General features: G+C 37.8%; 3 protein-coding genes and 1 long non-coding RNA gene across 13 annotated transcripts in view; all 4 read right to left on the reverse strand.

Moving 5' to 3' along the window:
• Positions 1-1559: 1559 nt before the first annotated feature.
• LOC145941595 (uncharacterized) lies at positions 1560-23460 on the reverse strand. Its single transcript, XM_083047751.1, has 2 exons — positions 20636-23460; positions 1560-4037 (listed from the first exon to the last, which is right to left on the reverse strand). Exons 1-2 carry the CDS (start codon positions 21456-21458, stop codon positions 3733-3735), a joined length of 1128 nt encoding a protein of 375 aa, XP_082903877.1. The 5' UTR covers positions 21459-23460; the 3' UTR covers positions 1560-3732.
• Positions 23461-30260: 6800 nt separating this feature from the next.
• Positions 30261-31809, reverse strand: LOC145941519 (uncharacterized). Its single transcript, XM_083047629.1, has 2 exons — positions 31125-31809; positions 30261-30682 (listed from the first exon to the last, which is right to left on the reverse strand). The coding sequence occupies exons 1-2, from the start codon at positions 31807-31809 to the stop codon at positions 30261-30263; spliced, it is 1107 nt and encodes a 368-aa protein (XP_082903755.1).
• Positions 31810-41853: 10044 nt separating this feature from the next.
• LOC145941642 (uncharacterized) lies at positions 41854-113371 on the reverse strand. Of its 2 annotated transcripts, none has more exons than XR_014426192.1 (3): positions 112254-113369; positions 111816-111904; positions 41854-42617 (listed from the first exon to the last, which is right to left on the reverse strand). It is a non-coding gene; the product is annotated as an uncharacterized LOC145941642 (long non-coding RNA). The 2 variants fall into 2 exon arrangements; XR_014426193.1 differs by lacking the exon at positions 41854-42617 and adding an exon at positions 75333-75530 and having other exon boundaries at positions 112254-113371.
• An 11652-nt stretch (positions 113372-125023) lies between these two features.
• Positions 125024-144179, reverse strand: part of Antp (homeotic protein antennapedia) — a 244257-nt gene continuing 225101 nt past the window's right edge. For 7 of the 9 annotated variants that reach the window (XM_083048201.1, XM_083048199.1, XM_083048202.1 and 4 more), the window contains 2 exons: positions 134861-136234; positions 125024-127066 (listed from right to left, as the gene is read on the reverse strand). In XM_083048201.1, the coding sequence (XP_082904327.1) occupies positions 126813-127066; positions 134861-135674 (1068 nt within the window). In that variant the 5' untranslated portion in view covers positions 135675-136234 and the 3' untranslated portion in view covers positions 125024-126812. Of the gene's footprint in view, positions 127067-134860; positions 136235-144179 lie in introns of those variants that run through there. The other 2 variants (XR_014426233.1, XR_014426236.1) reach the window with 1 other exon arrangement.

The raw sequence follows: 144179 nt of genomic DNA on the forward strand, positions 1-144179 counted from the left end.
CCTTGACATTATTGCTTTGGACTTTTCTAAGGAAAAAGGACGAGCCAAACTTTACTTTACTCTCTGCTAAAATAAATAATGCAATTAAATTTATCGAAACAATATATAGCTCGACACGTTTGCATAATTAAAATAATGAGATGTATTGTGTTATTAAACTATCTCGGTCGCAGATAACCTCGCGTAGGCCATCGCGCAACCTTTCAACGTTATCGTGTTTTGTGTTTGAGCAATATATAAAGCACGCGCATTTTAAATTATCATATCGGCAATTATAAATATAATAATTATCGCACATTGCGTCGGTTCAATTCTCCCTTTGTTACATATGTAGCTGTTAACATAATGTAAGATGATTTTATTAAAAAAAGAAAATTTATTTTGTTGTACATCGATGAGTGTATCAGAATCATACTCGGATTAATATCGGCGAACTATCTCTAATTCTTCATATAGATTCTAGAAGGAAAGAAATGAGCATCGATGATTTTTTTCTGTACGTCATACCATTTAATAATTACAATTTAAATTATATAATTAGACGACCTTACACGTACGGTGCTCTAGGTTACGTAGATGTAATAAGTAAGTATTTTTTTTAGTTAGACTATTACGTATATTACATGGAATGAAATAACATTTGAGTGACGCTACGCGAACGTAATACTTGAGCTTAATTTAAACTTGGATAGAGAACGCATTCTTTGCACCTTTGACGAATAAATAGTAAATATCTGCCGTTGTTCTTATTTTTTTTCGTTTCGTCTCTTATGTCATAGAAACTCGCGACTCCGCGAGTTTCGATAGGCGTCGAGATAGCACGACTACGTATAAAAAAAAAATTGATGCAAATCTTGCATTATTTGTGCACATCATTCATAGGTACGGAACGTGTTGTACGACACGCGGCGTAAACAACAAAAAAATAATAATAACGAAACAAATAAAATAGAATATTAACACTGTACTAAGTCATTAGCAACAGATTCACTCTCAATACAATAATAAAGATAATATCAAGATTTTCAATAATAATAATAATGATAATAATAATAATAATATTAATAATGATAATAATCCTCACTATGCTTTATTTAAATATTCATATAGTGTACCAGGCGATAACGAAAAAAAATATTATGTTGCACCTGGCAGCATTTTTTTTTTTTTTTTCTTTTTTGTAGGAATCAAATACTCTCTTCTGTACATACATTTTTAAAGACGATGAATTTATCGCAAAGAATTAAATACAATTTCAAAATTTCGTGCTTTATATTAATTTCACGCAAAGTGTTGTCTGATAATGAGTAAAGCTTTTTTTGTCTTGATTTAATCTAGAGTTCGGCACTCGACAATTTACATGACAAATAGAAAGAAAATTTTCTTTCGTTAACGTCTCGTACAGTAATATAACGTCATTCGATATCGTGTGTGTTGTTATATATTTAATAATTATGTACAATTCAAATATTAGCCTAGTTAGAAGTTCTCTTCTTTTATTTGTTTCTTCTCTCTCTTTATCTCTCGCTTGTAATCGCTTAAAATCTCGACATACTAAATTCCCTGTATTCTTCCGAATTTGCATCGCGTTTAAATCGCGGTTATGACAATTCATAATAAGCACATTATAGAGCGACTGTTTTTTTTTTTAACGTTTTCTTTCTGTCGTATCACAAGATATAATCAATTACTCGAATACTATAGCTAATTTGTTTACACACTTGCGCTCACTTCTCGGATTAATTATTAAATCAATGTTCGATCTTTCTTATCGGATATCCTCGTGTTACCTCGATTATCCGTGTGTAGAATAATAATAATAATACATTTCTCTTCCCTTCTCTCAAACACACATCCGATCATGCATCTCTATACCGATAAATACGCGTAATCAGGCGGTACATTTGCATGCACAATTTGCGTATTTGGGTATTCGGTATTCGCTGCATGCGCATACATTGCACCTATCGAAATTCAGACACACTCTCAGAGAACGCATCTTCGGGATCATCATCATTTATCCCGTTCGATCCGGCATGCGCGAAATATCCCATTTTTTTCTCTTTTTATTCGGATAGTTCGGATTTTTTTCTCTCAACTATGTGATACAGATTATAGAAACTAATTACGTTTCTATATTTTATGGATTAAAGTTGCTATAGTTGACGCGCGCATGAGAAACAATAGGTAGTTCATTTGTTTGTTTTGTCATCAAATTCGGGATGAAATGCTCGATGCGATGGAATAAAAATGAATATTAGACTCTACGCGAGATTTTCCCTACATATCGACAATATAGGAACAACGTTGCTGCTCCAGGGAGACATTGGTTAGATTATGCTGAAAATTATGTACAAAGAGATGCTGGGGCCGTAGCTGCCCACCGTTTCATTCATAAAATAATATCATGAAAAAAAAGAATATTACGTGCGAAACTCAATTTCCGAAATAAATTTGCGTGACTTGAAATATGCTCTACTTATCTATTCTTTTTATAACTTCTAGCGTTGCATATAATAATTAATGGGATATGCGAAAGAATGTGTGTGTATCTAGGCATTTGATATAAAAAATATTAGAGAGAGAGAAATACAAATATGCAGAAATTTCTAATTGTTCTGTAGTTATTTTACATCGCAATAATATTGTTTTAATCACGTATAAATTATGCTGTACGAAAATATCTCTTTGTTATTCTATTAATGCAGACTTAGTTAATATATGCGTCTCTTAAAGCATTTCTTATTTTTTTTAGAATACTTCGTAAAGCCAGCATAATTTATACGCTATCATAGATTTCTAAAGGTTATCTTTTCCTTCGAGAATGGCGAAGAATATAATTTGTGTATTAACAGGCGTTCTCTTTTACAAACTATTACATTTAATTTTCTTCGAAGTTGTTTCGAGTCTTTTGCGAAGCGTTTTTCCAGGGACGAGTTTAAAAGGGATCAAACAAAAGAGAGAATATAATGTGTAAAAAAAAGAGGAAACCATAAATAAATAAATTTCATCAGTAATTATTAATCTTACAAGGTGAAACAGTGCGCAGCCAGACAAGATAATTAATTAATTCATTATTTGATTAATTAATTACTTAGACCGCTAATTTCTACATTCTTAAACTAGAGGATTCGGTTTTATCTCACCCGCTGAGACGGTCTCTCATCCGCGTATATAGTATGAATATTTTATATAATCTCGTGTGCGGGAAGAGAGAGCCCCTCGGAGCGCGTCCAGTCTATTAAGTCGGGTGCATATACGGCGCTATATACGTATGCAGAAAATTTTGGCTTCCCTTCAACTTCGAATAGTCAGTACAGTACTATTGCGTATCCGCATAGGCCGAAGGTGAGCGAGAATGGATCGTCGGCCTGAGGAAAAAATCATTCTTCTCGAAAGTCTCCTTTTTTCCCTCTTCTTACATAGGCTCAGCGCGCGAAATAATTTAAGTACGTTATTAAACATATACGAAGAGGGAGGAGAAGGATGGCGGGGTCTCCTCTACGCGTTCTTACGCAACAATCCATTGATGCCGACCATCGGCGCATTGCGGAATCGACGAAATCGCACCACGTGTTCTACTGGAAGTGAAGGTCCCTCGACCGACCCCGTCGGGAACCCTTGTTGCCGCGGGGTCTGAGAAGGCGGAAAAAGCCCTTAGAAGTTCTGCTCGCCGTACATCCCGGGAAACCGGACAGCGTGTGCTCCGAGCTCGGCGGGCGAGAACTCGTCCTATGTGGCCAAGTGAGCGAACTGGCCTGGGTGGGGCGCGAACTGGTAAGGGTGCCCGTACGGCGACATGTGGTACGGCACGATGTTCATACTCGCCATCTTGTGCTCCTTCTTCCACTTCATACGCCGATTCTGGAACCAGATCTTTATCTGACGTTCCGTGAGGCAGAGAGCATGCGCGATCTCGATGCGACGCCGCCTCGTCAGATAGCGATTGAAGTGGAACTCCTTCTCCAGCTCCAGGGTCTGGTACCTGGTGTACGAGGTCCTCTGCCGCTTCGTCTCGCCGTTCGCGTTCACCGTACCTGAAAAAACCAACCGTCTTCGTTAATTTTGCAACAGAAGGCTAGAGAACTAGTAGACGATGTGAGGGTGAGCTGAAAAAGAAATAGAAGGTAGAAAGAATTGTGAGAAATCCCAAATTTCGGTGACACAGAACGCTATAGCATTTATGCGAATATTAATTTACGGATATAAAGGCAAATGTTTGAAATATTTTTCCAAGAAAGATTTGATCACGCACGAGCGTCGAGTGGAAAAGTGCGGAGGTCGAATAAAAAGCACATAGGCGATGCATTATTACCAAGAGGGGCCCAAGCGTGCAACGCGTGACGACCTCGTTAATTATTTCAACGAGTCTCGTGGTTAATGCCTTCGCCAGTGCCGCTGGATCGCGAACTGGTCACTTGGCAGCTGTTTTACCTATTTGCTTTGCACGCCTCGGCCATAAATAATTTTGCAACGCTATTATTACGATACTCCGCCTCTATTACACGCGTGCTTCCTTCGCAAAAACTGCCAACGACTGCCGAACAACGTTAGAAATGACCCTCGGTTGCTTAGCCTCGATTCATTCGAGGTGTGTGTGACATAACTGTCGCGTAAATCAAACGCAATTTGATATAATGTACCTCTACCTACCTAATTTATTCTCTTTCTTTCAAATCTGGGATAAAAATTAGCAATTTGTTGCGTGAAAAAAAATACGTAACATCACCATCACCGTCTTCTGAGATTAGGAAAATAATAGACGTTTGTATAATTTGCACAATGGATTGAAAATGATACATTTCAAGGTGGAATTTGATAGAGCAGATGGTTCTTTACAACCTTTTTCTTGCCGAAATATTCGTAGAGTTTACTTTTTCTATAGCGTCCCGTTTCATTATTTCGATAATAATTTCTACTTTTTCCCTCCTTCTCACCCCCTTCGCTCTTTCGCAGAAGTACTAACATTGAGGTTTCGGTTCGATGCTTCAGCAGGTGCTATGCATGCAGGGGTGCCACGTTATTCGTTCGCTTTCTCAGGTTCAATGTAAGCACGGGTCATTGCGGATATTAAAGAGCCGGTTCATTTACAGCTATAATGGATGGCTATATTAATAGCGCGGGGCGAGGGAGAGAAGAGTCGATGAGTCGTATGGATAAAGATGCAGTCAAGTAGGAAATGCGCCAACGACAATAATCGTGCAACAAATTGCGCCATTTAAACGGACTTTCGTTGATTTATTTGACACTTCTACGTGTATATACATGCGCGCAAAACAAAAAAAATAAATAAATAAAAACGCACGACGATAAAATATATACAGCTGATCATAAGCTTGTACTGTCGAATAAATGCGAATAAATATTTTTCTCGGAAAGTTTTTTGCGTCTGCGCGATTATATAGCCGGTATATTCCCCGAGTGTAACATTCATAATGGAGTTCACAGGGTTTAAAGATCCGTTCCACGGCTTTGAACAACTTTGGCTGAGCACTTGCACGAGAGTGAGAAAAGCGCTTTCGCAGAGGATGGTAAAACCCAAAACGAACGCTTGAACCAGCGAAGCTCCTACCTACGGGGCTTAATGACAGGACCCTTCGTCCGGTGTTATCGCTTTCCTCCCGATATAACACGTCGCCGGGTCGTGCGAGGCTGACTTTTTAATAAATAGTGTTCTGCTTGTCTGGACACGCGGACTCGCGCGTTCGGTCTGCATATCGTTTATCCGGCGCACCTACCCATTTTGTAAAACCGACAAACGGAATTCCCTTTTCGACCACTCATTATTATACTTTCATTCGATAACTAAAACTATTCTAACGATACCGCGAGAGCTGTCAAATCAACAAATTTCTTATAATTTTTTTTTTTTAATTAAATTTTTATATCATTATGTACAATTTTAAAACATTTTAATTTTTCTAGTTACACCTTTTTGTAATAAATATAAAAAGATAATTGAAATTTCCTACATTCTTCTTCTTTTTTTCTGTTTCGTATAAAAAATTATTAAATAATTATTAAAAAATATTAATTGTTTTCTAGTAATAAATTGCTATTCGTATATCGTCGATATAATATAGCATACACGTGTTGCTATGTAAAGGAATATACTCGATGAAGACTGTGAGAAAGTTCACGACGATGCTCATGCGCGATTAAAATATGCTTCTTAGACGCATCATGTTAATTCTTTCAACTTCTTTCAATACCAAGAGAAAGAGAGAGAAAGAGATCTTATACATTCGCTTGAGATGTCTATAACAGGTTGAGGGTTTTTATCATTCCGGCAGAAACACGCACACAGCATATAATAATCTCAGAGCGACGTGATTATGTGTATATGATGAGTCGTTGTATATATTATTTTATCCCTGAGACGCTCGTGATTTATTGTTTTTTTCTTTCTTTCATTGGCCATGCCTTTTAATGCATTAAAGTACCGCGATAATCGCTGACCCGATTAAATTTCACGCGTGTCAGGCACACCTGTTTAATTAGCATTTAGATTCTATCTGGCGCGATCTTAGTAGTTATTCTCGCACTATAAATTCTAAAGCATCGAGGGGAGTACGAGCCAATATGTTATTGTAACGTGAATTTCCGTAATCATACGCATGACTTGCGTTATATATCGCTTGGTAATAAATTTTGTAATCACATTGAATCTCTTAAGCGGATGCAATGAGAGCACTTTGTGCATTCCCTTTCATAAGGATGCGGAAGATTCTCTTCCTTACACTTCTTTCTTTTCTTTTGCAAGCTTTCGCTCTTTTCAAAAAGTAATGAAAAATATTGCAACATCGTAAATATATTACTCAGATGAAAGTAAGTAATTAATTACGAATTCGATAGAGCGATTATTTATTTCGAAATACCATAAAATTATCTCGTTATGGACTATCAACTAGTCGATCGATCAAGATACTACTTATTGAATAATATTACGTTATCTGTTGCATCCATTATGCATAAATAGAAATAATTATACAAAAAGGAATTATTAAGTCATTTTAGATATTCAAAAGTATATGATAAATTAAGAGAGCACATAGAAAAAATGTTCTTACATCTTATGTACTATAGATTATTTCTTTGATATTTTCTAATTATTTTTAATGTTTTAATCCAAATATTAAATGTCACTATTGTATTAAAATTATATATTATATTAAAAATATGCAAAATATATAAATGTATAAAAATATGTAAATTCTGTACGACGGGAATTTGCTGTACAAAACGGTCGAGTCTTCTCCGACGCTTTAGAGAGCGGATAAAAAATTGAAATAAAAGCGCTCGGCAGCTATCAGGCAATAAGAGATGTGCGAACGAAGAAGAGGCTCCGGGGTGCGCATAGTCGTCGTCGTTGTAAGACTGTGAGGCGGGCTAAGCGCAAGGCCATGTCGTGTCACCCATCTCGATGTCACCTCGTGTCGTCTAGCCTTTTCGTGCCTCGCTCTTAATAGAACGCGCGGAGCGCGCATGTATTTGCACCGAACCCTGTACGAAACGTGTCACCGACTGCCAGGCTGACGACTGTCCTGACGTCCGCCTGACTGACAGATCGGCTGGTTAAGTCTGAGTAACACGTGACTGGGATAATACCGTGCGACTCTATGGCGCGCGTTCACGGTATGATTTTGACCTTCTCGGTTTTTAAAACGGTTCCCTTCGTCGAGCGACCTTTTCACTCAAATGTGCAAGTTTTATTTATTACATACGAGATGTTTTTAACGTTTTTCAAATCTAATAGAAGCTCCCTAAGTCGTGAGAGAAATGGCATCGACACGAGAGAAATTTTTTTACTAATTGAAAAATATTTTGGAGAACATATTTAGATGTTTTGAAAGTTTGCCTATGTGTTAAAGCTATATACTTGACAGAACTGTCTATAGTAAAAATACACTATTTTATTAAGGTATATTTTATCATTATTGAAGAATACAACACACGCAAAATATATAAAGGAAGAGCGTATTATAAAAATAAGTATTAGTCGATATAATTGATATTGCGTGCAAAAGCAATTCCGTGTAGTCCATACGTAAATAATAATATTTCATGCGACACATTTCATGTAACAGATAAAAATTATTATTTCATATATATCTATTTTAAATAGAGAAATAATCGTCATTTTTATCATCCATTTGCTTATCTATAAAGTGATGTGTAGGCGTTTAATATCGCGCCAATGGTAGATCGGATATTATTCATCGTAGTATTTGCGATGTGGATTATAGATTAGGTGTTGAGAAAAGAATTAAAATGATCTCGTGATCATATAATGACGTGAGCGTAATGTCTTGCATTCCGCTAGTGCAAGTAAGTGCGCTTACGTGTCTCGGTGTATGTAGGCGCATAAGCTCAGTATGTCGAGAGCAAGTTCTACAAAAGTATATATATAGAACTCTTACTATCCCCTCTAATCCCTCCCCGTACATATCTGAGTAGTTATCTGATACGAGCTCAAGAGTACGACCGTATCAATTCTTTCCATCTGCTCGATCAATTCAACAATTCCAAAGAAGCCAATAAAGATTTGTAAGTTTCGCGACGTAATGAACAGCGGGAATCAATTTTTTTCACAGTCTCGACGAATTCTCTATTTAAGCAGCCCGATTGCAGTGTCTTGATTCTTTTTTGTAATTACATGTTTTTTTTACAAAAAGTCTTAAATTTTTTAAAGAGACTTTAAAAAAAAATATTCTACGTAATTATCAACGCATTACAGCCTCGTCAGGATCATATCTTTGAGATAATATAATCAAGATTCATTTATGTTTGCGATCGACGTACATTTTTTGTAAAACAAGATCAAGCTGTGAAAAGAGGTTGGCAATTTTTTTAAAGTGTCATAATTTTTTTAGAGAGGAAAAACCATACACGTCTTCATAAAGATGAATTACGTAATGGTAAAAGAGACAATTTCATTTACAATATAAAATCATGTTATAAAGCACGATGTTTAGTCAGTTACAATATCCAACATGGTCTGTATCCAAATGGCATCGGCATCATAAAAGAAAAGGAAAGGTTCATAAATAACCCGAGCAGTTCACCATCGCTATTATGCAATTACGATTGCATCTCTATAGCTTAGGTGGTCTAAGACTTCAAGATCTCGTGTTCGGCCCTATAAGATAGTGTCTCTTAAAAGTTGTCGTTATTTCAAGCTGTGGGGATATTCAGCTAGGGGTATATCGCGTGGCTGCCGTCTTTGTTTTCTACTGTCCGAGTTCTACGTTACTAATGACAGGCTTGTAGTCTGTGTTTTCTTTAATCCACAGTTTCATTCTGCGCGAATTGCATGGAATATATTTGAAAACTTTAAGACTTCTCTAGTTTTACACTAGAGTGTGATGTACGCGTTTGTGACATTTGCGATTTCAAGTTCATTTCAAGTCGACTTTCATTTTTAGAACTCACTCTTTGCAAAGATTTTATTATCAAATTATTCTGAAAAATTTTATTTTTAATCTTAATATTTTATTTTATATGAAAACCATGTAAATTAGAAACACAGAAATTATATAACCGTGAGATAAATTTAACGCCTTTCCGAACAACTGTATTATGATCGCATTTAGATGCTTAATGATGAATCAGTTAACCCTAAGTATCTTTCAAGACTCTATTATTCTAATAATAATTTCTATCGTAATTCTCGTCTTTCTTGAGAAACGCGTAGATTCGTGCTGATTTGTATACGACCTAAAGATTTTAGAGTAAGATTCACTCATACATCGGCGGCAATGATAGAAGATTACCCGATACACACACATACAGACTTCTCGTCTGGCTCGTCGCCAGTGTGAATAGCCATAGTGGCGCTCATGAATTTTCGAAACATCACGTCTGGTATATCCGACGATGTATAGCAAACGCGTAATCCACGCACAATTTAAATTTATCTACACGCGCGCGTTCCGTCAGTCAACCTCCGTTCGGACCCCCTGATTTGTGAGCTATCCGTACTTGCGCAGCTGTACGACCAATCGCGAGCCGAAGATCGGTCTTCCCGAATGAAATCAACGGTCGGTCGTCGCATTTCTACGACGAACGAAGACGAGACCGACGTTGATCAGCGAGGGGGAGAAGGGGGATGACTTCTAGGTGTCCACGATCCACCTGTTACCGAACGTTCGAGACCTGTCTGTGCTGCCTCGAGAGCTCTCGAGACCGCGGGATCTATTTCGATCGTTATATACAGATGACACGCTCGGACCACACCGCGGAAAGTTGCCGGTTATAAATCTCCTCGGGAGAGACACACGGGGGCCTTAGTCGCCTTTCAAAAGGATCTATTAATTTCTGTGCCCCTACTCGCGCGCGAGGGCATGGAAATCCTTTTATTGGCTCGACCGTTACACGCTCGATCGTAGGGATATCCTATCTACCACGCGCTAATGAGAATGTCACGCGTTTGTTTATTTTTACATTACATGCGACATTTTGTAAACGTCTCTCTCGCTAAAATTAATTGGAGAGGCCCGATAAAAGTAGGTCGGGACGGACATATATTCAGTCACGTGGTAGTATATAGTCGTGACGGAACTGGCAGGAATTTTTCTACGAAAATTCATTTACGGAGAGATGCGATGTTCGAATTGGGTCACCGGCATCTTCTATCTACCACACGAAGACACGTTCGTGTGTATATGTGTGTGTGTGCGTGTGCATCGGACAGTTATAAATAGATTCAAAAACTATTGCTTTTCAATCCGAATGGGATAGCAAGTGGTTTTCAAGGGCTGGATTCAAGTTGGAAGAGCTACGCTAGAAACGAGGTGACGAAAGAACGAAGGGTGCGAGAATGGAGGAGTAAAGGGGATGCAGAAAAGGGGGAGAAAGAGAGTGGCAGCCTTGCTGAAGCTTTTATGCCGAAGTTTGCGCGGCGGACGTTCCGCGGATCATTTGTTATCTTCCACGAGAAAGCTCTCTGACGCAAATAGGTTTGTTTCTGGCCGCTTTAAACGCTTCACAATAATCCGCGCGGACTCAAATTCAATTAACGCCTCGTCGTCCCCACGTCTACCATCCTCCCTTTCCTCTTTCCCTTTCTCCTCCTCCCCCGCTCTATTCCCCTTTCCTTCATTTTGCACTTTGTACTCGCTGACAGCATACAAAAGCCAGTACAGTCTTTCTTTCGCGTCTCTTTTATACATGGCGCATGAACCATGAGAATATTGAGGTACGTGCTTCGAAGTCCTGATGACCTTGAACCCCCCCCGAAATGTCCGGCCGAATGCGAAACATGCGAGTATATTCGCAAAAAGATTAAATTACATATAATCGAAGAATCTTTTTCTCTCTATCGTTTCTCGATAAATATCTCGGGATCTCAGGGGGAAGGGGTGCCTATATCCGGCTAAAATTAGACATTCTTCTCTTTCACTGGGTCATCTCCGTGCGGGGGAATTGATAGAGAAGACTGAGAATAACATATTATCATCCGTTTTCTCCGCGGATTGCGGAATCCGCGCACATGTGTAGCGTCGCGTTTTGTACGCGCAAGAAACTATCGGTCCCGAGGGGTTACTTTATACACAGCCGAATGAAAGAGAGCCGTAAGACGTGATCGCGGGCGCGCGCGATGAAGGAGGAAGGATGGTGGACCGGGTCCTCGGATTGAGGAAGAATGGGGGATAGAGGCTACGCGTCTCCATCCATCAGGCGACGGGGTCCCGACACACGCGACTCAAACCTACCGACAACCTTCCGAATGCATTATCTTCTCTTTCTCGAGGGTATACACACGCATATCATTTAGACGACGGTTTTCTTATCCGATTTCCAACAATTTCTCAATAAATGCTTTTACGTTTATTGCACTCTTATATTGGAGAACATCGGGAACGAATGAGATGTAGCTCTGATCAGGGACAATTAAGATTATCGGTTCTGTTAATCTTGCCAGAGTGGAGTAATGAAGGATTGAGAAATCAAACTTCTCAAACTTTGATGACCCACTGTGAGAGAGACGAACAATAGCCCGCGCCGTTTAGAGAACTCTTGAACTGTTAATTGACAATAATCATGCGCAGGAATGTACCGCTATTGCCGCGCGCGAAGTAGGCATCAGCGTTCCATAAATGTTCGTACGGGCATATACAAACGCGGGCATATACATGCGTATATACGCGTATTGGTTCGCGTGGAACGTTCCTGCTGCGGGAAAATTAATGACTTACCTTCAGCGGGAACAATACAGTCAGCTGCGACTCTCTACGTGTGTCTGGGTCTACAGTGCGTCGCGGTGATGCGAGCCGCCTAAGGTCGGACACAAAAACACACGAGCTCGTATATGTACGTGTGTATCCGCGTGTATGTATGTACGTGTTTCGTTGCGTGTCACCTATGCGAATTGATTTATTCCCATAAGAGAGCTAAAGAATAAAATGCAAATGTGTAATTTTTATATATGACGTACTTGCGCATTTTTATATATATATGTATTTCCACTTCTGATGATATATTTCTTGCCTCTTGATGTCTCTTATAAGTGATTGAATATAATTGTTTTAATTTGTACAAATATTAATATTTATCGTCCATCCATAATTAAAATATGCGAGCGAGTTTATGAAAAAAAATAATAAAATTTGAAATCCATTCTCGACCATCGACAGTTGCGACGAACGCCATTTCTTCCTCTTTTTCGCGCGTGACATCGCGTCGTATCGAACGGATAAATCTCATCGAAGGCGCGCGTGTGTGTCCCTTTTCCGGACTCTCCACTGTCCTCTATGAATCATGCAGTACCTATGTTCCCGGCTAGGTTACTCCTCTTAGGAGGCTGTCCGTTTTGATCGTCCATGGCGTTCCTCCTGGTTTACCCCACACGAGCGACGCCGCAAGCTCTCAGAACGCCTCGCGCTGGTACATAAGCCTCGTGCAAGCATTTATTTATGGTCCCGAGCCGCTGGAGTGCACGTAGGACCGCCTCTACGCCACCCAAACACGGTTCACCCGGCGCATCAGCCGCGGAATGAAGCTGTTCTTCTCTGAAATCTATCTTCGCCCTTGATTTCCTTACGACATAACGGTGAAAAGAGCGTGTAATGATCCCATTTCTCCATAATAGTCATTTTACTCCAAGTTTGTAAGAGGAGAACATTACTAGCAATAGTGAAAACCCCTTTATATCTACGTAAGCGATCGTATCCTCTTTAAAACCTTCGTCTCGTATCCTCATTAAAAGAATTATCATAAAATAATTATTCTCTCGTTGAAATAATTATATATAAAGTAGAGGAATACTTACATTTAAAAAATATTATATATCCTTCGATATATTTCTCATGTCTGGTGGTAAGTTTTCTTTAGAAAGTCTTCTTCCCCCCTATATTATACTTTTGAGCAGGACCGAAATAGTTGTAGTAGAGGTAAAAAAAGAAGTTGTATCCCGAGCGTGATTCCGTGCGAGGCACTTGCCATGACAAAATACGCGCTTGTACTTTCACGGATTGAAGCATCAGAATAATTAGGTAATTGAGGCATGGAAGTCCGTGTCGGTTCTTGAGAAAGTAAATATCAACGGAAAAAGCAGTCTGCTGTTCATATCTAGACGAGGGAATAGAGTGCGAGTATAATAAATTACATCAAATTTTGAAGGAGTTGTACTCATTAAGTTTGGATCAAGATTTCAATATCAAAGTTAAACATCGACACATGTACATTAAATTACTATGTGAAATGCTACTATATGTGTTGGCGCCCTTCCGGCAATACATCAGATTATATTTAATGTTATCTTATATTGTCTTATTATCATTAAAATTGTAATATAAATTATATTCATTTAATCTTAATTTTTATCTAAACTCTAAAGAATAACTTGTTTTGAAGATAAAGTTCACTAGAAACAAAATAATTATGTAAAATATGAAAATTTTTTCTTAAAAATAATTTTTAAATTTATTTAACAAATCTGAAGACCGATTTAGATAAAATTATTTGAATATATTTAGTAATTTATTGCATATGTATGAGAGAACACAGTAAGCATTCTGACTAATGACAAATATCTACATGGACGTTGCGCGGGATTTATTTCACGGCGGAGTTTGTTTCGCGGCGGCCGGAGCAAAACGGTTCGAGAATTTGATTACATCACATTAGGCTGTACATTTTAAAAGGATGATGTAAGTGCACAGAACCGTTGATCTCGCGTGATTTATTTATCGGCCTGGCACGGCCGGCACTCTATGCACGACTATTGCACGTTGTACGTACTATGCAACTTGTGTATCTTCTAAATCGAGTTGTCGCGACGGTATACGATGACGCTTCTCGCACGATTCTTGCATTATACCGCGGCGGCTCTCAACGATCGCGTGCCATGAAATGTATGTTGTTAATAATCATTAGCGAAACTCTTTATAGAAGCGTGTATATATGTTATTGCGTGATATTAATAACGCACGTGGGAAACGCACGTGGAATCGTAGATACCGTACGCGACCACTTGTATTTTAATACAGTCTCTCATCCCATTGTCATAAAATCTAATGTCAAAGAGATACAAGATCAGAAAATTGTATTCATTTCTCAAAGACTGATTTTTATAAAAAAAAAATAAAAAAAAAAAAAAAATTGTTAAAATCGACATAATACACCTTTCAATCGGATAATCAGTGCGGCGTAATCAGTGGCGCGAATCCTTGGCAAATCTGAAGAGAATCCCCGTGATGTACGACGTGGGGAGACAAAATACACACGCGCGATTATACTTTGCCGGGCGGGTTTTTCGGTTCACGTGTCGTGACAAAACCACGAAATGTGTGTACGGATACGCGAAACGTCGCCCTTACTACTACGCCATTCAGCGTTGGCTCGTAAATTTTCAGAAGAGGGAATCTTCCTCGGGGAGGGTTTGTCGGCCGAAAGGGCAGGACTGCAGGAGCATAAGGATCAAGGATCCCCGTGGCGACCGGGCCACGCAGCAACAGGCGGCCCACTTCACCCCCTTCTCCCCTTTCCTCCCTAGCATACATCCATTACCCCATCGGCTCATCCCGTTTGCACTAGGCGCTTGCAATGAAAATTTATGTCCTAATAAGTGATTCACACTCTTCCCGCGGTTATACGCAAACTGCCGTACGGTAGTAATCTCTTCTCTTCGCCCGATGCGTTTCCCTTTGAACGATTCTACACAGCAGTAATGATAATAATTGGAAATCGCGAGCTTGCAGAAATTGAGAATCATGAATTTCATTGAGCTTTTACATTCTTATCTAGTCTATATGTGGCTGTGATTTATTAAGAGAGAGATTATGTGTGTGTATATAATCGTGACATAACTATTTCTTGTTGACCACTAGATTGGTGAGATCATAACATTTATTAAAATATTTCTTATATCAGAATTTCTTGTTGTTGGTCTTAGTATTCGATTAACGACGAATTTACGATATTTCGAAACGCGAGAAGAAGATACGCCGAGCTTCCCGGGGGCTTTTTTAAAGAAACGCGACAAGAAAATTATTTTTGGACAGCGACGGAAAATTTTCTGGATTCTGCTAACCCTAATATCTTCGGAACAGTCTGGCGTAGATTGATTAAGCGTTTAGTAATAAAAAGATTTTCGTCGGCATAAAAATGCTGTATGCTATGCGGTTAGTAAAACCAGTTCTTTGATGCGCGCTCTTCTCTTCTCGTATCTCCCTTTCCTTGTTAGTGCGCCGTGATCGTACGTACATACGATCGTATGCATATGTTTGCTCAAGGCGGTTCTCGTACTTGTTTTTATCTGCACCCCATATCGAAATCCGGTATATCGAGATTGCAGTAAACGAAAAGGCATTTTACACACTTCTTCGTTAGACTCGGGGCAGGGGTAGACGAGATATGTATGAAATACACTGTCACAGGTTGGTCGAATAAAATGGCAATCGAGAAAGCTTAACGTATAATGTCACAGTTTATTTGAATCATTTGTATATATGTATATATATATATATATACGCAGCTTGGTGTCCCTTGACAAGAAAATTGTTCCGCCAACCATCACATATTTATGACGTGCAAATGTGTTAAGGGCATTAAGCGAAATCCAGTTCCACTGGTTTCCACCGTCTACCCCTTCCGGCGTGGGGGATTCGTATGTTGGGAATCACGTTGGTAGCCATCTATCAATCGGGACACAGAAACGTGCCTTTCCTCGCGGCGCTCCTTATTTATGGCGGAATGATCGACCCGTAATTATAGACTCCGTGACGAAAACGACCTTCTGCTTATCTAAACAGAGGGCTGCGGTACTCGGCCACTCGTACCGGGTCTCGAGCATTTCGGAAATGAACCGCAGAACTGTTCATTTCACGCATCAATTGCATGTTTATTCGCGTTCGCCGCTCGTCGGATGATAGCTACTTATCTTGGACTCTTGGAGATTCCCTACTACTTATACATCAAAGATGACCTATATGCTTGCGGCTGCGTGATTTTGCCAACAGCAAGGACGGATTATTTTTACAACTTCCGAAACAGTATGGTGTAATTTGAAAAATACACAAAGTGTAAAAAAATTTAATATGTGTGTTATACTGGATTTATAGAAATATTTTTCAATGATGATAAATCATTAAATTTTCATCGAATTGGAAAAGTTTTCCTCTTTATGTATTTTACATAATATTCGACGAACTTTTAAAACGATTATTTAAATTAAGGCTATTGAAAAATATGAGATATGTTCATTCTTTTTTATATTCAACTAAATAGATAAAATATCGAGAGATAATTTAAAAATATAGCAAACAAAATAAAAAGACAGGGATTATTGATAAATAATACGAAAATTAAAATTCCAGAAATCATAGATTACCTGATATTTTTTGCCATCGATACGATTTTTAAAGAAAACTCATTATTTTTTCCACAACTGCTTTTATATTATTAGTTTCATTTATAGAAGAGAATAATCGGTGTATAATTATAGTTTCTCTAAGGGTAAGGCTACCATCCTTACTTATCTAATCATCTAGCCTTTTTTGAAATGCCCTCTTTTTCTCTCTCTTATTTCTTCCGGATTATCTGCATGTTAATCGGCAATCAACTAGCAAAATAATTATGCTTTTATTTGCACAATGATAATACGTTTGAATCTAATTATTATAATCACACAAGCGCTGTACATAAATTATTCATCGTAAAACTGAACTGTAATTTACATTACACACACACACATACGATATATTTCAATATTATTAAAAAAAATATATATATGAAAATTATAAATTTTTTATTGAGAGAAAGTATTTAGTAAAATTTTTATTAATTAATAAAGTTTCTATTATCAAGGCAATATATAACAAAGATTTTTGATTGTTTGCGCAATTTAAATATAATGTAGAAAAATGTAAACGCGAAACGCAATTTTTAAACTAGGTTCTTTTATTCGAGAGTCTCTTTCGCTATTGATAAACAGTTTATTTGTTTAGTGCTCAAACGTTTATTCCTTAGCAGCCGGCTTCAAAAGCGTCGCAACAGTTGGACGAAGTCTAAATAGAATGTCTCATGTCGATGAACGCACAAATTATTCCCGACAAATTAATTATTTTCCTTTCAAAGTAATTTAGTAGTCTGAATGCAACTTTGATTAATCTTCTCAACTTTGATTAGCCAAATATAATTTTCTCGTACGTCTTCCACAATCATGTAAAAATTACAAATCGTTGATATAGTTTGGTTGAAAAATTGCAAACTATTTTTCACAAAAGAAAAGACATCTTTGAGAAATGTATTCTAACCGAAATACACAGTTGGAATTGTCAACCTTTTCTCAAACGAAATCTCAAACGGGGGGAAAGAAGGACGACAAATTGTCCTGTAAAGAGAAACTCGACCTCATAAGTCAATACTGCGCTTGATAACTATTTCAAGTGTATGTCTAAGTAAGGACCATTGCATTCCATGCACTCGCACAAGATTTATGATTACTTCGCTTTCACTCTTTGCTCCACAGTAATTACTCTCGCGTTAGGAGAATTTACAATGGCATCACTCACGATGGATCATTATTATTATTATTATTACTGTATTATTTACTCAATGTTCCCCGGGACGGCAAATTTTTCAATATTTATATTTCATCTGCTTGAGAGACGAAGATAAAATCTATTTTTCATTACACTCCCATTAATCATCGGGAATATCGCCGCATTAATTATAATACGCCAACGTTCTCAAATTTCAGCATCGCTCGTGGTTTAACAGCTAACATTCTCCGCAATCAAAAGTTGATAATTTTTTTAAGCTTATCCACATGTTGTACAAAGTGTATACGTAACGTTTTGATAATATCGTATCTCTCTAATCAGTCTTAAACGGCACGCGCGAAATAATCTCGGACGAGGGGGTCAGGGGGGAAGCGGGTGCGTAAGAGGGTGAGGTAAAAGGATGCTACATTAACCAGGCGGACAATCTCGATGCGAGCGATCTTCCTCAAGAGAGAGAGGAAGCCGAAACGCGTACAAGAAAGATCCGAAGAGAAGAGAGCGTATCCCCGCGTTTGGGGGGCCGAGCCCGAACGGGGTCCAAGGAGGCCTTCGTTCCGAGAGCTAAATCCGAGAGAGGACCTAGAAGGAGAGAGAGGAAGGCACAACCAACCAACCCTCTTCCCTCCCCGCGCTCCTTACAATGCAGCCTGATTTATGGCCCGGGCGCACATACATAGAGTTACACACGATATCATAATACCATTAATTCTTCGTCAAATTCCCCGCTGACTGAATCATACTGGCCATGCAGTAAATCACGCGGGGCGACTAATGTGAGCGCGACCAGCGCGCTGTTTTATCTTCTTTGAACCACGGGGGCAGGTGAATCTCTAAGTCTTGGGCTCTCCCCCCTTCTCCCTCTCACTCTCTCTCTCTCTCTTTCTCCTCTCTGTACCGTTATTCGTTTTCTGACCGCACCCCCGCACTAGCTGCTTTTGGACGGAAATCGTGGGGACACGTTTCCGCATATATGCATTAATAAGTGATCAGATCCCTAATAAATGCGACGTACGTTTTGACGCATTCATTCAACACTTATCGAGAGATTGTATTTATGTAAGAGCGCTATTTGCTCGCTGAAGGAATTATTAAGTAGCGCAGATTTGCTCGCATCTAGTAGTGTATCCTCTTTGTCCCCTTTTTTTTTGTTACATCGTAAGAATGATGGAAATATATTGCTCGTATTAATTTCAACATTTTCTTCGATATTTCGTTCAATTTTTTGTATCTTTTTAATTACTATATTAATATCTATCAAAAGCATCTTGTATATTTTTTCATATCGAGCAAAATCGGTTAGTTATGTAAAGCGCATTAAATTGTTCTGATATAATTATATTTGGTGCGTTACGTTTTTTATCGCGATGATGATAGCTTTATTTTTTAGTGATATACGAATAGATGAATTTTAACCTGTACAAGTGATCCCCCACTTTTAAAATTAACTAATTTTCAGTTGTGCTGAATAAATTTTATATATATTTTATACATATGCAAAAGCATCTTGCAGCCAATAATTTGTAACGTGTTGTGTATGCGGTGACATTCTTTCTATAATTTTTTCTCTTTTTTTTATAATTTTCAACAGAAATATAATTTAGATATTTAATATAATTTAATAAAATTTAATATCTTTAGATATAATTTCTGTGAAGAAGTAATCTGTACTGAAAAGATCCATATTAATCTCTGAATATACGCATTAACTTGATAATTATTATGGGCTATTTTTGAAATATGTATAATGCATATCCTTCACTTCCAAGCAATATTTATGTAATCTGCTTTTTCAAATGGCATAGACTATAGTTCATTAATTGTCTCGCTCTTCTTATGCAACGGCTATTTAACTTTAACTATTGAATATACCGACGATGACAGAGTAAGTTATTTATATAACTTAATGCATCTTTCTTAATCTTTTCCTAATATTTTTGCACAGAAGCTACGTTACAAGGACACGTTACGCAACTTAACGTCATCATGTTGTTTGTGATCAAGAATAAATACTTGTATATATAAACATATGTACAAATAGAATTTGCTCTTAAAATCAATCTACATTCTTTTTTAAATGTCGAGATTTATATATCTCGGTTTATAATGCTAAAATATACGAAACAAAATATTTGAGATAAAAGAAATTGCCATTATTAAAATTCGATAAATTTATATAAACTGGAATCTCGTATATCTTAGCTAGTAATTTAGTATTTTTGCGCTTATATATATAATAGATGGATGACATTTCGAATGTTAAGCAGAATAATTATATGCATTCGCACATTAATATATTAGCCAACATTTCAAATCATATATTAGACTCAAGTTATTTTAAATGAAATAAGATTAAGAGTCTAAAATTTTATTCCAAACAGTTGTGACGATTATTTTTAATTATAAATAACTTATTGATTTCTGTTCCTTTTATTCTTTTGATCAAAAGTAAAAGCAAGTTATTCCATCCGAAAACGAAGAAGCGGAAGAGATAGACGTGTCTTAAAATATCAATAAAAGTCTCTTCATTTTATTTTAAATATTAACAAGAGATTTATAATTTAATAATAGCAAGATTTGAAAAAATACACAAAATACATATATTTGTGTTAAAATAAATGTAAACTACTTACTCTGACCAATGTGAACCCTTTTCATCCAAGGATATATTTGAGGCGGGTTACTGCCAGAGGCGTTGCCCTTGTTGGACGAATTGTTACCCGTGCTAGACGTGCTGGACGTGGAGGAAGCGGGCGACGAAGCGGAAGATGCCGTTGTCAGCGTCGAATTTCCCTCGCCGACACCCCTCGAGCTGCCGCTCGGCGGCGAGGCAGCGGACGCGGCCACGGATGACCTTGACGAGCTACCGGGCGGTGAAGTCAGCCCCGATGCGGCTTTACTCGTACCGGGGGTGACTTGCAAGGGCGTCGGGCTGTTTCTCGAAGTGGACGTGGTCAGATCTTGCGGGGACGCGACGCTGGTGGACGACGTCGAGTCGGCGTATTTACAGCTGGACGTTGACGGGGCTGAGGGGGCTGACGCGCCCTGCAATAGGGGTGTCGTCGGGTCGGCGTGCAACTGTTGCTGAGGATGATGCGGTTGTTGAGGATGGTGCTGAGTTTGCTGAGCGTGCATACCGTGTTGCTGCGACGTCGTGGTCGCGTTCAATCGCGGTTGCGGTTGCAATTGCGTGTAATCTATCATCCCGGTCGGTGTTGGGTGCTGCATACCCGACGCCGGCGTGGCATAAGGATGTTGAGGATAATGCTGCTGCGGTGAGTAGCAGGGCGCGGGATAGCTGGTGGACGCGGCATTCGGATTGTAATATTCGCCACCGGCCGGCGATGCCGCCTGCATCGGTTCTCCAGGCGAATTCGGCGTCGGTCTCGGCTGCTGCTGTGGCTGTTGACCCGCGTAGCATGATGCGAGCGAGCTGACGAACTGATAGGAACTCATTCTCTCCACCTTGTACCTTCTCCGCCTGCCAATCGTCAACTGTCACTGTACCGATACTCTTGCACGTCTATGTTCCGTCATTCACGAAACGAAAGCACCAACGACGTTGCGTTCGATCGATCGTATACGCGATTGAACAACGTACGCCGTCATTAAGTATAGGAACCCATAGTCATCACATCGGTGATGTAAACGTTCGCGCGACATACGCGGCCGGTTTCCTCTGACACCTTGTTCGTCGAACGATTCACAGCTATCACGACTTGTTACACGTGGAGAAACACGTCCCAGAGCGATTCGATAATGAACGAGGGGTTCAGGACTAATAAAGAGAGAGAGAGAGGCAGCAGGCGGGTCGAGCGGGTCTGAATCCGACCTGCGAGTCAAGTTTACGAGGGCCACGTGGGCCTGGGCTATAAAACTGTCTTCTGCTTCTTTACGACCTCAGGAGTCCGCGATTACCTACAGAGAACTCGTGGGCCCACCGTGCAGTAGTGCGTAACAAACAGCTTATCGAGGTGTCCCATTGATGACGATGTTGTAAAGTGTTGAATGAAATGACGAGCGTATTTATAAACACCGTATATATACGAAGCGCGTATTAAAATGTGATTGGTGCGATTAATTAATTAATTGACAACGTGTCACAAATGTTGCACTTAACAACGGACGACTTTGTATCGCGACGGAGACCTGTATACTCATATCACCACGGCGTAGAGGGTGAAGAGTATATCGCGCGAGCGTTCGCCGTTCCTGTTGCGTGCGCGAAGGGTGACTGCTATCGTACTGAAGGCCCTCGTCACGATCCAACGGAAGACCGGTGTGTGCGGTAGCTTGTCACGTGCCCGCGCTCTCTGCGTGTCAGAGGAGCGCCTCGACCAATCCCTGCCGTTCGTCAAACCTTGATTGGTCTTTCCGTCGGCGTACGATTCTTCAACCCCGTTCCTTGCGTCTCCGTCGAGTCTCCGCTGCCGCTGGCGCTCGTCGTGTGGTGGTGTTGCCTGGCTGCTACCCGACGTGACAGGAACCGATGAGAGGGGTGTGCGTAAGAGAGAGAAAGAGGGCGAGAGAGGGGTCAAGGAGAGGGGATAGCACCGTCAGGGGGGCTAATGGAGAGATATTCGGGAGTTCTGAAAACCGCTGGTGGGGGAGAAGTATCTCGATCGCTCTCTCGTTCTCCTCTGCAGCCTTCTAGTCGCGACGTCACCAAGAAGCAGTCTTCCGTCCGCTCTGCGAGGGGGGCTACGCGCGCACGCGCCCCCTACTGTATAACCTCGCGGTGAAGACAGATGAAAAAGAAAAGGGGTGGTACACACGAAAGCGCGATTGTTCTTTACCGATCGACCGAAAACTATTCACCCGTTTCATTTATCGCCGTCGTACCGCCGTCGACTTCATCGTCGTGAATCCATCTCGTCTCGATTATAACACGTACCCTATCTCTACTCGATTTGGGGGATGAAGGAAAAGTACGCGAGTCTCAAGAGTGCGAATTGCCGCATATCGTAGAGCGTTCACTTCCGCAGACCGTCTCTTTCCGGGACCGCGAAGATTGTGCGTCGTCTGATCTTGCGTTAAGAGGTTCGCGATGGAATCGTGATCGTCGCGCGACAGATCCAACCTGAAAGCGCGTGGTTCTCCAACCGCGACTGAGGAAGGGGCGCACATAAGTCAGCCCGGTGGTCGCGGCTGACAGTTTTATGAGAGTTTGATAGTCTTCGCCGCTCGCTCCTCTTTTCACGAAAGGACAGGATCTCTGCGCGAGAGAAAGAGCGGCCTAGAACGGGAAAGAAAGGTTTAAAGGGAGGAAAAGAGAGAGAAAGAGAAAGAGAGAGAGAGACGCGCACTACGCACCACACTCTTTATTGTCCCATAAATTCAAACCTGTTGCCTGTAGCCGAGAAAGACAAGGAGGGAAGAGCGTGCACGAGGTAGAATCCTCTCCCAATCGCGATTCGATTGACGCCCCCGTTATCGTTCGTACGGCGAACCCGGACGCAACTCGTAACTCACTGAGCCGACCGAGAGAAGAGCCTTCGGAGTTGGCGGCTCAAACCAGAAGCATGTGTGACGTAGTAGCCAGTTGGTCAAACGGGGGGCACTCCGGGGTAGCAACGGTGCGGAGGGGACGACTGAGGAGGCGGAGCTCTCTTTGCTCGTCGCGCAGATAAGACTTTAAACAAGTTCTTTACGACGTTAAAGCAAAATTTCTTTGACACATACTGTAATAATGTGTCCCCTATATTTTCCTCTTTTCGCGCGCGATTAATTTACATTTTACGTTCAAATCCCTTGCATCCCTTTATTTTTCCTAAAAATTCCTCTTTGTATCTATTTCTTATCAATATTGTGATTATTCTAATAACTAGTATTATGAAAAAATAACACAATTACAATCGTAATCATTGATAGGTCTCTATAGGGTCTCGTAGTCACACCTAAGTTCAAATCTAGATGTTTCGATAACTTTTCTACCCCCTGCTTCTTTCATTTGTCTTTATACTTCTACTGTGTTGATTTGTAGATCGTTTAGGACATTTAATTTGCGGCAATTAGCAATTTGGAAGGAAGGAAAGCGTTTTGAGTAGAAGCCGATAGTATAGCAGTTGCTCGCCAGATGTGGTGAGTGCGGCCGTTCTCGTTGAATTGTGGCGCGCGCCCGCCCCCGGCCGTCCTACCCTTTCCCTCTTCTTCCCCCCACTTAATCGTTTGCCCCCTCCGTTCAGACGAAACTGGCTATCTTTTCCACTTTGAGTCGTTGCATCTGTATATGTACACAGCCGGGTATCCCCCACTCGTTCCAGTGGTATTCGCCACTTCAGAGACTGTGCTGTTTGTCCTACACCTACTATCACTTTAGACCTCTTCTTTCGCACGGCTGATGAAAAATTGTGATCCAAGGACCGCTAAACGGTGAACCAAAATGCTATTACGCCATTCAATGATCAGCATGTAACTATATCTACATGCATTATTGCATCTTTGGAGGAATATTATTTACTGACATTACATACAAATTTTATCCTATAGTCTCTATGTTGATAATTAGAAAGGAAAAGAAAACGTGATGTAAAAAACGATATGTAATTATACAGTTTATTTAAATCTTCCTTTATATATTTAATCATCAAGATTGTCTCACTTTATTATTTGGCAAAGCGAATCAAAATGTATTTCAATGTAACGCAGTTGATGCCCTAATGATGGTAAAATTCTCTTCCACAAAAGGTAGGACCTAACCGGCCTATTTCAGTCGATCCGAAGCGCATTGCCTTGAAGTCTCGTGTCACTCTTTGCGGTGGACCCTCTCCATTAGAATTTCCAATAAAGCTGTCGCAGGTGTAAAAAAACGTATCAAGACCCCCATGAATCATGCGTCGCAAAGCGGAGCCGCCAAGACACGTGTATCTGTTATGCTTTCTCTCGGTAATTCGCAGGATGGTTTATGCACCCGTTCATACGCCTTCCTCCTCTCTCTTTCTCTACACTACTATAATCTGCCCCACTATCATCCATTCAGTGTCAACGGGTCGATGACTCCGTCGAAGCAATTATTATCATTGAAATTAGGTTTCAATCATGTGTAAGAAGAATGATTCGAGTCATCTATAAATGTTTGACCTCCAGGCAATTGCAAATTAATAATGTGACGTCACAAATAAATAAGTCGAATATAGTAAGAAATCTAATATCGAATCTCTCTCTCTCTTAGATGGCTGATACTATAGCTACATTATTTTGCGTCAACGTCACGCGTGGGTTTATAGAGATTGTTCATGACGGGACTTTCCCGTCGGAGAGCCATATAATCTGTGTCATCATCCGTTCGACAATCACGAATTTAATGTATCGAACCGAGGCAATTGTAATTATCAAGTTAAGATTCCGGAGTATCCGTAACCGGTTTAAGCACAGTTCTGTGAACGAATACGCGCTATGAATTGATAAGCGGCTCATATAGAGGTATAGATTATAATATATTTGTTCAATCACATGAAATATAAAGGATATAAAAAAAATTTGCACACAAGGCAATAAAAAATTTTTTTAATAAAAAAATATATAGACAAAAATGTAATTGTATTGAACATTTTCACATGTATATAGAATTTAACGATCACTTTTCGTCTTAGCAGATAATTCTACCATCAATTTATAATTAATAATATTTTATGTACTTATATAAACGTATGGGAAAAGATAATAATCGAAGATTCCGAACATTTAAGTATCCGGATTTGAATTTCGAAATTAAATCCGAGTTTTCATGAATAATTCAGATAATCGGATATTTAGATAAAATAAAAGTTCTAATTAAAATTATGTTAATATACATTGCAAAAATTGCAATTACAATTAATGTAAAATATCATAATATAAAGTAATTCAAAGTTTGTAATTTCACATTAGCTGCGAGAATAAGTTTTGCTCTCCTTCTCCTGTCTTGTAAATCAAATAACCTCTATATGTGAGTAGATATGTGTATACATTTTTAATTTAATATTATATATATATATATATATATATATATATAAATGTATATATATATTTCTTTTTTCTTTTCTCTTCTCCTCTCTCACTCTTTCTTCGCTTCTAAAATTTTTCATAGCGCGCGAAAACAAATTTTACGCAAGAGGATTGGCAGAGAAAAAAATATATTCAATTCGAGGTTCACAGCTAAGACGCGTTGCACAAAAACCAATACGTATCCGCGTGCCGGCCATGATGGATTGTCGGAGCTATGGGAAACTATCTGTCAAGCACAATATCGACCCTCGCTTTCTCTGTCCAACCCCTACAAACTCGGGGTTCACTCTCGTTGCCGCCGTCCCTCCTGGGGGTGCGTTCTGCAATGTAGGTTTACCTACACATTGCCATACAAACCTTTCTCAGCCCCCTGTTTCCATCCTCTTCCCCCTCTCTTTTCGTTTTCGCCTAAATCTTCGACCATTTCGCGAACATCCTATCTTCTCCTTTATAAGTTCTTTTATTTGCCTGAGAATGCATCCTAGTGCAGCGTAAAACTATTGTAAAATTATTGCAATATTCAAATTTTCCAGAAAAATTAAAAGTAATTTTACGCGCTCATATATATAAATATACGTTTACTAATTCTTTCTGCATTATATATATCTTGTATACTAATTATTATATTGAAAAAATAATGTAAATTAAAAACTATAAATTAAAAAATAATGTATATTAAGATTAGAGTTCGAGAAAAAACGGGTAACAAATGTATAATTGCCTCTATTCATAAAACACTTAAAACACTTAAAACCGATGTTTTGGGTGAGCATCGGTTTCGCAAGTATCTGTATGATACAGATATTCATATAGTGCGTGTATGTACTCGTGGAAATATAATCAAGCAAATCGATATTAGTTATAAATAAGCCCTGGAAAAACATATGACGCTTAAGCTAACATGTTTGTCACTACAGTATTTTTTTAAATTAATAATTTAGTAATTTGTTTAAAACGTTATGTGACTACATGCACTATATAAAATATAAATATTTGTATGTCATGTGCAAAATCGATCGTTATCTGGTGCTTACGATCTGACAGATAATTATGTATTCGTTATGTTACCCGATTTTTCGAATTTTCGAATTTTAATCCTAATATTATATTTTTTTATAATAATTAATATGCAAGATATATATACATTTATTATTATTATTATTAAAATTAATATATGTTATTAAAATTGGATTTACAATAATAATTTTCCAGAAAAATTAAAAATGCTCAAATTATCTAAGATTATTTTTAATTTTTCTGAAAAGTTTTGTTGTAAATCCAATTTTTGTTATTAATTCAATTTTCGTAATTTTACACCTACGTGATACAAATGGGTCAGCTGTAAATCTGTCAGCATCAAATGAGTCTCGCTCGTTATTAGTCATATCCACTTTTAAATCTACAAGTGACAATTGCCACAAACTATATTAGGATTTCATAACATTAAATGTGAACGAAAACAGCAATTCAATTTTTATATATGCTAATGTAAGAAAAGTAAAATTTTTCAACGATGGATTAAAAATATTTCCTAATTTATGTTTAAAAAATAATGTCTCTAGTGATATGCATAGTTGCATAAAATTAGGGGCGCAACTAAATTGACAAGCTGAAAATCTTAGAATTTGGGGGATGAATAGAAAAAGAGAGAGAAAGAGTGAGAGAGGAAGGAAAGGAAGGAGATAGAGTGGGGAGGATAGCTATGCAGCTGCGCTGTTCACACGGAACAAGATGGTTGAAAACGTGAAACGTGCGTGGATAGGCGTCCTTCTTTTTTAACGTTATAAGTGTTTTTTTAGAACAATAACTCTTTTTCTTGAAAATTTTGTTATACAGTGTTATATATGTTTCAAAATATTACAATAGTTCTATATTATAAAAGTTCAAGGGCTTCCTACATTTGAAGAATGTGCGGTTAAATAATTATATAGATATTGATGATAAGTTATAGTTATATGTATGTGCATAGTATTAACATTTAATTATTTTCCAAGTGCAGTGCAAAAAAAAATAAAAACTCTTACCGCAGTATGTATTGTGATCTTTGTATTTTCGTGTGCCACAAATTTTAATAAATTAATTATTACATTTAACTGATAACTTATTATATTTTACTTATAACAGTATATGAGACATATGTGGCTATAAAAGTATTAAGAATTATAGTTACATTTATAATCAAGTATATTTAATTATTTCAAAAGCACTTTTCATCTAAATGTATAAATAAAAATGTGAAATGTGTTATATATATTTATACTTAAAAATTAGACCAATTTTTTTATAAGATTAAAGATAAAAAGTATAAATAAAAAATATATTCTGACATGAAATCTATCATAAGGATAATTATAATTAAATAACTCAAAAGGATGCTTCAATTGAAAGTCCATAACATTCAAATTTTAATTAGAGTATATGAAAATTGAATAATTGTTTTCATTCACATTTAATGTTAAGTAATTTAAAATTGCATGTTTTTTATTATCATGTCAATCTCCTCATTGATTTTATATATTATGTCTCTAATTAATAATCTTAAATGAGATTTTTGTATTTTGTGTTTAAATGATATGTATATCCTAATTTACATACAAGAAACTCACATAATATATAACGTGCTAATAATCAATAATTATACACGGTCAAAATGTTTTAACATACGTATTAACACATTTCGGATAAAACGATTAAACTTGCATCAAGCAAAGAAATTTTTTTTTAATTAATCCATTTTTTCTATTCAATTGAATAAAGAAAAATTGGATAAAAAAATGAAAAAGAAAGAATTATTAATTTGTCTATATATTATCATCCTGTGATATATATTTTTCTTATCCTGCTGTCGCTCGTTATTCATTACTTATAGATCAGCACAAGATTTCAATTCTTAATATTCCAAAAAAGTCGAAGAAATATAAAATAAATATATATTTATTATTTATTATGTACAATTTTTATATATATCTGTACATAGATATGAATATAAGTAAATATACAATATAAAAATATATATATATATCAATTATATAATAATATATTAATATATTATTATATAGTAATAAAATAAAATTAAAAAATTAAAAAGTACGTATTGCTTAACTTTATATTATACATTAGCTGTATTACTTATACAATTATTTTATTATTGATTACAAATTATTTATTAGACAATGATTAATAATATATGATTTAGTAATATACAATTAATTTTAGTTATTACTATTTTAGGCTATGATATATAAAAGAATTTTTACAATTAGAAACAAAATTATTAATATAATTAATTGCATATTATCTTTAATAATTGTTTCTAATGACGTCAATAACAATATTCTTTGTTCTCGGCAAAAGAAATTCACAGAAAAATAAACTATTGTAAAAATTATAAAAAATATTTCTTTATATGATACGAGACATAATAATGATAATATTTGCTAAAATGCGATATGCAAGAATTTAATTTAATTTACTCAGTTAGCTTCGAACAAAAAATATTTAAGCCTGTAAGATACAGCTAATGTATATATAAGTTAAGCGACAGAGAGAGTGACCCGCTAAATATGACTATTGCTATTAATCATCAAACTGTTTATGAATTTTGCATTATGTGTCAAAATATTTTTGAGAATGACGTGTGCAAATATTTCCCGGTAAAATGTAATGTTATTTAAAGAATGTTTCGAAGAAAATGCGGTGTGAACGGCCGAGCTTTTTTGATACCTGAGCTGTAGAACGCTCGTTGTTTCGCTCGTCCATAAATCATAGTGATGCAAGGTCAGCTGCCCCGATCTCGGTCGTCGCGGCATTCCCTCTTTACGAACCAGCGTGAAAGACCAACTGTGTTCTGAGTTCGACATAGTGCGTTTCTGAAGGTTATCTCTGACTGACTTCAAAACGCCGACGTAAGTTTTACCTGACTACATTTGGGGGTTCTTTATTGCAAACTTTCCACGTTTAATATTGCATTTTGGTTGAATATTGCATTTCTGTTGAATATTGCATTTTCTGAAATGTAAAAAAAAGTTCAGCATATCGTATTAATCTTTATATAGATCGCATTAGCAAATTATTACTATTTAATAATTATGCAATTCTGCCCTTCGTTAATATATTATAGATAAACACGTTTTAATAATATCTGCCAAGAGTTTTCAAATGTTCTAAAAAATCTATTAATTTATTTATTAAAATAATTATATGAGCGCAACAAAGATTATAAATTTAATTTTTACGCAGTATATATAGAGATCGTACTTACTTTAATATTTTTCAGAGATTGTGATATCGCACTTGAGGCAGCTCTTGCTGATAAAGTTGAGATTGAGGGTTGAGATAATTCTGATATGTTCCGTCGAATTGTTGCAGAATCGGTTGCGGTTGCGGCTGTTGCGAAATATTTAATGTATGTTGCTGTTGCATCGTTATCATGTGTGTTCTCGAATCATTTATTGGTGTCGATGTAGATGAAGGAATTAAATCATTTTGTGATTCATTTTTCTTAGCCTTCATTCTTCGATTTTGAAACCAAATTTTAATCTGTCGTTCTGATAAATTTAGGATTCTAGCTAGCTGTTCGCGACGTTGTTTCGGAAGATATTTAGTGGTATGGAACTCTTTTTCTAACTCGAAAGTTTGTTTCTGTGAATAAGTCTGTCTCGTGCGTTTCTGCTCTGTTCCGTTTCTTTGATTAGCTACAACATTTATATTACAAATTATGATGCGATTTTTTTTATATGTATATGTACCTATGTTAAAAACGAATTTAATGAGATAGATAATATATTCAACTAAAGTAGCACAAAACAATTTTTTTTTTTTTTTTGTAAAATTGAGTTGTATGTATTACAATATTATAAAAGAATTTATCGAATAATACAAAATATTTAAAATATCCTAGATGTGATGTTTATTTATTTTGCTTTAATAAGTATTCGCTACTGTGGTTACTTTATATTTTCTACATGATTTTTATTATTTTTAGTGTAAATACAAAAAAAATATTATAAAGATGAAAACTATGTATGTATAATATTCATAAATTATTTATACAAAATACGAATCGGTTAAATCAAGTCAAATATTTTTTAATCATATCGCATAGACTTATATTATTATATTATTATAGCGACTTACCGTTAGTCTTGTTTACCCACGCAAAGGAAGGGGGACCATCATTAGAGGAAGGTTGCCTTTGTCTGTCTCTGTATCTACTTTTTTGTTTGTAATTATTATTGTTGTTACAATTTGTGTCCTGATATTGCTGTGAGTATAACACGGGTTGGAGATATGGGGGCTGCATCCTTGGTTGACTCGATGATGAAATCGAAGAATCGTAAATGGAGGAATCGGCGGTATAATTACGGTCATAAAAATTTTGCTGTTGTCGATATGGCTCCTGCAAGTTGGCAACAGATTTGTTACCCTCGACAGTCGTCGGCGATGTGTGATTAGAAGACGAGGTCGAAGCGATTTCCCAATTGCGCGGGACTTGATTAGAGCTGGAAACCGATGATTCGTCTTGCTTTGCATAGTAACCTTCTGTTACAGCCTCCTTGCCGTGTACCAGAATCGATTCCAGTATACTGTTCGATTGTTGGCCATATCGTTGTCCATAATTAAATGATGAATCTTGCTGCATTTGTTGGTTTGGTGGTTGCTGGGGTGGCGGCTGATGTGTCGGCTGGAGTGGTGGATGGTGTGGTGGATTATGCAATGATTGCTGATTTTGCAAACTTTCTCTAAAAAGTAAATTGATAAGAGAGATGTCTTCATCGGTCAAATGCAAATTTGGCCAAAAGTTGTTCGGGTTTGACTGCATATTGCTATACGTATAAATTTAATTTTAATATCACAGTAATTTACAATCGTGCACACGCACCCATCTTATACACACACGCGCGCTTACGTATTACACGTGTTCACGGGAATGCATATACGCACAATTTTTTCCACGAGAGACAGACTTTTACAGCAATAAATTTATTTCGCTCACTGATACACCGAGATTACACTAATATCACGAATGATCAGATGAACTTGATGCAGAGTTTTGTAGTCACACGTTTAGTCCTTAGGCTGGCATCTTTAGTACTGAAGGTAGCAAACGCTATTTGCCATTCTTTTTTCTTCGGTGTACAGTTAGAAACAGAATGGTTTGTCCGTGTAGTTTTCCGGAGATCTTTCAGGCTTGTGTCTATTGGTCCTAGAGGGGAAGAGGGAAAAGGCGGGGGTCACGCTATACTGAAAATCACGGACAAACTTGCACTAGTACAATACTGCACTACGCAGAATGGGGTCCTTTGACGAAGGTGGAGGGGGGTCTACACTACCCTTAGCAAAAGTCCGCACGCTCTTTCGGTCGGCCTCTGCCCGAATCGAGGTATCGCAGGGGGGCTCAGCCTCTGTCAGCTGCCTCTCTTCATTCACTGTTAACGCCACCCCCGAATATACATTCGATTTTTGATCTGCTACTCGTGCCGCACAGTCCCCTCCCACTATTAACGCTATTGACACAAAATCCACGTCGGCTCCCCCACTTTCATCCCCCTTTCCAACGCGACCTCGCACAATGCACGGTGCCATGTGCACGTACGAAACATCTTTGCTCGCAGGGTCGTTGATCCAGCACACGTCGATTTGAAATCAGCTCTCTTACCGTTTCTATGAAACAAATATCTTTATAAGTTAATTTTTTTTATATTAAAGTAAAGAGTGAGAGAACACTTTTCTATCGTCTTCTTTTCTTCGATCCTCTCGACTTTTTTTCTCTTAATTCGATACACACCACCGCATAATTTCAATTTTACACTTCAATTATATAATAATGATTTGTGTGATCCCCTTGGCGCAAGGACAAAGTAAGCAGTAACCATAAATATAAAAGTACAAAAATGTTTGTATTTGTTGTATACTAATTAGACGAGGTCGTAAAAACAGTCTGTCGAATTCATGCAGTCTCTTCGCATTTACCAGTATTTACAAATATACTTAGAGAGAACCCTTAAGTCGAATCATGGTTTAAAGTCATGGATTACGAAGCGAGAAAGTATTAGGGCGCTTAAGTGAGATGTATTGATTAACACACGATGGACAAGGCGTCAACGATAGGGTTAAAAGAACGGTTCGAGAATAATTATCCTTAACGGAAGATAATAGACGGCCTCACGGACAAACTATAAATAGCAAAGCGCGTCCGAAAAAAAAAGTGATTAATGATGCGCGTTCGAAGTGGTGACCAAACCTACAGGGATTCTAAACGGCTGAACGGACACGCGTCTGCACACACATTGCACGTTATACACGTATGCGGTCGAGTTTAGGCGTACATACACCGAACGAATGTCAGAGGAACGCTGCTTCGCGCTCTCACGCGAAATGCGTTCTGCGTTAGGTCGATCGTAATAAATAATAATCCTCGATGGCCGATACTTGTGGGAAGGGACGAGGGTTCCGGACGCGGGAGCATTTCGTAATGATTTTAGCTATACTGACTTTATTTCTGCTGGCATCCCCAACGTATAATGTTATACAAGAGAGGAATCTCTCTCATTTTTTGAAAGTTAAAATAAAATAATTTTCACATTAGTAATTGAACTTTTTTAAATTGATATTTTATTGCAATAAATTATGTTTTATATATATATATATATATGTATATATATTTTTTTAAATTTTATCTTGTATTGTGAAGTAAATCTGTTATACGGTAGATCATTAAATTAAGACAGAATGACCTGAATGACGTCCGATTTAAAATATCAGGTATAAAATATGTGGTCCTTATTTCTTATGAGTTTTTTTTTCGCTCATAATCAAATTCTAATATACACATTTTCGTATACATGCTTTTTGTCTATATCGCACGGAAAAAACCGTGGACATTTATTTTATTTAAAGTGTTATATATCAGATAATACAATTTTTAAGACGTTTTACAAGTCTGCTGCTACCCAGTGGTCCAATAAAGAAATCGTCTATTGTCAGCAAATACAAAGCCGAAGGGCCAAGGACGAAACTGATGTAAGAATTGCTACAGAAAGTCTCTCACCACGTCTTGTGTCTCTGTAACAATAAGTTGTAAAACTTTCACTTCAAAAGAAATAACCGGAACTAAATAGATATTCGAGAATTTTTTACTCAACCTTGAGTAAAATTGGTTTATAATTTTTCTACCTACATTTGCGTAACATGTCCGGAGATTTTTTTCATTTACAAGTATCCTACGGATCATAATTTATTGAAGATTAGTTCCAATAGTTTAATAATAATTTATACTTCAAGTGGGTGACTTTTATTATAAGTCATTGAATTATAATGTATTTTATATATATTACGCGCGTATAAAAATTAAAAATTAAATTATAACAGATAAAACATATATAGCATGTGTAAGAAACAATTTGGCATTAATTGTTATATGTAGTTAATGTATTAGATCGTAGATTCGCATTGTATAGAATGGTAACATCTCGTAGGGTAACATATGTGCCTATGTAGTCCCCATCCGATTGTCCGCCATATGAGCAACGATAGAAGTAAGGAGTTTTCGTTGCTGCAAGAGGCGACATTTGCAGTCATTTGGGAAAATTGAGAATTTTCGGGGTCAAGCCAGACAGCATCTATTATTGTGCGATTGATTTATATATTTCGTATTTGCGGTGCCGCATCATGACAAATTACTCCCACATCCACACGTGATTTTATATATATGACAATTTATCGCAAAATTTCATTATTTTGTTTAAATTCATTAGATTTATTTGTCTTAAAGAATTTAAGAATTAAACAGTTTTTGATTCTTATCAACAGGGATAGAATAAAGAATGAGCATTTTATTATACAAAATGAGACGTAATACGACAGAAATGATGGGACGTTTGACTAAATTTATAATTTCATGCGTAATTAGTAATGGTATCTTTTATGTTTCCTCTTAATTGACGCTTGCCTCAGTCATTCATCAAAACGATGCGCGTTGCTCTTTAACGTGTCATATTCGGTGGAAGTATCTCTTTATACGCCTTTTACTTTGCATATGTTGTCAACATCGGTAGAATGCTTTCTTAAACGAGCGTTTCTAAGCGGAGTAGAAAAAAAAACATAATCGTTCTTTGGTATTTAACTGGTAAACTTACACTCTAGAAAAATAAAAAAAAAAGAAAATATGGCAATAATAAACTTTTTCTTCGCGCTTTATTGAGATGTCTAATATATTCCTTATTGTGTCAGAACATCTTGTTTAAAAACTTTTCGGGAAAAAATGAATTGTCCGCACAAGCTACAGACGCCGACAAATTTTTTTTATATCATCTTCCTCGAGAACACGAGAAAGTGAAATAATTCAGGACACTAAATAGTTATATATTTTTTATTCAAGTTTAATCTAGGAAAACAATATAATAAATAATTAGGAATCAGGATTGTGACAAAATAAGTCCACAATTTTTGCACGTATCACCATCGAATCCGAAATAGTCCTAAGTGTTAAGAAAATTAGATGAAAAAAATTCTTTCAATCAATTAATAAGGAATCGATACTTCTCGTTAAAAAAAAAACATTTTCATATGTCGGATACATTAAAAAAAATTCTAATATATAAATACATTGAATGGGACAGGGAGAGAAAGAGAGGGAGGGATTATCGATCCAGCGTTTGTTTGCGTAACGTGTTTACTTCTCGCCGCGGATATCTTCCCTCCTCGCGCTTACTCGAGCGAGGGCACCCTCGCGACGAGCCGAACTCAGCGGGGATGGATTCCGCGATGGTTGGAAGGCGCGGCGGCGAAAGGGGGCGCGGGAGGGGGAGAGGGAATAGGACGTTGGAAATATCATTTATCACGGACAGGACTGTCAATCTCCGCCGCATTGATACGATGATAGTCCGCCGACGTCACGATGCCTCGCTAGCTGCTCATCCGCCGTGGAACCGCCGACGTTTCTCGTTGGGTGCGCGTAGGATGATGTTCCGTCATAACGTCGTAAATTAAAGCGATACATTATGCGCGCTCGATTATTTTATACGACATTTATATGACTATTTAATTATGTATATCGGCATAATTTTAATTGGAGATTTATATCGAAAATAAATCTCCACATTGAATTGTAAATAATTCAGTTGCTAATATATATTGGAAGAAGGATATGAAATTTGATGCAGACGCGATTCTAAAATGAGGCGACAGATTTTGAATAAAAACGACTTGTTTAGAATAATGAAGAATTAATATATATGTACAAACACTTTCGGAATTTTAAACTTGTATCAACCTTTAATATTTATTTTTATTGAACTGATATTTTCCTCTCGCCGGTTAGCCTTATACCCGAAGAACCCGTAGATCCATTTTAAAACAGGACGTATGTATCGAGTGACGGAAGTTAATGAGACTTTTGCGTGTACCGGAAACCATTGGATTCTTCTGCCGCTAGGGAAGACAACTTCCACCCTCTTCTGTTGTGAGCTGGTGTAACGGCCACTCCCAAATTTTGCACGCACATTAAATACATTCATATACATTTAAGAAACTGTCCATCTGACCGCCGAAAAATAATTTCGCACGATTAAGACACCGATAACAATCTAATTATGACACTTCATTTGGACACTAATAATTATGCATTTATAAAAAAGATTATTATCACATTGAATATAACAAACACATATATATGAATAGGGCGAAGTAAAGTATAAGTCTTTCATATTTTAAAATACAAAAAAAATTATAAATGAATAATCAATCCAATCATCTTGCATCATTATTGCATAATTATTATTTATATTTTATTCATCATTTCGCCCATTGGTTTATATATATATGTATATGTGTTGTTAAAGCTTCGCTCGTTAAACTATACTACATGTCTCGCTGCAAGAAAGCAGCATCATAAATGAATGCAAAAATAACGCCTTAGGGATTCTGCATGCGCTATGATGTAAGCGCGCGTTGGGAAAACCATTACATAAATCATACTCCCTTGGACGACCGGATATCGTTGTGAAGAGAGAATCATAGTGATCGCCGATCGATATTTTCCCAGAGAAATCTATTCTCGTTTAAATAATCGTCCCTTACGATACCCGGTTTTTGTATGCGGCTACCAAAACTGGATCTAGATCATCTTTAGCGCGCTTCAAGGTTGACGAAACATTCCATTAAACCTACTTACTTACGTGGCCGTGGTATAGCAATTATCATTAACGCGACTTGCTTGTTAACGAAGGAGGGAGGGTGAAAGGGGAGGGGGGAGGGAGAAGAGTGCGCGAACAATCGCCCGAGGCTAAAATTCTGCTTGGAATCGACAAAACGTTTAATTGATGCGAACGAAAGTCGACGAGGTTGCACACGGCTAGACGTTCAATGTACCATTAGGTAGTTATTGCGATCATCGGGGATGGCGGAATGGCGTATAAGTTATGTGTGTATGTACCGGCACATATACACTATATATACATATGTATACATGCACGGTGTAGGGTGAAGCCATCGCGGCTTCATTCACGTCAGATCTGAGGCGACCACGTCATTTATCTGCCAGCCAGTCGGGGCTCTAACGATGCATTGCCAGGTTTGTTGGCCGAAGTCGTCGGTATACATATACATATACAGAGATCTCTTCGTGCGAGATCTCGCAGACGAACCCGCGAGATCTCGCGCGAGGGTGTAGAAATAAGCTATGGCGCCTGTATTTAGCGAGTTATCCGAGCCACCCCAAATTGAGGAGCCTCGTTAATGCCCCAATTCACGTATTATCATTTGTATTCGACCTGTGGTCGCACCGATATCGATATACGCTCGTGTTTACGGTTAAATTACGGCCGATTGACATCGGGATCGAGTCGCTCGACACGCATTATTTTATTGTCGTTCGTTATCATTATGCTTCTTCGCGTCACAGTCATTAGGTATGATTATGCGATTATTTATAATCGTATGCGTGCGCGTTGTCGAGAAAAATAATTCTACGACGTACACAATAGACGGCGAATCGTTCAGCGAATGCGCGATAATTATAATCGGTTATTGACTGCAAAAATGCTTACATTTGTTCCGCACGATAAGCCAACCAATGACATGACATTCGCTAAGAAATGAGTGATGCACGATTGTAAATTCAAACGATGCGTTATCATCATTTTGTATCGGTGTAGTGTATTAAATATTGCACGTATATTATGTATAATCTATAATATGTATTGTAATGTATTTATAATGTATATAATGTATCTATATAATTGTGTGTACAATCGATATCACCTAATAATATTGATATAATTAAATGCATTTAATGGTGTCTGATATGCTTACACATTTAATGATCAAATTTTTTTATTATACATACTCATCTTTTTTAGACAATTAATTAATATATATATATATATAAAGAAGAAAAAATTATATATGGATTGCGTATCATCCTTGTGAAAGAATACTTGATCGTACAAATTAATAGACAATTAATTGCAATTTAATATTCCTTTCGTTGAACATAGAAAAAAAATGTATTAAAAAGAGAAAAAGATGAATGTGTGACATATAAAATATTCATAGGTATTCCTGAGCAAATTTCAAGCAAACTCTTTCTCCAATGTTACTTTATTAATTAGCTGAATGCGACAAATTCAACCGACATAGTAAAAACCGACAACAAAAAAGTTACGTGATTATCAGTACTTGCATCGTGCATCTGTGCGGTGTCCATGAAGGTAATTAGACAGCTACTGCCGAAGTCATTTATTATTACTCAGACCGTCAGAGAGACAGCGAAAGAAGGATGCGTGACCCTCCGTTGTTTTATTATGTGCGTAAAAAATTAAGAGAGGACCACCGCGAAAATTATCAAACATGCTGTATGGAAACTTCCGGCAAAAGTGTATCGTTGTTTGTAATTATATTAATTTATAAACGTGTATGTATAAATTTTCACGTGTGTAACTTTTTTAAGAAACTGAATTATATTGTACAGTAATAAATATTTTTATTTGTCATTTGTGTACAATATATTTTCTTCTACTGCAAAAGTTGAAAATATTATACTCTTATGACTCATGCATATACGATAACAATTATACAGCAGATGTATTTAATAATTTTTTTTCTAAAATATTGAAATATATTTTTCTAATATTATTTTTATTAGAATATGAAAAAACATTTCAACTGTGATGTAATTTATTTTTTATACATGTTATACATAAAAATATAAAATGCAAAAAATTTCAATTGTTATTATCATCAAAAAAATACATAGGGAGATTGTAGGATCTACGACGGCTGTAGAAAGAGAGAGAGAAGAATTAGACGTTAACGCTCGCGCAGGGAAAAAGGGGGAAGGGAGAGATTCGTAGGATCGAGGGGGGTACCTAGAGGGGCGGGCTCGGTTACGTCCAAATAGAAATTCAATTGATCTTGTCCGGTAGTGTCAGGTAATCCATCTTGTTCCTTCCGCCATGTCTGGAGCCGTGTCTAAGTTGGACCGTGAGGAGGTTTCCGCGTTTCTCTTTCTCATTCTCCACTTTTCGGTTGCCGCGACGTTCCGTCGGCTACACGATTCCGTCCGTCGTCGTAGAAAAAAGAGGACAGCTGTCCAGCCGACCGCCAAACTACCCATTAATTACGTTCCTGGACGCACTCACACTTATCCATTTGTTTGTCTTTCCATCTCTTGTCCTCTCCCCCTCCTGAACCCCCATTCCCCCTCGGGTCTCCCTTTACCCCCGACCTCTCCGTCGCTCCTTTGATCGCTCTCTCTCGGTTACCGCCACCCGTTGTGAATAAAAATCGCTCTGCCAAACTACAAGTCGAGCCCTGGTCCCTTCGTCCCTTACGTACTTCCGGATTCTTTTTTTCGGACCGCAACCGGGCGGCGCGATGAGTGAGGATTTGTAGCAATGCCGGACAACATCCTTAGCCGACGTGTACAATTATTGCGCATCATTGTGCAACGAGGAAATTGTCGGGGGGAGGGGGTCCGCGGTCCCCTTTTACTCCCCGTTTAATATTCATCGAGGGGACCGAGTTCGCGAATTTCGCATCCACCTGCCGCTGATGTCGATGCTGAGCAACCAACTTGCTCATTGTCCGAAACACGAACGAGTGAGCTGAGGAAGAGAGAGCTCTCGTGAGATAACAATGATTATCCCTCTTTCGGATCGCCGATTTTATCCTCATCGCGGGATCGAAACGAGGCGGTTCGCAACGATCTTGACTACGATAAGCTACCAGGCTATCGGCGGAGAGTCGTTGATGCGCGTGCTCGCACGACGGACTAATTGGTAATACAACTTTATTACTCTCCGTTAAGTAATGACGGTCTGTGTTAAGTATGCCCCGTATTCCGAAGGAAGGGATTCGCGTGTGTACTCGATATCGGATCGAGATAAGGGCGCGCATGTACGGGAGATAAGAGCATTTGTAAAAAAAAGGATAATGTACGGAGAGTGCATCCTCTAATAAGGCGATAAAGGTCACCTACCGAACGATTTCTGACTTGCCTCGGGCGATCTCGAGTCGGTGATCTAGCCGCGGGAATCGATGATCGGGGAGATCGAACTGGAATTTGCGAAACGCCTACATCCGCCAATCGAGTGCATGCGTCGCATAGGGATAATTTCAATAATGAGAGTAAAGGGAAGAGCTTGTTCAAGTATTTATTTAGTATTTTGCACTAATATTTTTTATTTACATAAACGAGACCAGATACCTAAATCTCAAGATCGGTCAGTGCCGATGAACCCGTCAAGAAAAATCGGGTGGGTTTAGATGATTTACGAAATTCTAGGCGAGCGGGGGAAAAAAGGATCCAAACGTTCGCAGCTACTTGCGGATAATTAATAACGCCGAGATCAAAAGTGCGGCCATTGAATGTTCGCTCATTCACAAACGATCTCTCTCCGCCCAGATGAATGCGAACCGGATCGTTACAAGGGTATTCTGCGGGCGTGCCACGTATGGGTGTCTTCAGGTCAATACTGGCAGTACGATGAATACAATTATTAATGCCGTCATTAAGAGCATTTACCATTTTTTAATACCCACGATCAGGAAGGAATATAATCCATTACTCAACCCTCGGCTGTTAGATATTCCTTTTTACGTGCCTTTTCCAACAGCTGCAAATAGAGCAGTAATGGAGTGTTGCGTTTCTTTTTTATTACGCGAGATATTTTATAAAGTTTGCATTAAACGTTGGATGATGATCGATTTGAATTGAACATTTTCGCTTAAGTAAAATTGTCTGCGAATTTATATTTTCAACTTTTATCCGAGCCAAACAAGACATTATATACGTATAGGTGTAAAAATAGATAACAAATATTTCTAGATTGCACAAATTGCACAAAATAATTTATATTTATCACATGTTCTTTCTTCTACAATATAGAAATGTTGTATATAAATATTACCAACAACACACATATACACACGAGAATTCAAGAAACTCGATCGTTCTATCCTCGAAAGTATATTTTAATCGTCGTTAAGAGAGAGGGAAATTACGAAAAAACGAAATACGCAACAGAGAGAGACACGTGTCAACGCAATAAATCGTAGCGACATGCCCGACATATGGTTTGCTTTGGACGGCAAATTCGGGCACATGATTGTAAACTGCGCATAGGGGGCGATTAAATGTTTATATCTTTTATATAATCTTCTTTTTTCTCAAATAATATTTTTTTTTTAATGTATAAACATAAAAAAAGGAATTTACATTTAATCATAAATTATTTCTCATATATAAATAATAATGTTTATATTTATCTATATTATTATACATATATATCTATATTGGTACATAAGAACAAAATTTATTTATATTGTAATTTGTGTTCATATATTGTAAATATTATATGTCACATATTATATGTCACATTAAACTCTTATTAAAAATCTTTTAGGAATATTATTGACAAATAAAATTAATATGTAAATGTGCACAATACTTGAAGAAGAGACACGCGTTCTACGTTTTCTGAAATTTATAAAAACAGATCTATGGAAATAAATTGATTCTACGTTTATGAAAATCACGTGTGCTCCCGCAACGACAAACGCAATGATAAGCGTTTGCATGGAAATGACTTCTCGACGCGGATCAGGGATGATCTCCAAGGCGGAGAGAGCAGACTGGAGGAGAAGCATCGTCGGGATTATATGGGGCGCGTCCACGTATACACTCACGTAAGAGAACGAGCGCTCTTCAGAATATTTCCATCTCTTCTTGTCTCTACCGATCTTCGCTTGCATCCATTCTCGTCCTCTTCCTTCTGCTATTTCTTTCTCCCTCCTCCCCCCTCACCCCAATATGACGAGTGCACGTCGCGCACAGTTTACATCCACACCTCGACCGATTATTTGTTGCTTCCGTTCCAAAGGACTATTTTCAACCGGATGACATTCGCGTACACGGTATTCAAATCTGCTGTACGAAGCTATCGGAAATGCAATATTTATCTCTCGTTTGCATATAGAAATGTATTTATAGAAAAGACACATTTTTGTAAATTTTATTATTCAATTTATTGCATCAAATTTCAGGGTTTCAAGTATCTTCTTTCTCTTCTTTTTCTTTTTAATTCAGGACTTCTATTTATATCATTTAGTCTCTTCAGTTTCAAGTATCTGGAACATAAAAATGTATAATTAATTAATAAATAATTATATATATGTTATTAACTATTAATTATATGTCACGATTAGATCCGCGTATCATTTATCTTTATACATTTCACCATTTATTCATCTAAAAATAAGAGAACTGTACAGATCTGCATTCAAAAAGTTAAATAAGTTTACGTTTGAAGCAACACGATCATCTTTTCAGTCTTTTCTGAATCTTATAAGAGTGTACTTTCGTGTTATCCAAATGTTTCACCCCTCGAGAATAATTTCGCGATACACACGCGTTGCAGGGATAAAAAAAATCGCGGCTTTGAAAAATAGGCTGTGATGTTCCAGGTAGGCGGTCGTATAGTTCCTCCGGGGTTTCTTCCTCTTTACGATTCCTCCAGAGTCTGTAATGCGGCTTACAACTAGGGAGTTATGGCGCCGGCTGGCGGTACGCGAACAAGATTTGAGCTCGAGAGGGAGTTATCAGGCGACTTAATCGAACGATTAATGGTACGGCACGTGTAAAAGTCCCGCAGAAACGAAGAGAAGCGCGCAAAAGGGGACAGAGAGGCTAAGAATCATTTCGGATCGGCCATGAAACCGCTCGTTAGACGTTAAACCCCAATGTGGTTTATTTAAAATAAAACACACACAATCTCTAGTTGATTAACTAATTATCTGTAGCACAAAAAGAGCTACCATTATATATCGTAACTTGACTATTTTTGGAAAATGATATAAAGAAAATATGCACTTGACAATTATTGCTTCTGTCAAAATAGATATCGCAATTAAAAAATAGACATGTAAATACAGATTTAATTAAAAGTTTTATATGCAAAACTGTTTAAAGAGCGTTTTATATAATCTTGAAATGTCTTTGTGAATCGGCTTGTTATATTATGATTATATATAAAAAATAAATACTTTATAAGATACAATAAGATAATTTTGAAACTTTAATTACCAAACACAAAATATTTAATGAAGATTGAATTAATTGTCGCGTAACTTCACGTTCCAGTTCTCTTTCGAAACGCCTTTTATACAAACGCGGTCTAGTCCTATCTTCAGATTGGAAAAATATCGGAGGTGATGAAGCGATTCGAGACGCGTTAAATATTAAGCCGACTACGAAGCACATTCAACTTGATTCATAATGAGGGCGTTTTCTGTATCTTGGAGATAAAACTCGCGCGTCTCCACTTCTGATCAGGGCTGCTCATTAGCAGTAGATTAATATGATCCGGTCGACGCGGAACGACCAAACAAATGCACGGTAGCCGTGTCCACGACAACATCCCCATTTGTTTGGTTGCTTTCCAGAGTGTTCAGATTTCAACACACGTACGCACACATATACACACATTTATATATACATATATGTGCAGGTATATAATGATGGCACAGGATTAGAGAGAGACTTTATATACGCTAATTATGATGTATATAAAATTATTAAATGTTTTTAAAGATAAAACGCATTAATAATTAAAATAATTCATTAATTTGTAAGAATGTCAACAGATTAAAAGATACAAATAAAGGAAGAAAAAAGTGAATGGAAAAATTGATGACAAATTTCGCAGGTTAGAAGTAATATATTATTTTATATAGCGCCATTTAAATTTTTTAACTACGACAGGGCAACATTTTACTCCACGATTCTCGGCAAAACCACCTAAATGTGTGAGACACGTGTTTTTACATTTTGACGCGATCTGCGCAATAATATCGCAGCTCGTAGATTGAAAGTTACGAGGGAGTAAGTAAAGAAAACCGGAGCCTTACATGGAACTTTGCGCGAAATCAAGATCTCGGTTAAGGTGGGGACACGGGGGTAATGGCGTGTGCATTATTCTGATAAATCGCTCCGACTGGCGTCAATCCTGACTTCGAGCTGACTGGAAATCTTGCCCGGCAAAATCTATACCTATACCTACACAGGATGCTTGAAGTCAAATCGCGGCATCATCGAACGGGAAGGCCAAATGAAAAATATGTCGGGCGATGGATACTATATTATACGCTATATGATATTAAATATAAGAAAATACATCTATATTCTATACACTTATACGCGATGTATGAAAACAAAAAGTGGTCTTACAAGAGATAATTAGAAATCAAATAATGTAATTTATATTTGATTGAAGAAAAATTCTTTCCGTTTTGAATATTATTTCATATATGTGTTTAGCTAAAAATATATCGCGGTTATTATTTGAAGCGCGGAACAAATTTATAGCTTATTGATTAATGTTTTAGCGATGTATTTGTCACATTGTTTGTTAGCGTCGAAAGAATCAATTGGCTTATACTCCAGTCGTAAAGCCACAAATTTATCGCGGTATTATCGATTGTCGCACCGACGCTAATTAGCAATTGACAGATACAAACCGTAAAATTAACAATTGCGTGCAATGTGAAGCACTTTACAAATTCTAATACGTTAAATGGCACATTAAATAGAATGTATATTAAATATTGTAGAGAGTTTTAATCTTCTTCCGACAGTCGATTAATTTCTTTCTTCTGTTAACGTCAGATGTAAGGCTGCATTACAAGACTATATTAATTCTAGAAACGCGATCCTACATATATGTATACATATAATTACAATATAATTTTATATACATATTTCGTGAATTTAATATCATTGGACATATAGAATATATCTGAGAAGGTATCGATAAGCAAGTGACACGAATCTGCACCGTACCTGGAGACCTGAAAAGGGCCTTCTACCCTGACTGCCAAGATTTATCGTTTAAACGTGCACTTATAGGTTCAAGAGAGGGGTATTGCGACACATACGCGGGGCAATAAATCATCAAAATATGAGTCGATGATAGAACGCGGAGGAATAACGTTTAGTGCCTGAATTAATGTCATCCGAGGCATTTATACGAGTAAATGATTGAATATGGCGTGTATATATATTCAATCTGAAACATTGTATGATATTCGTCAATTATTAAAAAACGGGAACTCGAAGAAACATATCGCGATATTGTTTTATATATTTATGACGCGCGAAATAAGCGCGGTGAAAAGCCTATGGCCGGGAGATAAAGTTTAAGAATGCACGATCGCAGATGCGAGCGGGGCAAAAAGAGATGCGGGCAAGTCAAGGAAAATCAAGTTCACATCCACAGCCTCCACCACTACGAGATCTCCGCCCGAATGGAATTATAGCACGTGCTTTGAAACGCGCGCGCGTTGAACCCTCTCTCTTTCTCTTTCTCCGTTTATCTTCCAACTGTGTGTGCGGTAAAAAGAATATCTTCTCTGATACTCGGCCCGTCATTCATACATACTGAGAATTAATGGTTAGCAGCACGGAATTCTGTTACGTTTCAACATTTCAATATCAATTTAATTAATTTATGAATAAAAGATTTATATTCTCTCGCTCTTTTTCTTATTTTTGGTCAATATATACTTAAATAATTTATTTCGTAAATAAATGTTGCCGTATCTCTCTCTGATATATTGATAATTCGTCAAAATAATATGTTGCATCATAATAATTTAATATACGATCGATTATATACGTTAAATTAATTTATTTAACGCATTTCCAAGTAGTTGTAGAAATGAGAGCTGTTCATGTGTACATTACATGTATATTTTCTTTCTTTGTAAGCCAGTATAATTTGGACATTTAAACAATATTTTCTCAGCTACTGTGGAACACAAAAGTCTGCCGCTTTCTTGTAGACGTATATAATTTAATCATTAAGATTTACCGTGGAAACTTAATTCATAGCAGTCATCATCGTTCCTATCATCGTTCATTCCCGCGCTGACCTCAGGCATAGCAAACGAACGAACGATTCGCAACGACGACGATATTATCTATTATATTTAATGCGAACCTCTTTAGCCTCCGCTAATTGATAGCCGGGCATTAGCGTAATTGTAATGAGTCAAAATTACGGCAATCATGCGGTCTAGCGCCTTGGGGGGAGGAGTTAAAGTCTTTGGCTTTCGGTGAATCTTCAAAGAAATTCGCCGTCATATTGTTCCGCCGATCTGCGATCTGACTTTCTGAATATTTTAAATATACGAGAGAACAGTATTTCTCTTTCATCGTATGAGAGAATTAAATTTTAAAGTTTTAATAAAACTTTCAATCGATATATACACTTGTGGAAAAATGTTATACATTCAATATGTATAATACTTACAAAAAGAATATAATTTTATGATAATATACATCTAAGAATTGTTCTAAAACTCTATTAATTTATAATAGAAAGTGTCTTATCGAGAGATAAATCAAATGTGATACATAAATAAAACGATCTAAGCCATGTAGCATTTATTTATTAATAAACGTAAAGGTGATGTTGAGAAGAAGCTACAGAATAAATATTTAAAAATTATATAAGCAATATTTCGAGAAAAATCAAATTTTTATCCAGCAAAACACGTACTACAGCGTCTTTCTCGTAAGATTACTGTCATATACTCGATACCACCGCAAAATTATCTAAGTAACACGTTTATATTTATGTGCGTGTGATTACATAAAGCGAAGACTATATACGAAGATATACAGATGAGAAGATGTAAGATTGAAAAAAATATTTCGCCGTAGAAAATCGCATGGGAAAGGGAGAGGGTGTAATGCGGTATATACTTATTTAGACGAGGGGCCATGAAGTTTATCCCCTCATCTTTACGTCGCGTCGGTAATTCATCCGGCGCACATCCAATGAGGACGTCCGCAGGATGAAGACCCGGAGGAAGGACACAAGCCGCTAACGGATGGATGGGTGGCTTAGGGGTTGAAAACGACGATGGTTTAAATCGATGGCCATCTGTTGGACCAAGCATGAAACTGCTATAAGCATTTCAGTGTGTTCCTGTGGCTGGTAAAACGCTGTGTCACGAATAGTGTTGGTATCGGTGGGTGGTTAATGAGAGCTGTCGCGATTACACGAGCGTTTGATAACGATCGATATATCGAATCGTGCGCGCGAATGCTTTGTATTTGTCGGATTATTTCGTTAATAGATATCGGAGATATTAGATGGAACATTCGTTAAAAGTGTTGGTTAGTCATCCTCGGCTATGAAATAGACAACCCTGAAGAGATTACGTTGAACAATTTCGCTGCGTAAAGAAGAAATGCGAAAATAAATAGGAGATACGCTTCTTCTGTTTTCTTCTGTTTTTGACTCGAGAGAGTATTGAGTTCGATACAATTGATACAATCGATACGTTCGTTGAATTAATATTCGTTGGAGAAGTGCGAAGAAGGCGAACTTATTTTAATAATCGGATGGATAACGCTTAGCGTTGCGGCCGCGCGATCTTTCATCCCATAAGCATGCTCTGATTATTTATGAACGTGCAAACGCACGCGGTACAATCGATTTCACGGAGGCAAATTAGCCGAGGCAGGTCGGTCGGCAGACGCGGACGTTAAAATAATAACGCTCATCGCCTTAATGGTCAATAATAATTAGGGAAATTCTTGCCGTAGGAAATTGGTCCTCGTAAGCCTCTCCCGATCTCTCTCCCGATCTTTCGCCCGATCTCGCTTTATTTCATCGAATTATACGGCTTAACACCACTCGATGATCGCCGAAATTCTTGAATGCCGAAACTTTAGAATTAAGCAAGAACCTTTTAGCCGATAGTTTTACGCAGTGTAATGTTCATCGTTATAACGATCGATACCGAAGTTATTCCACATTTTTCTCAGGGAGGGAACTTTCACGCGATACGATGACGTTTAACGATGACTCAGGTGTTACTCAATTTTTCCGTGTCTTATTAGTCGTCATTAGGGTCTATTAAACAAAAAAAAATTATTGTGCAACATATCGCAAATTTACTCCATTTTATTTATCGCATAATCTGCGAGTCTCATATTGCGTATTATTTTTTTTCCACGATTAAAATTCTAGCGAACGATTACCGAACGATTAGATATACAACGAGAAACCAATAACCGTGAACTGTTGCAAGAAATGAGAGTACCTTACTTGTCCGATTCTCTCCCATTATTACGAGCCCGGGAAAGTTCGTCTGGTCTTTGAGGTTTAGAAAGTTAGGACATTACAGACAAGATTAAGGCGAGAAAATTTGCGGGGAGAAGCGGCGGCGCTTCTCTCTGGTAAACTCGTGGCTCAGGAACGGAAGAAGGGCGTTTTAATGGGCCGCGATTAGCAAAGCGAGGCGCCAGGGAGCCGTAGACAGCAGAATCTCGAGAAACCACTTTTCACATATCCTTCGCGGTTCTGTTTCTTGATCGAGCGACGTTACCAATACTCCCGAGGATACAAAGTTTCTACGTAGATTCGTAGAATCTCTAATGTGCCAGAGCTTCTACCTCTGCGACATTAATGATCGATACCCTTTCTATCTTCTGAAATATATCCGTACTGAACAAACACTTTTTCTTCGCGGCAATTTTACATATTTCTTCTTACAATTAGATATACGTATCGTATAACTGCATAATAAAAACTGCAGAATATAGTTTCTATATATTATATATTTTATAATAATATATAATAATAAATATTTTCTTTGATATTATAATATAGAATTCTATATTATAAATATTATAATGTTATAGAATATTTATTATTATATTTTTATAGAATATAATATAATACAGAAATTATATTATATAGTTGCAGTTTCACAGAATTTTACGAATGAGTTCTATAGAATTCTAAGTTATAGATATAATATTATAATATTTTTATAATATAAAATATCATATAGAAATATTTTATATTTATAAAATAAAATAGATATTTGTAATTGCGTAAATATCTATTTATGCAATTGTATATTATTATCATGTAGACAACTTTTATATATGAGCAGTTAATGTAAATCTTAGTTAGTTAAGTGTAATCTGCGCCAGCTATTACATCGCTTGAATAAAAAATTCGTTTAGATTGTGTTCTTACCTTAGACAAACCTCTCTGAGATACGCACTCGCTAAAAACTAAATGTGAAAGTATACAGCAGTCAATTTTCAACATATTCGATGTAAAGTATCGAAACGCCGATTCAATTACAGCTTAATCGCACACGCTCGTTATATCCGCTCGCAGATCTTGCCCGATCAGATCCGAGGGGTACAGTATCATCGCCCGCTCGCTCGGGCCCGATTAAAATTGCGCGGATTCACACGAATCGGTGATTACAAGTGGGACGAGAGAGAGCCCCGGGCTCGACGCTGGTCCGGATACCATTTGCATTCTCGCGGCTGCTCTCTGCTGGATCTGCTCTCTCGTACGTATTATTTCGCAGGACTGAGGGAAATGTGTAATTCAAATGAGTTACGAGCGGTATCGCACTCCTGGGAAGTAGGTGCTAAGCGGTCGGATATGTTGATAGAGCGTCAGTGATACGTCGGACCGGGAAGGTGGAAATCGCGATGGGGTTGAAACACCGGGCCCGGAACAAGAGGTACGGACGGAGAAAGAGAGGGCACCGACGGAATTGGGAGCCGGGTGTGGAGCGAGGGAACGAAAGAGGGAGAACGAGGGGAGGAAAGGGGGGAACTCTGTTTGTAATAGTCCGCGATGGTGCGAGGCGATGAGATGTGATCGCTCGGCGATGAGCTGTGGGCGACCTGATGGTCCCGCAGCGGTGCCTCTCGCCTCTCAACTGTCTACTACCCCGACTATGTCTATACCGGGATCCAGTTATACTGCCTATGCTTATATTCTCGCTTATAACCCGCCGCGAATATCTGTCGCGCGTTCCAAGCGTTAAATTTCGCGAATTTTAATAACGCCGGGTTTTTAAAAAAATTGACCGACGACCAAGTGTATAATATAATCATCTCATGGTGAGAAATTTTCTTCGTCGTTCTACGATCGGAATTAATTATACCTGATTACGCTTCATCGAATACGTGTATATCGCGTTGTTATTATTAATTATAGCGTTTTCTCCTCTCGATGTGAAAATGAAATGCATTAGTGGAAAATAATAGTATGATTAATCGTTCTTGAATAGTAAAAATTGTAAAAATAAAAATATAATATGTAAAAATTCAAATATGATTAAAAATCGTGTTCTCTAATCTGCGTTTACTAACGACAGGTCCTCATGGTCGTGATGGACGGTACCCTTAGCCAGCGCGGTAAAAGAACGGGCGATGCAAAGTGATAACATAATCAGGTGATAATGTGGCAGTCATATCTCATCGCGAGAAACCCAGCTCGAAGGTGCAGGCAGGGTGGGAAAGGGGGAAGAAAGAGAGAGAAAGAGGCATAAAGCGTGGTGTAGGAGAAATAGCGGTGTAGGTGGAAGAAAGCGAGGAGAGTATCACGACGGCCTCTCTCATTGGCTAGTTTACTCGGCATCTAGAGACCCTCTAGAAGCTCAGACAACGGTAGGGAGTAAGCGACGAATGACAACACCATTCAAGAAGAGTGACTGTAGCGAACAGCCGTCGTTATCTCCTAAATAAGGGGGATGTCAGGGAGATCCGACGGTGATAACACTTGTTGAGATGCATTCTCATTATTCTCTACTAGATAATCATCGCCGCCAAATTAATTGAATTTTAAGCGAGGAGAATATCGTATTGCCTCCACCACGTAGGTATTTCTCGAGCCGTATTCTCGGGTCGACATCCGCGTTTCGATTCGATCGAGGATAGGATATTGCGTTCTCGCATTTCTCCGAATCGGTCAACACGGCGAGAGACCATTTTTTTCGAAAAACCGAAAAATATTCCAGGAAGGTATAACGAGCATTGATAAACGGACGAAAATCCAAAGTCCTTAAACGTGAAAAATGACTACACATCGGCCTTTGTGCGCCGCGATAACCTTAAGTCTTCTTCCTCGAAGACGAAGCATCGGCGGGGAATAGGCAAAAGTCTGATCTTACACACGTGCCTTCTCCGGATCCGACATCTCGTCGAGATACATCGGTTCGTCTCGGCATGTCGCGCGCGACTCTATGGGCATAAAACGTGCGGCCAATCATTCGTTCATGACCAATCGCGGGCGTAATGATGTTATGACGTGACATGGGTGAGAGTTACGGAGCCGGAGCCAGCACAACAGGAGCAGCGCACCTCAAGATGGGAATGTATCAAGTCCGAGTTAGGCTGCGAGCGGTTGTGCGGAGAGAGAATCCCTTCTCTGCCTTCTCTCTTTCTCTGTCTCACCCTCTCTCTTCCCGACTTATTATTTGTAGCCACGTTGTGGTGGTTGCCGGCGCGCACCAGCATCCATTTAATCTCTCTCAGTGAGGAGCGTTTCTTTGATCAGCGCGCGACCGCATCTGCCTGGTAATATCTCAAGCCGGTCCTGCAACCGGCGTCCCGGGCGCGAGCTCCCCGTCTTGCCTGCACCGAGGCATTTGTTGCTGTCAACCAGCACCTCGGATAGTCTCTGTAGTCGTCGACTGCGTGCCCCGTTGCCTTCCCTTCTTCCTCCTCCTCTTCCTCCTCTTCTTCTTCTTCTTCTTCTTCTTCTTCTTCTTCTTCTTCTTCTTCTTCTTCTTCTTCTTCTTCTTCTTCCTCGCCGTTCTTATTTTCCTTCGACTGCCCTCCGTACCGAAGAAGTCGCGTGCGGAATGCAAACGTGACTCTTCAGGAGAAAATCTTGTCCCTTTTTTCCTTTTTTCGTTCCCTTTTCCCCCTCTCTCCCCAATCTCTCTTCCAGAATATCCAGTATACATGATTTTCTTTGTATGAAAAAAATGTAGATTTAACAAAAATTCCAATGTGATTAAAATATCTTCATCGTTCATTACATGAACATTTAATAATACTGATTGATTTTTATATAACAAATAATAATAATCAAAGTTATGTAAAAGAAAGAGACGATAATTCGAAGGTCTTTTTTTACGCTTCGTTCGTAAAATGGAAAGATTGTAGTGTGGACAGGACAAAAGAAAAATCTGCGTTTTGTAACAACCCGGAAGTAATCAATCCGGGCAATAATTTTTAATGCTTGATTCTGCGATATGGTATATAAACCATGAGCGCTTCTCCAGTTCCGTGAATCAATTAAGCTGTAAGAAATTTCTAGCATAATTACCTGCGCGGCTAGAAATAATTTCCTGCTTGTATAATTCGTTAAGAGTATATAATTATTAACTGATTACAAGCGCATTAATTACGGACAATTAAGTAAATTTTAAAGGTAACCGTATGTGACGGATGCATCGCGAGACGCTGCATTTTGAAAAACGCGCAAGTGCGCCTGGCAAAGATTAACTCGCTGCCACGAAATTCATAATCAACGGATTTCCTACGTTGGAAATAGCAACGCCTTTACGCCATCCTGAAAGACATATACAATCAGTATGTGTTTAATCGTTTATTAAATAATGTTTTATATATAACATTGCTTCTCGATTAAATGAAAAAGGGGGGTCCCTCTCTCTCTTTTAAAAATTTTATTTTTTATTTTATCAAAACTTATGTATATATATTTTATGCAAAAAAGAGAAAAAGGAGATAAAATTAAGTGGTTTCATTTAAATCGAAGGAGCACATTTATATTTTCCAGTTATAAGATATTCGTTAGTTAAACGCCATGAAGGAAGGAAGCGGGTAACAGAATGTAATATCCCCCCCTCCCCCCGTGTTGGAACGACTTGTTGGAAGAATATGTTGCGTAGCTTACACGCGCGAAAATACAAATACATATATATGGTAGTAATATGTAACGCACTTTGGAGTAATGTTACGTCAAAGCCAGCGCCACCGAAAATATGAGCCGGCTGCCGAGCGCTTCGCTAATGCCCGGCCATTTATTATGCTTACATTATTTCGAGATTATTAGTCTTCTCCACCTCTTCCCAAAAACTTTGGGTAATGTTTTGACTCGCGCATGGGCCCACTAATGTCGCTGCAAATAAGCGCCACGCGATTTTACGATATTCTTTAGACATACTTTTGTGACGATAAGATTCGCCACATAACACGGTTCACGTTTTAATATTTGTTGTATATTTTTTTTAAATTATCCAGTAGTAATTTAATTCATCACACGTGCAAAATTATTTATATATTGCAAGGCAAACATTTTATTATGCAGTATTGAATAATTGCGACACCTGTGGCGAACGAACAATGTCTCGTAAAAGCTCAATGGCTCGCTCAATTTATTGTCAGGGTATTTTCAACAAAGCCGGGAACCATAAATGTTTAAATGCTGATAACAAACAATAATCGAAACCGATAAGACCCCTCGTTGGCGCTGAGATCGGACCAAGGGTCGAGGAAAGTTTCGAGCGAAGTGGGGTGGCGAACACCCCATAAGAAAACCGGGAGCTTTCAATGCGGGAGGGATAAGAAATTACAGTAGAACGGCAAAGTCGATTTAGCGAATCGCCCTTTAAAAAAGGGCGATTTAAAAATACCGGTTTCCCTCCAGCCCCTTCCTTTGTTCCATCTTTTTACTCGGCGAACTTGTGACGAATCAAAATTGTCGATGCCGCGACTAACAGAATGTATTCTACAGGATCGAAAGGTCATTTTTTTTTATCTTCGCCAGGTATCTGAAGGTTCCCCATTCTTTAGAGAGCAAATATAGATTTCACGGTATATTATCCATCGTCGTTTCGATACTATTTCACTCGAGCCACCCATTGATTTGGGTGACTGTATTTATCTCAAGTCACTCATGAAGATGCCTGCTATTGAAAGACGCCTTTAGTAGGAGAGATTGCAACTGACGGTGACCTATAATCGCCCTTATTGATCAAATATTTTTTTTCACCAGTAATCTCGCAGAGTTTTGCTTTAAATAAAAAAAAATCTTATACATAATCACATAAATAGATTGTAATTTCTTCTTACATACACATACAGACAGAATTTTATATTTTTAAAAAGTATAAATATCTGCCTCTCTCTCTCTTTCTCTCTCTCTTTCTTCCTCTTGAATTTCTTCCAATGAAGAAAAGATGTAAAGCTGATGGATGTACAACTTAAAATAGCTGCTTCAAATACAAATTCATTGCTCCTTTGAAATGACTGTGTCACGCAGTTATGATTCAAAATTTCTCTGATGCGCGGTGGAATGTAGCCGAAAAATGTACAAAAGTTTTTTTGTTTTAAAAATAAGTTTGTAACTCATCCCTTTTTTGTGCGTAACACAACGAAATACGTCCGAGGTTCGCCCGCGGGGAAACACAGGAGAAAATCCCAGGTAACCGTATGTGAAACGTGAATTAGACAGCTGTCAAAGTCCTCTGTAGGAGAAGATGGAGTACTCATATATGTGGTGCGCGAAAGGGCATCAGAGAGCTTACGGAAGAGAGGAAAGAGAGGGGTTTGGCAGCCGGGCGAATGGATTTGGATGTAGAATGGAAGGCAAGGTAATAGTAGAGAAGAGAGAGGCGGACGAGAACGACAAGATCGGGGAGAGAGAAACGGAGAGCCGATGGAAAAGGGGACAAAAGGGTATAGAGGGGGTGAGCACTGATAAATACCTCGCCATTTCTCTTTGTGCTCCCCGGCGAGAGCACAAACACAAGGCGGCTCCCTCCGTTTCAACCCGAGAGTAGCTACCTAAACCTTACTCTCTTCTTATTCCACGTCTCTGTTCCTTATCCCTCCTCATCTCTCTTGTACTCGACTATACGCTTCCTTTTCCTCCATCATCGATTTTCCCCGTTGCTTCTTAAATATTTCACGATCGGCCTTACCAGTTATTGAAGTGGTAACTAGCTGAATGCGTGAATATTGACGGAAATCGATGATACACATCTATAGCCTGTTATTATGTTTAATAACGGTTTCAAAAATTCCTCGTTCAAAGGGAGAGAATATTGCGGTAATATTTTCGATAAGTGTCATACAGTACGAAAGTTGAAGGGCACGATTCTATACGAAACCAGCAATTATAGACTTAACTTTATTTGACTTTACTTTTTTGATTACGAATATTATAAGGGGATATAAAAAAGATCGATATTCTTTCAAAAAATATTTTTCATCTACATATATGCTTTTGTCAAATGATTGATGACTGATAAAATAATGAAACTTTGTAAATTAGAGATGGTCTAATTTTCTAACCGAGGTAAATCGCTTGTTTCCGAAAGGCGAGAGATAAAACGATCGAGCAATTAAGGCGGCTCTTCTTTTGGAAGATTTTCTCCTCATCGTGGACTCGCACGAATGGCGGCGAATGCCCGATTTCTCTTCCAGGATTGGTTTTAAAATTAATGCTGTTTCTCCGTTTCGGCTCCTAATGGCTTCTGGGAGGAGCCCTGCGAGAACCAATCGCCTCCTGCAGTCAACCTGCCTTGAAGTGAAAGCACGACACCCACGAAAAAACGATGTCGGTCATGTAAGATTAGGCCTCGTTCGATCTTTCGCGCCTTTCTTTTCGATTTTTTCTCTCTCTCTCTCTCTCTCTTGTTTTATTCCATCCGGCTCATTGAATTATCTTCATTACGTGACGACTCTCGTAAAGGGCCCTTTAATTAAGAATTCAAATTCTGTACTCGTTAACGCACATACGAACACGCTTATCCAGGCGGAGACATTCATTACGTATCCATTTCATAAAAGATTTTTTATGAACAGCATCTCGTGTCAGTTTCCCCACATACGTATACATATAAATATTCGATCGAAATTTATTTATTTATTTTCTTTTTTACATATATACTATTAATCTCACGTCGGTCGAGTTCATTACCGCGAAATATCGAGAAAGCGCGCGCATTTTTAATCCCTCTCCTCGAATCTCTCTCCGCACATGGAATATAACTGTTTCTCTTCTCCGAGCAATGCAAATACTCTCCGCGGCCGTTCCATTCCGCCGCGAATATCGATATCGCGCCGATTACTCATCCGCCTTGCAACTTTGTACCCACCGTTGGAGTCCCGTTACCGCGCACGTTGTTACAACAACGATCCCACGACGAGAGAATCTCGGGAGAACCCTGACAAAGACCGCGTCGCGAACGTACCTGGCGTTTAGTACGTACATAGAATCGTGGGCGTGATGCAGGATGTTGCGTAGGCCACCGAGGATTAAGCAGATTAAGACGTCAGGCGGCCCGCGGCGTTTGATTAATGCACGGCATTCACAGGAACGAAAAGATTCCCCGCTCTTTGTACATATAGTCAGTTTGCAGTCGGGGATGCGTCGGAAATTGCGCTCGCCTTTTCTACTGATTTTCTCCTTCGAGTGCCAGGGATCTCGTCACTGGTGACTCGAGATTATTCCATCCTGGTTCTCTTCTCGACACCCTTTCACATATCTTTTAATTAATTTTTTAATCGCGTCGGACGAATTTTGCGAAAATGCCATAATTGAATAATTAATTATCGCCAAATAAGTCCGACAACAAATTTTTTTTCATTAAGCACCCTCTGGCGTAAGAGCAGACGTCGGCGCAACATCAAGATGCTAATGACAATGGATGTTAATTAGATAATACGAGGATAACAATAAGATACGTGATGACGTAATGATGCTATACAGAAATAATAAGGCGACGCGCATAAATTGCGAGGAAATATAAGTGTGCTCATCAAGATCCGTCTTTCCCGATAAGGAGATTTCAGTCTTCGACAAGCGCGTATTCCAGTTTTATATACACTTGACAACTCACTTACTTTACTGCTTGTATATAATTATTGCACTGGTAGTAAAAGAAAAGAGAGCAACTTTGTGGGATATTATCCGCTTATAGTTAGTTACTGTAATGAGGCAATTATCTTCTTTCACCGAGACGAAATCACCTGTCAGCTAGTCATCGACAGCAGCTGCGCCAGATTGATCCTCGGAATGTAGTTTCCAAAATAAGAAGAGTGTTAATACGACGATTTAATTAGAATAGATTTCGATAAATATTTGATATATCTTTAACAATAAACATAATCTTAAATACTTTAATTTTATATAATTGTAAAAAATCCGTACCTATTAATTAATCATTCGATATAATAATCCAATTATATTCAGAATAAATCACATAAAAAGGGAGTGTATAATTTGAAACAAAATATTATATATATAATAATAAAGCGATTGCTTGTTCTCCTTTTAAATGTAACATTTTACAAGAATTTTAAGAAACGAAAAAAAGCCGGCTTTATCTTGTTACTGACACACTTGTTAATATTACAAATCATCCAGGTAAGATTTCAGGAAGACTTCAGCATGTCTCTTCGGACATTTCGTGACCTTGAAGTGCGTGATTTTAAAAGAGTGAATTGATCTCTATCTTTACCTCCTAACTGGCCGAAGGGCTACCTGAAAATTGAAATGTCTCGAAAATGGATAACTCGTCGTCAGTTCGAAAGTGGACTATTAATAGTTACAAGCGCTTCGACCTTTGGGAAAAGGATGAGCATGATGAATAACGTTCGAGAAGTGACAAGCCTACGTAAGCATGATATCTTTGACGTAAAAAAATGTTTTTTTTTCCATTGGCGATTTAATTTTACAATTCGTTTGCTGTCAAAATTGTCACAAGTAGCATAGAAATCAAATATTAATTATTAATAAAAACAGTTTCCGCGAGAAGAAAAATACAGTAATTATTTAACATATCGTATGTATATTTTTTTGTCTAAAAATATTCATGTCATAAAAATACGATTTTTAGATATTTTTAAATTTTTAAATAATTTAAAAAATTATGGAAAGCCTTTTTTCTCGATCTATAAGCACGTAGGATTCTTCGAAATGCGATTCCACCTGCACGTGATGTCCCGCAAGACATCCGATTGAAACGTCCAGAAGGATGGATAGTTGTCACTCACACGAGACAGATTCGACCAAGCCTAAGGTTGCCATTTTGAATTCCTTCGCAGTGGTCAATCCCGAGGCCGAGTTTGAGGAATCGTAGGCGGAGATGAAGGCTTCACGTAGCGCGGAGAGAACGCGAACGAGAGAAGAGGAGAAAGAAATAAAGATAGCGAGAGAGAAAAAGAGAGAGATCGGAGCTCCTCGCTGGTAGGATGGATGCTGTCGTACGTTGGTACAGGCGCAGAGGAACCGTGTACGTGCCGCCGACCTGTACCCCGTACAAGGATACACCCTATTCCGACTGGTGGATAAACGCGGTAAGAGAGAGGCGCGGCCCACGGTATCATTTATCATTGTGGGAGCTCATTAAGGCCGAATCTGCCGCACGCTGATCGTTTGGGATTACACTTTCCTCCTCGTATCCCTTCGTATAGCGCTTAACCCCCTACGCAACCCTGATCATCTTTTTCCTCCTTTCTTCTTCATTCATTCTGTTATCTCTTTCTTTCGAGCGATATAGCTCGCCCTTTCGCTCATCGTCCTGTTGTCAAAGGAAAACCAGCATCCACGCATTGAAATCTCGCTATATAGATAACGCGTTTGTATCTTAACAAAAATATAATTTTTTTATGTGTATTATGAAATGAATTCTTAGGCAGCGTGTCAGAGGAAAGCTCGCATATAAAAAGTATACAAATATTCAATTTAATCTGTATCTGTTTTATTTATGTACAATGTCGATACTTCCTCTTCTTCTTTTCTATTTTAATTACGTTCTTTAAAATTACAAATTTTCTTTCAATATGGAGCAATCGTAGAGGGATCTCCAAGTCTGGCAACTCTTACAGACGCCATTTACGCGCTCATCGTTCTTCATGCTGGACTTACATGCTGACCTCACTCGGTTTTTCCAAAGGCCTCCAGCGAAATCCGACGGATGGTGCATTAGCTCGCTCGGACCAGCCTAATGACGCCACCACATCCCCATAGGGAACCTTCGTTCGCGCTCGTGATTTCTTCTTCTCTTCTTTCTGTTACACCAGTTCGGCCACGAGCGATCCATCACCAGGTGAAAAAAGTCTCTTTATATCGTGCTAGTAGAAATGTGCCGCTTGCTTCTTTCTACGTTGTCATCTATTACTAGTACTTTCTTCGGCTTCTCCCTTCGTATTCGAAACTTTACAGTGCGCGTCTTGAAACGAAAATATCCTTTATAATTTATACATATTCAATTCAACAGAGATGCCACAGTTTTTTATCCCAAATAAATGTATAGCTATGTCAAGATATTTTATAAAAATAAATTATTTTTTTATACATATACTAGTCTTTATGAATTTCTATATATAATATATATATATATATATTTATTTCACTATATTTCTGTACATATTATATTTTATGTATTATTAATCGTTTTACGAATTTATTAATCCATATATATATAAAATATATACGAAATTATCAAAAGAAAAATGATACTGTGTGTTTGCGAGTTGGAGAATAAATTCTCGTAAAGTATAAAAGCGATGGCGAAAAATATTTATCGCGCTCAAAGCAAATACACACATGAAACTATCAACAGCTATCTCTCCGAAGTTTTTTCCTCGGACTTTTCTCGGTTAAGTTGTATTCCGGGCCACTCTATCGTCTTTCGGTTTTTGCCACGATACTCTCTTTACCGTGTCGGATAGCAGGAACTCGAAGTCCGTACTAGTGAGAAATGCCGCTAGTTTTATTTTGCCAGTTCCCTACGTTAGCGATTTTTCCATCACCGCGGCGAGATATTTCACCGACAATCTAAGAGTCGCAAATGGAGTCCACAATGAGGCAGAAATGGCTTGGTGCTCTGATGGCCCTCGCATTTGTCTTCACTCTGTTCCTTTCCCCGTTCTTCCCTCCTTCTTCTTTCGGTCCCCGAACACGCGCCTTTCACTCTGCCGCCTCCTCCCCGTCTTTCTTGCCACCCCATGGGAAAAAGCGCGATCAACTGTGCCGGTACGTCACGATCGCTGCTCGACTAACCCCCATGCATTAAATTTCAGACGATCGTTCGGACATTAAAAAGTGCTTTCCTGAAGGAAATGCGAGAATTACTCGGGGCAACGGGGATCTTTACCGATATTAAGCGCTTCGGGGGCTCGCTGACATTACGTTACATGCGCGGCTATAAAAAGAGGAGATGACAATCCAGTCTGGAAGACAAAATAGACGCATGCAAGTCGCGCTCATGCCACCACCGTGGCGGCCATAGTGGGCAACGTTATTTCCGCAATTATAAGCCCATCAGCGGCAAACGAAGCTTCGTGTTTTTGTGACGGCTGGCACAGAGTGGACTGGAAATAAGGCGGACAGAGGGACGAAAGCATGGGAGAGATAACACTAGTGTACTTGGTGTAGAACACACACACATACACGTACACGCACACGACCACGTACACCGATCACGTCGGCTACTCGAGAGGCACAGTAACGCGGGCATTTCGTGCATCAAGGACGGTCTGATGCGATTTTAATCATGGACACCCCTCTCGCTTTTTCTCCGCCCGCGGCCCCGACTGCCAACAACATTTCCAAGTCCAACCCCCTCGCCACGCCGGTGTAAAACCGATTAATTTCATTGCTCTACCCTACGCGCGTAGTACGTCGTATCAAAAGAACTCCCTGAAAGCCCTGAGTGACAACCCACGCGTTCATATTTCATGACTTTTTGCTCGAGCGATTTATTAATCTTTTATTAACCGTAATTAGGGGCAAAATGCGGTGAATTAATTAAGAGCGAAGAACCTGTTTACGTACGCTATGTACAGAATCGTTCGTGCCCTTATTGACAAGTCGTTTGAAAATAATTTTCGCCGATGCGTATATATATATATATACGTTCCATACATCTTTCAATTGTAATAAAGAAATTTGTCGCACCACGGAACAGATAATCTCTGTGCGGTGCAGCAGTTAATAACGCATCGAGTATTAATCGTTGGTCCGGAGCAACTGCTTCTAGATCTGTACCGAGCACATTGACCGCGACAGTTGCACAACTACCATTGTTTGCGCGCGGCGGAAGAGTTCAGGAAGGACAAGCCGAGTGTCACCGGCGGCCTTAGAATACAGGCAGGCGACATAAATATGCATGTCTCCGCGGGCCCATGGCTCATGTGCCGGTGATCGTTATATCTCCATCTGACCGGAGACTGGAAGGGATAAAGGGGTGGGCGAGGGGGCAAGAGGGGGCGAGAAAGGGGGGAGGTTTAGTGGTGGTCCGGTAATACATTCAAAGTTGGGCGTAGGGACTGCAGGGACAGAAAGGGGGATGCAGAGACTCTCTCTCGGATGGTGTTGGAAAGAGGAGGAGAGATGGGAGAGTGGTGAAGTAGGTGGACATGGCGGGGGAGGGGAAAGGCCGCGGGAGGCAGAGAGGGAGGTTTCTCGTGTTTCATTTCCTGAGCTCCTATATAACTTTGTGCTCAACTCGACACCAGATTAATAACGGCCCCACCTATCCTATTCTATCCCAACCCGAACAAGTTCGTGCTGTGTGTACACTCCGTGTGCTGTGCGCACGAAGCCTGCTCGTATCACTTCTCTACTCTCCCTCTTTCTCTTTCTCTCTATCTCTCCCTTTCTCTCTTCATCTCGCACCCTTTCACGTTTATCCTCTTTCTCTGTTCCTCTCTCCGGTTTTTTCTCTTTCTCTCTCTCTCTCTCTCTCTCTCTGTTTCTATCTCTCGTTGGATGCGCGACACGGTTGAAAATTCTGAACGTGTTACCGATCCATCCATGGACACTGGCACGCCCTGACAAACCGACATGCTGAAAACTCCAACGCGGCTGACCAATGCGATCCGTACACCGAACCGGAGTAATCATATTTCATATCGCGATGGCCAACCTATTATTTGTTGGTCGGACACGCCGTTGTACGTGTCGTTAGACCGATAGACAGCGTTTGAAGCAGATAAGTAATGCGCTCGCGAATCTTATTTATAAGAATTTCAAAGCAAGAGGAATAGGGGAGAGAAGGGACAAATTTTATCTTCAATCAAATCTCTTCAAGTAAATTGCGCGCTCTGAATATATACACAATTATTAATTAGTCTAATTTTGTAATAAAATGTACTATCGTCGATAAGCACTTTTGTAAATGCTTTTACAGTACGCTGCATAATAAAATTATGCGTATTAAATATGTAAAAAATATTGCAAGCCAAGTTAATAACAGCTCTCATTATACGTGCACATTGTTAAGTAGCAGCAGCAGTGAAGAGAAAAGGTAGTCTAAGTTATGAAGCACATCATCAGGGTAATTTCAAACAGGGGTACCGAAATTAATCACGAAATCGCCGGATTGGCCGAATCTTTTCTTGCGTGAAATAATTACGATGTAACTTTCCACGCGATTGCACGTATCTCGAATTTGTGTTCGACATTTTAACGAAGTCCAGTTTTATTTTTGTTAAAAAAAAATGCGTGTACAATAAATACATGAGTGATTTTCAACTCGACATTTCAATAGGAATACAACGGTTGATACGTTTAATTCCGAATTTATAAAAAAACATAATATTATATAAATAGAGATAAGCAAAAAATTTGTAGAAAGATATTTCAGTGTTCTTGACGTATGATTATTTTCTGAAAAATTATAACAATGACGCAAATATAATATAAATTCAAACTTGTATTTCAGCTGTATGTTCATTTCTTTTTACACTATAATTACGAGAAGCGAAATATTTTAAAATCTTTCTTAAAATCGAATGTTCTTATGTTTAAATATATGTATGAGGCAAGATTACGTTTTGCGATACATCTAAAACACTCGATAATTTTATAGGATGTAACCTTTTCCATTCTTCTTCTGAAAATATTTTATCACGCGTACTGTTTCTTTCGACGCTCCACGTCCGATCTGAGTTCACGATGATAATGGCTGCTTCGCGTGCAGCAATTTATGTACTGTAGACACGTTATCGCGTATTGGTATGTAGCGCCGATTCGATGAAACACATCATATCGTAAATAGATGTAGGAGACCGATTTGCTCTAAAGAATTTATATTAATATTCTAGAATCAATTTATCAAATTATCTTTAATGATATTTGCCCATAAAAAAGCTTACAATTAACGAGACTTCTTATGACAAGTCTTCTCATAACAAGACTTCCTCGATGTACCGTATTATTTGATGGACGTCACTTTGACTATCTCTCTCAATGATTTTTTAAAACGTGTAATTTCTTCTAGATTATATAAAAAAAATTCTAATTTTTTTTGCAAGACAATATCTATCTAATTCTTTCGAAAACTTGTCCGGGTTTATCATCGTGATAGTTGACTCGCGTGTCGAGATTTATACGCTGTAGACACGTTATTGCCTATTGGTACATGATGCCAGTTCACATCATATCGCAGATAGATTACGTAGAGGCGGCACTCAAAGAAAACGTTATGTATCTCTACAACATATACATACATATACGCGAGTGACGTTGCGGCAACGCAGGGTGGAATGGAGAAGGTTATAGGCACGCGACGCGGGGAGGATATTCCGGTAATGCGCATTTGATTACAGCGTTCAGAGCCACAACTTCGCCGGGCCAACCATTTTAGCTGATTCCCATTGATACGCTTATATATGCTTTACAAATTAAATTCTATACTAACTAAGGAAATATTAATGTCACGAGCACGTTAGACATTTGTAGTACTTTAATAAGAAATTTTTTCTATATGAAAAAATGTGTGTTTTATTGAAAATTTATATTTTATATTTAATTATAATAAGTATATAAAACTTATTTTATTTTATATTTAATTTTGATTTATATTTATATTATAATTATTTAATTTATATTTTAATTTCGTACTTATTTTATTGTATATTTAATTTTATATTTAATTTACGTTGTCGTATCGTGCGTTATACAAATTTCGACAAATATAGATATCGCTTTAGCAATAATATATAATAAGAAAATATTAATAACAGAGAAAGATAATAATAATAGGAATACTGATAATAATAATGAAAAGATCTCTGGTCGATCTCTCAGCGATCATAGTAGGCCATGACCGCGAACAACGCGTGCGATGTTCTTAGGAGACGAGATAAAACGAAATGGGATAAGAGGAGGAGCGATAATGATGATAATGTTGATGATCGTTACCATGGCAGGCGCATCGTCCATGTTAACTCGTCGTGATTTCCGCGGCTACAAGTTGAATGAAAAAGGAGACATTACGCGCGGAGGAATTTCGCTAATGCGCGCCTATGATTTATTATATTGCGCGCAACAAAATATTTGATATTACGTTACGAAAGTGGGATAGTGTTTATGGCACTTTCGTTATTATATTACGCCATATAATTATAAAGGCATTACATCGCGCGCATAGGGACAAGAAGAAGAAGTTGGCGAAGCCAAAGCACTTCCCTCTTTTTTTCTTACGATATTTCAAGTCTCTCTAATATTACTTAAGTCGATCATCTCGGCTGAACGCGTCGCTATTTGCGCGGTATAATAGAATTTGTCGGTGGCAAGATCGAATGCTAAATGCGTATAACACTTTAATAGAACAGCCAAGATTTATCTGTACATTAGTCTAGGGCATTTCTCTCCGTCGTCGAGCTGCCAATATTAACACGTACGAAAGTGAATTACTGCGCATCAACATGCATTCCCAAACACATTCCCCGTGACGTATAAAAGATGATAGTCCATTAACAGGTGAATCGTACCTCGAATCTGAATGGCTGTCTCTCTCTCTCTCTTTCTCTTTCTCTCCTCTGCCTCCTCTTTCCATCTGATTGTTGTAACTCAGCCCGCGAGCGTTATAATCGTTCGACCGCGATGGAACAGGAGCATTTTTGTATCGATCTCGGACGTCAGCGGACAGAGAGCGAGAAGGAAACGATTTAAAAGGCAAGGGACATTATTTCACCAAGTCGGTTATGTATTATTTTACTCGGCTCTCCGAAGCCGATCCAAGACGGTAGCACCGGATAAGATAGATGGCGAACATTATTTTGGATATACTAACGGATGCTCGTTCTTATTAATTTAATTGCTCGCCATTACAGCATGCAATGCATAGCTAATTAAACTCGAATGAAAATAAATGTACTTCGACATCGGGATCCGACCGCGGGGCCGTTCAAGAGTGATGATATTATAATTACTGCCTAGAGTGGGCGAAATGCGCCGTGTATTTATTAAGCGCGGTTTAGTGACGTAAACACATTATTGATAAATACTTTTACCGTTTCGATTTAATGGAGGCTTTAATCGAGATTCCTTACATGCAAAAGGTGCATATAGTAACTTGAATGATTTCTAAATGATTTTATATCGACGATTGTAATTATTATCCATAATCATGATGACTCGTTTCGCCTATCGCGATTCAATAAGAGTGGAGATCACTTTCGTCTCTGTCTAGGAAATTTAATTTTTCCGAAATTGCGAATCAACCCTCTCGTTTCTCGGCAAACAACTCTCGACTTAGTGGTGTTGTCGTCAAAACGACCGACCGCGCGAACTTACCTAGATCTGCATATACTGAGACGGCAGCAGCAGTCTAGTATCCTAAACTCTCTGGCAAACCTCTGACAAGGGCCTCGGTAATGAATTCGGAAAGAGCAATCAGTAGCGCACGCCGGCAGGGATGTCTTCAGAGTCGGAAAGCAGCGCTCTCTCCGGCGCGGTGCTCACGGAACGAGGAGGGTAAAGTAGCTCCGTTTCAGAGAGGCAGAGAGGAAGCAGGAAGGAAAGGGGGACGAAAGAGGGCGGATGTGACGCGGAATGATGGAGCGCGGACCGTGGAGAAAAATGAGAGTGGCGGAAAGGCGAGGGTGGAGGGACGCTGATGGATCGGTGCTCCTCCCTTCGTTGCACCCCCTCTCTCTCCTCTCTCTTTCTCTCTCTCTCTCTCGGTTTCCAAACCCCGCCGACTTCCACCCCTGTGAGCCACCCTCCACGTTCAGGCTCGCGCTCCCAGGGGTGGAAAAGCCCCGCAATATTACTCATAGTCGGTGGGCCTCGCTTTTCTCTCTATTTCTCCCTTTTTCCTCGTCTCGGTTGCTCCTACGTAGCACATTACGTTCACCATACCCCCGACCATCGTCGTCGCTGCCGTGGAGAACAGGGAGCCCTAGGTCCAGATTATTTATTCATAGTCGATTTTCTCAAAATAACATCCAATTTTGCGAATTCTTTGCGTAGCTATTTAAAACTATCGCTGAAGGCGCGAGGTTTCGCTTTAAAAGTGATAGCTGTATATATCATAGCTGTATTCGTGCTATCTCGTAAATTGAAGCAACGAAAATGCCACTGATTAAAGCTCTGTCAAGAATTCATCGAAGATTATATAAATAAATATTTCACTGATCTCTCTTCATACTTTGCTCTCCTCCATCTTATGTTTCATTCTCTAAAAAATCAGTCACTAATTAATTCTTTTCAGTGAGATTTTTGTGTTTTCAGTGCTATACTTATACCTGAAATCACTGCTTATTAGTGATAATACACTGACACTATTTAAAAGAACAATACACAAAATTGTAGAGAAAGAGACATCAAGAGTTGGTAAAAAATCAATTGGTTTTATCGCATTAAAAAATTAAGATATATAAAATAGCGATAAATCGTTTATTTGTTCAACCGATTCGATCTTAAGCGACGAAATTCGTTTTATTTATATTCATCCGCGCTTATGTTTTCAGTTAAAATCTCAATGACAGTGATAAAATTCTTTTATACGTTATTGTTATAAAAATGTTTGCCTCTCGTCGTGCAATCTTGTACGTTATACGACAAATCTGTTAGCCAACGAGTCACCAACAAATCCCTATATTTATTTGTTGTCTGATGCAAAACCCATATGTTTTACACCTACCTTTTTTGATCCGATAAATTATAAGCTTGCGTTGCAGCGGATTCCCGTCATTCGTCTGACACGTTTGCCGAACGTATGATTGGACAACGAGCACTGATCGGAATTACGCGTCGCTTTTACGATTCTGACTTTTCACTCGATCAGTAAATTTGGAAAGTATCGAACGACAGCTTAAACATAATCCTAACTAGGAGAGCGTGAGATTTATATCACATCTGCAATAATCCAAATCTGATTGTCATAATATCATTGAACTGATTTTATTCATATGATTGCATATGTATACGCAAGTACAATGCATGGATTCTTTTCCAGATTCATTAAAGCGCGATATATAACAAACTAATTTAAAAATAATTAATATTAAATAATGAATATTAAAAATAAAAAAATAACAAATTTATAAAAGAATAAATTATGTATGTCATTACGCGCAGAGATAAATAATCTTGGTACTCTACTTCTTCCTCTATAAAATTGCTAGTTTTATTTTTCTAGAAAAAAGACATAAGTAATGAAAATATCAATGGCACATAGATATAAAATTAGAACTCGCAAACAATTTTTCTTTCTATTTGAAGATTATCTTATAATTCTGAATTATCTCGTCGTGTAAAGACGTGATATTTTTCCGAGTATATACTCGAAAACTAGTCAATGATACACGGACGGGCTTTAGCCAAAATTACTCTCACGACGGAAGTCGTGGGGGAGGATAGTCTGACTATCGGTTGGCAGTGAGACTGAGCTTTTGCATCGTCCGCGCGATTCGGCTGGTGGCAGCACCGACCGCCATTACTCAACTATTCACTCGGTAACGCAATCATACGTCACAAAGGCCTTTCATTTGCAAGCGCATTGTGGAAACCCGGCGATATTAATTGCCGCGGCTCGTTACCCTCTCCAGTCCCTCTTCCTCCCTTTCCCTCCCTTCCTCCCGTGGGAGTTCTCGACCGCCCCCGCAGCCCACATTCAGCACCTACCACCCCTGCTCTGCCTACCCAGCCCCGCGAGTCCCTCTTCCACGAACTAGAGCTCCGAATATTCCCCGTATTACGTATTCCGCTCTCATACGGTTCTGTCCTGTGTTGGCAGCAGAGCACCCCTCGATTTCACCCCCCGTGTCCCCTATGCAAACTCGTCGCACAGGCGGCTGCTTCCAAACACTCTCGCGCGCGACAAACGCAACCCCAAAAGAGCGTCTAAAATGTTCGCAAGTACAAGAGATGTTTTTTAAACACGCCATTTGTCAGGTGACACTGAATGTCGCGAAACAATGATACGGTGGTAGCAGATGACGAATTCTGAGGCGTAATGTTTTTGCACATTATATTGGATCGACCAATTTATATCAAAGGTGTAGAGATTGATGAGTCGAATATTCACAGGTGGAGAGATTTTTGTGTGTGTGTGGAATTAATTTTTTTAATATCTTACAGATAATATATTCAATTTTATGAAAGAAGACTTTGTGATATATTAATTAATTATGTAAATTTAAACCTTACTTATTAATATTACGAGTGTGAAAGGAAATATAAAGTAACATAAAGAGTATAATTAATTGTATTATACTTAAATTAAAAATCAATTAATATTTTCAGTTGCCAAAAGTCTATTTTCGATTACAAGTAGTTTATCGAATGCCATTTTTGCCTTCTACCGAAACAAATCTTTGCTAGTTTTACTGTTCGCTTGGTAGAACATGACCTTATTGGGTATACGAGCGTGAAAGGCTCTCAAAGCATTCTTGCGTGTGACAAATACAAACATTTACAAACGCCGCTCCACTCATCATTGCAGATTAATCTTGCCGCAGTGGCAAGAGAATACTGTTATCTCTTGTGGATGAATAAAGCAAAGTTAAAGTTGATTAGCCTAGTTCTATATGCCATTTTTCTTGCCGATGAACGTCAATGAATAATGACGCAAGTAGTCTACATTACGATAATAAAAATAAAGTTTTCTATTATACATTGTTTATTACTATTATCATTATTATTATTTCCTTAATTATTATATTTACTTTATATACGTGAACTTATTTAATTTATTATTTGCAAATTCGGATTCGTTTCACAAAAATGTTTTCCACCATCGTAAAAATTTTCGACAGTTAAATTATAAGATTAAAATACTAAATAAAAAATATCATACCTTAATTTATTTAATTTGTTAGTCGAATCAAAACAATTTTAACAATTTTAGTTTACATTACGCAGCAACCTGTCTATACATCCGTATTATGTCGATAGATCTTATAAGGCTATCATGCTGGATGACACCTCTGAAAAATGGCGGTCAGTCATAGATACGCCATGAAGATTTAAGCGACGCGACAGATTCGAATGGGTTTGCCTTTGAGTCTGTCGATCCTCGTCAAAGTTCGTAGGATTTCGTGTAAAGCTCCGTCACAGCTGCCTGGTGGAACGGAAGATGGAGGTCGGATGAAGAAGGTTGCGGCAGCTGCTGGTCCGAAAACAGCGGATTCGTGAGCTCGAGCGCGAGTAGTTCAAAAAAACCGATGCGTGACGTTTGACAGATCGTCACTATAACAAAGGGAAGGTTCTGTTTTTCCACGCTTGTTCTTCTCTCCCGAATCTTCAGCTGACTTGACCTACGCGCTTGTCTATCCTTTTACATCTTTACGCAGCTACACCTCAAGAACAAAGATATCAAGTTGATGGATATCTATCGGGCTATTTCAAACTTACCTGTTAAATCTATAAATGTTCATTCGTGAATATTAATTTCTTCATTATCTATGTGTACGGTAAAATAGGAAATAAATATATAATTATATCGGCTTCTAATGGTAATAAAGTATTGATTATACAGTTACAAATAATCTATTTGTATTGTAATTAATAAATAAAATTAATATTACAAGTTTACATTGCGATCTTTGTTCCAAGACTATTCTAAGACTACAAGGCTATTCCAAGGCTGTGATGCTGAGAACATTTTACTCTCAACGGAAAGGGGACTATTAATCACTTTCTGGATGGCTCTGCTACTGAAGAAAAGTAATTATAATGTCCTAAAATATCATCGCAAACTTTTAACCAGAGACATATAAAGTTGGCACAAGATAAAAATATGTTTAAAGATTTTTTTGCAGAGAGTCTCATATGTAGCATTTAATTTTAGTTTAAATATTTTCGTGTGGGATTCTAAATAAATATATCTCGTTATTTCTTCAATTTATTTTTATAACTGATTTGGTGATCCTGCGGAGCCGCACGAAACAATTCTATCACTTTTACCATCTTTATATCAGAGTCGCCTCTTTAGATTTGATAACTGAAATTTAGTAACCAGTTGTTTCACTTGCGCCTGCTTTGGATATGAGCAAAATGGGCTCTTTTCACATTATGTATCCGGCATATTATATATCCTTACCTACCTATCCACGCAGGAGCAAACCGGTCATCATCATTACGTTGCCAGGAATCGCAATATTATGCTTTATCTCAGTAGCACTTCTTGTATATAGTAGTTATATGCGCGATACAAAGGGGGTACAGTAGACTATTAAATATGCAAGGGTCGAATTTGAATAATGAGATCTTAATGATACTGTCGTAACCCGGTCGAAAGTAGAAGCTGCATTCACAATAAGCTCAAGAAATGACATCGCAAATATTGGGCGATCGATGTTCTACAAGGACAATGGAAGAAAATTGCTCGTTCCGATGTGTAAACTTGAAAATGACTGACAATTGCCACAAATTAGTCTGTTCATCGAAAATAATTTATTATTACGTTTATCGTACTTTAATCTACAGGAAATGACGATAAGTGATAATTAACTTAAAATATGTAACGAGTAATCTACGTTAAAAATTGATACTGACATATTATTACTGTGTGTATATATATACTGACATATGCTGTAATATATTAAAAAATCTATACGTATTCTTCTTTTTACAATTTTTTTTTAGAAATTTCTTTGGAGAGTTTGAGTTCTACTTGCACACTTTATTTGTTCTTGCTGTTGCAAAGTAACGGTAAACCGTTTGGAAACCGAAAGACGTTAATAATGACTGTGTCAAGCGGTGAAATACAAGTTGGCAAACGGGAAAATGCCGACAGATAGTCAGTGAACCGTTTATTAATCGCGTATGTGCCACAGATAACTTTTACCGAAATTGAAAATGTCAAGTGTCACGTATCGTTCGTGCTAAAAAAGCTAAAAACGAAGCGCTGTTGTAATTCAACATCGGATTGATGAAGATGGGTTCTGATTACATTATTTGCTCGCGCGTTTGTTTCTGCAGGGGGATAACGGTAAAGTCTGAAAATTGAAGAGCATTAATAACGGTTGGATTGCCCGATCGAACTCGCGCTCTAGCGGGAGGCTGGATGTGAAAGTGGAATGAGGAACGATCCGCGGGTGGGTGAGTGTCACGGAGGGAGCTCGGATGAACCGTGAAGAAGAATGAAGAGGAAAGGGGCGGCAGGGGGGCAGGCTAGAGGAGAGAGTCTTGCGAGGCCGCCGGAGGGTGAAGCGAATAGACGTAGCTGCTGGACGCCGCCGTGTAATTTATTTCCCTTCGCTTCCGCGTCGCGGACGAACGTCGGATCGACGGGGGGTTACCCGCGCGCGCTACACGCCCCGATGAACCAATCCTATGCTGCCACCACCGTCTTTCATCCGCGAACCACCCTCGAAAGAGCGGCAAAAATTTTAAGAAAATCGCAAACTATGATAAATCATCAGCTGGCGCTTTTATACAGCAAATGAAACAATGTCAAAAATAAAATGTTTCTTATCTAGGCAAATTTTATCTCTTTAATTTAATTAAATTTCATTTTTATTTTTATACTTTTATTTTTATATTTCACTTACTTGATGAAATTATATATTATATGTATATATATCATCGAATTTAAATGAGAACTTTTACATATAATATAATAGTTACAAATTTGTGTATAGAAGTAATAATTTATCTCTTCTCTCATCAGGAAAATGGAGTGACCAATCAAACGATTACTTACCTTTCATCCGTTAAACGCTAGAGCGATTAATGTTCGGTCGAAAGTTGTTACCGGCAAAATGGTATTTTTCTCTCTCTCTCTTTTTTTTTTATCGGTCTGTGCGTGCACCATTCTTGCTGAAATTCGATGAAACGAGAATGATACTTTGATAAAGGAGTTGGTGTTGCACAATGTCAGGTGTTGGTGCGCTGCCGGCTCTAATTAAAAAGCCGTGTCGGCAGCGGCATCATGGAAGACCCCGCAGGACGAAACCTTTTTTTTCGTTATTTTTTTTCATTTTTGAAATGGCCGCTCGTCGAGCACGCTTATATAATACCAACAAGCTGCAGAACCATCCCCAACCCTTCTCGTCTGTACCACACGAGCTCTCTGGTGTTAACGCCCACACGTTGGTGCTTTCACAATAATTCTCCGCACCTTTCGCAATTCGGACACAATAAAAACTCTAGCGAGACAGTTTGGCGTGCAAGTGTGATGTAGGAGTTCTCCGTATTTTTATTTTCTTTTTTTATTTTTTTCGAGTCGTACCGCACTGCGGAAATTTCAGTCTATGACTCGCTGTATAGAGACACGCGTATAAGGAGACGGATCTAATGCGTATTTCGATCCCGGTGGGTCAAAGTCCGCAGGGACACGCACACATGCACACCCCGAAAGGAAGGGAGAAAGAAATCCGCGCATCATCCGAGAAGATACGGGGCATCATTCGCATCAGCGACAGCATCAGCCAAGTTGGATACGGAGACTACACGCCATGATGGTCCGATATGAGTGACATCCCCTTAAATAGCATGCCCTTCCAATCCGTCGCAGCGACCCCTTAAACTGAACTGAATTGAACGGAACACCACCCCTACCCGGAGCCAATAGCTACAACAGCCCAAGTGCGGAGACCTACTCGTATTATCCACAGTGACAGAATGGCGGAGTTATTAATGGCCGCGACAGTGACAAATGACGAACTGTCGGCGCAAGCAAGACTGATATCATGGCGGCCTTCGTTCCTCTCGTCGTTCCCCTCCCGCTTGTGTTTCCCGTCTCCCTGTTCTCTGCTCCCTCGTGGCTGTCGCACGGACCGTCTCTGTTCATCCCCTTGCCCTCGATTCGACCTTCTCTCGCATCTCCTTCGTCAAACCGTCCTTGCGGGAACTACGGGTGCACAGTGTCCGCGCAAATGCGGAATGGCGGACGATAAATCTGGCGTTCCTTTGATTAGCGCCTATGATCGAGGGATCAGTTTATAGGAAGCATACCACAAATGATTTTAGGCGTTATCTATTTATATATTAGTTTTTAATCCGGATAAAAAAAACTTGATTTACATAAACTTCCGAAAAATATCGAAGCATTTTCGAACGTGCAGAAGTATCTGCAAAATATCTACGAGTACAATTTACGAGAATGTGTGTAAAACATAATATTTTAAAATTTATTTAGTTTAGTATTTCTTTTAATCTAGTAAAGAAAATTCGATTAAATGGAGTAAATCTGACTAAATAAAAAAAAAAAAAAAAAAGAACGCGCAACACATACGAAAGACACGACGAAATAAAATCATGTTGTGTACAAAATCAAAATAAATATATTTACAGATTATCCACGGCGATAAATCATATGCGGTTTGAATAGACAGCAGGAGGTCTGGTCTTTGGGAAGGCGCTCTGGGCTCTTCGTGTGCACCCTCTCTCTCCACCTACTCGTCTCTCTTCCACTCTCCCCTCTTCTCTCATCCGATGGTTCTTCGGCCGCTGCTTTGTATTCCGCGTTGCTTGCGCGCTCTCCCCCTTTCTTCCTCAACATCGTCTCAAACTCCACGATTCTCTCATCCCTTTCCACTGATCCCCCCCGCTATCCCTCCCATGTCCTTCTCACCAAAAACCCTCATCTTATACGTCGCGTCCTCGTCCTCCTTTTCTATGTCGCTTTCGTTTTTCTTCTTCGTTGTCTTCGTCTTCGTCCAGCTCCTTCCGCTCAAGATGCCTGAAGCTTCATCCTAAGGCGACTTGATCCACCCCCTTTCCATCCCTCAGACATTGCCACGCCAAGTTCTTTGATCCCTGTCGAGCGCGCAACTCCGAAGGATCACCACCAAGATTTTCGAAAGAATTCATAACTTTGACGGAGTCTTAGTAAGGAAGATTTCGCGCCTCGCGTGTAATGGTATCTCGGGGATAAGATGGGTTATGTTGCTCAGCGCGAGGAGAAAAATTACAAAAAGTTACGAAAAAGTTGGCTAGAGGTGGACCAGGGCAGCTTGATAATTCATACTCCCAAAAATACAAAATTTGTCAAAAATTGATCTGCGTAAGGAGAATAATATTACATATTTCTATGAAAAAAATTTACGAAAAAATATTCTAAGTTTTTTTTTATACTTTACTCTCTCACATCAAACTTTGAAAAGTCGCGAGTCAACGAAAAAAACTATTAAACGATATTAAAAATTTTTGGTCGACTGTTCGTGTTATTTCATTGATCGGCGAGTCGAACAAAGAGGAAACAGAGCGCAAGAATTAGAGAAACGAGCAGAAGAGGAAGAAGGAACGCGCAGGCCTGATCTGTTCATGAACGCAGAAATCCCTCGTGGCAGCCTTGGGGTTCCGAAACATCAGCGTGATTGCGTTCCTTCGCGAAGGTATTCCATTACCGGGTTGAGCGAGTACCCTCATCCCTGTTCCACCCTCCTGAACTGCCGGACGTTGAGCTACGCTGTTCTCGACCCAGACTCGTTCATACACGCAACCGGACATCGACATGCAAACTAGTATCTACAATCTTTGGTCCAGCGAAGATGAACATTAGATTTATCTCTAAAAGCTATTATCGAAGAATACGTCCGTCCAAGCTGCACGAATACTTTACTTAATTAATAATTTTTTGCACTATTTTCAAAATTAAAACCCATGCAAAAATTGTTTAGAAAATATTATTTTAATATAAATTAGTTATCTCATTTCTACAAAATAATAATTTTTGCAAATAATAAAATTTTTCACGTAAATAACAAATTTTGCTTATGATACATTTCCATTTCATGTAAATTCATTCCATAATTCAATATCGATTTATTGATTATTCACAAACCGCACGAATTTTGTGTATATAGTAAAGTTATTTAGTTATATATATATTAGCTATAATACGATATAAATTCGTAAAGAGAAAAGAATTGCTTATCGAAGGTTCCGAACTATTTTAACACATCCTCCAATGTTCGGTTCGCTTCAAAGTTTAATCAGAAATTGGTATAGGGATGCCTGTCCTGTTTTCATTAACATTCCACAAATCCTGCAACAAATTAAATTACTTCACCATTGCTGGGAGTAATGAATATCGGTGTGGGGTGGTAGGAAGTGGCGGAGGATTCTGAACGACAAGCATTGCGGGGAGCGGGCAGATAATCGATTGGTCTCGAAAGTTGAGTTTATTCGTGCATATAATGAGTCGTGTCGCTTGCAATTACTTCCGCTACGCGTTATAGACGCTTTATCTAAAAAATAAAAAATTTAATTTTTAATTGCTTTAATTTTACCTAACATGTATATTATTTATATGACTTTACGATTAAAAAGCATACACAATAGAAAGAGAGGGAAAAAACATATGTATCCAATATTATACACGATTATTTAAAAATTCTGCAAATATATATAGGTTTCGATGGAACCGATTTTCTAAATATATTTAAAAAACGATAGGAAATGAATATAAGCAACATTATCATTCCTCGAGCCTTTCTTGTTGTTCGCTGTTTGTCTATGTATGTGGTAATGACATAATTCGTATGTACGTTAGGTAGATATGGATACCATACTAGGCTGCGTAGGAAGCCGGATTCCACGACACTGAACGGGGAATAGAAATGGCGGTACGGCGGAGGCGAGGGGTCGGGTAATGGGGTTTGCTGGGAGTGACGCAGGAGCTAACCGAGCGGAATCACGAGCTCCCAGAAATCGAATCCATGCGTCACCCAAGCCTGCCAACACCATCTGCAGCTAGCAGAGTTCCGCAGACCTTAAGTTTCGGTGGCAGAGCCGGCAATGTCATCTACCAGAGAGTAAAAATCGGCAACTGCTCGATAAATAAGATAGAAATCGAGATTTGCGTGTAATGTATAGGTAAAAAGGTATTAAAAAAGTGAATTTACTTTTTGTGCAAACATCAGATATTTTTTTATGTTATATTTTGTCGCCATTCATCATCGCACAACCCTAATAATGTCAGTGTATATAATTTTACAATATCTAAAAAAAAAAAAGATACAATTGTCAAATACATTGAAGAGACCGTCGTCTCGTCGAACTATAAAACTATACGAAACGAAAACGTGCCGAGGGAAACGAAGAAATTTCAACGGTAACAAACAACAAACAGGCAATTGCCGCGGAACGAAATTCCAACCAGGCAACCCCCTGGACAACTTAAGTAACGTCTCGCTCTCGTCCGCCTCGCGCTCCAACGTAAATGATGGCGCCCAGTATTATCTATTGTGCGCCCATTCCATTTAATATTGTATTCCATAACGCAAACAAAGGTAAAATGCGAATTAATGTACTCGATTTATCACGCTTTTGTTGCGCGCCGGGACGCGAGAGCGAACAACGCCGGGCGAACCCTGGCTTTGCCCTCTCTCGCTCTTTCCCCATCACTGCCTGTAACTACCACCAAAACGCTGCGGCGGATACGATACTTTGTAAGTTTCGACGCGAGCGAGAAATATTCCCGCAAGTGCACATTGCGCCGCAATCACGCGACAATTGTATCTCCTCTGCCGAATGCCTTTGCATTGTGCATTTTTATCAGCTGTACTTATTTATTCGATTGTTCTTATACATACATATAAATATATATAAAAATATAAATTATATTTATTATATATATTTTTTATACATACATATATATTTATTATATTTTTTTTTATTTTGCTCTGCATATTTCTACGCGGAAAGACGCTAAAAATATCAATGATTGTAATTAATTAATTCAAAATTATAATTAAACTTTTATTATATATATACTTTGAGAAAATAAAAATAAAGCATCGGAAATATTAAAATGTCAAGAGGTCGGCATGATATTCATGACAAATTTTTTTATAGATTGTCGAAACATTGAATTTCGCTGAACATAGAATTATAAGATTCAACTTTTCAGATGACTTTTTTTTATGAAAAGGAGAAAAAGTGATTAATTGCAGCATCGGTGAGGAATTTATCGAGGATTTTATATAATTTTAAAAAGTTTCTAAATTTTTATAAAATTGTGAACACACACGCGACGAAATATGTACCTTGAGAACAGGTTGAACGAAGGTAAACGTACGGAAGGGGAAGGAAGGACGCGGTGGAGGGAAGAGAGTCTAACTGGTCGAAAATCCAGGAGGACCATTTTTCTTCCCTTCTCGCGGAGACTGCGGCCCGAAAAAGGATTGGGAACCACCACAGATGACGCTTTCTTCCCTCATCTTTTTCTACCTCCGATTCCCATCTTCCTCTGACGTATTCTCCCTTCAGATCTTCGTTCTACGAACGTTTGTAATCCTCACATCATAGGATATGCTATGGCCAAAGAGAGGAAACAGCAACGCTCTTTGATGTCTCTCACAGGAGTTGGAATTATAATACTGACAAGTGTTTAATAAAAAAAACTGTAGATGTGATCTTGCTGAGAAAAAAATTTATTTTACTTAAAAAAAGTTATACGTCACGCATCTTGTTCTTTTAATCTTGCGATTGTAGATTTTTTCATACGCCACCGTCACTGACACGTGACTTGTAACAGAATTATACGACTCATCACTTGTACGTTGCGCAATACTTTTGACGCTGTCGTTTTTTTTTTTTTTCTTCGATCTCGGCATATTTTATACGAGAATTACATACGACTCTCTAGAACGACACTCCAAGGAAAAGATACATATTTAAAGATTGAATTTTCTTCTTGCTTTTCTGCTTGCATTTTACATGCTATAGATATTTTTAAATTAATTTTTATGAAGAGACAAAATGTGCGCATATGTGTGTGTATGTATCCAACGTAAATCTATCCGAAAGAGATTTTATCACAAACTTACCAAGCATTCGCGACTTGTCGCATCTATCATTGTTCTTGCTTTGACTTCCACGTTCTTTCACTCGTGGGCCATAGTTTCTCTGATATCCTTTATGTTACTTCGATAAATATAACTATAAATCCGCAAAGCGTTGACGCAAAAATTGAAATACTAAGAGGAAACTTTGCTTTTTTCGAATCATATGCTTTTTCCGTTGCTCCAGAAGCGAAGTGGGAAAATCGCCAAATTGCAGTTACCATCCGACGAATAAGTTTGATAAACAGTTGCAACTGTGTATCTTTTTCTAAAGATAAGGTCCTTATACAGTACTATAAACTCTACCTTATTTGAAACAATATATCGCTATAACGTGATTTCTCGATTTTATCAAGAAATTAGTAGATGTCGATATTAGCTGCAAACTTTGAAGAAACTTTCATGGGAAGTATGTCACAGATGACGTTCGAGAGAGAGAGAGAAGTGGAAGCAAAAAAGAATGAATATTCGAAAGATGAGCGGAAGCGGAGTTTGAACGCGCGCAGCAGAGAAGATCAGAGGGTTTTCGTGGCAGGGTGATTGGTAGCACCCGTTAGTTTAATCATCACGCATTAGCCGAACTACCCCTTACCCCTGAATTCTAGCCCACTTTCACCCTCGAATTCCGCGCTACTCATTCTGCTCGCTTCTGCTCGCCATCCTGTTTGCCCCGTTCTCATTCATTTCCTCTTACGTTTTGGTATACTCGCTGCCGTTTGTTACGCGACGTTTTAACTTCCGTCAGAGTCTCGCTTCATCTTATCCAAACACATAATTAAATGATATATATTTAGGTCTAGCCTCTTGCTCTTCTCCAACTCTCCGTGTATTCAATGTATTCAACTATTACTCTTATAAAAAAATATTGTAATCTTCTATGTGTAAATGTGACATAAGATATATCTGTAAAATCAAAGCTAACAAACTGCTAAAATTATAATTATAATAAAAATATATGTTATTTTTGCAGTAAATAATCATAACGTAATAACAGCAGATGATTCTGCAATCTCATTTATTTATTTATTGTAAAATTCTCCATAATGAGCAGCCGCAAAGACACGAAGGCACTTTGACATTTGTCATTTGATTGATGAGTCGGTCATGTGATTATTGCGTCAAAATTACGTCAGTTTTTGCATGATTCTATAAATACGTTCGTCAAGTGTCACATGAAGAACAGAGAAAGAGAGAGAGCGTTTTTGCAGCTCGTTCGATTCGCCCAAGACATTTTTCAAACGAGCCATCTAGATGCCACTTCGAACGTGTCGCGATATATCGCGACTGCGCCATTTCGACACATTGGTCGGTCGCAGATAGTTATCGGTGTGAAAATAACGTGGTTTATACTTAATGACGTGCGCGCGGCGACTCGTGATAGGCGGCACATAGGCTGGAGATTAAAATTGGATAACAGTATCAACCACCTGCTACGTCTAACTTTAACAATCGCGTGAATACTGACAATTATTTACTCGAGTTCTTACTTCCTCGTATCAATGACTATAAAAATATTTTACATATATCCCGGTATATCGTATTCTGCGACAAATTGTATGTAAAATATAATTTCGAATCTGCACACATTTAATAAAAATAATGCCGTTAAGTTACAAGAACTGCTAATTTTACAAGGTTCCTAGCGCGCGATTAAAGAATATGATATTTTATATTTATAGTATAATCGAAAAAGAAAGAGAGAGGGAGAGAAAAAATACGTGCTTGAAGAGTATAAATCCAAAATGATCGAAAGAATTTATCTCACGCAAAAATCATGCAATCGTGTACGATTTATAACTCGTTTTGAGATGCTATTCTTCAAGTCTTTGCACCTTTCTTTCGTATTTTATTTCTTTCCTCCTAAAATCGCATTAGTGGAAAATTATTTATATTATACGATGCGTTACGAAGTGCATTCGTGATGTGGTTTGTGTGTCAAAAATTAAACACCATTAGCACGACAGGCATGCACAACTGCGATGTAAACAAGCGGGAGGTTGCTCTTAATGGTTTGTAGCACGGTGATGATTTTCACCGGGCGCAAAAACACAAGGACTGTAGAGAACCATTAATCAAATCGAATCAATGAGACCGTTAAAGGAACTCATTTTGCCACTTATTCATCTATCATTATTAGAGACCTGGGACCATCTGTTGCGATGATCGCCACTATCTGCTAACAGTTTATCTTTTCACACAACGGAATCTTCTCTCTCTTCTCGAGCTACCAGACTTCGCCGCCCTCTTTCAAGGCTACCGGGGCGAGTGTATTTTTTTTCGTTTTTTTTTTTTTTTTCTTAAATAAAGATACGAGAGAGAAGAAGGAAAAATTTCAAATTATACATCTTGTTGTACCACGATATAATTACGATGCGCGAAATGAACGAGCAATATTGAGCAATTAGCGAGAGAGACCAGAATAAGACGTTACAAGCGCTTTTTAAAAATGTAGATATGTAATAATATATCTCTCCCATTTCATGAAAATTATAGTCCGCTGCGCACTCGTGCAGTAACGAGCGTGTTGTTAAAAAGGCGAGGAAATACTTTATCTACGCGCGATACGCGCAATATGCAATTTTTTCACGAGGTGCATACACGACACGCAACTTTCCGTTGGATGGTTCAACGGATAATGGACGTTTTATATTCTGATCTTTTTTTTTAACGCAATTTTTTTTCAACATAGCCAGTCTTTAGCGGAGATATATAACGCAAATTAGCGTTTTTTTTTAAATAGCGAGACTTTATAATACGTGTGAAAAAAAAAGAAACCATTCTCACGCATCATTCTCTTTTCCTATTATACAGGTAGATTACTTTCGCCGAGGACTTAACGCGTCGCTATAATAAATATTCTAAATAGATGAGGAATTATATGAAATGCGAAAGCTCTCGGCGGAACGATTTCGCGGTGGATTTCATAGATAGATATCGAGATACAAAATCGCATCCGCAAGACGTTTCTGCGCGAGACATCCACCTCGTCGAAGCCGCAAAGTCTTTCCGACGGCCTTCGACATTCATCGTAACTGAAGCAGAGCGAATCCTACTATTGAGTTTTACGACTAGAGAATCCGCGGGGTGCCGATGAGAGAAACGAAAGCGGAGCAAGGAGAGTCTCTCCGTTCCACTTGCTTTTCGAGCCTCCGAGTCGGCAACCGAGTCCGGGGGCGAATGACTCCTACAGCCGAAGAAGAAGAGAAGGGCTTGGTTATAAGGGGTTAGCCGAGGTTATGCAAAACAAATGCGCGCCAGGAGAGTACCTGCTGCGGTCCAGTTTTCGGACTGAATAGTGTGACGGTCGAACCTAGGAGTCGAGACACAAGAGTCGGACAGGTTGCATTCGTTGCTCTCCGTATTCCGTTCACGCTGCTTCCCCTCCCTTTGCACGTTGCACCTTGAAACTTCAAAATACAACGGGCGCGGTTGATTTACGGGCCGGATACCCGAAAAAGCTTCGCAAAATTCCAAATACGCAAAATCGTGCGAGATTCAAGGTTCCGGCTCTCGGGTTTCATGTCTCACCTGCCTAAACAGGGTGTGTTTAAGCCTATTTTGCAGACTGTGAGGGAAAAATAAGATTCGAGATTGGAATTTTTTTCTCAGTGACAAGCATTTAAAATGTAATTATATATAATTCTGCTAGAAGCGGAACCAATATTTTACAGAAATATTGTCTTTTTCAATTTAATTAATAATAAATAATTAATGAAAAATAAAATAAAATTAATGTAATCGAATTAAATTAATTTGACTGCATAGCTGAAAATTACATTCTCTTTTAACAAGCACGATTGGTGTAAAATAACTTTTCTTCGTAATAAATGATTTATATATCCTATAATCTTATAAAAAAAACTATCGTATAAACAATATTTTTCTTATTTCGATTGTAGGAAAAAAATTGTCTGTCCGCAAATTTAATTTATGCCACTTGAGTCCGGCCTCTTTTAATATCTGCACTTCGATTTCCCAGTCCGCCTTCCTTCTACTCGATTTGATCTTATTTTTACTCTTCGCTTCTCCCGTTTATATTCCTCCTACCTTACCCTACTCTCTATTAGTTCCGGCCCACCAGAATAGACGGATTCCTCTATACGTTTTGATTTACTGCCGGTCAACCCCAAAAGAAGCTCCTTGTGCCCATTGTATTTCGGAGTACGCAAATTACGAAATTCAAGGTTCTTGAAGATCAAGAGTTTTGCCTCACAGCTAACACGGAAACGCGCGCGTTACCTGGTTCAGTTGTAAGTGATATTTCTAGGTGTACGGTTGTTCACTTCGATCATCTACGTATTTGTCTGATAACTCATCCTCTAGAGCGACAACGAAATGTGCGAAACGGGGTGTGTATTAATTTTTAATCAGAGACTAGAATTGTACAAAATTGACGCAACTCTCTCTCAATCTCTCTCTTCCTCTCTTTTTAATATACAATAGCTATAACTTATTAAACTTCATCATCACTTCATCGAAAGATTCGACATTGAAGTTTTTTAAATATTAATTATGGTAAATTGATAAAAGAGATGTATCTTTAAAAAATCGCGAATCTTGATGCAAAATGCACATCGCAAAAGTGTATCGAAAACGTCGGCAGTTAATTTTCATTCGAAGTATCAGCGATTAGAGTTTCGTCGTTAGGTATCGATGCGGTACCGATAATGGCGCGTGATATCCACAGAGTAGCTATGTATACACATGATGTATAGGAAGTAATATTTTGGAAGGCATGCGCAATATATCTTCCAGCGGCGTTGGTTCATGATGCTGATATCAGTATCACGGTTATCGAAAATATTTTGAAATCTATGATACATCTATGGGGCATCCCAGTTTTTCATACTTCTACTCTATTGAAATTTGGCAGATCTGAAGCCGAATTTTTTTTACATACAGACTGAGAGAAGTTGATTGTGCAGTTGACAATTAATTTTGAAAATCATCTTATAAGAAGAAATATACTCTACTAAATAATTTATATTTTTAATTATAAAATAGTTTTAAATTTCTCATTATATAATTTTCTAATAAATTTTTATAAAACTATTAATAAGATTACGCATATATTTAATAAATTTATTACGTCTAATGTTTTATTATGTCTATTACGTTTATTATGTACGATTTGTATTGAAAATATATATAATACATATATATTATGACACTTCAAGGAAATATTAGGCAGAAAATATTTATCGAAACCGTAAAGTAAGCCGCACGAGCGACAGGGGATATATGTATACACCAAAATATTATTACGTGCTAAAATGACCACACTGAGGAGAAAAAAAAAAGAAGCAATTACGAGCAAGTGTTTTGACATTCTCGGTAAACCAATTATTTTCTCGTGCCAATCTCTTGCTCATGTAGAAATCCTTCTGTCGGCCCTTTTTGTGCACTTTTTTGTTCCACTCGTGAAGAAAAGGGCACAAAGTTATCACAAGAAAACTCACTGTTACTCTCTACCCTCCGGCATTAAATGCGCGACGATGCGATAGCGGCGATAGTCATACTTATAATTAGAGGAGTCAGCGAAATGATTTATGACGCACACGTGGTGTACGCACTGCTTTCGTAAATATACTTTCTTTATTCGTTTTCGCTCAGGCATATACATTTGTTGAGGGGCTCGGTCTTGATTAATATTTCGAAATACTGGTACTCGGTCGGCTTATTCCCGTGTCCCGAAGAGATCGCCAAATTATTACTGACGCGACATTGTACATTTTAAAGTAAAATGAGAGATTACCAAATTACTATCATTGTTATACAGGTGCGTTTGCACTTGATACAATCGCGAACAAAGTACATCTCTCTTTGTTTCAACATGAGTTAACATTTAATTTCAGATTGTTCAAACAATCTGAAATACAGATGATATTCACCGAATGCTAAACTGCACAGTAATATTTTTCCAATTTAATCTGCTGTTCTCTTGCTGTTTCTTTTAATATAATATATTTAATATATTTATTGGAGAAACGCATGTACATATTTTACATCTTACCATTATCTATATTTTTGTTATTAATGTACAATTAAATAAGAGGATTAAATAAAAATAAATAAGAAAAAAGATCTTAATTATAAAACACATTGTACGACGTATACGTGCAAGAATAGCATAGAATGAACCATAAATTCAACCTATGTAAAAATTATAAATAATATATAATATATACATCGAACAGTGTACATATTAAATATACTTATTGTATGACAAAATCAACTTTTTAAAATTTTAACTTTTAGTGTTTTAAAACGCGATAATTTTAAAGGAAGATAAACTGAAGTTGGAGTGCTATATTAAATAATTCGTTTAATGTTTATGTATATCTAAAATTCGTGTTACTATTAAAAATACACGGATACTCTTAGGAAGACTTAAAATATTCAACTTGAAAAATGGATAAAAATCTTTGATTGATAAGAAAATTTTATCTATTCAACTTCCATCGAATTTTTCTCAACACGAAATGTATAATTTATATCATTCGTAAATATAATAGTAAACTAAAAATATTGTCTATTGCAATAATATAAGTTGAACGAAAAAGCTTAACAAGATTCTCTACTAATATATTCAGATTTCTATTTCTGTTTAATAAATTGCAATAAACGCTATTTTTTATAAGATATTTGACATCTGTGTTTCTAATATATTTCTAAAAGCATCTTTCTAAAAGCAAATATTTTTAAATCGTGCACGCGATGTGCATCGTCCGTCGGATCACGCAGAGAGTATTAATGTCAAAGATTAAATTATGTTAAATTTTCCAAAATCAACAGAATAATCGTTTAGAGAAATGTTTCATCTACCTTAATAACTATTTGCGTGAATCTGATTTACATTTTCATTATGTTAAATGCTTTTATTAAATATCATCCGCGGTAGACTCGTAAAACAAAATGCTAATAATAATTAAATAAGATAAAAAATAGTGGGACGTTAGAGTTTTATAATATAAACTAAGATACTTTTCTAATCAAGAATAAAAGCCAATATTAATAAATAATAGAATTATAGATCAAAATATGATAAATGCGAGAGAGAAATATTATTTTTGTATTTTGTTGCGTCTTAAAAAAACTTTTATAAGAATAAAACCTATAGTGATATTATAAAAATCTTTTGCAGCCATTATATTATATTTAAAACTAGATGTAAATTATTTTTATCAATTATATGAATTAAAAACGGACTAATAAGTATACTAAGCATATATCACTTAAAACTTTTTAATATCAAACATATACAACTATACAGAACATAAACATGCAATTAGGTTTACTCATGTCCGATTTATTATAAACTTGAGAATTGGATAAAGAATATTCAAAGAAATAATTAATTAAAAATGCTTTTAAAGGGATAAGAATTTGCTACAATTAACTTTAAACTTTATTTTAAAATGTATACGCATTTTCCCAGAAATATTATTGACGTTTCGCATGTGTTTATTCTTAAAATAAATTATTTAATTTTGTAAAAAAAAAAAGAAAAAAAAATAGAAGCGTATTGACTTCGCACACCTGACGGGATATAAAGGGACAGTATTCGAACAGTATTCGAACAGACAAGAGATTGGATTGGAGTAGCAGCGGATTTCCAATATGGCGCATCCCCGTCGGCCGTCGGAACATGGCGACGACGGGCCTCGGTGGTGGGTTTCATCGCGCCTCGCGAAATGGATTGCTTTCGAAAAATCATTCCATATCATCGCGATCCCGCGGACTCGTTACAGCGGATCACTTAATGGTCAACGACACAACAGCCTAGCTGTCGTGTGCTACGTTTCTATTAATACCGCGGATTTCGCCCGTCATTTCCTATCGGCCGAACGTATGTACATACAACCCACGTGGGTACATATGTATGTACACGAGAATACATATTTTTCGGTATACGCAAACATTCAGCCTCTCTGGTACAGGCAACATGCAACCCCCGCCATCAAACTGCGCTTCTATTAATACCCGCACTCGTTCCCCGTCTCTGTGTTACTTATTACTTATGTGTGCGTATATGTATATAAATATACACAAGTACACACTCTGGACACTCTTTACGTGCGTGTCTTTCACGCACGGTTTTCGATGACTGGTTCTGATTTAACTATCCCGAAATGAATCGTCGCGCCGACACCGCGTCGCACGGACGAGCGAATTTTCGTTATTTTGCATCGGTTAGGTCTCCCCCCGATGGGACACGTTGCCAACTATGAGAGATTGCACTCGGTGTGCAACGCGGATGGCGGATATTGTTTGAGATACTATGACGCCGTTCGGTTGCGCAATTAGATTTTGCTCCAAGTCTCTCGTGTGTCTCTAATAATTATAGCAGTTCACAGCCGACAAAGCTTTCCTTTGTCAAAATTTTACATCAATGTCAAAGTACGATACAGTACGCGTTGTTAAAAATTCTTTATCGAATGACAAAAAATAAATTACATAATTAAAAAATATTAGAAAAGATTTAGACACCTGATCATTTTATTTTATTTAGACCTTGTCTACTGAAGAACAAAAAAATATTAATAAAAAATAATATTATCAGCATTATCTTGCGTACAGACAATCATATAAGGTCTTCTAAAATAAATATTATCTCATCACCTCTATATATTGTGTAATTAATTCGAATATAATTTGCTGATAATATTAAGATTAAACTCTCTTGCGTTTACTATCAATATACAAAGGCAACAATAGTCTCTGTTAGCGAAAAATATGACGTGAGAAGTGTTTTTATCTAAATCTACCTATGCGACATAAGTCGTGGGATATATCGCGCAAGGATGCCTCGGTATCGCGGCGAAATTACATATGCATTTGCATTTGTCGCAGTCATCTTTAAAGTTCGTCTCCGTTATTCTCAAACGCTACTATTCGGCGCGACAAGCTGTTGAGTTAGAACAATTATGCAAAAAGTCAAATAGCCGTGGAAAATGGTAATTTGCGCGTGCGCGCGGTATCTGTATTTGCATAATGCGTATGAGAAAAGTACCATAATGTTGCACCCGGCTATAATTCTTTCGCGCGAATCGTTACTCAACGCCCGAGATAACATCGCGCTATCTACGATCGATCAAATATTTCACATGTTCGCGGAGGAGTGCTAATTACGCCGCGCGTAAAGTATTCTGTTTATCGTATTCCGTCCAGTCCCCCTATTACTGATGCCGGCGGTATAAATCGCTTTATCGTTACGAGAGAAAGAGAACGAGAGAGAGCGACATTGTTCCCATTCAATTCGAATATCTCGCGTCTCATAGACGTCGCGTCGTCTGAAAAGATTTATAAGAGATTTACAGAGCGAGAGCTTGCACATGTAACTAAAAAAGCTAGGCACGTCAAAAAAAAAAAAAAGAAAAAATAAAAATAAAAATGTAGGAACATGCACACACGCGGGAGAAAAATTCTTTTCATCCTTCTCGAACGTCATACCTTATCGACGTTTTTCGACGTAGGGTTTTGCCCCGCTTGTATTTTCCGTGCCCAGGGAACGCGGAAAGGGAGAGAAAGAATGAGAGGAGAGGGCGAGACAGGGGGAGGGAAAGTGGAGGAAAGGGGATAGGATAGAAAGGGGAGAGCAGGAACATTCGCATCTTGCTGCCTTTATAAATGCTTCTACATTTATTAAGGCTACTCCCCGGACCCTGGACGCACCGGTATACGTATTTCGAAATGAATGCCTCGTGACGTGGCACCGCGACGCTGTCGTCGGGGCGCGCGTGAACGCTACGAAAAGTGAAATATTCCTCTGTCGTATTTTCACATGCGCGCACACGACAAATGACCACCGTGCGTCTGACGGCCGCTGGTCTCGGTGAAAAAAAAAAGAACGTACGTACATATGTAAATAGATATATGTATATGTATATATGTATGTGATATCGCGAAAGATATTCGTCTTTCGTCGATCAAACGCGACAATGTCGAAGACGCTCGCAGTGAAAATTCGTAATAATTACGTAAATTCCATGAAATGTAGTTGCGATAAAAAATGTGGATCCATAAATGGAGTCAGAAATTGTAAATAAAATAAAAGATTATAGATGTTCAATCAATTGAAGTAAAATATATTTCTAAAACAATTAATAATATTTTAAATCTTTCGCAAAAAATTTTATTTAAAATAGAATGATGAGTTCGTGTGACTGTTATTCCAGAAGAAATTAAAGTAATTGTATTTATTAAATATCAAAAGGATTAAATGATTTAATTCCTAAGGGGAGTCATAAGTGACCAATTTCTATTGAAGGGGCTAATGAGGAATAAAAGTAAACTCAAAAAAATGAAATTTAATAAATTTAGAAATAATGCATAAAATTATTCCTAAACGAAGACCTAAATAAACAAGAAATGTTTATGACATTCAAAATAAGCTTGTTAATTATTGAAATTAAAATTTCTAAAATTAATAAAAGTAATCGAGAAATAATTATAATAATAAAAACTAAGAGATATTTTTTTTAAATGGCATTTACGTTTACATAAGAGGGATTATAAAGGGATTCATTTTTTTTTTCACGAAGAAAAATGAAGGAACTGCAGATTGTAAGAACGACATCTTTATATGCTACAAAGTGTAGAATAATCACGAGTGATTCGGACAAAGTATTCTGAATTAACTGATAACGATGTGTTTTGCATCGCGCGCTTTTGCGAGGCACGCCTATATGATATTTTAATACAACGTAAGCGTGAATTTTTTTTGTTTTCTATATGCGGTCGATTAAACAACTCTTGACAAGAAAGTGATTTGTCGCGCGGGATACTTTATTCCGGGATAATCATACACCGTGTTAGACGTGGGTCGTTCAACGCGACAATGTATACACATTGATTAATGGCACCGTCTTCATGCCCGAATAAGGAACATCTTGACGTCCGTTAAACCGCGCGCGTAAATCTTGCATTTCTTTTTTTATTTGCTGTAAAGCGATATGGATCATGTGCTATCGAGCTCATATTGGACGCATCGCACCTCAAACACATAGCAGAGAAGTGTGCTATTAATGCATTTGCCAGAAACTATTCAATGGCATATCGCGTAAAGGAAAGCAAATTCTTCGCTTATTTGCTGAAAGGAAGAATTTTTAGTATATAAATCGTTATGACAAATTAGAAACACACACATACACACACACACACACACACACACACACACAGGAGGACTTAATTAAAGTACTCTTCTCCACACAGAAGAAATCTTTTCAAATAAATAAGACATAAAGAAATAAATTTAGGATCCAGGTCTCGTGCCTCATGTTCGATCTATATGTATTATGTTTATGCTTTCTTTATGATTTTTTTGTCTATGTGCTGTAAAATAATGTACTTTTTCGTTAATGTAAAAGTAAATCTAATTTTATCTACATTTTTATAAATTAAAAATATCTGATACTAATCTTTAGAGAATCCCCCTCTTAAGATAAGAACATCTTTTTAGCATTTATATTAGAACAGGGTATTCTAAAAATAAGTGGGAGAAATTCTTAAAATGAGAACACAATAATCTCAATATACATAGATATAAAAAAATAGCCGCGTACGTACAAATGCCTTCCGAAATAGAGATATTTGTAGATGCACAGATTTGTATGTCGGCTAATCATCATCAATGGCCAGAAGCGTCGGAATATTGGCGCTCAATCAGCGCGATAAAATCAGCACGAGACTACTCGAGACGAGTAGGCGCGCGGCTTCGATAAAGTATATACGTTCTCCCTCTTGAGAGAGAGACGTACGATCTTACTACTTAATACCGTCTATACGCTTAGCGTTCGATCCGAGCACACGCTAACAGCCACTTGCGCAGCGTGGCCACTTCTTTCGATAAAAATTAATCATCGAAATCAGCCCGGACGCCGATTAAGGGCGATCACCTAGGCAAATCGTTAAGCGCGCTTTTCGGTGGTGATGTCGGTTCTACCTGTTGTCGGAGAAATAAGGGAGGGAAGGAGGAAAGAAAGGGGGAGGAAAGAGAAGAGGGCGGCCAATCCCCATCGCGAGGCTCGAAAAAAAATTTCCCACCTGGTAATTTCTGCATGGCGGCAACGGGAAGAAGGGAGAAAATTGCACGACATTGTAGAGAGGAGAACGGCCGGCTAAAAATTTTCTTATCCGAGACCAATCCATTTTGCAAAATTGCAGCCTTGGTAATAATCTGCACTTTGTAGCTCACAGACTTGGTCTACCACGCGCGACAGGTCGGGGATCTCTACTGATTATCCGAGGATCGTTATAGATATTTTAAAAGGTTTAGATAATTCCGGCGCCTAAACGAAACACGGTCTTCAGCTTTCTCTCTCTCTCTCTCTTTTGATCTCTTAATACGCGCATAAATATTTCATAGCTTGTATCTTGGAAAAAACAACACGGGGATTACGTGCAGATATTATCGGTCACTTCGACTAGATGACTAGACGTTTGCGGGTTTACGTATAAAATCGCGCGTCACATCTCCGATTTTGCTCGATACGATACTCTGTCTTTCAAAGTGAACCAAAGTGGACGAAGCCCTCGTATATACTTCAGCCACGTTGTTGTTTCATGTAAAAACAACATAAAGAAAATAACAGGTAGTGAGAATACAGCATCCCGCATGACTGGTCTGTACCAGCGATCCGGCAGTTAATCGGCTTTATACGATGTATCGTGATCAATCCGCCGAAGTGAGGGACCCCATGAAAAGCGGATTATACTTTGTTCGAAATTTGCTCTACTAGCATTATCCAAATTTTTACCGCATGAAATAATAACTGGCAGTTTTATGCTCACTGTCAATATGTTACAACGTTGACGATATTTTTAAATTAAATTTATGCTTGCGTATTTATATCACACAATTATAACAACAAGGTGAATCGCGTGTAGTTGCAAATTACAGATCTTCTCTTGAAAACAGCTATGTGTGTTTTCTTTAAAATGTCTTTTCTCTCACTAATTGAAGCTTCTCACTATTTTACATAAAAATGAGATAATTAAAAAATAAATATTTATTATGTTTTTTATATTAATATACATTATACATAATATATATATAAAATATACGTAATTTTCATGTATTCATATTAATGCATATCGCAGTACGATCAGTTGAATGTAATATCGAAAATTAAATTGCGCAGTCTTCCTAGATTAATATTTTTTTAGTAAAGAAATATTATATATATTCTGGGAATGCGCCATATATCACTGTCGCCCAGTTTTCGCTTCGATTTTCGGAACGGTTTGATCTTTCGACTCCCAGATTGTGTGGGTATCAGCGGAAAAGATAGATCATCACGTCGGGAATAAATCACCGAGTTAATGTCGCCAACTAGAATGCGAAGATACGAAAGGCGAAAGGCGCAAAAACCCCAATGTCCGCGATCCTAGAGAAAAAGAGTCTCTCTCTCTCTCTCTCTCTCTTTCTCTCTCTCGTCGAGAGACATATTTCGCTGTACATGTTACGAAAATTTAACGCGTGGAAGGATCAGGTCGATTCGACCAAGTTGCCAAGATACAAACAGGTTCAAACGCGTTCGCGCTTTAACGAAAATGCCAAATGCGCGCTGGACGGAGTCGCTGGAAAATGTTTTTTCACATTCCCGGATGTGTATCCAGAGTCAAGAGGAGATGAGAAATAACATCTCCAATCGAGAATACGGTACGTGTCGGTGACGTTGCCAGCTTCGAGTGTCCGGTCCGGTGTCTCGGTGCAGGCCTGAGATGGATCATTCATAGCCGCGGCGATGAATCACGACATGGCTAGGACAGCTTACTATAGAGAACCGACGTTACCGGAGATAAACCAGAGGAGAGGCAAAGGAGCGGTCGATGGGGAGGATAGATGCAAAACGAGTAAAGAAAGTAGGACATATCGGTGTAAAAAAAGAAGTAAAATTACTAGTGATAAAGAATAAATTAACAACCAAATTATAAATTATTGTAATTAAGAGCTATGTTAGAACAACCAAGACTATATCTCAATCTCTGGATATCTCATAAAAAATTATATATATTATATATAAAGTTAAAAGAGTAGACATGTACATATAAGTGCGATAACTTAAATGTCTTAAATATAACGCGAATTTATAAAATTAGAAAAATATAATGTAGAAAAATAATTTGAGCAAAAATTAATGTCATACGAAAAGGAAGAGTATAACATGTATAAGATAAAATAGAACGAAGATACGATGATGAATAGCGAGAGGGATGAAACAGGAAAAAGCGGAGAACGAAGATACGGGAACGGAGGTTGGAATCTTCCGGAAGTACGTCCGACGAAACGCCCGTGTTTCTCCATTTTTCAAAAAATAAAAGCGACCGCAGTGTCGACTCATTGTTTGGATCTTCCGACTGTTTGCGTAGACGCGTAGCTCGTGAATAGGCTTACGAAGGGTGGATACGTCGCGTATGTGTACGATGTATATACATATATGCGGGTGTATATATATATATATTGTGTGTGTATGTGTGTTGACTCTCTCCGTTGGAGAAGAGTGTCACTATAGAACCAAGGAAAATATTATCACTTTTGTCCCACCCCTGGGGTGTCTGTGCTCCCACTGTTTTCACGAGAATCCGCGTAACGCGGGAGTGAATCAATCGTCCGTATTTCTTTTCGATTTATCAGTAGCGGGGAAAAAAAAGAAGAAAGTCCGTTTCATCGACATTTCACTTTGACAGTCCCTTTCCTTTCTTTTCCCGACCCTTCATTGTCATAAATCTGGTAACGAGACCGACTCGATAAAACTGTAACTTCGCGAAAATCTATCTCGTACTTTCTCTCTTTCATTATTCTCGTGACCGATTTTTGATTTAATTAAGCTCGTAGGTAGTTTTCTATTGATCAAATATCGAGACGGCATTTCTCCTGGTGAGATTATTAGGCGCGTCGCGTTTTCTCTATTTTTATCAAAGTCAATCGACCGTATATCGTTATAATGCAAGAGACGAGCGAATTTTTAATTTACGCAGTCGCACGTGGAACGTAGTGCATTTATAAAACGGTGCATAGACGGTAAATGCGTCTGGATGAGGCGTGACGTTGAGACACAAGACGCTGATGACGCGTTGTTGGGCGTAAGATATACTTTTAAGAAAGCTTTTCACGTTTCTTGTGTTATAATATAATGGAAGAAGTCGAGGCGCAGAGACAGCGCGATGTGACGAGAATGATGACATTACGTGTCGGATGGTTAAAAGCGAGGAGGTAATTAACGTTGAGGATACTTCATCAGTCAAGAAACTAACCCCTCGGCATCCGCCATATCCAAGGACACGACCTGTCGTATCTTTATTTGAGTCAAACAAGGATGGTTGACGCGTGGTGGAGCGATTATTAATTCAACGCGCGTACTAAAGACAACTAATTAGCCTGACATGATGATTACGTATATCGCACACTGCGCTGATGACGATAACGATTACTAACTTTGAACTACCCGGTAAAGCTAATTAATTAATTAGTACAATGTAGGTGCTTTAGTGTCTAACCCACACATAGATGTAAATTGTGTCTGAATGTTACAAGAGAAAAAGAGAGACATTCGAGATATAACGAGTAGTTAATTATTCTTGTTATCTCTTTGAGCATTTGCGAAATCCCAATAATGTAGATATTTATCTATAATTGTGTGTATATACTTATTTGAAAATTTTCAAAGAGATATCATATATCGCTGTTCCGGTTAAATATCAATTCGAATAAATCACTCGCTTGTCCCTTGTTTGACTTAAGCAAAAATACGACAGGATAGAAACAGTGGTAAACGCAACAACCATATTTTAGCAATATGGCGACACGCCAAGTCCATCCTCTGATCCTCTAGGTACTTACATACTTCTGTTTGCCATCATTTCGACCGCACAGGAATGCGCGCATAATTTCCAACAACTTTCTTGTTTTTGTCTCGGGGTAGCTACCGGTAATAAATTTTGCTCGGACGGCACGAAAGAAATAAAGAAGACACGCGAAAAGTGCGTAACACGTGCTGCCGTTTCGTATTGCAGGGTAGGTGGTAGGTAAATAAATAAGTAGGCCTATACACAATTCTCTGGCTTAGTTGCGTCACGGCGTTTTTCTTATAAAAATGTCATGCAGAGCACAGCATAGGCAATAAGTCGTACCCGGACCCCATAAATCGTTCAGATTTAAACGCGCAATGGCGCAGCATGCTTACATCTCAAGGTCAGAGCTTCCTTCTATATCTATTCTAATCTAGGCTTCCCTCCTATAGGCTCGTCTTTGTGTCACCGATCGATTGTTTTATCAGTCGAACGTGTTTTTGCAGCACAAACGTGGGGAGAAATTTGTTTTGCGAAATAAGGTTTTTACTCGTCGCATGAAACGTTCGTTGTGAAGGAAAAAGTAATAGAATGCCTCGAAATTCTTAAAAATCAAACGGGCGGCGATAATGCGACGCGGAATTGAATGCCGGGTGACAATAAAATCGCTATCCGTTCCGGAGATCAGAAGCGGCGAAAACGGTGGCGAAACGCTAAAGCGTGAGCTCGAGCAATGAAAGCAAGAGAGCAGCAAGTGGCTCGTACGTCAGCCGGTGGCTCGTAAACGTCAGCGGTGGTGCTCGTAAACGTAAACGCGATGCTATAAGGGGATGTACAGCGGCGCGCAGCCGGGGGAGTCACCGTGGCATAACAGTTAAAGAGATACATGTATATGTATAGAGAGAGAGAGAGAGAGAGAGACGATCCATTTAGCGGTTTAAACGGGGTCGTTATATCGCCGTTTACAACGAAACAATCTGCTCCTGAATATCTGGACACGTGTCGTGAGATTTAGAGAGAACGGGCGGAGCGAAATGTTAGATCACCGCGGCAAAACGGCTTTGAGTGCGTGCGCCTATATTAATCCGCTATATGTACGTCCTGTACTAATGCAAATTTAAATGCGATATTAATTTTCCATCGTATAATTATTGCTGCAGCTTCGCCACACAACGTCTGTACCTTTTATATCTCGCATCCATAGGATTATCTAATAATTTCTTTGTCCAAATAAAACGTTCGAAATTTGTCAAATTTATATTGAGAACAATATAAATTTGAATAAAATTTTTAAAAAATGAAATAAAATAGTATTAATGCAAATTTGAATGCGATATTAATTTTCCATCGTATAATTATTAATGATATCTTTATCTGATCTGGATAATGATTTCTTTGTTCAAATAAATGTTCAAAATGCGCTTGTCAAATGCATTTTTTGAGAACAATATAAATTTGAATACAATAAAAAAAGTAATAGAGTAAAATAATATTTTCTTTATATATCTTTTTCTTGATTTTGCATTTATAATTCTGCGACACTCTGTATATGAACCTCTCGTAAAAGGAAGATAATCAGAAACGCCGATTTAACCTTCGACAAACATGCGCGCAACTTCCGCCTTCGAAACGAACAATAAATCACTTGCGGTGCGCGTTTATCTCTGATAACTTAACTCGCTACATAATAATCTCAATTAACGACGGAGATTTATCAATAAGCAACCACCATTCGCGGAGGATGGCAATTAAGGGGGTTGCGCCGAAGGAATGCCGGAATGGGAATCAAAACGCGACAGGAGGAAATTCACATCGGGCCGGAAAGACGCTGCGGAGATTTAATAAAAGCGAGAAAACCGCTTGGGGGATGGTGACTATATAGATATTATCGAATGGCGGAGGAAAGACGAAGTCGACGCCATCGAGTTTTCGGGGTTAGTGATTAAACTAGGGGGATTGAATCCTGGAGATCGGGCGAGTATGCCGCCGAATCCTACCATGGTATTTGTGGGGACCGCACGGGAAGGGGTTGAAACAACAGCGTTCTGTGTTTAATCATGTCTGACCGAGCGAGGGGACCTTCAGACGGGGAATGGAATTTGCATAGTTGGGCTCACGTGTTCATAGACCTTACCTCTGCTGTAAGCTGTACACGTGGAAAGAGATACACGTAAATTGAAAACTCTAAAAGTTGCTTCTCGGACAGAGAATAAAATTATTTTTTTATGTAATTTAAATGACTATTTTAGATTAATATATATTAATACTTTTTCTTGCTTTGTTTTCGTGAATTATATTGCGATATAAGCATAAATCTTGTTTCCTATTGTTAATTATCATACGACGCAATAAACACGTGTAGTATAAATTGTCACATGGGAAAGAAATTAATAATAATTAATTTTCGCGAACAATATACAATTAATGTTTGATCAGTAAATAATATAATAGGTACAAATAAATTATGCAAATCAAATTAAAACAACGATATTAATAATATTGCGTAATATAACATCACTGCTCTTGACACGCGTGATAACATGTGATAAGAAATACACGTATAAATATAAACTTGTGAAATAACTTTGAAAAGATCTGTAAACTGATTATTTCATTCATTTTTCTTTCTCATACGAGTGCTTTAAAAAAATTGCAAAATATTGCGAAAAAAATATCGCAATTAAAATAACAAATTTTTACCTATATAACTTAGAATTAAAAGACGCGATGTAAAAATGCAACGTAAGAATGTACTACTCGGGAAAAAAAGAATATGGACGATATCTTAATCGCCGATAAAACCAGCAATAAGTTGCAACACCACCCAGAAGGAAGATTGCGGGTGCGGTTGCGAAAACAAGAACGACAGGAAATGCCAAAATTATGATAATGATTCGGAGCCGTTTTCAGTTAAGACATTAGGCGACGTGTATAATTTAGACGAAAGCCAGACCAGTAAGTAAAGACCGCGTAGCATCGATGTTCGTAATAATAAACTTTAATGTATATTATGCAGATTGCAGTTAAACTGGCGCGATGTGTGCGTGCGTATATATGTGCGCACATGCGTTTTTATCTATATATCTCTCTTTCCAATATAATTTTATCAATAAAACGATCGACGTGCGTAAAATTGAAGATCCTTGCTTATGTTAATCGCTCCAAGAACCGTTTCACGTATTATATTATTATTATTATTATTACTATCATTATTATCTTCTTAAGATATGCATATTTTATCCACTATAATGTACAACTACTTTTATCGCGCAAGATTATTACATTTGTATCTAATATCAAGTGGAAAACAAATAATATCCAGATATATCCTTGGACTATACGTTTCACGTAAATTAAATATATTCTTTCGCTTGTTAAATGAACTGCTTTGAACTGCACGAACAGCTGGTCAAAAATGTGGTGTGTTGTGAAGCGGCTTATGTTTTCGGGCGATGCATGCGCCCCTGAAGAAAAATTAAACGCGTGCAATGTGCGGAAAGATTGGTAGGGCGCGGATGAGTATCGGGTAGAAAGGCGGAAAAAGGTAAGATGATGGTACAAGAAGGATAATAATCTGTAGTTTCGATCAAGATTATAGCCGCGCGGTTAAATGAATAGTTTACGAGCAGCGAAAATGAGACGGGCAAAATGTTAAGCCCCTTCAAGCCCGGGATCGAGCCTCCTTTATACACCATTCACCTGTAATAAACTTCAATGTTAAATGTCTTTATTGCGTTTCTGAAGCTAGCCCGCTGTGTGTACGAGGTAATTGATATGAGCAAACCCGAAAGGCCCCGCAGTGGCGCTAGTCGTGTCCTGTCTGAATTACACGCGAGATATCCGAGCGCTAAAAGGACAGATAAGTATTTAATGACTAGTTTTGTATAAAACGCGGCTTGATTCTCGATCAAAAAGAGAATCTCATCGGTTGGGTTCGGGCTGAATCTTAATCCTCCGCGGAAGCAAGTGTCAGTCACGTCATTATGATTGAATTCTCAATTACTTAGAGTACGAGACGATAATGACTGATCTATACGCTTCGTTTAAGACGCTATCTATCTATAACGAATTGAAAAATTCTATTTTATTTATTGCTCTTTTGTCAATCGATTCAATAATACCTGATTATAATTAATACTCTTACTTTTTACGATAAAACGTATCGCGAATTTACTTTCATTATTTTTCTCTCTTCTAAAGCTTCCTCTATATATCTCAAATCTCCAAAAATTTGTCAAAGAATCCACAGTTGAAGGAGAACGCCGCGCGAATCTGGGACATCTCGTGCGTTGTATTAAATTTTGCATAATGTGCCACATGTGGGGGCAAAGTTATCCCTCTCTCTCAGGCAGCTCACGTAATCTAGCCGTTGAAACCCTAGTTTCGGCCAAAGCCACCACTCATCCTCCTGACGAGACAAGTCGTCGATCAAACACACGTCTGCCTGCCCCTTAACTAAAAGGCTCGGTGAAGATTTAAATCAAGAAATCAAGCAAAATGAATGCCGCATACCGTCGGTAGACAGGTCAGGCGTCAACCCAGCAGGTCTATCTGGCACGTAAGTACATGCTGCGAGTATGTCGGAGCTACAGAATGCGCCAATCGATACATATCTCTCCCGTGTGCATACACGTACGTGTCTACGCCCCCGTCCGTGTACCATGAACGTGTAGACGTATATACATGCGCGCGTGTGCGTGTATATATGCGGGCGCAAGCATGTATCCGAAATGAATTGACCGGTGCGTAGTTGATGGACGTAGCGGGTGGCTCGTTATGCTTACAGCCCGCCCAGCAATCAAGAAGAATTCATACGCCTGACGTGTCGCTCATGATGGAGGTCCAAGCTACGTATCATCCATCTTTCCGGATCCTCGCAGCAACTATCGCGACGCGGCATACGGCGAAAACTTTCCGTTTCTTTTCCATATTTTTTACACGAGATGCATTTGTGAGATTTACGAGAAAAAAAATATGCACGATTCCTAGTTTATATAAATAATTGTATTCTAAAGAATAGATGTAAAAAAAAATTATGATTTCATTCATCTCACAAATATTCTCACGATAATCGAATTTTTAATGCTTTTACAAGTAAAAATGAGTACTTTCTCTTCCGAGAGATAATTTACATAGATAGATTAATTATAAAAGCATAAGAGAGCGAAAAGATTTTTGATAACATTCGTACATGTGCGTGCGAATGACTTTTGATCGACTGACCGTCGCTTAATTAATGACCCGCCGCTAGAGATAAGGTATAACGCAGATTCTTTCCCTTCGAAGTTTCTTTCTTCGTGCTCGGGGATGGTTCGTCGCGGAATAGGTGGATGAAAGCATCGGCTATGTCGGTGTTGGCCATGGTGTGAGTTGAAAGAAGGAAGAGATGGAAGAGCGAGGAAGAGAGAGTGGGCGAGGCAGAGCGAGGGGGTGGTCGACGTGGCTTGGGGGAGTTTTTCTCGTTCCCGGCTTCCGTCTCCTGGGACGCGAAGCGCGAGGATCTTTTTGCTCGCCTCGGCGGAGGATCAGACGTCCCACTTTATCTCCGACGACCCGTTCAACCCCTATCCCTCTCATCCCCCCTTCCCACCCACCCGTCACCCTCGTTCTGCCTCTCTTCGACCCGCGTTCTATCCTACTGCAGCCCCCGTTGCGCCCCGGTTTCTACCCCAACGTCATCCCCCTACCCTTCTCACGTCACCCAGAGCTATGGTTGATCACGTATAGGAGGAGCCTCTAGCAGCGTCTAGAGTGACGCGTCGTGGAGGAGCCATTTGTCATCCATCAGCACATGGTCCTATCTACGCAAGATTGCACAAGAGCGGCTGATCCAACTTTGCCTTATTGTACGGTGCTTATCGTTTCCTTCTGCTGCTCTACTCAACATTATACGCGATAGTGTATAAATTTGAAAAAATAATTTAATTTATATTAAAAATATTTTCTTTCGTTGTCATTTGGAATAAATTATATTCTGCGCGAAAATATTACGCCATCTCAGAAATCGCAGAAGTTTTATATCGCATTATAGCGTACGTGATGAAAAAAAAATCCGTTGAAATAAAAATAGCATCGCTAGAAATTAATATGTTTATCGTCTAAAGAATATATCCTTTTGTAGAAAAGAAAGTATCCTTTATTGCGGGCGATTAACGTCGAATGAGGAAAAGAGAGAACGACTCTTAAACTCCTAAGAAATAAATCTTATAAGTAGGCAGTCCACGATACAAGCGGCGGTCACAAATCCGCGGATAAGCCATCGGAAACGAAAGTCCTGTTGTCGAGGTTGGCGTTGACCGGAATGCAGTATAAATTGGGGATAAACCGAGAGAAGGGTAGAAAGCTGCAGGAAGAATGAAGAGCGGTTCTGATCGAATCATCATTACAAACGACCCGACAATTTGAGACATGCGCCGTTGTATATATATTGCTTGTTATATATCGATTGCCTTACTTGTGTTCTTCGCGGTACCATCCCCAGCCTGCTGATAACTCAGATATTTTCCACGTCCGCGCGCGTCAGAAATTACACCAATCACGTAGCCGCTTAAAGTTAGTATTACCACCTGCAAACTTCTAATTTATTTCACGGGAGTGTGTGCGTGCGTTCACGTTAGATAGCCGGAAGCATAAATTTTCACGTAACACACACATTACATAGTATTTCCTATAATTGGCACCGACGTATTACATTATCTTTTCGTGATATTTGCATTGCCGATTGGCGCTATTATTTCATCAACGATTGAAATGACGAAATGATAGGCCGGACGATAACGTATCATTACGATTCCGTATTATGAAATATACCGTAAGAAAGAGAAAGCGTGCAATTAGTTAAATACACAGGTTTTTCTGCGCAGTATAGTTGGGAAAGAGAGGGTAGGGGAGAGAGGAAGAGGGAGGGAACGAGCACAATGGATGATATAGGTATCGCCAATTTTTCTCCCGTCCGCTAGATTTTTCAATGTAACTTGAGAGCCGCTCCCTCGCGAGGTCCCAGGGCGCAGGAATGGATGAACAGGCGAGGGAGAGAGGGGTAGCAAAAGGGGGATCGAGCGCGGCGACAAGAACAACGGAGAGGATAAGAGAAAGGAAGGACAATTGTGAGGGGCGCGGGCACACAACGAGATAGACACGGCAAGAGAAAAAGGCCAGAGTCCTATTTCTCCTGCGGGGAGGGAATACAATAATGCTCGAGAAGAAGAAGAGGAAGAAGAAAAAAAAAAAGAAAGGAGCGCGAGATGGGTGGAAACGAACGAATCTCGGTGCTATCGTGACTGCATCCACGGCGGTGGAAAATCTGGTGGCGAGCGAGGGGGAACGCGGGGGGATGCCTCGTGGCGGAGGGAGATGCCTCGGGCAACGGTGTCATTAATAAAAGTGTCAATGATGTCAGTGGACTAATGTTGGTAGTCACTCGCTCGCCGGCAGGATTGGGAGAGGCGGTGGCATCACCCGACATCCTATCGAAGAATTTCACCCTCTCTCTCTCTCCTCAAAGGTTGAATCGTTTTCGACTGCGTCCCTCGTTTGATACGCTCTTTTCCGATACCAACGAGAGAACCGCGTCCTGTCGTTCCCTGCATCCTCTTATTCCTTGTTCTATGCGCGAGATGACTTCTTCAAATCTGCTTGCGCGCCTAACTTTCATTTAACTTGTCGTAAAAAGAATATATCATGTATATATAAAATTTAAAAAAATATGCATATATATATATATATCATATAAAGTAATATTCCTTTTAAGATAATTTCATTACCACTTCATGTTAAAGTGGACGGATAAAACGTATCGATTTTTCATAAAAAATGAATATAAGAAACTCGCGAAACAGTTATTCCCTTATTGAAACACATTAAAAGTGCATTAATGTTCCTACTATAGCTCACTACACAATCCCTAGCTTATTTTCTCTGCCCCATTTCTTCTCTCTCACGAAAGCTTTACATTAATTTTGCCGAAATTGCGTGTCCTGCCTCTTCGTTTCATCCGCCACTCGTGAGCAGCTGAGGGGAACCCTTGAGGTTCAGTTTCCGCTCAAGAAATTTTATTTTTATCCTTTAGAGTTACTCTTTTGAAAGAAACGAAGAGAGAGGGCGAGTATAGTCAACGAAAAACTGATTTATTTTCTGTACACTGTGCGTTTATTTTAAATAAAAAAATACGTTTTTAGGCTAAGAAAGACACACGCGTGAAGTAATATGAAATTAATATCGCACGCAATGACGCAAAAGCGGATCTGCAATAATGTGCCGCCATTGCTTGGGAACCAAATGCAATTTCGCATTCAATTACATGCCGCCCATGGTGAAAGGAAGCGTCTCCTCTCCAGTATAAGGGTGTATCGACGCAGAACGATAGAACAGGTTTGCAGATCGGAGGTTGGGGTGCGCGGGAATATCTAATAAGAACCTAGAGCTCATCCATCCTACCGCGTAGCACTCCGGGGGCTGTCACCGTGAGCGTCAGCATACCGTAGAGAAGGGGTGATTTACATAGTAATAATATCGAGATTCTCTCCAGAAGAGAGGGAGGAGATTATGTTACGGTTTCGAAGCTAAAAATTTTAAGAAATATGAAAATCCGCTTTTTATTATATACGATATCAACGATTATTAACGATTGCCAAACAGTTGTGCATAAGATTTTCTAAATAATTAATTTTTAGGACAGAAGACAATAATTTCGCAGGAATATATATATTAAATATTAAACGTCCACGCATGAGCGATTTATTAGAATTCAGAAATGTTTGCAATAATGTTTCTTTCTAAAACAGATCGAGGGATGTTTTAATAATCACTCGAGATAGTTAGTACGAGGGCCATCGGCAAAAATAACACTATCGATTTCTCGCCTCCATTTTACCCCTCGCGATTGTTGAGAGAAGGAATTTCTCTCGTCCCTCACATGAAAGAATCGGCCCTCCAACAGCAGAACAGTATTTCTTCCGGACGTTCTGCCGACGGCGTTGCGCTTCTTTCATCCTGCAGGAATTTAAGAGTTATCGCCGATGTCAGGAATTCCGGGAATCTCCTGCTAGACGCCGAGCGAATGGCGACAAGGGTGTGGGGGGAGTGACGAGAGAGGCGTAGATGAGAATTGGCCGATTAGAATATCAAGAGGTTAGTACAGCCCGGTGGTATGATGCTGACATAATAAGTAGGTGGGATAAACAATAAAAGGGGTGAAAGAGCAGCGAGGGTTGGCTCTCTCTCTCTCTCTCTTTCTCTCTCTGCAGAGACACAAAGAGGCTTTGGGAGTCTGAATCTAACCGGGGGCTTTGACGTCTCCCTTTACCCACGAAGAACACAATGTTAATTAACGAGAGAGGAGCGGCTACGCTCGCGATTCTCAATCAACGTGGTCGGCATTCAGCGGTGCGAGTCCGTCTTACCCGGGCCAACACAAAAGGGCCACCATTAACGCGCTTCGATCGCTTTATGCAAATTATTTATGAGCTCCGACTATGTTTTTCACCGACATAAAATATGTAAAAATTATCCGTCCGCGCGCAAACACGTTTTCTCTTTCTCGCCGAAAAACAAAGTTAAATCGATAATTAATTCGGTATATACTCGCGCGAGATACTCGCGAGAAATAAATCATCGACGTCTCTGATAGATATAACCCCCCCAGTCTCCCCCAGTCTCGCAGAGCTGAATTCTAATACACTAATATCCTGTATACCTTCTTTATCCGATCTTCTTGCGGACGCAGATATTTTTTGCATAACTCTACCATACGACTACTATTCCCCTCTCGTCGCCGCCATCAGCACCTCCCTCTCTCCGGGCTCTCTCTCTCCCTTCTCTCGCCCTTCGAAGGAAGCCAGCCTAGAGATCCCCACTCGTTCCCGACCACACGTCCCTTTTCCCTCCACTCTGACCAACTTCCACGACCTCTCCTACCGACACCTCATCTCTCGGCGCTCTCTCTCCCTTCTCTGTTCCTCCCTTCTTCCTCCTCGCCTCCTGTACCTCACCACCGCGGTTCCAAACGCCGTACACGAGGCTGCGGCTAAGAGCAGAGCGACGTCGGCGACGCCACGCACCCCGACGTCGCCCTGACGCGCTCTACTGACGCTGCGGAGCGGAGATTAATGGCTTCGGACTCTGAAATCCTGGAAAATAAATAGCGAGACCCCGGTGGCGAGAGAGAGGGAGTCCTGCGGAGCAAGATGCGGTCCCTCCTTCTCCGTGGCTCTTCGCTCGCCTTCCCGTACGAGGGAGCGAGAAAGAAAGGATCGCAGCTTCCCGAGGGACCTACCTACCACTACCATCACCACCACCACCACCATCACCATCACCACCACCACTATTGCTGCTCATTTCTTTGTACAACAGCGTCGGGCTGTCGATGAGATGGGAATGCCGTGTGCATTGTTCTACCGAAAATCCCTATCATAATTATTATTTAACGCGCAGCAAAGGAAGGATGATCCGATCAGCTGTTTAATGCTCATCGTTTGAGTGTATAGATATTTATATATATATGATGGATTATAATACATTAAGCATCAACGATAAGTAGGAACCAGCAGGAGAGCGATCTAATTGTCGCATAGTTTGCATAATATGCGGTCTGTAAGTCTCGTCCCTATAAGCCCTTGCGCTGTCCACTTCTCTCTCCTTTCGTTCCTCTCTTTATTACGTTCCTCCTCTGCGCGTCCAGATCGTTCTCCATCTCCATTCGTAACACCAACCAAAAGATTAATTGCTAATTCTTGCTACTGCAACCAGTTGCTACTAAACACGTATGGAGGCTCCGCGAAGGGTCAAGGAACCGCCTTGCGTGCATACACGTTAAGTAAGAAATATACATGTGTTAATGAGATTCCTCTCGCAAACTTGCTCGATGATTAAAAGCGTAATAGGGACAGACTGTAAGATATCGTCTCGTTCTCGCTGCTGTAGTAGAATCTGTGTGTTTGAATACACTGTGCTTAAAAATAAACGCATTCCCTCCCTCTCCCCCCGTATTATGAGTGACAGAATCAAGCACATTTTTCTCTCTCTATGCCTTCTTAAATTATTATAATGTATTATATAAAATTACAGGAAGTCCATTAAAGACCTACCGATCTTTTTGTTGCGTAGATAATTATGAGGCGCATTAGAATTACAAAGCTATACAGTACAAGCTATATTATCACACGGTAGCTACTACTGGTAATGTATAAAAACTATCATAATTTTTCCAATAGTAATAATAATAAGAATATATAGAAAAGAGAGAAGAGTACACTCTGCAAGATTATATAAAAAACGATATAACGACTGTAAATTATAATGTTACACGCAAGAGTACACTCCTCAAGTCGTTAATAAGCTGCGTTTTTAAGCTGAATTAAATGATTTAACGTCTAGTTGTTTTCTTCCACAATCTTTATATCCGAGAGCGTTTTACTTCGCAATTACGTCATTGCTTTTTGTAACTGCCCACCGGTATTTTGCCAAGCGGTAGTCCATAATAAAACCTTAATTAGAGTATCTAGAACTATTCATTAACGCTGCAAAAACCATTTCAACGTATACGACGCGACGTGCGAAAGATACGCATATAATTATACAATTCCAATTTAATATATTTAAAAAACGTTTATAAATTTTCCTCCGTACACAATCATCATAATTACTATATCGCCATGTTTTCAATTTATAGCTATCAATTTTAATGTACACGATTATATTCGAAGTAGTGTTTAACATCATTATATAAAACGATATCTCTTTTGTATTTTTTACACAAGATGCTCTTGAGAAACGTAAGATACAAATATTGTTTTGCAAATGTGTGTGAGAGAATTATAAAATTGTTTGTAATTGATTAATCAGAAAATCACAAGTTAATTCCGTCGCATTCTTCGAAGGTGATTTAAATTTTTATCATAACGAAGAGAGAAGAGAGGCGAGAGATGAAGGGCGATTTGATTCATGGAGGGGACAGAATAGATCGGTATGGTGTCTCTATAGACACGAGAAGGTGGGAGGTATGGGGGAAGATCGTAGCATGCACAGGGCCGTGCTAAGGCAATATCCATAGGAACACCCCGTCAGAGGGAGAGACGTAGAGACGTGCAATCAATCACAAGGGACCCTGCTGCCATGCTTCGTGGCCCTCATATCAGCCGTAATACACAGTAAACATTTTTAACTTTGCCACGTTATTAATATTAGTTGCACGTCCGTTCCCGTGCGTCTTGCAAATTTTTTTCCCTCTCGTATATTATAATATATTATTTTTCGCCGCGTGTTACATATGTACGTCAGACGCGAAATTCGCGTCATGTCGAACATGGATGTATCGTAATCGGCGCTATTACGTGTGACTTTAACAAGAATTACTCAAGTTCTAACCCTTCTTCCGTATACCTATGTCTGTATGCGTAAAACGTACGATCGTGAGCGTCATCAAAGTGTCAGATGCACCGTTAAGTACGAAGCAGTGTTCAAAATTATGTCGTCGTTATGACCGCGAGTTTTTTTTTCGTATATGTGTATGTGTAAACCGCGACCTGCAATAAACATTTTTAACTTTCCTAGGTTATTAATAGTCGCGGGCGAGGTTCAGAGTTTATTCCCTTTTTCGTTTGGAAAAGGATATAAATTGTAAAATATGTTTAACAAGAGCCTCCGGAGAAAATGGAACGCGCGATGAGTAATATTATTTTATAATGGCATTATTAAATATTTAAAATTATACATCGTTATCGCGCGTTACTTGCATTTACGAATGGAAGTTGCCATCTCTATATTTTTTTTTCTTTTTCTTTTTTTTTTTTTGCGTCGCTGTGTTACGCAGCGAACATTATAAAAATAAATCACGTATGTGATATTAGAATTGTGTGTTCGTCCGCTTGATGATCCTCCACCGAAAACGTTAATTCAGTATAGCACTTTGTCATTTCACGTTAATGCCGGACATCATGGCGACTCATTCTGTTCCCTACGAATCAAACCTCCCGTTCCCTTCTGTGCGTGGCACGAATGAAATTCATCGTCAAGGAATGCGACTGGATTTATTTGTCCGCAGTAGCTTTGATATCCCCAGCAGGCAAGAGTATCGTGCATAAATTTTGTCTTAAACCGATCTTCTATTAATCATGTTACATTTGCTGCTATATATTTTGCCAGAGAGCACAGCTTAATCATTCAACATCTTAATGTTAGTGTGCGTAGTTAAGATAAATTTTTTAAAAATTATTAATACATTTTTTGTATTGAGAAAAATGTGTTTACTTTTTAAATAATATAAATTTTATAATATTTATAGAATTATTATATTAATATCAATATGATATATAAATAGTAAATTAAATTTAAATTATTCGTAAAACTGTCAACAAATAGTATTACTGAATTTGGATGTTTAATATAACAACAAAAAAATAATGATAAAATATTTTCTTTCAGATCCTTCGTCCGCCATTTGGAGTTTAATTTTATTTTTACATTACATTTACAATTTTTGTTTTCACAGCTATCTACTGATATTTATCAAGAAAAATCTTACCAAGAAAGAAACATTGAACAGACTTTATATTCATTTTTTATCAAACGATATATAAATGAGAAAATCAATTTTTGTTTAAAAAGCTCTATAAATGTATCAAAAATATTATATCAAAAATTTCAAATATTGTATACAAATATATATATATATATATATATATATTTCCTATATATTACAACATTAATAATTTAATTGTAAATATCGTTTCAAACGGCACTTCGAATGTACAATCAAATGACAAACAGATTTCTCACCTCTATGATGCGTTCTATAGAAATACATAAATCGCGATCAAACTTATACCTCCAATAAGATACGAATCGAAAAAAGAAGAAAGTAAACAACACGATCAATAGTTACATAATATTCCAGTACTTTCGCTAAACATTGATTGATAGATGCGGAAGAAGTACAAGAAGATCGAAACACGAACATAAACGGATTAATCATACGGAATCTCGAACCATCTATTTGTCGCAAAAGAAGAGATTGTCTTAACATGGGACAGTAATGGCCATAGCATAAACAAGAATGTTTCATGCAATTGCTATATCGTTGTAATATATCCTTGTTCATTCGCGTTTTGACACGTCCCCAAATTATATAATTTGTCATAAATATAACAATATTTTGCAAATATAATTGAAAAATATTCAATCTATATCTTTGACATCTTACGAGGTGATATATTGTAATTATAAACTATATTTTATGCAACATAAAAAAATATATATTATTAATAATGTATTGATGATTATGACGTACTTTATTCAATGATGTTTTGAATGTCTTTCTCTTTGTCAAGAACTTATAATTTAATCATTTAAGACAGAAAAAATGTGAGAGCCGCGATCAAAACCTTTCTTCGCAATATTTTCGTAATGAAAATTGCATAATTAAACTAATTAATTAAAGTATAGATTCACACTTTCATTAGAAATCGTTCCCCAAATGCTATCTGTAATGTAAGTCTGCTCGGTATTTTAATAATCAAGAAAATGTGCGCGCGTAAATTGCACTGGTTCTTCTACATTATGTTTATCAAGCATTTTGTTAATTACTGATGGAGAGCTTCGTTGTTTCCCTTTTAGCAGCTTTACTCTACGAAGACTTCAATGAATTTCGCTCGCAAAGATAATTCGATTCAGAAACTTTCCAAGTTTCTATCTCGATTTCACACTCGATCAAGCCAACTGCCAGTTTACGGCGCTTTTAGGGCTTTCATGAGAGGCCAAAACTATTCCGTATATCAAACATGAAGATAGCAAAACCATGCGTAAAGTTCATTTACGGATTAGTCTCTGTTACGACAATGTTTCAAGAGAGCGAGAGATTTTTTTATAAGATAAATTATAATGCTGAATTTCTCAAATTAAATTATCAAAACGAATTTTTACAATCTCGTTTGCTCAGATAATACGGATAGAGCTCCGTGCGACGGGAAACATTTTACAAGACACAAAAAGATTGCAGACTAATTTTAATCTCTTCTCGATTATAATTAGAAACCTCAACCTCAACATGCAAAAGTGAAATTTTTTTCGCGAATGACGAGACAATAGACATAAAAATTTAAACATAAATAAAAAATACGATGCAAGATTACCTGTAAAACACGTTATCTGATTACATCGCGCACGATATGATTAGACACGCAACATGCATAATCACAAATTAGATTTCTGAAGTATTCATTAGAGATTCATATAAAGTTTCCTGAAGATTATACAGTTGTTAAGCTACAATGTACTTTTCGTATGAACGAAAGTTTATTCTGAAAAATTTTTTTGTCTTAGCTTATAGTTAATGATATAAGTATGACAGATTATAATTAAGTTTATGAAGAGTATCTGGAATTGTAAATTTTAACATTAATTTAAAAATTAATTACTTTAAATAATTTTTTTCATATTTTAACTTAAAATCTGCTCACATATCCTGAATTTGTTTCGATATCAAACGCTATCATCAATATTGCAACATTGGCGCTTGCATATAATATAAATGTACGTATATGTATATTTATATTTTTAAATCTCATCCAATCTCTCTATTTTCCAATTTCGCGACTTGTAAATGACTTTATGACTCAATCACGAAGTTTGCAAAAAATAACTTATCAAGATGGATTTTCGTACCTATATTAAACACATTGCATAGTACTATGCAGAGATCTATGAGTTATAAAAGAACACTAATATATCTATCATGTAAAATTGAGCTATATTTTGGCAGATAATGCTTCAAAAAAGTGTAATCGTTAAGGAATCATTAATCTTGTGCTTATGAGTATATGAACATTGTTAGAAAAGAGATTGCATGTGAATATGTCGATACTATTAACTCAATGGAACAATAAAGTCTGATGACACGTTAAAAAATACGCGAATCATCCAATAAATCAAGAACAAAATAAATCTATTGGGATTTGTTGTGTATTTGGCAAGATGTCATTATTGTCAAGTAAGTATTACACCGAAAATGGAACAGTCGGATAAAATACAAACAAAAAACCTGTAAATTTTCAATTTTAACTAAATAATAATTCTATAAAGATATCTGCATGATCAAGACAGATATACTTACATAATTGTAAATAAATCGACTGCTTTTTCTCAATTTGATAAGATTTGATAAGAAAAACATTAAACATATTACGTTTTACATCAAGAAATACGAATTTAATTAGGATATAACACAATCTGAATGAATAAAATTATGCAAAGATATCATCCTCGCAAAACGACTCGGTATCATTTTATTGAATTTCGTCGAAATCGATGGAGGAAAACTGATACGATATTGAATAACGTCGGAAAGTTCTACCTGCGCATTTCGCAAGGTTTAGACTTTAGCCTATTCAACCTCGACAACAATAACTGCGGAGGCATTTCCGCAATAAAGAAAACTTTCCAGCGCGCCGTTTAAAATAAGCACACGTGTTGCGGCTTTCTTTCGGAAACTGGAGCAATTTATGGCGCGCCCCGAAAATCGGTGCAATATTCGACCTAACCGCATACCTCGTTGACATCTGGCTTTTTTCTCCACATACGTACGTTGCTACTAGCTACTACAGTGCGCTTCTGTGCGCACCAGGACTTTCTGACTTTGCGTCACGTATTTTTAAATGAAACGAAAATTTATGCTTCGTAATATATATCCACACAAGTTCGCAGATAGCATATGTGGTGGCATGGAACCGACGAAACAAAATGTACGTATGTACATACAATCTTTTTACACTATAATATAACTTTATCAATTTTAATAAAATCTGGCAACCGTATGACACGCATCGTGAAGTTGCAAAGAGCAGCGAAAAGCATCATGAATTTTTTTGAATTTTCACATTCGAAATATTTCGCGGTTGGATCAATATTATTTCTTATTAAAAACAGTGTTCAAATAAAGATAAAGTAGAGAATAAATACGATGCAAAAATTTCACAAATGCAATACACATATTGCGATTAAGTATAATTCGTATGATTTAACATATTTTATTTAAGATAATATATATATTATATAATACATAAGATATATATAATTTGAGAGGCAACGTTAGCAAATTACTACACGAGATAATAGAAAAAGATATTAATTTTATAACTTTAAAATTAGTGATACAGAAAAACGCAACCGTGTATCATGACAATGCGTCTGCTCATTCGGCGTTTTCGTGAATATTTATGGTTAAAAAAGATCGCAGTGTATTCTCTTATTTCTCAGGTTTATCGCTTCGTGTGATTGTGTTTTTGTTTCGATTAAAAAGTTGAGGCTTTTAAAGATTACACAGCGTTTCAAGAATGTTTTAAACGTTCATAGAGTCGTAACAGACGCTATAATAAAGCTGACATAAAATAATACCCAATCTTGTGTTCTAAAGCGCGCAAGTGCATTACTTGCGAGGGATATTATTTTAGAAAGTGTAATGATTTTTACGATAATTAAAGCGATTTTCCACGGTCTTCATTAATTTCATATATCACATTTCGTGTTCCAAATATAGCCTTTGAATTATTTCTAATTGAACGCGATACTAATAAAAAGAGATGAAGCACAGGAGAAACATTTTTCAAACAAATAGATAAAAGCGCAAATTTTTTGAAGAAGATTTGAGAGAAAGATACCATAAAAATTTATATAGTTTTTTGTTCATGCATCAGATTACTTACCAATCCCGCAGCTCCCGTGCAGAATTTGCAGCATCAGCAGCTTGGCAACGTGACGGCAATTGCAATGGATTTTCGATGATGGAAATAACCTGTAACAGCAAACGTTTTAATTAAATATTGTAATAAAAAACCAACATTTGATTTTATTAATCGTTTTGGCCTCTACAAGTAATTTTCAATCCCTCTAAAATTACCAACAACATTCTTATCGAGAAAAAATTAATTTGAAACAAATTAGTGATATTTCCAAAAGATTTTGATTACATATCTTAATCCTCCCCCTCCCACCCTCCTCTCATTGTGATAATATCATCTTTGCAACAGAATTTTGTTACGTTTAAAAATTCTACGATTTATAATTAATATATACAATAGAATCTTGATTTATAACTTAGTATATAACATGTAAATCTATTATTGAGTATAATTTCTTCTTACCTATGATTCCAATGGTTCCTCTCACGAGCCACGCGGTCAAATGGAAGAGATTCTCGTCTCCAGCCGACGCAAGGCAGGGTACGACTGCAAACTGCAAACTGTATATAGGAAATATTAACGCCGGTGACACGCGGACAATCAAATCGAACTACTAGTCGAAATATGAGGGCGAGACAATGTTGCTTGCGGAAGGAATAAAAAAAAAGATCGATTCGACAACCGGTCAACCTCGCGATCCTGCCACAAAGGTGGCAGCACCTCGCCGCGATTTCTCTCGTCAGTGGCAACGTCGATATGGCCGTACTTTTTTTTTCTCCTTTTTTTTTCCTCCGTTCACGTTGCTGGCAGATTAGGCTAATGCGATGGACCAGATGAGATATGGGCCAGCGAATGGGAGTACAGTACTCGCATGGCAGGGGCGTGACTGTACCCTGGAAACGGTCGTGCCCGGGGCCGCAATCGCGACGTAAACTAAGTGCTGGGTGGAGCCCCGTCTAGGCACTACCTACTCGATGGAACCATCATACTCTACCTCGAATGTCACGGGGGGTAGTCTAATGGTTGCCGGTCTCCTTCAAAAGGCGCCAGTTTCGAATTGCAGTCCAGATGAACAACGTAACGATTGTATCGTTTAATTGCGGCATTGGTCTCCTCGATCGGATCCATCATCGATGAGCGTCATACCCTATCGCGCTACCCGGCTCAACCCCCTTGACTGACTTTGACGTAATCCGGACTCTTCGATTTGTAATCGGTAAAAGAATATTTTTGTATTTTATTTTCTTTAATTTTTTCTAATTTTCTTTAAATTTTCTCCGATATTTTTGACGAGATAAAAACGCTGCGTGTTTTTCCGTAATTATAACGGACAAATTTTATTGGTACCAGAACTGGTTTGTATCTTCGCCAACTTTGAATTGTCATCCATTCAAACGGTAGATCGCAAATAGCATGTAGCGCTATTAGGGCATCATCATTCACGTTGATTTATTCGTATAATGCAGTTTGTGACGAAAGAACATCCATTTTCATTCAACGAGCCGATATAACAATTCTGTTGAAACTCATGATAATATTTGATAGATGACATCTATTTGAATTTGAAACAAGAAGACATATTTTCTTCTTATTATTAGAAATTTAATATAATAATTTTAATTATTTTTATGTAAAAATCAGTAAATTACTAAAAGCACAGATGCGAGATAAAGTCGCCGATGCATCAACCATTGCAAAAGAATAATTAAAAAACGAAATACGTGTGCGTGTGCGTAATAAACCAATTTGCAATATAGCATTGTGAGCAAAAAGAAAAAAACTTTGACAGAATCCTCTCAATTTATATTCGCGATACTACTTACGTCACACTCTGGTTCTTCTCGCGAAAGTTTATTGAATCCACGTGAGATCGCGATATTTTTTAACGGGGGAACAATGAGAGAGAGAGGCGAATGTATTTGCGCCAATCTCTCGCATACAATGCATCCCAATGACCGCGAGTGAGAAAGATTTTAAAAAAACGCCCGTCCGTCGAACAAACACTTTTCAGTCTATCAGCCCCCGCGCGGCAGTTTTTCATGTCCCGTTTACTCGTTCCAACCCCTTGCTCATTCCCACGCCATTCGTCTGTCTACCGATATTCGTCGGTAGGGCCATATCTCCCGGCTACTTTTCAATTTCATTCGACGAGCGCCTCTACCTCCTACCCTTCTACCCCTTCGTCACCCGTGTCATCCAATTCTGAACGACATAAATTCGATAAGTTTTTATTATTTAGCATATCTGCGTATATCTGGGTATAGAGCGCGACGTCGTCACCTGGAATCCCGTCGAGAGGCCGCGGAGAGGTCGCTTGGCTGAAGCTGAAGAGCGACACGACTCTCTGCTCGCAGAGAAAGAGAGAGAGATGGGGAATGGGAGAGTAGGGGAACCCCGAAGAGAGTGGCGCAGCAGCGAAATTTCTGTCGCGAGGCTACGCGTAGCACGGTTGGCGGTCTCCCGGGGATGCCCCGTTGATGTCATCGGGACATCCGGCTAATTGCGAGGATGTTTTGTTAGTTTCTCGGAGTACGCGAGTCTCTCCCCTTACAAGGTTTTGCATTTAGCCTTTCTATATCGGCGACGTGTATCCGGACCCGAACTTCCTAAAGCGCGCATAGAAATGTTGGCCCCGCGCTCGAAATAAATTCGCATTAATGCTTTTGACAAATGTCAAGTCGTACACCTCATTACTCTGATATGCAAGAAAAAAATCAACATCAATATAAACTCGAAAATTAAAAGTTTCAATATCAGGATATGCTTTCGAAAAATTTTTCCGAATTATTTGACATGCAAGAATATATTCCACCCTGTAAGATAATAATATTGTATTAATTAATTCATAATTTATACTGTGTATCTCGTCTCAAGGGGGTGAGCATTTAATTATGACATTATCACGAGCATGCATTACTTGGCTGAAATAAATCAATAGATTAATCGAATCAGCTGTTTTCAGTAGACGTACATATTAATCCGGGAGATATCAGAGATCATACATTGTGATGTTTTAGACGTGAACATTGATTGTGAAAGAGATGCCGGCTTCGCTTGGCGGTTTACAGGGCAGTAACGGTGTTCGGGGGATAGTGAGCGTATCCCAGGGAGGGAAGAAAGAAGAGGGGGTAGCGATATTATTGATTTATGTCCCGTTATACGTTATATATCCAACGGCCTCCTCCGCAGCACACAATGATCCACCCGAAGTACACACAATACTGTTTACATCCGAGGGTGAACTACATAATAAACTTTTTCCCAAAATTATTACAAAAACAATCGACGTTTTTCTTCGTACATTTTTTTTAATGTATAATTCTTTTATAGATTCTTCATACATCTAGCTGAAAAAATTAAGCAATATAATTATGTCTTACAGATTAGAAAATTTTATCAATTATTTTATCACTATATATAGAATATATCAAATAAAAAAGAATACGAGAGATCCTTGTCTGTATTAAACTCGTTCTAAATTGTCTCATAAGAGAGCCTTGTAACGCGGACGTTTAAACCTCTATAAACTCCCGGTAATTGTCTACGTTATCGGATATCTTCATCGGGCAAAATCGAAGCCGATCATCAGCCAACGGAAGCGAACGTCAGCGGAAACAGCCAGAGCCTGGATGAACGAGCTTCTATCATCGCATCTACGCGCATTTCCAGGGAAGTAGGCGTTTATGATATCAATTATCTTCGATTTACGATTTATATCATATATAGTAGCAACGTGTTGTACAATTATTGTGATACACAGAGGAAATTGGGCGGGGATAAACCAGACAGAGGGAGAGAGAGGTAGAGGAGACAAAATCGTAGAAGGTGGCGATAGGCAGCGAGAGGGGGCGAGGGGGTGAAAGGGAGCGGGAGGGGGTCAGCGAGCGGGAAGCGCCGAAAATTGATGCATTCTCTATGCAAAATAGCAGAAGCACGAGGCTAATAGTAGCCGGGCAGCACGCAACCAGAATTCCTCTATGGCAACCGCTTACCATTCTCTCTCTCACTCTGGGCTCTCTCTCTCTCCTCTCCCCTCCGTGTCAAGCTTCTACCTACATCACCACCTCCGTCACCTACGTCCTGGACAGAATCGAGAGCGGCATAGAAGCCGTTAACACTCTATTAACACTAACGACGCTCATACATAACAACGGTGGCGCTGCGGGGATAGAATTTATGGTCTATTAATGGGGGGGTTACTTTATGCGTTATGTAGTTGTAGTCGTCATGCCGACAGGTAGTATGACGTAAATTTTACGAGGCCCCGTACACACGGAGCGCCCGTGTATGCAATAAGTTACACACTCGCGAGACCCGGTTATTAATGTGTTTACACTAGATATTCGTCGGATTCGGTCGGCGCCACTTTTCCTGTTAACCCCGCCAGGGGAAACAATTCCCCCGCGCCGATGGATGGACCAAGTAAATTAAAATCCGCCCGTTAAACGGAATGTATAAGTATAATGAAGCGTGTGTGAGAGAAAGAAGAGAGCCAGAGCGCACACTAAATATATAAAGACATAAATTTAGATCGTAGACATAGGGTTAGCAGAGACTCTACAGACTAGAAGGCGCGGGGTCTTATCTTCCCCTTCTATCTTCACCGTCCTTCCTAAACCTGTGCAATTGCATATTGATTCACACGATTCAAAAGTTTATTAACCAGATGTTATTCGTTTTTTTTAACTTTACGGATTTACACATTGCTTGCAGCAAAAATAGAAAGAACATTATTTTTCGTTAAAATTATATAAAATTTAATCAGCTGATGTTCTGCGTCAAATGTGTAACCCTGTTTTTTTTTTTAAATTTTCGTTATAAAAATTTTTAATTTATTCGATAAAAAATTCCAATACATATTTTGAAAATTACTATTCGGGGCATTGTATTTAAATTTATTATATAAGATTTTATATATATATATAAAATTTTTTAATTATAACATGTTTACTTTTCGCCGAGTTATCCTGGGATTGAAACACATTTGCAAGGCAGTAAGCTAAATTTGAAAAGAATAGGAAAAAGCAAAAAGAGAGAAAGAGAGAAAGAAAGGAAGAGAGAGAGAGAGAGAGAGAGAGAGAGAGAGAGAGAGAGAGAGAGAGAAAACAGGTGTACTTGTAATCTCTCGCGAAATGCGAGTAAACAAGAAAGTTAACGGGCTCACCGCTCGTCGAGTGCAACGTAGTCGAGTGCCAAAGTTCATCGTGAGATCCTGCCCTCCTCACGGCTAAAGGAGACGCGGCAAGGCCGGTAAAGTGATAAAGCGGCCATAAATTCTAACCGCCATCCTCCCACCGGCTCCTCTATCTTGTCGGGTCTCTACTCCTCTGACTCCCTCGCGTTTCTCTCCCCTTTCCCTGCTCTTCGTCCTGCGCCTATATGGAAGGATTCTCTCTCTCGCCTCATCTCGTGCGAGGTTCGCAACAACGTGGATGCACCTGCAACAACCAAATTGGCAAAGGTCACCGTGTATATATTCCGTTGCCTTAAACTGGTACATACTCGTATATGCAATCTATTACTCACCCGACCGATGAATTCTTCCGTCTCGCCTGACCTGGATTCGTTACCCAGTTCCGGAAATGTGATAACATTACGAGACTTCCGCCGATTATACTCACTTTGCATCTCTCTTGTGGCAGACGCGATATTAGATATTAGTATCAATTGGCAAACGAGTATATAGATATATGAATGTATATGAACGCGATCGATCAATCTGTATTTAATGCGTTCCTAATCACACAGGACGAGCAACGGTACATACGTAAATTAGTATAAAAGAGTACACTTTGACACTGCAGTCGATTATGTTGCATTAGCAAAGTGCATATAAATCAGGATTGGACGCGTTGTATGCAAAGTTTACGTTTCAAGTAGGAGATATCCAAATTGTCTTTACTATTATCTCTCGTACGTTATTTAAATATGCTTACTTTAAAAAAAAATAGAATATCTATCCTTTCGTTTGTCTATCTCGATGATTTGCAAAGCGCGAGCGAGATCATTTTGAATGTTCTATTCTCTAATATCGCAAATCATCGATGCTTCGAAAAGCATCATGCAATTTCAGTTCAACAGGTGCTTCGCTAAATTGTTCGCAAAATTCTTCGAGCCTCGTGGAGGCAAACGAAAGGACACCTCTTTTTCGAGGAAGCAAACGTGTTCCTCCGTTAAAGAGTGCAAACGAAAAGGAGGATCTCCAAAATTGAATCTGGATATTGACACTCGCAGGCATGTGCCGGACTGCACGTGGAGACACGCGTGGAAAGGAATGAAGACGTTCGTCCGGTCTCCTCTGGTGGAGGGATGACACGACGGTTGCAGCTGCATCTCGTCGAGATCTCGTCGAAATCCAATATCGCAAATCCGAGCATACCATACCTACCTACCGTCTAGATACCACCGAGCTAGGCACGCGGTGTTCGTTGCAGCGCAGGGGCGAACAGACAGAAATCCCAATAAATCATCCCGTCACGAGCCGTGAGCCAAGGCGGGGCCTCTTGCTTCGTATTAGCCAATAATAATCCTCTCCGAGGTGGAGGCCATCTTGGATTATACAATGGTTCCTTCCGCTGCAATTCGTATAAACGCAACCTCCGGGTATACCGGGATACTCTTTCGAAAGGAACCCAGTGGCGTACTAATCGCGATATCCTCGGTAGAAATCGTGATTTTATGCCGAGAATCATCCTCGTCGAGATTCTTGCCGATTGACTGTCAGGGGAGAGAGATGGATTCGAATGTGTATGTGTATGTGTGTGCGTGTGTGTGTATGTATCACGACGCGTACACATATAATGATAACACCCAACATACACACACATCCGCTTTTTATATATATAATATATATATATATATATATCTATATATACACAACATCCCAAATTCATATTCAACCACAATTTATTTCTCGTTTTCAAACACAGCTATTATTATAATTAATATAATAATAATTATTATTAATATGGACAGATTCTTATATAATATAATACAATACGGTTTAGACTCATCGCGCGACACATGATAGTATATTAATACTATTATCTACCGTCGTCGTCATCGTTTTTCGTCATTATACATAATACATAGTTCACTCTCGCGTAGACATCGTTTATCATTGCAATCATCATCATCATCATCATCATCAACATATCGTCACTGTCATACTCTTTATGTATACATGTAGTTTACATAATGCGAGAAAACACTACAAAATAACTATATACGTTTGTTGTAGCTGTAATATATATATAGTATATATCGTATATATATTTATATTTAAATATATATTTATATGTATAATTTATATGTATATATATTTTTTATATATATAGATTCATTTATATTTATATCTTTCTCTTCGATATTTTTTTTAATCGTTCGATAAAGCAGTGTTGCCCATGTTTGTTTTTCGGCTGATAGGCACACCTGTATTTAAGTATTTCCTCCGCACAATCGTTGGAACGAATGCATTGTACCTGGTCTTTTGTAAATAGGCAATGTATACTGTGTGTGAATTTGTATTTATGTATACATGTGTGTGCGTATACCGGTGTGTATATAGATGTGTGTTGCGCGTACTATGTATAGAATATATGATACATATATACCTTGTGTGTGTTTTCGGTCGGGGCAATGCATAACCATGGTGACTCAAGTGTGTAGCTAAAAGATCGCAGACCTAATCGCGCAGATCGTACGTCATCGCACGTATATATGTATATGTTTTAGGAAAAACATGTTAACGCAAACTTTTATAAAATACGACACGGCATCCCGCTTTCACCCAAATGAACCGTGATTTGTCTCCCAAAAATTCTCCCAGCATATATGTATATATATATGTATATGTATGTATATCCGGAACTTGTTTCTCGCGCCTATAAATCAATTTCGCGATCCCCAGTGACCCTGGTGTTGTGTTTCGTAAAAGTTGCGTAAACACTGCATAAAGACATTTGAGTAATATTGTACAAACAAAACGATGATGAAATCGTAGTGCAAGTTATAGAGGCTGCGACAAGACAAATATTTTTTTCTATTTACACGACTTTTGAAAAATCGAGTAATTAATGTCGTGAGCTACGAAATTATTTATTAAACAATTTTTTATATAATCTGAAATTCATGTGCAACACACTAGAGTGACCGTAAGTACGTCAGCGGACGACAACGTGGCGGCTCTCGAAATATTGTCATCCTCTTACTCTATATAGTTATATTCGAGTTATATCGTCGAGTCACTGAGTAATTGAAAAGTTACTCGAGAAACTCAACACCGTGTGCATATCGTTATTATCGTATCAATAAATAGTAAGTTAATTAGACCTCTGCTACCGTTACTTTGTAAAGTTTTCTTTCTTTTTAATCTAGTAAACAGGTACCTACTTTACCTAACGCGGTATCGTATACAGGGGTCGCGGCTCGCGATTCGATGCCGCAACGTCAGACGTCGCCTTTCAACATTGCCCTGCCGACGATAATAATAATAATAAAAAGAAAATAAACAAAAAATCTCCATTTTCATGACTAATTATATACAAATGCATCTTGCCTGCTGCGTGTCCTCCGGGGGCATCAGAATGAAAGTTAGAGCAACTTCGGGCAAATTCTTATTGCTTGTATGTATTTGGATTTTGATTCGATTTTTACAAAAGAAAAGAGAGATATTTTTTTACGAATAAAGGTCTCCGAAGTCGCCCTAAATTGATTCTTAATCTGTGGAAATTTCTTTTTTTTTTTTTTAATAATTAGTTTTCAATGTAAACGCACAATAGATACCATTAAATAATTATGTCTATCGATAAATAATTACATCGGTCTTGGATGTTTTCCTGTTTTTAGCGCCTATTGTATACAATATTCTTGTCTCGCGCGCGCGTTTTATACGGAGTCTATCAGTCTTCACATGGCGGGGAACCTATATAATCAATATATGAAACCGCATATCTCACGAAATGTTCGAAATTGCAAAAAGATCGGATTTTTCGTGTTTTATATTTATATGGCAATCTCCTCTAGTTGCAATTATACGTAAGCGATACATTTATATAATGCCTTGATCTCTTCTTTTACATTTACACATACATCGAAATATGATTCAAGTATTAAATTAAGCGAATAGTAAATATTATATAGTCAATTTAGTACATTATAAAAATTTATGATAATCGATAAAAAAGCAATAAAATGTATTTTAATAGATATCTTTTGCCAATTAAAGAATATTGTAAGATTTCATAAGCATCTCTCTATTTGTTCATATTAAAAAAGCAATATTGATCAAATGTTTCGCAATGATAAATTCAAGTTGATATAGTGAAGAGGCGAGGGACTTCCACACAACTTGCTTGTTTATACAATTTACGTATTTGGATAGAAGTACGATATCTAAAGGGTATACGAAACTAATGACACCTTCTTGAAATGCGACAGGAGGTCAGGAACTGTTCGGCGCATACACGTACGAGAACGACGTTTCGTAGCTCGCTGATTCAACGTTCGCACGATTAAAATCATGAATTTTTTTATTATTATTATTTTGTCACAGAAATTAAGGAACCCAAACAGGAGTAAAGCGGAAACATAACTTTGCGTTATCTGTTTTTGAACGTCGTTTCGTACCTACATGTGTAATCCGATAAAAATGATTGGATATGCGAGAGTACATCAGCAGCATAGGATTTCGTAATCTCTACCAATCCATGTTACTTCATGTAGAGATACTCAAGGAAGTGTTAGAGTAATGGTACATACAAATATACCTACAACTATCTAGAGTACATTATAAAAAATATTTATTGTATATAATCAATTAAACAAACAGAAAAATTCACTTTGCAATATATATGTATATAATATATGTATACATATACATATACATATATATAAAACATTTATCAATAAATATTACTGGACTAAACAATATTAGGGTCTGAAAAGTACTCGTTCATTGACAAGCGTTATTTATATTTCTTCGTTCTCTTTGTTCTCTATTTAGTGGTAGCGATTTTTTTTTGCGCGGATAGCCTAGTTAAAAAGATCGGACTTATGTACATTTTTTTCGTCGCTCTCTCTCTCTCTCGCGCGCGCGCGCATTATCGTGGACAATAATAAATAAAATTTCAATTGCGCTCCTCTCCCTCCCGTGGTGTATGCTGTATGGCGGTATGTATACATATACGATTCTTTTACTATAGACAGAAAATTTAATTTAAATTCACGACCGCCATCTCCAGCTCGCTGCGACCGACATGCCCGTTTTTTTTTTTTTTTACTTAAACGCTATTTTTTTTATTTTACGAATTAAATTTTTAGGTGTTATGCTTATCGAGAAATACGGACTATATCTCTTATTAGTGACATACTTCGTACGTATACACACACTGTGTTGCATTTTACGTTCAGCTTTAATTCTACTTTTTGCATACACTCACGGTACTTGATTTTAATTTATGTATATTCTGTAATTTAATGCGCATATATGTATATATGTACGAGTAAAGATAAAATATATATTTTGCATTTTTGCTTCTCCCAGTTAATACTATATGAATTTCACTTCTCGCGTTATATATATATTTATATATTTATATACTTTTTAATCTAAGCAATAGTTTGCTATTCGATAGATACAAAATTTCATTTTTTTTTTTTCTTTAATTGTGTTCGCATTCACGGCGATCGCTCACGACAATTACTTTTACAGCATCACGACACATTCATCGTATTTTTTTAACATTCTTTTTATTTAAACGTTAATATTATTTTATTGCACACTATTTGACTTTCTTACACATTACACAACCGAGTCGGATATTTATAAAGAATCTTCGAGAGATTTATGACCGGTACTATATATATATATTTATATATATATGTCTCTCTCAACTTTTTCAGCTGCAAACATATCATAATTTTGACAAAAAGAATAGTAACTCGTAAGAAGGAGAGTCATCTCATAATACATTCCCCTTCTCTCTTTAAATAAAATCTTCAATTCCTTGAAATAAAATCGAGTATCTCAAACGCATATTTTTTTATTTTTTTTTATTTTTTTTTTTTAGAACGTTGGTCACAGTATTGTAACACTTTGATATTATGGCCAAAGGGTAAGAAATATTTTTTTTGTTTCTCGCAAAAAATTTGCATTCCTTTACTATACAAATATTATTATTGATCCACATAGATCGTATGTGGATTAATGTACAATTTGGAGCTTACATGTGATCTGATACCCTCAATAAAAAAACATTTGTCTGCGATATAAACGTGTGTTCTACTGAAAAAAAATTAAAAGCGCAAATTTATATATACAATTAAAAGAAAATTTACAAATGACTATATCAACATCTCTGTACATAATCAAGTTGTAAAATATCATAACAGAACGAATAACAGAATACAAATGAAAAGGATGTTTCTCTTAATGAGACCACGAGATTCGTTAGATTACGCGAGCGTATCAAGAAAGAAGAAAAAAAAACCACGCGCGGCAGCGAGCGACCGCCGCGGATTTTCCTTTTCACACACTTCGTTGCTCCTCAAGGACAAAGGGTTTTACATAAATAAATCTCTCGAGAAGGAGAAAGGCTGGTCAATCTCGGACGCGCGAGGCTAGACCACGTATTACGTATATTACGGTTATTATTATTATTTACGTCACTCCCTTCGTCGCTTTTCTTGCCATTGTTTTAATGTAAAAAATGGTAAAAGGAGCCGAAATTTTTATGCAGCAAGACTTAGAAAATTGATCATCTTCGTAGGCATTTTCGACCGCTGTTCGTAATTAGCACGTAAGTTATCAATATTACGTTTATTACGTATATCATTAATTGTCGTGTGTACATGTATGTGTGTGTAGGTGTGTGTATACAAGATATACACTAAATAATTATGTCGCGCGGATCTAAGTTTACAACACAGCACAGAATTCGCCGCGGCGGAATATATAATATCGGCTCTTCTTGGCCTACAAAACGTGGCCATCAGACCTACCCCGGGTCTTGGATCTCCCGATACGGCATAATCGAATCAATTCATCGAACCACATCGGACACGATCAAGTTGACGACGAGTGCTCTGATACCGCTTGCCACGCTTAACGCGCTTGTTCTTTTTTTTAATACACAAATTGGCAAATTGCTTTGACTTGCTAATTCCGTATATGTATATATTTCCCGCGTGCGTATAATATCATTTCATCGCGTAAAAAAATTAAGTATTACGGATTATATTATTATACGCAGAATTCTGAACCAATAATATAATTAACATCTTCCATATTTTCGAAACTATGCAAGGAAAATTTGTTCGACAAATTTTGTGTTGCATTTGCGTTGCATAGAACAAGTATAGCGATGATGTTCCTTATTTATGGCTCGCGAGTTGCTTAGGAAATATTAAGATCGTCTCTATTTTCTTTTTATATGAGAATATAATTCTTTAAATATATACTATATGTATGTCAGTTTTCTCACTGATTCTGCATATAAAAGTATTAAAGTAAAATCATATAAAAAAATCAATACTTTACGAGATATTTCATGATTTATTGTAACATATAATATAATATAATGTTACGTAAATATGTAAAAATCTCGTAAAGTATAAATAAAAGTTTCGCAAAAAATAATTTATAATTTATAAAAGGTGCATTATATATGTATAATATTACTAAAAAAATGTGTTTTAATTTTTTCATGTACGGTGTATAAAAATATAAAAAAATGTAATTGCGTGTTTGAAAATCATAACACATTTAAAAATATATAACTTATATATGTTGCACAATCTACGCAAAATGCCTTTGGTTAAATTATATCGAAGCCATTGTTGTTAAGGTGCCAAGCGGTTTCATGCCGAAAGCATCCTCTCTTCTCTATTCCGAAAATACGCTATGTATTACAACACTTGGTAACTTAGCGTCATGTCGCGCGGAGCAAGAGTAAGTTTTCGCGATAACTACTAAAGAAATGAATTGTCACATTCTATCGAGTTATTCGCCCCCACTATACTTACAGAGCAATAAAAAGGAAGAATTGCAACGAATATGAGTATATCTGCTTTCAAAACAACTCTACGGAAAAATAATTTATTCGAGATCACACCGCGTGTCCGACATTGCAAAAGACATTGTACATTATATATGCTACGTCCATTTATACATTTTAGAAATTCATTATCAAATATTATGAAAAATATCATAAAATATTATAATATATATAATATTATAATATATATAATATTATAATATTAAATGTATTTTCTGTGACAGTATTTTTACATTTTGTTTGATAAAAAGTAAAATATATAAACTAAAACTATTTCTGAGCTCGCTGTGAGAGAAATATTAGAAAGTATCCCAGTTAAATGTGATATTTCTAAATTCTCAAAAACAACGTCAAAAATATTCAAACATCTTTCTCTAGACGGACACGCTTTTCAGCTAAAAGAAAACTGCTTATATACACATTATATTCGTCACTTTGAGCAATATGCGTGATAGGAACAAATTTTTTTCCAACTATCGGTCAGTAGGTGCATAAAGCTATCTTTTACGATTTCGTGCAATCATATATTAAATAACGATACACACGGAAATGTATTCATCCCGTAATCATCCCGTTGAAATTCGTTGGAAGCTTACTGATTTCATTAAACGCGGACACGCAATTTAACGAGAGACAAAATAACGTAATCGATAATTACATATCATTAGCAATCTTTGTCAAGACTAACCTTGAGCGATGACGCTGATGAAGAAACGCCAAGTGACTCTGCTCCGCCGAAGGGCGCTGTTTATTTTTTTTCAAATTCATTTCATCATTCAGCACTGTAATCCGTTTTATCCACAGAAGACATCCTGTAGCCTTTTTTTCCTCCACATACAACATGTCGTAAAACATCGCCATATGATCCTTATACATTTATACATCAAATTCACTGGTTTCGAAATTGAATTAGTTTTTTGCACACACTTGTATCACTGTTATCAGGACTTGGTATCACTCTCCCTTCGTGATTTTCCTCTTCCACACTGTGTGTTCGCTGTCCATCTGCCGTATGCCGCTGTTTACTCGAACCCTCCCTCGAATTTGATCAAAACACGTTCGAAGATTACACTTGGCACGAATCATAAATATCCTTGTTGGAGCCACCGCGGTATTAAAGAAAGATTTATCTAAACAATCCTCTAAAAAACACTATATATAAACCGCTTATCTATCGCTAAATACAGACGCGACGGACATCTTCGTACTGCTACTCTATTAATCGTCCTACGACTCTACTTGTGTTTACGATGTAAGAGAATAAATAATAAAATGCTCTCCCTAAAAGATTTCAACACGCTGCTTCATTTTTTTTTCTCTATCATCCTCTCGATCAGATTCGCGCGTCTCATTCTTTCGACAAGTTTAACCCTTTATATCTATCACTCTTTGCATACTCTACCACGCGCTCTACTTGTAGTGCTACACTTTATTACCGATTACTCGCTCTCTCACGGTTTCACATTAACATACATCTTCATCCCTATATATATACATATATGTATATATATATATAGGTTTTTTTTAAATACAATTATTCGATAGAGGTTAACGCGGTTCTGATTAGCATGTGATCCAGTTTTGTTTTACGTTCCCTTTTCTTCTTCTTGATCTAAAAAATCTTGATCCACAACATTCATGCTTATTTTCGCAAATCTTTTGCTGACTCGTCTATACATCTTCGTTTTTCTCATTTTGCTTTTTTCCTCTTCTTCTATTCCTCCTCATCTATTCGTCATCGAGCGCGTTTTACGGGTCTATGACTTCCTCGCCTCTTATCTGCTTCGTTATTTTTTTGGTACAAGCAACATGATTAACACGACAAAATAAGCGTCATTGCTTACAGGGATTATTTGGAGGTCATTGATGAGGATTCAGGTTTGGGTGGGAAGGAGGTAGTAGCTGGAAACAAGGTATAAACGACCCTGAGAGAGATGGAAAGGAAGTTCCACTCCTCGGAGCTCTTTCAACCCTGCGGCGACGTCTGTGGTGAGATTTCAGTGTCGCCATCGCCCGAGCCTGGCTCGCCTTTCGTCTTGTTCTCCTTCTTCCACTTCATTCGTCTGTTTTGAAACCAGATCTTTATCTGTCGTTCCGTCAGACATAGCGCGTGTGCGATCTCGATACGTCGCCGTCTAGTGAGATATCGGTTGAAATGAAATTCCTTTTCCAATTCTAACGTTTGGTATCGTGTATATGTTTGCCGGCCTCTTTTCCTCTCTGGAACAAAACAAATTAAGATGGCCAATTAGTGTAAATTGTTGCATCTTCCAGTATTATTATAGACATGACATTAGTACATAGAGATATATTTCGAATACGGCTACTGATAAATTTAATGAAATACTAAAATATATCTTTTAACGAAGATGACACATTGTGCTTGTATAGATGAAGCGTACAGCTACTTTTCCGTCCAATCATTAAGCTACAGACGACAAATTGACCAGCATATTTAACAAATACCGCAATCAGTGCATCGGAGTCTAAAGAAGTTTTTGTATAAAACTTTCAACGAAAATATCTCCGCGACTTAAAAAGAAATCTCGGGATCGTAAGTGCAGTTCCGCATATGATAGATACCTTAACGATATCCGCGATATGATCTGCGGTCGGCGCGGTACACGAATTCCGAACAAGAATATTAATTATGGTTGCCAAGGGAGCGAGAAAGAGGCGATAAAGACGGAGGGAGGTAGTAAAGAGACAGAGTGCGAGCCTGAGACTGTGTGTGTGAGAAGTCTCACAACTTTACAAGGGTATAAACCGCAAAGGGTTAGCCTGGCGGTATACGAGTGCGAGAGAGAGCAAAACAAGAATGTTTCAGAATGGAGAAGGGAAAAAGGAAGAGAAGCGGCATAAGGATGAGAACTTGAAAGTAAGGAGGGGAGAGGTGAAGAAGAAGAAGAAGAAGAAGAAGAAGAAGAAAACTCTCCTTGGCGAGCATTCGAGGCAAACGCCGCCCGTCGCGCTGTCGGCCGATGAAGATGAATGGCGGTTCTGCTCCGGAGAGAGATGGAGAGATCGCGTAGGTTCCTGAAACGTTCGACTAGACGAAGAAGGAAGGATAGGGAGGAAGAGAAAAAACGCGCGTTAGAAAAAGAAAGGGCAAGAGAGAGAAGATAGAGAGAAAGTTGGGGAGAGAACATGCCCTCTTATTCTCTCCCTTGGGCTACGCTCTCAAATTAACAACATACCAATCTCTAGCGTTCTCTTATAAGCTTTAACGATTTAGGCAACTTCCTTGGCTCTGCTGTTTTTTAAGAAAGTAGTCATTTACTATTCCGCCAGAAAAATATAATAAATATTATAAAAAAAAGATTATGTATAGATGTTTGTGCGTATCACGCGACCTTCTGTTATATAAATATGGACAATGATAAGTGTCGCGTTCTCACAACATTTTTTTATAGAATCGTGCATATTACAAGAGTAAAATATTATCACTGTTGACTGTCAAGCGTACACTGTCGACTGTTCTATGAAAGCTGCATCGTATTAATATTCATTCGTCACGCCGTTAATGAAGATCATGTTCTAGATCTGAAGCTAAATCATCAAAGCGTCCGAGAAATATACGGAACATGTTCAAGTGACTGAATTAATATACGTCCAAAAAATTCCGATCTATTTATAAATTATTTAGATTTATTTGTAATATTTTATACGCTGTAAATAAATAAATTATATCTAATAAATAAATCATATCATAACTTGAATTTTTTTAAAGAAAGCGATTAAAAATAGAAACTATATTCGAACTAGATCGAAAATAATTTTAAACTTTATATATCTTGAAAATTTCAAACTTCTATATATTTTTTATTTAATTTATATCGTTTCTAAACGGTGTTAAGTAATATTAAAATTTGGAAAATGTAGACAATGATATAATCGATCACGTAGTATTTTTAAATTGCTGGCCAAAAATTGGCGAAATACAATAAATATTTTTATTTAAAATTAATTTATCTGAAACACACACACACACACATCTCTACGACCATTTCAAATAAAGATAATCCTGCGCCGACGCGGCGTAATAATCAGGTTTGTTTCGAAAGGTTACTTCGCCCATAAATCCTCTCATGCCACTAGATGTTGCAGAGTAAAGAAATGAATTATTAAACGTTGCATCGAGACGAGTCTGTATTATTTATGAACCGAAACTTATAAAAGAGCTTCCAAGCCGATCGATTTGAAAAACTCAAATCTCGATTAGGCGTATCCGACCTATCCGAGAATTAGGCGGCGATATTGCGAGCATAAGATGCTGAGGTATGCGAGGTTAATTAAAGAGACAGCAGTACTCCATGTTCCCATGTGTGGGTGCACAGATATGATGGTACACATGTACTCGCATAATTAAGCGCACTTATATAGCGATCGCGATATAGAAACAATCGGTAGAAATTCGGTTTTTTATAGATCTCTTTACTCTTTATCTTGAAATATCTTTCTAAAATAGATAAGCAAGATCTAGTTTTCTCCTTCTCGGAACAATGTTACTTCTCGCAGTTATGTAAATCGCTGCAATTCGATTCGAAGGGAGGTATCGTGTGACGCAGACGATTGGTCTTGATAATAAGAAAGTCGTACCGATGACCTAAGTTTGCGCCGGACCGGCGTAACCAGCGCTGCCACGGCTTTCGCGGACGGAGGTGACTTTAAACGCGGGGCAATAAATTAACGGCGTTGGGTTACGCAAGGATCAAATGTCCCCTGGAGTATGCCCGGGAGATTTATGGGTCTGCCTTCACTGGCGCAGCATGAAGGAACGAAACAGAACAGAACGTACACAACCGTGCGGCTTATTATAGGCTAGTTGCTCCGCATCTCCACCTTCCCGCCCCTTCCCTCGCGCTTGCCCGACTGGTCTTTCAGGCCCGCCGCAGGATACACGCAGGACTTTTCAGATTAACAGCTAGCCGGATGTTGTAACCCGCTAATAAGGTGCGGCCACCACTCGCTGCCCAATTAAGCTAAGCTTTACGTGGGCACCGTAAGAGAGACCAGACCTTGAAACGCTCTTCGATTAGATACCCCAGATGTACCCATTAATTTTATCATTCGCTCGCGGTACCAGCGAGCCTTGGATTATATTTACGTCGTTGACAGACATCCATATTAATTACGTGAAATCTTTCACAGATCTTGTCTAAATATTTTCTTGAAATAAATGCTCAGAGATGCGCAACACAAAGCCGGCATTTAAGACCCCGTTCGTTATATCTGCAACTTTTAAGTCTTTATACGCAACTAAAAAAAGACTATCTTTAGGTATTATAAAATGAAATATAATTTTCAAAAAAGAGAGAAAGAGAGAAAATATATTCCAAATAATTTCTATAAATTATTAAAATTATATAGTGCAAGATAATAATAACAAAAGATAACAGAATGTTCAATTTTATCTGCGATGTACAATTATTGATTCACAATCAGTATAATTCTAACGTTGTAAATTTTGCGCAATTTGAATATCTCAATCGAATTGAGATTTAATTTTCGCAAGAGTCGGCGAAGAAAAAAAGCGTCAAGTTTTCCTTACTGTTCGTTAACATTCATAGAAGAAATTTAGGAATCCCCAGGGAGAGAAACCAGAGTATCTGATAGGCGGTTTTCCCTTCTTCTTTGCTTTCTTTCTTTTTTTTTGTTTTCCGGACAGACGAGCAGACAGTCGGACAAGAAGACGGAGTTTGAAAGAGCCCTGAGGTAGAAGGTCGAGATAATGAGCAGCGAGAATGGCTGGTCGCGACATATGCATCTTTACGGGGTATCACTCGGAACATTAAAATTTACTTTTTCTTGCACCTGCTTCTCCAGATAAGAACAGTATGGCCGTCTCGCAAAACTCTCTCAAGATCGAATCGTAACAAATGGGGATTTTTATTTTAGACAAAAAACCAGAATTATAAATTATTAAATGAAACGAACGAATCGAATCGATAAAATGGAGATAATTTTATGTTCTGGGTGCTTGAATTTTAGCCAGACATCGAATAGAAAATTAAACCACGACCTCCATATCGTTCACAATTGCCTCCATGGCGGAGCTCCAAAAGCAAACGGTCCCAGAATTTCTGTGGATTCATTCATCATCATCATCCGTCCCTTCCACCTTCTCTCCTACCGCCTCTCTGTCTCATACAAACACATGCATATACTTATACGTGGGTAAATGCACACGCTCACACATACACATATGTTCTCTTGTCTTCTACTTTTTTTAGCTCCTCCTTTTCTGCCCCCTTTGAACTCCATCGCTTTTCGAATATCTCACGAAACCGCCATCATTATGGCCACCAATCTCGTGGAACGGCTAGTTGGATTATAATAAAATGCACTTCATATTCAAATTGTTTTTTTTTATCTGACGCGCTCTGGATCTACTAATTCGTTTCTTAAATGACTACAAGCTTTATATATACTTGATTAAACTTCCATTAAGTATTATTTGTCTTCATTACGCTTTATGAAGTTTTCTCACATGATTTTGAATTTGCATATGTATATATTTATATAAAATACTTTATATGTAATAAACTTGATATTTAATGATGGTATACATTCTATTTGATGTAAATTTAATTATTAAAATATTTCTTCCGTTATTAATAAAAGAAGTATTAAGAGAAAAAATGAGAGATATTTATTTCACGACATTAGAAAAGTTGTCTGACGTGTTCTATCTGGATCTACTAATTCGTTTCTCAAATGACTACAAACTTTATATATACTTGATTAAACTTGTATTAAATATTGTTTTCGTTACGCTTTATGAAGTTTTCTCACACGATTTTGAATTTGCATACGTGTATATTTATATAAAATATTTTTATATGTAATAAACTTAATATTCATTGATAGTATGCACTCTATTTGATATAAATTCAATATTAATTATAAAATTTCTTCCTCTATTAATAAAGAAGTGTATATTAAGAAAAGAGAAAACAAGAGATATTTCACGACATTAGAAAAGCTGTTCATTTAATTGGATTCTCTTACTATCTTTTGCCAATAACATATGTTCCGTGTCACGCCAATTTATTTGCAATATACATGTTCTAAATTTTGTCTCAGTATAGGAGTGTGCAGTAACAGAAGCTGTACACGAATATAACTGTGTCACGACATGCTTATTTGCCGATTGAGAATACACGAAGGGAGGAGAGAAAGAGCGGAGATGTCATAAATCTTTTCGCACAGAGGATTGCAATTATCCCATGCATTAAAAGCATCGCCGCTATCGATGGTCAAATTCTTTTTCTTGGGTCAACACTTGGAATCGAAATGCTTTACAAAGTATCACGACCGTTGTTTTATCGAAAATAAAAAAGATATAATATATATCGAAAAAAATTCCAAATCTTGAAAACATTTTATATACATATAGTAATATTTTTGTACAATTGTTTTCCTATTAGAAAAAGGTAAAAAAATCATTAAACTGCGTTATGCTCATATTTTTTCTTGTAAAATAATTCTAGCAAAATTCTGATACAAAAATAAAACAAAAAATGAAGAAAATTTATATCGTGCAATATGTATTCGCAACAGTGTTTCGAGATCTTTGGCACTAAGCAAGAATCTATGCACAGACTCACGTTCATCATTTTATTTTGTAGTATAATTTACTATCTGTATCAATTTCTCAGCTTGTGTGTAACGCGTTTCATCTCAAAGAGATGCCAAACAATTTCGCAAAATAAATGTTTCAATGGCACTTGCGTATAAAATAAATTATGCATAATTCATAAATGTCTAATTATAGCATGTTTAACTCATGTTGCATTTTATGATACAGAAAACATGTGTGAAATTAATATATTAATTTTATCATCTCTCATAGTACTCAGCACTTTAAAAATATTAATTCTATGTTTGAATTTTAAGATAATGAAACAACAAAACATAAATATACAAGTAATTTTAAAAGCATATAAAAAATCTTGAAAAATTAATATTATTAATTAACAATGAGACGAGAAAACAAGACACAGAGAGCATTCTTAAATGTGCCGACATCTGTGAGCATATTCAGGGACTCGTGCCGTTTTCTTCGTTTAACTGGCAGTAAACTACGAGCCATGGTGTCGTCATAACTATACTGTTTATCGGCCAATCCTGAAGCAGATACTTGGGATCAGCTTCTGAACTTAACCGAAAGATGGTACGAGCAATCATTGACGGAAGGAAGTGTGTATTTGCGAGTAAAAAGATCAAAGATTTTTTAAACAAATAAAAATAAAAAAATATATAATGTGAAAACATTTTCAAAAAGATAAAGCACCACTAATTAGTTTTTAATGTTTTTTCTTAATTAAAGAAATTAAATTGTTCTCAACAATGCAAATAATTGCTTCAATTTCACTTAAACCGATTTTCCAATATACGATTCAATAATACGTGTAAGAGAGAAAAATCGTAATATATAAAAACAAGAAATAAAAATGAGTCAGTTTAAATATCCGTGTTGACATCTATACACATACCTTTAATCACTTTCTCCTTGTTTTTAAAACATAACTCAGAAATGCATTACTTACACATAAAAAATTAATTACATTAAAAACTTAATCAGTCTTAAAAATATAATTACACTTAATCATGTTGAAAATTTAATTACAAATGCTTAATTTGTACTTTATCTATACTCGAAGACACGGAAAGAAACTGCTTCTACGAGGAACCACGAGCGACTGAACAGTAAGAAAAGTAAAAAGTTAAAAGTGGTGCACCATAATTTTTTTTCTCAGGTGGTAACAACCTGGCAGGATTAGGCAATACAAAGACATCACTCTTCACAGTATTGGAAACCATCAATCAAGAAGAAAACGAGAAGATGAATCAGCAGGGTTCCACAACTTGTTCACAACTGTCTACGTTTGACATCTTTTACTTAAGTGGAGGTGTAACCGTATTGTCACTTCATTATTACCACTTTGAATGAAAAGTGTTGAGTACCATAAAAAAACGCAAGAATTGTCAAACTGTCCTCAAAAACATATTATGAGCGATCTGTGTGTTTAAGTATCAATGCTAATGTATTATTTAATTGTTTAAATCTCTATATATACACAAATACAAATATATTGACGCGCGCGCGAAACGAGAGACATATGTATAATAATTAAAACATTTTTGAAATAAAAAAACATTAACTTTGCTATTTCATAATGTGTAATTAAGTTTTACGTGCGATTGCATTTAAGTTTCAAACTCAAGAAAATGATTAAAAATATATATATGTATATATGCATCAATATGATATTTAAACTGATACCTATTTTTTTAATTTCTAAATTATATTTATATAAGAAATTTTTTTATAAATAATTTTTATATAAGTTACAATTAACTTTTCTATTTCACGCGAAATGAATCGATGAGATAAACTACGAGTGAAAATAAATTATATCACGAATAAAAACGGATATACGTCGACTTTTGCGATCTCAAACGGCAACGACGACGCGTAGAAAAAAAATAACACTTATTGTGATCCGATGAATGTGAAAAACCAGCAGACAAGCTAAAAGGACGGCGCAATAAATAACTCTGCTCGTGATGTATCTAGAGACATTGTGCCAATTCTGAACCGGTTGTCGTACGAATTCGGTCTAGTTTTGTGCGGCGTTGCATAAATTTAAAAGTCGACCACCCGCTACCTGAGAAACGTTAGCTCTTTACAAGATCTCTTTGGTCTTCTTTCTGCGGTCACGAATCGAATGAAACCTTCATTCTTTTGAAAGCAACAGTGTTATGCATTTCGTTTAACAAGAGATCAGGTGCCGTGTAAAAATCTTTTTTTTAAATAAATTTGAATGTATCCTATTGAAGAGCTAAATGTGAATTACGTATAATTTTCAGAACTATTTAATAAAGTTCTAATATTTCAATAAAGTTTTAACATTTTAATACAAATTTCAATGCAAATTTAATAAATTTAAAAAATAAAATTCCGTCGCGCATATCATTGTACGTATTTTATAAAAATATTACACTTACCAAATTGACTCCTCATCCAAGGGTATAGTGGGCTTGGTATGTTCGAGCTTGCCGCAGCCTGAGTCGCGCCTTGCTGTTGTTGACTGAGTGACGACGCAACGACACCTTGATGCTGTTGAGCTTGCTGCTGCTGCTGCTGCTGCTGCGGATGCATTCCGCTTTGTCCCTGTTGCGACGCGGTTTGAGATGGTTGTTGCTGTTGATACATCATATGTTGTTGTTGCGCTTGTAAATGCTGATGTTGCGATTGTTGTTGCGGATGCTGCGACTGTTGCGTCTGCATATGCGGGTGCTGACTATGCATTTGGTGATGCATCTGCGATTCGACGAGAGGAGGACTGTCCGGTCCGTCGAGAACGCTGCCCTGATGATCGACAGCAGCCGCCTGAAGTTTGCAACTGGCGTAGACGATGGGGGTGGACGGATGTCCGTTGGGAGTTGGCGTAGGTCCCATGTGACCCATACCGGGATTCGGAGACGTCGACCTGTAACCAGCCATGCCGTCCATACTTCCGTGTTCCTGCTGATGCTGATAATAGGCCGCGTTCCGCATGTCGATCCGATTGTACGGGGGAAACCTCGGATAAGGCACGTCCTGACCTCCCGTAGATCCTCCATAATGGTGGGCGGATACTCCTTGACGTAACAAACTCGGGTCGCAGGGTTCACCGGCTTGCTGGGACTGCTGCTGAATCGACTGTGTTTGCTGAGGTACCTGTACGGCCGCACCATAGTGCTGCTGATGCTGATGCGGGTGTTCCACCCCGCCATTTCGCAGGTCCGGGATATACGAATTCGCGAAGTACGAACTCATGCTACTGTCCCACCTGTCTCACCTGCTAATGTCACTTTTCTACGTTGCTGACGGGCTTTCCTTTGGTTATCCTCGGCTGATTTATATGATTTTTCTTCTTTCTCTCTGTCTCTTTCTCTTCGTATATTTATTTTGTTTTGTACTCTTGCGTGCGGACACACTGACACACGTCTTTACATAGATACAGATTTATCACTACAAAATTGCATTTCTCTCCGCGAATCTTTTACTTTTCTTCTCACTCAATTCTCACGCACTCTTGGACAGCACAAGCACACGTATATATATTTATATCAAATTATCATTATCGTGGATCAAATGTGTACATCATTTGACTTTATATCACACTGAGCTCACTACCGATAAAATTATAAACTGGAGCACTACAGAACCTTTAATTAGCGAAGAAAGGGGAGAGTATACCGCGTATACGAGATGGTGGCGGAAGATGTAATCAAAGTTCTTCTTCTACCCTGGTGTGACACCTTCGTTCAAAGCGCCAAGCCACTCCAGACCCGTTTCGTTCCTCTTTCCACCCTACAATCGAAGTTACGCCGCACCTGTAACAAAAAGAAGAAAGCCACGTGTCACATTATACAATATTACATTACATTAAATACGGTTTGCATATGCATATCATAAATATTTCGCACAATATAAAACGTTTTACTTAAAAATGACAATTATATCGAAATTATTAAATTTGTATTACTACTAACAATAAAAAGAATATAAAATATTAAATAATAAGATAGTGTTATAACAGATAATGCAATAATCATAAATAAATTGCACAATATATCATTAGCAATTCCAAAGAAAACATGTCTCCATTTTTAGTAACGTTAAGGTATAAATCTTTTATTCTAATATTAAAAAATAAGCTATTATCGTTAGAGAAATCAGTCAAAAATGATAATAACGACAACGTCGATATATTTTGGAGATTCCACGATATCTAAACATGCAGCGTCACGGACGCAACCAAAAGCTCACTTTGCATGATCTTTGTCAAGCGAACTGAATGAACTGAAAGCAGAGTTTAGCTCTCTGAATGACAGAAGGCGAGTTACACATGTGCTCGTCACGGTGACGGCCATCGCACAGACGCCAAACTTATTACAGTGTTCTGTGTGGGCGGGCTAAGCGATCGTTAAATTTGGAAAAATTTCCATCCATTAGGCAGCATGGCCACTTCCCACCAAAAACCTTCCCCTCGCATCAATCTCTTTTTCGGAAGCTTTGTGAAGCTACCGACGTATGTGTCGTGTGAAATTAGTAGGACGGACGCATATTACTCATATTTACTTATATTTATACTCAATATGCTCAGTATTAATTAACTTGTAAATATAATAGAGATATTTAAGAATTTTGAAAGAAAGATCGATACACAATTGGCAATCGATTTCAATTTTTCTATAAAATAACTTTATTTAAACGCAAATGATTATAAAACGCCAATCAAATCTTTTCAAAATATATTTCTTGATATAAAAATATCACATTATTATTTGTAAATTGTTTCGGAATTAAAATAAAATATTACATCTTGATCTAGAAATTACATAAAAGTAATTGCTAATTTTAAATTGTAAAACGTGAAAAAGAACAGTAAATATAAAAATATGATTGAATTGAATATAAAATTATACTCTTTATTGTTAGCAGAGAAACTGCAGTAAGTAAATAATGTCAAAATAAAGTAATTAATAAATAGCAATTAATAATCTCTATTAAGTTCTCTACTTCTCTAAACATGAACATATACAATACAAAAATTAAAAATTATGATGTATATCAATTGATTTTTTATCGACTGAAGCAGGAAGCTTCCTCTTTTAAAAGAACAAGTCGATCTATCGATTCCAAATCGAAACCTTCTCTACCGACTGTATTTGATGTATTAAAGATCTTGCACAACTTCTTCAAATAAAAATAATTAATTTTTTCAACTGTTTGATGTTAATAATTTATTAATCTTTCTAGTTTTAATAGGTTCGTGGTTTAAATTTTGGCTAAGTATACATATAAAAAATTGATGAAAACTTCAAATTAAAAAGAACTTTAAACTGTATATTATTCGTATATACACCGTTACGTATAAAAAGCAATAGCTTTAAGGTATTAGTAAGTGATTAATGAAAAAAAAGATTTATTAAAAACATATTCATCGCGTCTTTCATAAGTAATTTGAAAAATTTGTTTCGCGTCGAAAGGATACCTAAAGATATACACGTGGATATACATAATACAATAGTGTTACGAGTAGTATGACAATGTGAGGGTGACGCTAGACACGGAGTTAGGAGCGGGCTCAAATGTGCAACGGGTCGTCGTAGCGGGTGTGAAGAGTGAAGGGTGCGAAGGAGGGGTGAGAGAGGTGCGGCCCTTGGGAGTTTGCTGTACACGAGAACGGGTCGGACGCGGGACGATCGCGATTAACATTCCGGCCGCTAGCTTGCTGTTCGCGCGGCGCTTTCATTAATTCCAGCGTATTGATTCCACGGATTGATGAATGGCCGCCGATAGCGATTCCACGCGCTCGCTGCCCCCATCACCTTCCACCCTCCTCCCTCGCCGTCCACCCCATTCCCTTACATCCCTCGCGTATAAATTCAACCTCTCGCAGGATTTGAACTCAATTCCCGCTCCGTAAATTCCCCTTTATGTATTCTCCTCTGAAGTGCAAGTATTTGGACCCGATTGATGCGGGCGACGTACTTTTCGCAGCTTCGCACTTTCCGTGGAATCCATTTCTTCGATTCAATAGCGGCAAAACGTATGATTAATATAGTTGATTTCTCAAACTATATGAGGACAATTTTAACAAAATATATTACTTACACTTTTTAAATCAGAATAACCTAAAGAAAGAAACAGAACTTTGTAGAACAGTTGTTCTTCCTTCTGTATACAATATGATACTAATTACTCCAAATTCAAAATAATTATAACCAATAGGCATTTAGACTTTGTTTGGTGGTGACATCGATCGGAAAGATCACAGACCAACTAACTAATTTAAGGCTCTAAGAAGTGTATAATAATACCAGCAGATGGCGATGGTGATAGCACGGAAGAAGAGGAAAAAACAGGGTGGAGCGTGTCTGACAGCTGGGTGGGTTCGGGTCCAAGGTGATTGAAAACAGGGTGGAGCGTCATGTGACGCCATGGTTGGATATGGAAGTGACGTCATATAGCTACGATGGCCTCTAGTTAGCAAAATGGCCTCTGGATAGAAGTTTCTTTGTCTCTCGCAGTCCCTTATCTATTATACTTCAATCTGTCGAAAATGGTTGATGCGCCGACTATATTTTACGTCAGGCGCTCTTATCCCGGAAGAACACATTATTTCTATTACGTCATTATTTCAATTTTGAAAAAAATGAAAAGAATTATCTAATTAAATAAAAAAAATAAATATCCGTTTATATCTGAGATGAGAATAGTAAAGATATTAGCATTTTCATAATTATAAATAAATATCAATCAAATAAAGAATAATAATCAAATTTGACACTTATTGGTAATCATTTTTTTAAGGTACAAAAAAAGTATAAAGAAAATGACAAAAAGTGTGTCGAGAGATCTATGTCACCAGTTGATGTAGATAAAACGGTCAGTTCAAATAAACGATGTCGTGTTGTAGGCAGCTGTATCCCTAAAGAGTCAGCCATAAATGGCACTTAGATTTGACGGTTATGGAACTCGTAGCTCGTGTCGGTCGTTCGCGCCTCGTAAAAGAGTCGTAAACTAAGCACGTGATAAACTGAACGCTCTTCCGATGCCACGTACAGCAGTAGCGTTATATTAAAAAGTTACGAGCTCCTGACCTTGCACTACGTAACACGTAGTGGGTTTATATCTCCAGCCCTTAACGCATTCGTTTTCAGGTAGTTTTAAATGCAGAAAAATAAGTAAAGATCAAGTAATAAAATAAAAGTGGAGTATAAGAGACGTAATGTCAATTAATAATATATAATTAACAATAGCCATTGTTAGAAGTCATTAATACTGATCTATATTTTGTATTTTGTTAATGCAGCTATTATCTTTCATATTTTACGAATAAGCTGTTAATATGATAACCGAGAACCCACTTTTTCATAATATGCTCCCCATATACGCACACATGCAATTACACAAGGTGGGCGCGCGAAAAAGCGGATGCACTAATAACTATCATTATATACAACATATAATTTCGAACAAGATAGCTCGTAAAGGAAAGAGGCGATTAATTGCAAGGGAATTTTAAATCTATAATAATATTGATGCATATTCATGAGATATCACGAGATGTTGCGAGATATAGTCTCTATTACGTAAAATAATCCATTTTATATAGAAACAGGATGACAATATTTTTTTCAACTCCATATTACACCATAATCGAATTTGTTATATGAATTCGATATTGCTGTCGTATGATTTATTCGCCTGGCGGAAGTACTCGGGCATTAAACCTGTCTGGATTGCTGTACCATTGTACAATGAATTTACATTTTAACGCGTTATTATACGTATATATCACGATTTTTAATGATGCTGAAAATTACGAAAATTAATTATAACAAGTATAAAAGGACGATTTAATTATTAGATTTTTAGTCAACATTACATTTTTTTCAGTATTATTTTAACATGCGATATTAATTTGCTATTAATTGTATATGTATCAAGAGTATAAATAAAAAAAATTAACTCTCTTCAAAAAATAAAATCTTATATTCAAATTAAACTTGATAAATCAACGAGTCATCCATTTTTTTATAAATATGATATTTGTGTTATAAAAATTAAACACGTGAGAATAAAATAATGCGCTGTGCTAAATATATTATCATATAATAAAAAATATTGTAGCAGAGAAAGAGAAGGGAAGCGTGGGGGGAAAAATATATGCCAACAAACGACCACCAGATTTAGCGAGGAACGCGGCGGCAGCATCTCAAAGATACCGTTACGCGCATTAAAAGATGTCCAGTTGGCGGGAGGTCGTGGCGGCATTAAAGGGTGTTCGCGATCAAGGATTCCGGCGCACACACGAGCATACATACACACATATTCGGATGGTATCGGTATCCCGATTCTTGTAACGTCGTCTGCGAGGATGTATGCGCTTCCGCTTGTGTGTGTCTATATGTGTAAGGACGATGCAACGATGAACACACGGGCCACGCGCGCCATGTGTGTGTGTGTGTGTGTGTGTGTGTGTGTGTGCGAGCAGATCAGTCGACACGCATGTGCGATTAGCATAATCGAGTCGAGCTGCAGGGAACCAGTTTGCAAGGCCACTGAAAAGCCGGCCGATCCCCGTCTACCGGCGCGCACGATCCATCCGCAACCAACGCCGATAACGTCAGCTGAATGCGAGATCGAGGATGGTGTGCGGCCGCTCGCGCCTCACGGATTGCGAAATGGAGTGCGAACGGGTGTTACGTGAGCCTTCTCTCTCTCTCTTTCTCGAATTACGAGAGAGACTCTTCGATAAGATACCTGACCGTAGATATAGCTGCCACTTAATACCGTATAATGGCTATCTATATGCGCGTGTGATGCGCGTGTACGATATGTAAGTACTATGCTATTCAGATTCCGATAAATGACGAGAAATTATGCCGATAGCGCGTTTACCTAATGAAGACTCTCTCGATTAATTTTCCTAAATGATTAATGTGATTAGTAACATATTGAGTTTTAACAAATCGTTAAAATTATGGTAATTTGAGCTATCGCCTCTTTATCGCCTCTTTATCGCCTATTAAATATTGAGGAGGAATATTGAATATATTTGAATCTATATTGAATATATTTAAATACACACATAAAATTTACCTGCTATAAAAAATTAATCGATATAATCTATTCTGATATGTAAATGTTGATTCAGTTACGTATTAAAACTTAATGTTAATTATTTCGTAATATATATAAATTCCGGTTTTATTAGTTTTAAATGCAAATGCGAGTAACTGCATGTTGACTTTCTAATTAGATGTAATGTAAAAAGATTACACTTTAATAAGAAGATATCAGAGAAAATAGGCATCTCCAAAAACCCGAACGCATGCCTTTTTTTAAATGAAATCCATCCATCTCAGGCTTATCCAAGTTCATCGAGAGCAAAGGACCCTTCCTTTTACATCCATACCGCTCATCGCCGCCATAATTCCTCTTAATGATAACAGTTAACTGACCGCAGCACATAGATATGAACGAATACATCTGTGCAAGATGATCTGAGTCGGGAGTGTCCATCCGCTTTTTTGTTCCTTTTTCATCTCACTCAGCGAGGGGCGAACGAAGAGAGAGAGAGAGAGAGAAACGCCATTTTATTCTTACGTCAGTGAAAATTTGGCCTGATCTATATATTTTCAAGATACTTTTGTGTAAGAAAAATACGGAAATTATAGAAGCATTTATTTCAATGATTGGAAAATTTCGGTGTTATTCGTAACGTCGAAATATTTAATAAAAACAGATGTTTATTTATTTTTTTTTGTTAAGGAACCCGGCTGGGAAGATTATTCTCCGTTTAAAGGAGAAGATAATGCGGATTAAAACTGTCACCTGTGTGAATAGCGTAGATAATTTTGTTATTCACTACAACTGCACTGTGTTGCATAAATGGATCGGTTTGTCGTTTTACTTTAGACGCCTTATAATCGCAAAGTTACTTATTTTACATTTACAACTGCGCATTATACGATACACAGGAGTAGGCGCAGCGTATATATCTACGCGTTATATTCTGCAAAGAAAAAAAAGAGACCTAAATTTATGTATATAATTTTTTTGCGACACAGTAAATGTTTTCTGTTGAAATTTTAATTTCCACACACTCCGCTACGTGCCATTCATGTGACATTAATTATATTTATATTGTAAAGTTATATATTTTCTCATATGCGAAGACATATACACACATACACAAGCAAGCGATTTAAGAATGCAAGAGGTGGCATGATAAACGAGCTTCGATAACTTGGTTTCCGTGTTTAACATATAGTGCTGCTTTAATTACGCGGAATTTATTAACCTATTAAAAGCAATTAGTATAGTAGCATATTCTGTAATCTAAAGAGATTGGAATCATATTCATAAAGAATAATTGCAGAAGACTCTTGTAAGTTATATACCTAAAACTAATTACTATTACAAACGGGAGAATATAAATTCCATTCATGAATGTGCATGCGATTGTGTCAGTATTAGTAGCTATTTGTAAAACAGATTAAAGTTAATCATCGTGAGAAAGCTTTTGAATACTTTTAAATATTTCTAAAAAAAGATTACGTATAATAATTTCTTACGAAATTATGTACACCATAATTGCAAAGATCAATGAACGAAGGAGAATGCGAAAAAATCTAGAATGTTAATAATATTAAACACAATAATAATATTAATAAATTTAATTTAATTTAATTTAAGAGTAAATTAAGTTAAATTAAAATAAATTATAATAATATCAATAGTATCAATTAATATTGAATATATATTTAAAGAAAAAAAAAAAAAAAAAAAAATTTCTATTTTATGTTTATAGTTTTCTCGGTCAATTGATAAAATGCATTTACGAGAAGCGATATAAAAAGAAAGAAATAAATTGGAGCGCGACTAAATTGCGTAAAATATATCTTCTCAATTTTGCGTGACTTCTTCCCCGCGGGATACTCGATACCCTTCTATGGCTTTCTAAGCCGAAGCCTATAGGGGGTTCGATTTTACCTTAGGCAATTTCGGCTGGTAGCCAGGAGAGATCGAAAAGGGTCTCTGCACGAGCGCTCTAGAATTTCGCAACTTTCACATTTTTTCAAACGCAAACGTTTCTCATCCGCATCGTCGGAATTTGGAACGCTTTCTCTTTTCGTCTAGGCCGGGAGGGATTGCAAGCTCGTCTAAAAGGGACCGACGGCGGTCAGTCGCTCTCTAATTCTAGTGCGTTAAAGACAAACCACATCCCTTTATTTTCGTGATTTCCTTCGTAATGCAAGACACGAGGCCTCTAATAATGCCGTCATCAGAAGGGACACGTTGAAAGTGTTATACTCACAATTTCGGTTTAGACGGACGGACGGAACGTTAATCTTGGTCGAAGCCTTGGTCAAAGTAATTTTGTAGCACGGGTTTTACTACAAACTCCAGACGAGATCATTAACGGTTCACCGGAATGAAAGTAGATTGTCACCGCGCCCGTAAGGAGTGTCATTCTTAGATCTTGCGAGTGTTTTGAGGTGATGGGTCAAGGGTTAATCATTCCAGATTTCGCTTAATTAACGGAAAGACTAATGGAAGCTGAATTATCTCGCGGCTAGATGGTATCGCGAGGTGGTGGAAGTTTTTTAAAAGAGCCGTAAGTTTCACCCGAGCGAAATGCACCCTGTAAGATAACTATGTGTCCGCGTATATGACGGAACTAAATTAAATTTCCAAGTAAAACATCTTGCGCACATCGTGTATCCGTACAAACGCAGAAGGTGTTTAATCTAAATTAAT

The sequence above is a fragment of the Prenolepis imparis genome, unplaced genomic scaffold, assembly GCF_030444845.1.
Source record: "Prenolepis imparis isolate NDT839.2.m4 unplaced genomic scaffold, iyPreImpa1.0 SCAF_10, whole genome shotgun sequence".
Lineage (NCBI taxonomy): Eukaryota > Metazoa > Arthropoda > Insecta > Hymenoptera > Formicidae > Prenolepis > Prenolepis imparis.

Bases quoted from the DNA above. Each gene is read 5' to 3' on its own strand.
- LOC145941595 (XM_083047751.1), bottom strand. From the start codon at position 21,458: ATGAGTTCCTATCAGTTCGTCAGCTCGCTCGCATCATGCTACGCGGGT. The intron at 4,038-20,635 runs GTAAGTAGTTTA...TGGTTTTTTCAG, and splicing joins AAGGGTTCACATTGGTCAGA to GTACGGTGAACGCGAACGGC.
- LOC145941519 (XM_083047629.1), bottom strand. From the start codon at position 31,809: ATGCAGTCAAACCCGAACAACTTTTGGCCAAATTTGCATTTGACCGAT. The intron at 30,683-31,124 runs GTAAGTCGCTAT...TAAATGTTGTAG, and splicing joins GTGGGTAAACAAGACTAACG to CTAATCAAAGAAACGGAACA.